General features: G+C 42.8%; 2 protein-coding genes across 3 annotated transcripts; both read left to right on the top strand.

Annotated features, from left to right (window-relative positions):
• The first annotated feature begins 5505 nt into the window (after window positions 1-5505).
• eva1a (eva-1 homolog A, regulator of programmed cell death) lies at window positions 5506-66277 on the top strand. The gene is made up of 3 exons (XM_062957243.1): window positions 5506-6013; window positions 45066-45234; window positions 64338-66277. The coding sequence occupies exons 2-3, from the start codon at window positions 45162-45164 to the stop codon at window positions 64700-64702; spliced, it is 438 nt and encodes a 145-aa protein (XP_062813313.1). The 5' UTR covers window positions 5506-6013; window positions 45066-45161; the 3' UTR covers window positions 64703-66277.
• Window positions 66278-68863: 2586 nt separating this feature from the next.
• On the top strand, window positions 68864-91722 carry spats1 (spermatogenesis associated serine rich 1). Of its 2 annotated transcripts, none has more exons than XM_062957238.1 (7): window positions 68864-69086; window positions 72987-73122; window positions 73217-73344; window positions 75862-75954; window positions 79131-79257; window positions 82851-82913; window positions 91419-91722. In XM_062957238.1, exons 1-7 carry the CDS (start codon window positions 69041-69043, stop codon window positions 91561-91563), a joined length of 738 nt encoding a protein of 245 aa, XP_062813308.1. In that variant the 5' UTR covers window positions 68864-69040; the 3' UTR covers window positions 91564-91722. The 2 variants fall into 2 exon arrangements, with proteins under 2 accessions (XP_062813308.1, XP_062813304.1); XM_062957234.1 differs by having other exon boundaries at window positions 68866-69086; window positions 75793-75954.
• Window positions 91723-125249: the final 33527 nt, after the last annotated feature.

Raw genomic sequence — 125249 nt, 5'->3', positions numbered from 1 at the left:
AAAGGGAAGCATTTCTGCAGGTTAAATATTTCATTTCATGAAACATTTCCTGTTCTATTTTGTGCTTTTTGTTCTCAATCCTAATTCTATAATCAGTGATTTCTAAAGGCATTTCCACACAGGCCAGAAATGGGCACCAAAGTGGGTTTTTAAAACCTGCTTTGGTGCGCACATCTTTCCCCACAACCCATCCAAAACCTGTGCTTTCCCTGGGAGGGTGGCTTCATGTCATCCGGATTACTATCAGGATGGCATGTAGCCGCCCCCAAAAAAACCCTTAAAAGTAAAGAAATCATACCTGGTTGCCATTAAGGTCCTCCTTGCTTCTCCCTAGAGCAAGGAAATGATGCACCAGGAGACCGGGGGGGGGGGGGGGGGGGGAGAGAAGGATAATTGCTTAATGGCAGCCAGGTAAGTTTTCTTCATTTTTTAAGGGTTGTTTTGGGGGTTGGGGGTAGGGGTCGGGTGCAGTCCTGAATCCTTGGGCTCCAGGAGCCCAAAAGGTTCAGGATGGCAAATGGGGAATCACCCCCAGGTAGTCTTGGGAGTAAGTCCCCACAGGTCCAATACCACATTAGACCTGGGGCTTTCAGGAAGACCCAGATCTAATGTAGTATTTAATTAATTCATAATACAGTAACTAAGGTTATTCCAAATTAATTTGTTTTTTACTGGGAGTGTCGTTTGGACCTCGGTAAAAACCCAGACAGGTACCGGGATATAGGCCTGTCTGAATGGACCCTCAGATGCAAAGGATGTGAAGGGCACTTGAGTCCCAAAACATGGCAGTTGCAGGAAGGGGGTAAGTGGAGGCGGATGCTGCTTGGAGTCATAGGACCTCATCAGATGCAAGTCTTCCCCTGTTTCCACATACTTCTAAAACATTTCAGTGACAAATTTTCACGAAGCCCTTCATACAATGTAAAATTACTTCCTGGTGTCATCTATTGCGTTTTGTCCCTGAAATGTAGTAAAAATGTAGGGAAATTGGGGGACCGTGGGATGGGACAACAGAGGCCAGGGAGAAATCATCTTCAGAGCCCCCAAGGTGCCTGGAAATGGGAGAAAGTGGGGGAAAACACATGAGATAAGATCTGTCAGATTCACCTGTCTTATTTTTATTGAGTGGAGCAGTCTTCTGGGCAGTCCTTTAGTGAGTAGCAAGGATCCAATTTTTGTCCCAAATCCTTCCGTATGAGTCTGGATCTTTTTTTTAAAAAATAATTTTCATGAGAGAAATTACACAACTGAAGGATATACCCACCTTGATATAGCTGTATTTTCTCTCTTAGTAGTAAGCTGTGCTTTCACAATAGCGCTATTTTAAACCCCCCCTTTTTCGGACCCACTTCTTACCTGAGTGGCCAAAATTTTTATTTTAATATAGATACTTACATTCTAGTTATGTATTTGGAATCTAATATATACAGTCTTGATATTGGAAATCATTACTATTAGATATTGGAATTACAATGAGATTCCCCCATGAATGTTAACTTTCCCAATGGCTAAATACAGAAGAAACTTTAAAGCACTGCGTGGTTTTGGAGTTCCATGATTTCGAAGATTTCCTTGATTTTTTAAAAAAGAATATGGAGTGGGCGGGGACTGCACTTACCCGTATGATGATTTCAAATGCCAGACACAATGGGGAAAAGGCTAGGGAACATATGCCTCGGATGGGAATTCTACAACAGAACAATTTGTTTTTAAATGGAACAGTAAGAAGGCAACTCTTGCTGCTTTCCAAAGCACGTCTGATGAGGTCCATAGTTCCAGGAGTGGGAACTTGGTTTGGACGGGACAAAATATGCATGTTGCTGTAGTTCCTTTTAAAGAAGTGTGATTGTTGTCAGAACTGAAAACTTTTCAGTTACACAGTATACTTAAAGCACAAAAACGCTCAAACATTTTTGCGGGTATTCACCAACAAAGCAAAACATTCTGTCTCCTTAGGCCTTATCCCTCCTTTTTTCTCTTTCACAAGACTTCTCACAGGAATGATCTTGGCAGTTCAGGGCTTAGTCTTCCTCTCCTACACATATGCTTATTATTCCAAGCCATGAATGACAAACAGCCTCTCCTCCCAACATCACCAGTTGTGTAGCTCATCCCATCAACCCACATTACAAAGCATTTGCAAAAGCATGACAAGGCAGCATGGCAGGATCTATGATCCTGGCAAGAAGACTGCTTTCCACATGCTTTACAAAGAGTTTAAGAAAAAAATGGCAAGAGGAAAGATATCCCAACTCCTTTCCCTAATGAAGATTTCCCCATTTCTTGTGTCTCATAGAGTTGGGCTCTTGTTTCCCACTGGCTAGATCCCGGAAAAGGGTGCTTGTAATCGGGTGGAGATATACTGGGGCATTGAGGGGCGAGTCCTTCTTTGTGCCTTTTATTACCAAGTCTGGCAGTTCTGAACATGTTCGTTTGGCACTTAAATGGGACCACCCACTGGGAAGCTTGAGGTGGTCTGCCTGCGTAGTTGAGGGGCTTCCTTGGAATGCAGAAATAGATTGGCTTATGAATCGTGAGGTTTCAGCTTTCTCAGAAGCCTGGAACATTGAAAGTGTCTGTCCAAGAAACACATACACACACATACACACATGAGAGGAATTGACTTGCTTGAACCCCCAACAGTTTATGGTAATCTCAAAGGGATAAACCTAGATGATGAGGGTACAACAGCAACCAACAACATCAATCTTCAACAATGCATGGGGCATATTTCAGAAATGTATAGTACTGTAGGAAGATTTCAGAAGGCTGGGAATGAAAGGGGAGAAAAGTGTTCCCTATTTTTTTATGTGCAAGTGCAAAATAGCATTGCAAAATCCCTTTTCCTGGTCTTCAACATGCCTTATTTTGCAAAATATAGTCCTCTGTTTGAAAAGCTATGAAAACCTATCTGAAAACATCATCTACCATATTTTCTTGAGTCTAACCCTCACATTTTTAGGGGGGGCTAAATCACATCGCTAAAATTGAGGTGTGCATTCGATTCGATGGCACATTAGAATTGTGCGTCTAAACCCACCTGCACTGTAGGGCAAGAGATCCCAGCTGGGGACAGAGAGGGGAGAGACAGTTGTGACCGTGAAAAGACTGGTGGAAAGCTGATGGTGGCCACGAAAAGGTTGGTGGGAAGGCCAGACAGAGGGATGTGGCTTTTCACCAGCCTTTTCGTGGCCACCACTGACTTCCTACCAGGCCTGGTGGAGGAGTACAGTTTCCCACCAGACTTTTCGCAACCACCACTACCTCTCATTACATTCTAACAGCAAATCCTTTTTTTTTTTTTGCAATGCACACCTTCAAACTTGAGGTGTGCATTCCATTTGATGGTGCATTATATTTGAGTAAATACTGTATCTGAAGAACTGACAGCCCAAAACTGGTCTAAAGAACCATAAAAGGGGAATTCAGTTTTTGAAACTGCCTGTCAGCACTCCCCGAGTCATAAGACTGAGTAGGCGTATGGGGCACATGGCTAGTGTCTCTCCCACCATGGCGAGATGTACCGCATATCTATCAAAAATATTTCTAAGTTTGTACAGTTGGAGTATCCTTTCATCAAGATGCTTAGAACCAGAAGTGTTCTGCTTTTTTTGGATTTTTTAAATGTTGGGATACCATACACAAGATACCTTAGAGATGGGACCGCAGTTTACACATGAAATTCATTTGTTTCATATACACCTCATGCACTCAGCCTGAAGGGAACTTTAAACATAATATTTTAAATACCTTTTTGCATAAGACAAAGTCTGTGCAAATGCAACTGTTAGAATGCAAAGGTTTCACTATCTCAGCCAGCCATGTGGACAACCTTGGATTTTGCAATTCTGGATTAAGGATGTATTGTTGTGAACAGATGACTTGCTGCTCTTATGCAGGTCCGTCTCCCACCCCCACCTCCCATGCAGTGATGCCTTTTCTCTTTTCTGGCAAGGTCTGTCTATGGCCCCGGCACCCTGAACTCATCCTCATCATCAGCGATTTCTTGTGTCTGAGTATGATTCAGTGTAGGATCTTGCTGGTGGGTCCATAGGCGGCTGTAGAGACCTATTCTTGACCTGCCTGTTCTTTCGCAGTGAGAACATTGATTTCCAGGTGGAAGGTGGTCTTGGTCAGGGTTGGCTTAACACACCTTCCTCTTGACACGTTTCTCCCTTTCGCCCTCCATTCATGCCTCTTCAAATTTCACAGCCCTGTTGGTAACAGCTGACTTCCAGTTACAATGCTCGAGGGCAAGGGCTTCCCAGTTCTCAGTGTCAATGCCCCAGTTTTTGAGGTTAGCTTTAGGCCCATTTTTAAATATCTTTTCCTGTCCACCAATATTCCATTTTCCGTACTTGAGTTGAGAATATAGTAACTGCTTTGGGAGATGGTGATCGGGCTTTCGGACAATGCGGCCAGCCCAGTGAAGTTGATGGCAGAAGACCATCTCTTCAGTGCTGGAGGTCTTGGCTTCTTCCAGAATGATGACATTTGTCCACCTTTTCCCCCAAAAGATTTGTAGGAATCATTGCAGAAGTTGGGTGTGACATCTGTTGATGGTCCACGTTTCACAGGTGTATAACAGGGTTGGCAGAACAATAGCTTAATAAACAAGCACTTTGGCATCTCTATGAATGTCCTGATCCTCAAATACTCTCTGCTTCATTCGGAAAAGTGTGGAACTCACAGAGCTCAGTTGGTGTTGTATTTTAGTGTCGATGTTGACTTTTGTGGAGAGGTGGCTGCCAAGATAGCGGGAATGGTCAACATTTCCTAATGTTACACAATTAAGCTGTATTTCTGGCACTGCAGAAGGATTGGCTGCTGCCTGCTGAAAGAGTACTTTGGTTTTCTCAATGTTCAACGAGAGGCCACATTTTTGTATGATTCTGCAAAGGCATTTAGAATGGCTTGTAGGTCTTCTTCTGAATGAGTACAGACCATATTATCATCAGCATATTGAAGTTCTATAACAGACATTGTTGTGACCATGGTTTTGGCTTTCAGTCTGCTGAGGTTAAATAACTTGCCAATGGTCTGAAAGATGATTTTCATGCTGGTTGACTGGGGCCCTGAAAAGAAGACCCGTGTTAGAGGAGGGGATGGTGGGGATCAAGGTCGGACTATAACTCTCAGCAACTCCAGCTAGCATAGCCAATAAGGAATAATATGGGGAAATGTTGTCCAACTACATCTGAAGGACTGTATGTTTCTTACACTTGTGTTACAGGCTGGGGGAATGCTACCACATCTTGTAGATTCCTTCTTGTGCCTTCAGGAAAGGCAAAACCTTTATTAAAATAATCATTGCCTTGTTTCCAAGACCTATAAGGTTCACAAAAAGGGGAGTGCTCTATTCTTTCTCTCTTTTTTTTTTGAAAGTCTGTCTGTGAGTAATAACAGACCAGAGTCCTTCCTGTCTTGGCACCACCCCTATGAATGTTTTGGGGAGGAGAAGACCAGTGAAAAGCAAGCGGGAGATGAAGGAAACGAAAGGTTTGTCCTTTCTTCAACTCGGGCTCCCACCATTTTAAAAAAATGTTTTCCCAGACTGCCTGGGATTCTTTCTCTGTGTGCAGAGTTCAGTGAATCAGTTTAACAGGCTAGTCTCAACAGTAGTGCAGCCTGTGTCGTTTAGCTGTAGGCAGTTTGTTCCAGCGTGTCTGTGTGTGCTTTTCTAAAGTAAGCCACTCATCTGTGGGGAGGCTGCTGTTCAGAGAACATTGAAAGCCATTGTTTCCTGGCAATCTTTACCTGAGAAGACAGGTGTAGTATTCTTGGAGAATTGGTTCCCAGCTCCCACCTTTTGTGTTGTCCTGTCTGCTTGCTCCACCACACTTCAGGAAAGACACGAGCTGAGCCGCTGGAAGGCAATTGCTCTGGCGAGCGCAAAAGAGAGACAGCATGCACTGCTTCTGCCTGGAACATGCAAGGACCTCTCGCCTAAACTATGCTAACCGAGAAATCTATCAGAGAGAAGCCGGGGGAATTTTCTCTTGAGAACTGGAAGGTAAGAGCTAAATCTTAAATAATGGGGATTTGGGGGCTTTTTCTTTCTAATCTTGCATCAAATTAAATTAGATCTTTGCATTCTGCTCCCTTTAAAAATCTTCTTGAAGGTAAAGTGGGTCGTGGAATGTGATTGCAGGGATGAGGAATTGCCTGAGTTCAGAAGGAATGCATTACCTCCAAGGAGAGGGGGCCCTTCCAGGTGCACCAAACTTCCTGCCCTGCACGGCATCCATTCTCTTGGGCAGGCAGACAGAGGGAGCGAGCGCCCCATGGCATTCCTTTACTGTGGCGGCTACTTTTGATCTGTGCTGACTGTAATCTTTGCTTCAGTCAAAGCACATGTTTTCTGCTTCTCAGTAAATTGTCCATTTTGCTCTCCGCCTTTGTTTGCCTCGAAAGGTTGTTTTCTTTCACCTGGAAAAGTTACTTCTCTTTTGTTTAACATTTTCTCTCTTTGGATAGCAAAACATATTTCTGGTAATCAGGTGTTTAATTGGTGAGGCTGCTTTCATGCCAGCCGGTGGAATAAATTGATAAATCATTCTATAGAACAAAGTGGGCTTCCTGAAGTTGGGTTGCTGTGAGTTTGGCCATATTCCAGAAGCATTCTTTCCTGACGTTTCGCCCACATCTATGGCAGGCATTCTCAGAGATTGTGAGGTCTGTTGGAAACTAGGCAAGTGAGGTTTATATATCTGTGGAATGTCCAAGGTGGGAGAAAGAACTCTTGTCTGTTGGAGGCAAGTGTGAATGTTGCAATTTGCCAGCCTGATCACCATTGAATAGCCTTGCAGCTTCAAAGCCTGGCTGCTTCCTGCTTGGGGAATCCTTTGTTTGGAGATATTAGCTGGCCATGATTGTTTCCTGTCTGGAATCCCCTGTTTTCTGAGTGTTTTTCTTTATTTACTATCCTGATTCTAGAGTTTTTAAAAAAAAAAAATACTGGTAGCCAGATTTTGTTCATTTTTATGATTTCCTCCTTTCTGTTGAAATTGTCCACATGCTTGTGGATTTCAATGGCTTCTCTGTGTAGTCTGACATGGTGGTTGTTAAAGTGGCCCAGGATTCCTGAAGTTGTTTGCTTGTCTCCTATAGTTCACCAATACCTGCTTTTGCAATTAGATTATCAACTTCTTCATGTGGAGAAATTTTTTTCATTTAAGCAACTTTCCCCCCTTAAACTGATTTGAAAGAAACAGGATCTTTTCTGTTATGTCCTATTTCTTCCTGTTGCATAATACAATGACAGACATTCCTAGAACTTGTTCATATGTGATGACCAAACTGGGAAACTACGAGCATGAGTGGTTCACATTCTTCAGGGAAGCGTGTGCCCCTGCACAGCACACACTGCAGAAACACGCGAGAAAACCATGGGGCCATGTGAACCAACTGCTACTCATTACCCCCATGCCCCCAGCTGGCATCTTCTAGAGAAGAAACACTAGCTTGCCTCCCCCCCCCCCCCCCACACACACACATTTTCAGCAAATGTGGGAACAGTCTCCCTGTGCGGACTGATGTATAGCTATAGTGCTCTGCCATGCCAAGAAACCTTGTAGGAACCACTATGTCCAAAGTGGTAGATTTTGGATGCTCTCACAATTTGCTGCCGATGCCTGCTCCTTTTTAATTCTAGTAGATATATGCGTATAAACTGGATTTTGGTACTGTGGGGGTGTTACTGTTTCTTCTAAGGATAGTAGATAAGGAAAAAGGTTGTTTTCAAAATGCTTCACTGACATGCCTTTTGAGTGACTTAACTTCAAATTCTATAGGATTACAAAATAACAATGAGCTCTGTGAGCAACTAATTTTTCTCAGGCAGTATTTTAGAAGCAGCATTTTAAGTATGATTTTTAATGTAAAAATATTTCTGTGTATTATAATTGCTGGAGGTAGGGGATAACATTCTGCCCATACTGCCATTCTTTCAAAAATTCTATGAAGAACTGAAATGTTGTATCATATTTATTTATATTTTAGGCAACACGTGTTTGTTTTGCATCAGATTAGCATTTCAAAATGGCAGCTATGATGATGATAATAAAAAGGGAATGTTGGAACAGTAACTTTAATAACTGGTTAGAACTGTCTAAGGCCCCTTTCACATAGCTGAATAAAATCCCACATTTTCTGCTTTGAACTGGAATATATGGCAGTGTGGACTCAGATATCACAATTCAAAGCAGATACTGTGGGATTTTCTGCCTTGACATTCTGGGTTATATGGCTGTGTGGAAGGGCCCTAAGCTTTGTGATTTATCCCTAAATAGCATAGGACTAAATACAATTGAAAACAATGAAGCCCATTTTGGACTTCATTGCACCGATTTTTTTTTCCGTGTCAGGAGCAACCAGAGTTGCTTCTGGAGTGAGAGAATTGGCCGTGTGCAAGAATGTTGCCCAGGGGATGCCCGGATGTTTTGATGTTTACCATCCTTGTGGGAGGCTTCTCTCATGTCCCCGCATGGAGCTGGAGCTGATAGAGGGAGCTCATCCACACTCTCCCTGGGTGGGATTCGAACCTGGCAGCTTTCAGGTCAGCAACCCAACCTTCAAGTCACGAGGCTTTTATTCCCTAGGCCACCGGAGGCCTAGGGGATAAAACAGGTATTTGGTTTGGCCATATATGCTTTTTCTTTCTCAGTAATACATAAATTGGCTCTGTTTGCCCAAGCTATAAAACCAAAATACCTGAGAGGGATCTAAAAATCATCTGGTTTTTTATATCAAAGAATAGAATTTAACCCAAATTAGCAGTTCAACATTAACATTTTAAAAAAATGTAACAAATGTAACTGTTATTAGAGACATGTGATTGAATACCCTTAGTGTATTTATCTTTGATAAGGTAGTAAATATAATGAAACATTTAACTGATTTCTCTTGTAGTGCACTGCATAGGATGTTTTAGCCACAGTACTTTAAGTTTAGGACATTCCATCAATGTAAGGATGAGGTTCAGACCCAGTTGCAGCTCTCCCTGGTAACTGGGTAGCATATGCTTAGTTCATTTATTTGCTGAATTTCTATGGTGAGGACTCTATCAAGTGCCTAACTCAGAGCAGGCTTCAAAAATTATGCAGGGGCAATCCAATCATTGTGAAAATATCTCTGCCTGATACATGCCTGTTTTCACATTAAAAATCACCATTTGTATGATTTGTGCAATAATACTAATACTAATAATAATAATGATAATAATAATACTTCTTTATTTGTATTCTGCCCTATCTCCCCAAGGGGACTCAGGGTGGATTCCAGCATACACAAAAATAAAGGCAAACATTCAATGCCTAGAAACAACTATAACACAGATAAAGGTAAAGGCTTCCACTTCCGGCACTGAGGGGTGTTTATCTTCAGCTCTGGGGGGTAGTGCTCATCTCCATTTCCAAGCCGAAGAGGCTGCCTTTTCATAGACAACTCCTAGGTCATGTGGCTGGCATGACTGCATGGAGCGCCGTTACCGAGGCAGTACCTATTGACCTACTCACATTTGCATGTTTTCAAACTGCTAGGTTGGCAGAAGATGAAATCATTGGTGACCATTCCCATGTTTTTGCATTGCCATAAGCTGCTTTTACTTGGCACTTGAAAACAACATTTTAAATTTGTTCTAATTGCAGCTGCTTTCTTAGGGATTGTGTTTCACACTCCCATGATCCATGGTTCCTTCTGCTATTCTCCCATGTTGGTTGACATTATATCCACATTAGGAAGGCCCTGGTACATACCCTCATTTCCCCAGTCTTATTTTCTGATGAGATTCTGATTGAGCATGGAGGGTAGGCGCCCATGCAATCCTCTTTCTGGCACAAAGCAGGAAGTGCAAAGTCCACCTCCTGGTTCTTCCCACCATAACCTCCTCTCTTGCTCTCTCCATCAGTCTTGCCATACCCTTTCCCGTTTCTGTTGGAGAAAATGGCAGTTTGCACTCTCCGCCTCACCTCCTGATGTTGGGATGGTGGGCAGTGCAGAATATACAAAGGGACCATATTGCTGAACATAGTCTCTGGAGAGCTCAAGAAAGAAGCACCCCAGGGTACTCTCTCATCTGTAGCTCCCCATCTGTTGTATTCCTGGAGGCTACTGGTTTGGCTTGGACAAATGGAGCAGGGTGGACCGAAGACTGGCTGCGCTCCATGCAGCGGGCTTTGCTCTTGGACATTCACAGGGCAAGGATGCTTCCATGAAGGTTTATGGCATCTGCTCATCTCTATTAAATCACCTTTTGGTGCTACTAGAAGTTACATCCCTCTCTGTTTTATGTTACACAATTCTTCCTAGCACTCTGTTTCCTCCACGGCCTATCATCTTGTCTTAAAACATTATGAGCATTCATTAGGTTATCTCTCAGGTATTATTTCCAGAGATTCCCCACAGTAAATCATAATAAATATATTGTGATTGGAAAGCTTGGATAGACCTCATTTCACATTGGTCTTATTCCCTGATTCCAGATAAGTGTGAGAATTTGTGTGTTAGAGAGAAGGGCATTTACTTCCTTGAGGGTCTCCCATCTCTCCAGAGCAAGGGCTCCTTTCCTCTTGGGGAGATGGCTAAAATCTCAGAATGGTTTCTTGAAGGTGGAATAAGTATGCTGTGCAACTTCCTTTTCACCCTGAAAGAAAGGTGCAGAAAGGGAAATCTGAGGAAAGGAATCCTGTATCACAACTTGAAAGGAAGTCTGGTGAGAACAACAGATCCCCTCCCTGAGCAATCCTGAAAAGCCAACCCATCCTTTCTGCTCCAATGAACATTAAACAGAATGCCAAAATGCCAAAGGGGAGAATTCGATTGCGTAAATGTGTGCAATGCATACTCCACTATAGCAAAAGAGATATTTCCTTCCCTCACAGATACAAAGTGGGTGAACATCTAGACGAAGATGGGGGAGGCAATGTGTAGGGCAGGGAAGGAATGTACAATATGAAGGGACATCCACAGGGTCATCAAAATTTGAATCTAAGTCAAACGATAGTCCAAACAGGCACTGACAGACCTGAATTCTAGGTGAAATCCAAATATCTGCACACTATGGCAACCCTAGCCTTTTAAAAACTGAATCAGCCTTTCATGGGGAAAGAGAAACTGTCAATGTGTACACATCAAACAAATTCAGCCTTACTCTGTGAATCCACATAACTCCAACGTGCCAAATAGGTGACCAGGTAAATGTAGTAGCGTACAAACAGCATTCACAGTAATTTAGAGAAAGAAAATCACTATCCTTTACTCATCAAGAGGGAAGTAGGTCCCAGTAGAATAAAATGGGGCTTATGTCTCCCACCAAGGGTAAGACTGAAATTGTTGTTTAGATCATAGAATTCTTGAGTTAGAAGTGACCACAGGAGCCATCTCATCCAATCCTCTGCTGTGCAGAAATACACAATGGAAGTGCTCTTGAAATATCCCCATCCAACCTCTGTTTAAAGGAGAGACCACCACCCTTAGCGAGCCTGAGCTAATTGCTCCCCCCACCTTTTGTATGATAAAATTCTCTGGAAAGCAAGTCAGAAATTTGTTACACTCTTTTCAAAATATGACTTCCAACAAATATCAAATTATTTGAGGTCACCCGTTAGGACTATATCTCTCATTCTTGAGTATGTGGTCTTTTATTTCAGTAAGTGTGATGGAGGAGAAGGTTATAGTCGATCCCTTTTTTCATGTCAGGAGCGATTTGGGAAACTGCAAGTCGTTTCTGGTGTGAGAGAATTGGCTGTCTGCAAGGATATTGCCCAGGGGATGCTTGGATGTTTTGATGTTTTACTATCCTTGTGGGAGGCTTCTCTCATGTCCCCACATGACAGAAGGAGCTCACCTGCTCTCTCCAGATTCCTAAGATCCCTAAGAAACGTTGTTTCTCATTCCTTTAAGCTTTACTTAAGCTTACTCATCGTGTTTTCCATGCTTTTAAGTAATGGATCTCCTCATGGATGTACACATCTTTGCCATACATTACTACCCATCTTCCTTTCTGGTTTGGGTAGGGAGGGGCAGGCACATTCTCAGAGTGATCACAAAGGATTATTCACTCATACACACCCAACCATTCCTACTTTGAGATAATGGAAACAGACTGAAAAGAGTGCATGGAAAGTTAGAAGCCAGAAACAGGAACATTTCTAGAAGTAATGAAAATAGTTGCATTGATTTTGCACAGGACAGGGTTGCTTAAGCTTTTGTGAGTACGGAAAGTGTATATTTCTATGTGGATTCATACAGTGTTTTAGGAACAGGCAAGAGAAGTGCTGTAGTAGTGGGACATTGTCACCTCTGTCTCCTTTATAGCCCTGCCTCTACTGTACCCCTCCATACGATGTCTGAGGGCCCTTCCAGATAGGCCCTTTATCCCAGGAGCTGATCCCAGGTTTTCAGCTTTAAACTGGATTATATGCATCTGTACTGACAGATAATCTGGGATAAGCAGAGAACCTGGAATCAGATCATGGGATAAAGGGCCTGTCTGAATGGACCCTTAGTCAAACCACACTCAAGCATCTTACTCCGCAGGAAACATGCCTTTCCCCATTTCACCCAGAATATATGAAAAGGGAGAGCCCACATGGTGTACACTCCTCAGTTCAGTCACTGTACATTTCTAAGTCTTTCAATATATTTAAAAAAGAAAAAAGTGCACAAAATCATGAGACTAAAAACCTGGGTATTTGAAAAAACCTACATAGGCAAAGAGTGAGTGTAAACATATAGAGAAATGTATATATTGAAGAAAGTACACACACACATAATACAGAATAATTTTCCTGTTTTTTGAGAAAATCTTAAAATGGAATATGGAAATGAAATAACATGAGAATGTCAGTGGTAAGAAAAGTAATGTGATGGACAAATTATAAAATCCCTACCTGCAACTGAAAACAAGTTATATATTGTCACGAAAAGTATTCCATTAGTAATACAGTACTAAGGTAATTGTTGGACTCTCCATTCTAAATATTTTAGAATAGTCGATCACGTTTTAGGTTGTTCAGCTTTAACAGTGTTGTGGGGAAGTACCGTTGAATGTACTTTTAGCACTCAATTGTGAAGGTAATATTTGTGACAATAACAGAAACAAAGATCAATCTCCCTCGTGTTGATACTGTGGCCCTTTGAACATCTTGGCAATTTTTCACTTGTTCTTGCATTTCTGGCAAACAGTGAATGTTGAAATATTATTATATTGTTGCACTTAGAAGTCTCTGAAATGTTTCTTTTTCTGTTGAAATGGCACTTTTAGAGCTACAACACTTGTTATTGGTTTTGACAGTTGGCTATGGGGGAAAGATGGGCAAACACTGGTCTCTGTATTCCTATCCCTTAGAGAGATCTTGGAGTCCTCATGGACAACAAGTTAAACATGAGCCAACAATGTGATGTGGAGGCAAAAAAGCCAATAGGATTTTGGCCTGCATGAATAGCAGCATACTATCTAGATCCAGGGAAGTCATGCTATCCCTCTATTCTGTCTTGGTCAGACCACACCTGGAATCGCACTGTGTCCAATTCTGGGCACCGCAATTGAAGGGAGATGTTGACAAGTTGGAATGTGTCCAGAGAAGGCCGACTCAAATCATCTAGGGTCTGCAGAACAAGCCCTATGAGGAGCAGCTAAAAGAACTGGGCCTGCAGAAGAGAAGGCTGAGAGGAGACATTATAGCCATGTATCAATATGTGAGGGGAAGTCATAGGGAGGAGGGAGCAAGCTTGTTTTCTGCTGCCCTGGAGACTAGGACGTGGAACAATGGCTTCAAACTACAGGAAAGGAGATTCCACCTGAACATTAGGAAAAACTTCCTGACTGTGAGAGAGAGCTGTTCAGCAGTGGAACTATTAGAAAATATGATCATAACCTGTTAGAATTATGATACCAATATGGTTAGATATTGGTGCAGAGTAGCAAAAATACAGAAGGCTAGGGGTTTATGTGAGCAGAGGTAAGAAAAAACAAAATAGCCAGCCTCCATTTCCTTTTAAAAGAGTCATGTGCATAAAATAAACATCAGAGACACCAAAAGTAAAATAGTAAAAGTATGTTAACCCACAATCTTGTATGATGGGCATACAGGTAAAAACATCTTAGTTCTAAAGAATATAGTTCAGGATACAAAATATAGCAGGCCAGGATCATGCAGGGCCTATCTCCATCAGGATACTACATATCTCTTAGTAAAAGGTAACAGCAGGCTGCATGGCAAGATCAAGAGAGAGAACAAAAGAAAGTCTCCCCTTATATAACCCAAATTCTAAAGGTGTATGCAACTTCCTGTATGCCTCCAGGAAGTATACTCCCATTTCCCACTTCACATGCAAAAACCCCTAAAATGGTGCCATCAACTTTGGAAGGCAGCTTTGGCTCAGGTTACTAAGCAACAAACAAAAACTAACTACATAGACCATACCATATTGAAAATGCATGCATGATTGCTAGATAACCCAACAGGAACTCTCTGCCCTGAATTGTGGTGGAGGCTCCTTTTTTGGAGTCTTTTAAGCAGAGGCTGGATGGCCATCTGTCGGGGGTAATTTGAATGCAATTTTCCTGCTTCTTGGCAAGGGGTTGGACTGGATGACCCAAGAGGTCTCTTCCAAATCTAGGATTCTATGATTCTATGAGAGTTGGGTTTTTTTCTTGATAATTCTTATATACAATGTGTGAAGCTACTCACAAATACTTTCTGTACTTCTCCAGCTTATTCCTCTGACCAGTAGTAAGGGAATTTGACATATCTCATTTTGGATTATATTTTCAGGCATCACTGGGTCAGTGGAATCTCCACCTTTCCCCTCTGAATCATACTGTAATTGTTTTATACCATTTTAAGGAGAAATGGGTTCTGCCAACCTCATCACAGTTTTTCTTGCAAGGCCTCAAACTTTGTAATGTCTTCTTGTACACCATATCTGATTCTGCAGTCACAAATGCCATAAAAATGTAATTCCCACCATATACCCAGATGAGTGGAGATGACATGATTTAATATGTGATGTATCTTCCCAATCAATAACAGCAGAATAATATTGCTCAAGTTTCACATTCTTTGCCTTCCCTGACCCTATTAAATTTTGTGTCATTCAGGTTAAGATCTATTCAGTTTCCATTTTTTATAGCAAAGCAAAAAATGCTAACAAACATTAAAGAAACTACGTTGGTGTAGTTAAGAGACAAAGCAAAGCCAGTCAGAGGAGGTAGATCCCTCTGAAAAATGTTGTTTTTTAAGCTCCATATTACAGTAAATTAGAGCCTACGAAACCCATTTTGCAAATTCAGTCATGCCCATCAGAGCACACTGCACTGGTTTGACTGCTTTGTTTAGACAGAACTGATTAACATAAAGGCTTCCCTGCGGCATGCTGGCTCTTCAGCAAATGTTCTCTTTAGTCTATACCTAAATCAGTGTGTCATCCTTCAAATAACAAGAGTTACATGACAGTAAGACCTCGGTGAGAGAGAACCTCACCTGGAAGAATTTCACCCTTTTCTGTTCTTGTTTATATTTATACTAGCTGTGCCCGGCCACGCGTTGCTGTGGCAAAGTGGTGATGGTATTGGTTAAAAATTGTTGTGTAATTTTTATTTGATGTTATTTGCATTTTTTATTAATTTTATTGTAAGTTATATTTTTATTTATTATATTTTATTATTTTCTTGTATTATTTTTAGTTATTTTCTGTTATTATAGTATTTTATTGTATCAATTTTTAGTGTTTTTTATTGATTTTTTTTTTGGTTGCTAGGAGACCAAGTTGGAGGAGCTTAGCCTTCTAACTGGCAGCAATTGGATAAAAGCAATTATTCCTCTCTCTCTAATTAGGACTTTATTTTTCTTTTCTTTTTGTTGTATCAACCTAGAGGCATGGATGATGGGTTGTGTTGTCAAATTTCGAGGTTGGGGGGCCTGTAGTTTTGTTGTTTTGTGGGTCGCCGTGATGCCATCACTCTTTTATATATATAGATATTTATATTTATCCTCATCCTCACATTTACTAAAGCAGAACTTTTGGCTTGTAAATCCTTTTCCCTTTCTCATCCACTTTTTATCATCTTGTTATTTTCATTTTTTTTAAGGGAAAGAGCAGCTGATTTTGTAGGGCAATTTTTTAGGCAAATAAGATGTGGTATTGTGTATCATCATAGGTGATCCCTTGCGTCTGAGTATGATAGCCTTCCAAGTGTAAGTCTTGGCGATGGGTCTGTGGGTGACTGAAGAGACCTATTTTTGACCTGTGTGTTTTTCCACTTTGAAGACATTGATTTCCAGATGGAAGGTGGTTCCAACAAGGGTTGGCCTGATGCGCCTTCCTTTTGATATGTTTCTCTCTTTCACTCTCCATTCATGCCTCTTGGTCACAGCTGACTTCCAGCTAGAGCGCTCAAGGGCCAGGGCTTCCCAGTTCTCGGTATCTATGTCACAGTTTATAAGGTTAACTTTAAGCCCATCTTTAAATCTCTTTTCCTGTCCATCAACATTCCGTTTTCTGTTCATGAGTTGAGTGTATAATAACTGCTTTGGGAGACAGTGATTGGGCATTCGGACCATGTGGACAGTCCAGCAAAGTTGATGGCGAAGGATCATCACTTCAAAGCTGGTGGTCTTTGCTTCTTTCGGAATGCTGACATTGTCCGCCTGTCTCCCCAAGAGATTTGCAGGATTTTTCAGAGGCAACACTGATGGAATCATTCTAGAAGTTGGGTATGATGTCTATAGGAGGTCCACATTTCGCAGGGTTGGGGGGACAATAGCTTTATAAACGAGCATTTTGATATCCCTACAAATGTCCCAATCCTCAAATACTCTCTGCTTCATTCGGAAAAATGCTGGACTCACAAACCTCAGATGGTGTATTTCAGTGTTGATGTTGACTTTTGTGGAGAGGTGCTGCCAAGGTTGTGGAAATGGTCAACATTTTCTAATGTTACACAATTAAGCTGTATTTCTGGCATTGCAGGGGGATTGGCTGCTGCCTGCTGAAAGAGAGCTTTGGTTTTCTCCATGTTCAGCGAGAAGCCAAGCTTTTTGTGTGCTTCTGCAAAGGTGTTTAGAGTGGTTTGTAGGTCTTCTTCTGAAAGAGCACAGACTGCATTATCATCATCATATTGGACTTGTATAACAGACATTGTTGTGACCTTGGTTTTGGCTTTCGGTCTGCTGAGGTTAAATAACTTGCCATCTTTTAATAGATGATTTCCATGCCAATGGGTAGCTTCCCATCAACAATGTGCAGTATCATAGCGATGAAAATGGAGAATAAGGTTGGAGCAATAACACATCCCTTCTTGACACCTGATTTCACCTTAAATGGGTCACTTTGGGAGCCGTTACTGTCCAAGACTGTTGCCATCATGTCATCATGGAGGAGCTGCAGGATGTTCACAAATTTGTCAGAGCATCGGATTTTTTGGAGGATGGTCCAGAGAGCACTGTGATTCACAGTGTCAAATGCCTTTGCAAAGTCAATGAATGCCATGTACAGAGGTTGATTTTGTTCCCTGCATTTTTCTTGGAGCTGTCATGCAATGAAGATCATATTCACTGTTCCTGTGGACAGGCGGAAGCCATTCTGGGATTCTGGGAGGATGTCTTCTGAGACAGGGAGAAGGCGGTTTGCAAGGATTCTTGTGAGGATTTTCCCAGCAGAGGTTAGAAGGGAGATACTACGATAGTTTTCACAGCCTGTTCTTTCCCCCTTTTTGAAAAGGGTGATAATGGTGGCATCCTTGAAGTCTGCTGGGATTGTCTCAGTCGGTTCTGTATCAATGCCAACTCTTATTATGCATGGAAACCCTTCTTCGGTGCCTCTCATGCTGTTTTGTTAGAATTAAACACCTTTTAACCTCAGAACTCATAACAATTGTTTCATATTGTAGCTCCTATCTTGACCCAAGCAATATACCATCCTCACAGAAAACACACTGTCATGAGAAACAGAGCGAAGGGCCAAAGAGTCAAAGGAAGGCTAGAGAATGAGCCAAGCTAGCTTACCACCTCAGTATATAGTTTGCCATTCTTTCTTTCCTGCTGCTTTTTCCCACAGGCAAGAGCCAGAAGCAGCACTCATGTTTGCTGGACTTTGGTAGCAAGTGTTGCTGCTGGTTCACAGCTTTGCTCACACAATGCTTCTGCCAGAAGTGCAAGATTTATGCATCTTGACAGAACAAGAAATGATCACTGTCCAATCTGCAGATGTCCAGGGAAAGGGAAAAAAAATGAAAATCTACAAATAAAGAGAGAGTAGTTTATTTATATGGGTGTGTTAAAGCACTGAGCTGATGAACTTGCAGACCGAAAGGTCCCAGGTTCAAATCCCGGGAGCGGAGTGAGCGCCCGCTGTTGCTCCAGCTTCTGCCAACCTAGCAGTTCGAAAACATGCAAATGTGAGTATATCAATAGGTACCGCTCTGGCGGGAAGGTAACGGCGTTCCATGCAGTCATGCCGGCCACATGACCTTGGAGGTGTCTATGGACAACACTGGCTTTTCGGCTTAGAAATGGAGATGAGCACCAACTCCCAGAGTCGGACACGACTGGACTTAACGTCAGGGGAAACCTTTACCTTTACTACCATAACATTTCCTGTTTTTCCCCTTCATTTTCTATCCAGGTGGGATCATGAAGGTGGGGAATTACTTTGGTTTCTTAACCAGGAATTAGGGCAGCAAAGGCAAGTGTTATGGGCTGCTTTTGGCATAGTGTTTTTTCCCCCACTACATTTACACAAAATAAGATAAGCTAATGGTGATGTGGCAGAGTGTAAAAGCTGTGATTCTGACTCCGTAACCAGCCCCGTGCTGCTGCCGCTGTGTGCTTTGGGGGTTTGTTTGGTGGTTTTGGAGGAGAGTCGGGGGCACTCTCCCACATACCCCCTTGGTGATCCATGCCTATGATTATTTTGCTTCCGCCTGGTTGACTTGCTCTCCACTGCTCTCCCTGAAGGAGGGAAATGAAGCATAAACAAATTTTACCAGACATCTCAGGTTTTGTGGGAAAGTATGACTTTTATTGTGAGAATAGATTTTTACAGCTAGTCAGCTCTGCTTTGCTTTCTGGGGCATGATGAGAGTATGAAGGGCCGGGGAATTGAGGCACTGAGATGTGATAGACTATGGTGGCATGAAAAGTGGTAAAAAGGGAATCCTAGAATTGAAAACAACCACAGTGATTTGGTTAAGAAAAATATCACAAACAGTCCTAACCACACCTCATGTACCAAAAAAGTAGATCATACAGCTGTCTCGAATGAATAAGTCTCGCTTGAATAAGTCTCTCACTGTATTTCTTTGCACATTAGCCTCCATACACCTACAATCTCCCTTGGTTTGTCCATTTCAGTCTAAGATGATGATTCTTCCCAAATTTGTATTCCTCCTCCAGGTGTTAACATTCAATATATCAAATAAAATAATTAAAAATGGGACACCTCAATAAAAACCTGGGTGGTAGGAACCAATAAACGCAGAGTATTTGCCATTTTACTCCCCGCAAGGAAATGGAGGATGGGGAGCCCACAACCTGCAAAGTTATTTTGAAGCATGCCAACTAGTGAAACTTAGAATTAGAGTTTTATGGTGCAAAAAGTTGAGAAAGACTTGAAAAGTCAATAAGTGGGTGGAACTACTTTTTGTTTCTAAAGGAAAGGATGAACAGTCAAGAAATAAAGAAAATAAAAGGAAGCCCACTACTATCTCCAACGTTAGAATGCTGGAAAAAAATGGCAAAACAAACTCACACTGAACAAAATAGACAGACACCCAATAGGAATATTAGATAATAAAAAAATCCAATATATGGAGAAGTGGTAATAATATTAAATAAAAATGGCATAACAAAAATAAGGGCTCTTTTTAAATTGGGATGGAACAACAAAAGACAAATGTAGGTCAAGCAATTGGTTGTCATGGCACAGAATGTCACAAACGATCACAGAGTGGAAGAAGAAAGGTCCCGAGACAGATCTAGATAAAATATTGCAATGGAAAACTGAGAAAGGAAAAGGAATTATGGAATTCATATATAACCAATACAATTTGAAACCCACCCTATTAGAAGTATGGAAAGAGGAAATACTGTAATCAGAAGGAGTTAGAACTGTGGATAAATTCAATAAAAAATGTAAGCATTTAAAGATCAAAGAAATACAACAGAAAATACTGACAAAATGGTATAGGACCATCTCCCCCCAGCAAATAACCCATATTACAAGAAGAACATCTAAAAGCTGTTGGCATGAATGTGGGGAAACTGGAACATTTATCCATATGTGGTGGGACTGTGCCAAAGTACAAGAATTCTAGAGGAAAATAAAGGGGGGAATGGAGGAATTATTAGGGGGAAAATAGGTTTGAACAAGAAACAGTTTTTTACCCCAAAACTGGAAGGGAAAAACAGCAATAGAGATTGGGCCAACACAACTAAATATATGTTAACTGCAGCCCAAGCTACGGTCACCCTGGGATGGAAAGCACAAAAAATGGGATATACAAAAATAGTACAAATATTTAGCAGACTAAATGCTTCAGGATTACATCATGGACAGGAAAAATAAATATACCAATGGTTCCTCCAGTGGGAAATGGAAATCAAAATGGGGAAAACTGACAGCCAAGGCAAAGACAACAGAACATATAAGAAATTGAACCAGACTATCTTTACCATCCAACAAACAGAATGAACAATAAAGGAAATATACAACTGTTCCCAGAGGGAGGGGGTGAACGGGAGAGGGAGGGGACAGGGGAAAAACAGTGGAAAAGGGATGGATACAAGTAGGGGACGAGGATGACTACAAATGAAATTTTTATCTCTTTTTTGTTAAATTGTATATACTGTATTGTATAAGTTGCCTATGCTATTTTCTGACCCAAATAAATAAACTTTTTTAAAAAAGTTTGTCCATTTCAGTCATTTTGACAGGGGATGGCAGGCAGTGCAAAACTGAAGTGTGGTTCATTGGTTAGAAAAAGACAAGTGGGACTTGCAACAAAAAATGGTCATGTATGTCTAACTTGTAAGATGAATGGCCCTGTTTGGGGCTTTAGCCAGAATGGTATGACAACTTTGAAATCAGTGGTGTCACTGGGATAGGTGTTGCCCAGTGCTGGAACTCAAGATGTCGCCTCTATGAATCTCTTCCCATACCAAACCATACCACAATATTGCTGCTGTTTCAACAGCAGCAATGAAAAAAAAAACCCAGATTATGCAGAAGAACCATGTTGTTCGAAGCATCATTGTAATTGAATAAGAAAGACCAGAATATATCCACATTAGAAGGTTCAAAAAGTCAATTAGCAGAGAGTTTTAGCATTGTGAGTACAGTAGAGTCTCACTTATCCAACATAAACGGGCCAGCAGAATGTTGGATAAGCGAATATGTTGGATAATAAGGAGGCATTAAGGAAAAGCCTATTAAACATCAAATTAGGTTATGATTTTACAAATGAAGCACCAAAACATCATGTTAGACAAAAAATTTGGCAGAAAAAGTAGTTCAATATGCAGTAATGCTATGTAGTAATTACTGTATTTATGAATTTAGCACCAAAATATCATGATATATTGAAAACATTGACTACAAAAATGCGTTGGATAATCCAGAACATTGGATAAGCGAGTGTTGGATAAGTGAGACTCTACTTTATATAGATTCAGGCTATATAAGCTGAAAGACGACCCGGTCTAATTTATGGCTACAGCACGAGGATTTTGGATGAACGGATTTTCAACCATATGTTTTATATTTTTATATTGTTTTAATTGTTTTAATTGGATTTTCATTGCTATGTTTTAATTATGTGTAGGCATTGAATTGTTGCCAATTGTGTACGCTGCCCTGAGTCCCTTCGGGTGAGAAGGGTGGGATATAAATGTTGGAAATAAATAAAATAAATAAACTTACAAAAGTGTTTTTTTGGGTGATATCTAACTGCAGGGATATTTTTCTAAAACATAAGATTCTGCTGAAACACACCTCTGATGGTGCTACCTGATGCAGTCCACACACCCTGCACTCCCAGTGAGCCATTGCTTATGGTGGCTTTTCAAGAAATTTGAGAAGTGGGAGGTGGAGGAACAGGAAGAAAGCCTTTCCCTTTTTTTGTCCTATACATATTTTTGTCTATATCCACTAGAGCAGTGGTTCTCAATCTGTGGGTCCCCAGGTATTTTGGCTTACAACTCCCAGAAATCTTAGCCAGTTTACCAGCTGTTAGTATTTCTGGGAGTTGAAGGCCAAAACATCTGGGGATCCACTGGTTCAGAATCATTGCACTAGAGGACTCCATTATGAGGCTGACAACCACTCTTCCCTTGAACATTTCATCGTGCATAGAGTGCGTCTTGGAGAGTGAACGAAAGGAAGTATGTCTTTTTTCCTGTTTTCTTTCTGCAGAATTCGCACTTCGTTCAGGGATATTTTTTGCTTAATTACTCAGAAAGAGTGTTGATCCCCATTTTCCATCTTTCCTCCTGACTAGAAATGGGAAGGCCTGGAAAAAAGCCCCCCCCCCATTTTTCCAATTTCCCCCATTTTTCTGGTTTTTTTCCCCATCCCCCACCCCCCATTTTTCTCTGTTTTTTTTCCAGGCCTTCCTATATCTCAACTATTCTCAATCATGGTCTTCATTGGTATATTTACCTATCATGGTTTCTTGGTTGAGCTGCTAGTGGGCCTGCACAGTAAAGGGAAACATGGTAACTGGGATGATGGCATTGAAACTTTTGGGAACTAGATCCCCTAGAAAACCCATAATTGCCTTTTCTTGCAGGTTCTTATGGATTACTTATTACTACTACCGCCTTCAGCTACTGTAGTCACCAAAACTCTGTGACATAATGGCTTGGTGTCCTAGACACTTTAGATCTAACTAACAGTTGCCCAGCTGAGGCCCCACCTACACTGCCGTATAATACAGTTTGAACTGCATTATAATGGTCAGGGCAGACTCATATAATGCAGACTGAACTGCACTGAACTGGATTATATGAGTCCACACTGCCATATTGTTATGTGATTTCAGCTTTGCTAAATCATGGGTTCAGAGGCCCAGAGTATCTAGCTTCTCAGAGGCCAAATGAGACACAGACTGGTTGAAGGCAAAATCAGAGGCTTTATTCTCAATGGCCAGAGAGGTTGTCTGCAGAGATAGCCCTCCAAAGAACGGACACACTTCAATTGCAAATACAGAGCATTTTAATTTCATTTGACAGGTATTAAAGAAATCTGTTTTTAAGATTAAGTCAGGAGTTGCTGTGGTTTTTAGTTTGAATATGTATTTATTGATTTTAACTGAATTTTAAAATACCCATAATATTTAACTCTGTTTTAATGTTTATATATTTGTAGATTTTAATTGTACTGAAATGCTTTTAATTACTTCTTGTGGAAAGAAAAGTGGGGTATTAATAATAACAACAACAACAACCCCGTTTGTTCCAGAAACTGTTCAGCTTGGATCCGCATTCTGAATGACTCAGGACTCAATTGGGCATCATTGCTGGTTGGCTCTTTTTGTGACGGGAAATTAAATGAATTGTAATTGGAGCATTTGAAGTGTGAGTCCGTTTCTTAATCTGCCTCTGAGAGGGGCACAATCCGAAAGGAATGTGGTGTGGCATTGGGAAAACATGTCCTTTCCTCCTCATCCTGGCTATGCATGAGTTTAATCTTTGATGTTTGCTTTCCTCCATCTCAGATGAAGTTGAAGTAGGATGTGTTTGTTGTTTACAAATGATTAAACTTAACAAATTCATGGATTTGTGAGCTTAATGTTGAATCCACTATGACAGAGATGGGCAACTCCACCCGTTTTGGACTAACTTGCATAATCACCATTTACTATATTGCATAGGACTGCTGAGAGTTATACAGTAGAGTCTCGCTTATCCAACCTTCCCTCATCCAATGTTCGGTATTATCCAACACAGTCTGCCTCCTACCCGGATCCACAACTATTTCTCTAGGAAGCAATGCACAGCGGGCCAACATGCCCAACAACAACACAAGTGCAGCCATGTTTCCAAACAAATGGCAGACATGTTGTAAAACGTGATGTTTTGATGCTTAATTTGTAAAATCATAATGTAATTAATGTTTAATAGACTTTTTCTTAATATCTCCCAATTATCCAACATTTTCGCTTATTCAACATTCTGCCAACCCGTTTATGTTGGATAAGACTCTACTGTAAGTGAAAAACGGCTGGAGAGCCACATGCCTGCACCATGGAAGTGGAAAAGATGGCCATCGCTTGCATATTAAAGGGATCAACAACTGCAGACAGTAGAAATTGGAAGTTAACATGAGTCTTTCAGTCTCAAGTTCTTAAGTGGGTTGTCAGTGATAGTACATTTTTTCTGATTCTTTAGTCTACCCAGTTTCTGAACCTCTAGACTCTTTTTGCTATTTTTTATGTTGCAGTTACTTATGAGATCAGTAAATGGGGATGGAAGGTATTTTTGAGTGAACTAATGAAGTTAATTAAATTTCAGACACGTTGGTTCAAGTGTGTGTGTAATGATATCACAATTATTGACTTTTAAGTACAGTACTTCATATGTTTTCCGAATGGCTTTATACTTATAACATTCATAGTGTTTTACATTGAGAGCTTGTGTGATTGTGTTTTAACTTTTCCATCTTCAGAATTTAGCTCTACCTTTTTGTAAGCCACCTTTGGTCCCATGTCAGGGGAATTTTCTGTTTAACATTAGCTTTTCAATTTAACATGTAACATTAGAGTCTAATGTTAGAATTACTATTTAATGTGAATATGAATGCTGTCTTTCACACTAATGTTTCCAGGCTTGATGTGCAGCTAAGCTTCTTAGTGGGGTTAATTAGCCACATATCTGCAACAGAGTTCCCACAATCAGACTGGAGTAATCTTTCTGCACTCTATTCAGCCAGGCCTTTTGTACCCCAGCTTCCGCTCCCCTTTTCCCTTCCATCTCCGCTTCCTTCAGCTTCACTCAGATTCACAGTGCCCAGTTTGTGTGTGTGTGTATGAGGAGTGCTCTGCCAGAGTGGGTTAGAGTGGCGGTTACGTCTGCTATATTGCAGTTACCCTGTAAAGACCCAGATGCTCACATGGCAGGTTTTGCATTTACTCATGACCAAAGTATTGACTATGGGGTAAGGGATGGAGGGCTTACAGCAGGTTCTCCTTTCCTTTTGATCTTCCAACTCTGGAGAATAGAATGATTTTGACTATGATGACCAGAACGTCACAGATAATCTTGTTAGTGGGATCCCTGGGCCAAAATGCATGTTGTAAAAGGGAAACAGTGCTTTTGAATGGTAAGTATGCCTTGTATGTACTTCTAGCCCATAGCAGCATAGAAAACATTATGGAAGGCTACTCCACCTGTCATTCCCTCCCATGACTGTGGTAGGTGGGGTTGGCAGACAAAGCATACTATGGCATCTGCCTGGTACCAGCTTGGGACAATAGGGAACGATCGTTGGTTTTTCCTTCACTGCAGAAACCAAGATGAGAACTATTCTCCATTCCATCCTGTTTGCTGTCTTGGTTTTGGCTTTTCTTGCATATCATTTTCGGTGTTGTCTGTTCTTTAGCCCTTGCTCGAGGGCTACTGGAATTGCTTCAGTCTTGTCTGGTGCTGAAGGCTCTAAGGCAGTGGTTCTCAACCTGTGGGTCCCCAGATGTTTTTGCCTTCAACTACCAGAAATCCTAACAGCTGGTAAACTAGCTGGGATTTCTGGGAGTTGTAGGCCAAAACACCTGAGGACCCACAGGTTGGGAATTACTGCTCTAAGACATGATGGGTGAGGAGGAAGAGGGGAAGATGTATGACACAGCAGAATGATATGCTCTGATTGTTCTCCGGGATGAATCAAGCTCATGTGTATATGTATTTGCACTGCAGAGCAGTACATGATTTGGTGTCTTATGCAAGCTCCTCCTGCTGATTCACCTTTATGCATTTGTGAAATCAAAGAAGCATCACTTTGTCTTCAGAGTGTGTCCAGAGGACTTGTAGCCTTATGGTGGGAATAAGGCATACCTTGTTGCCATGTTCATTAATGGCAGGGCTGTCTTTATGCTGTAACTGGTATCCATTTGATGCCTGGATCTGGCTTTTTGGCCTGGCTTTTCAGGTAGGCCTACCTATGCTTGGTGGCATCTGGTGTTGGGCCTGGCAATTGTCACTTTGGTTTCCAGTATGCACCTTTTCATATTTAGGATACCTCCCGGCCTACTTTGGTGGTTTGTGGGAGCAGTATTTTCTAGGAAGAAGCCAGATGATAAGTTCATGGAACAAAAAGTATCACACAGACACCCCACCAATTTTGAAGTCAATAGCATCATTTGGCATTGCCTTCTTTAAAGACATCTGGCATCTACACAGCCAAGACCCCACATTGCAAGACCATGTCTTTCATAAAGCATTGGCACTCAGATCCCTGCTGTTGTGAGTGCTGTGTGATAATTAAGGCATACATTCCATTAGCATGCTGTGTGGCCTCCAAGGTTGATGCTAGACATGGCCTTGTAGTGTGGGGCCTTGGCTGTATAGATCCCAGATGTCTTTAAAGAAAGCAATGCTGGATGATGCTATTGATATCAAAATTGGCGGGGTGTCTGTGTGATCTTTTTGTTCCATGAACACATCATCTGGCCTCTTCCTCGAAAACCTGTTGGCTGGGTTTTCTCCTGACACCCCGTCCTGGTCTCTCCGTGTTACTCCTGTACAGATTCCTCCTCCCAGGCATTGTATCTTTGAAAGGCATTGCCACCTTGGCTGCTTCCAACTGGGATCTCTACCCTTGTGGTGGCCCCTGAGGTTTCAGTGGTTTTCCCTGTTGCTTGGTGTGTGTGCACATGCATGTGTATGCAATGCAGGGTGCCTGCCAGTTATTGCTCAATTTCATCACCCTCTTTCACCTTCACAAACTAGCTTAGCCCAGGACCTTCTATACTAGGGTCAAGACCATTCCCTTCTAAGATAAAACAAAACAAATATTCTCCAGTATACAAAGGGGCCACCTCATGAGAACCAGCCAAGGCTTACCAAGCATATTCAGGCAGGCTCATAATATGTGCAGGTGGGGGTTAAGTAATACAGTAGAGTCTCACTTATCCAACATAAACGGGCTGGCAGAATGTTGGATAAGCTAATATGTTGGATAATAAGGAGAGATTAAGGAGAAGCCTATTAAACGTCAAATTAGGTTATGATTTTACAAATTAAGCACAAAAACATCATGTTATACAACAAATCTGGCAGAAAAAGTAGTTCAATACGAAATAATGCTACGTAGTAATGACTGTATTTATGAATTTTGCACTAAAATATCATGATATATTGAAAACATTAACTACAGAAATGCGTTGGATAATCCAGAACGTTGGATAAGCGAGTGTTGGATAAGTGAGACTCTACTGTATCTTCAAAATGGGTAGATGGGGGTTAAGCAACTATCTCACTAGGCAATACAAGCAAAGCCCACTGGCTCATGGGGGAAGCAGGATGTAAGCACCATCTTTTATGTTTCCTTGCCCTCTCTTTATGCTTGCTGGCTGGGAGAGAAAAGCTCCCCTGTCTAGCCAGCATAAACAGCATTTTGGCCTCTTTTAGAGGCTAATCAAAGCGACCCCCCTCGCCCCGGGTTTGATGTTTGAGGCAGCAGCTCCAGGATTGTGGATTGTTTTTCAGGTCAAGCAGCTTCCTGCACAGCCATTCTCAATTATTGTCAAATGAATGATCCCATCCTACCAAATAAAACCCCTAAAACAACAAAAAAGCGAGAGGACTAAATATAGGAAATCTCAGCGCAAGCACTACAGACCTTACCCCACTCCACCTGAATGCATACATTTTAACTCCTCAAGAAACCCCAGTGTCCCAGTTGGATCTGTCACAAACCATTTCTATCCTTGTCGCCATGCTCTGGGATGGTTTGCCAGTGCCAGCCGTGGTTATGCATGCATGGCTGCATCACTAGATGTGCTGGAAGAATCGTTCCAAGCACACGGAAAGAATCGTCTTGTCGCTAACTGCACAGAATGGCTTCTCTGCCCCCAAGGATTTATATGCAGAAGTATTTCAAGAGAGGATGAAACATTGTTTTCCTCAGATCCTTTGCCATTGTTGTTTTATTGCAGTGACCTGTATTTCTCATAGGATGAAACCAATAGCTAATTGTTGGGAATTGTGCTTCCAACAGCTGGGGAGTGTAGTCCCATCTATTGATTAAGGCATACGGCAGACCCCCTTCTTTCAACCGGTAGTTTTAACACTTGCTTGAATTGAGGCCATCAGTCAGGCCACTTGGCTCACTACCAAAATAAATCAGAGTATTCAATGGAACTGTAGCCATTCCTGTCCTGGGAAGCCAGGACCAGCAACATCCTTAGGGAGGGAGAGGTGGGTGGGAGGCAGTGGCAACTGCAACAACCTTTCTCCCATATGCCAAGCTCATGGTTAACTCATTCATGGACTCCCTGGAGCAGATCTCTGCTGATTCTTGGCAAGAGTCAAAAGCCAGTGTGACTTTTCCCCATCCTTAAAGTAATGTGCCATTTTCATGTGTAAGAAAAGCATTCAGTGCAATGTGGTGCAGTTCTGTCTTGGAAGGAGGCCCCTGAATGCACCTCATCTGCTCTTTGCCCCTGGAGGTGGGAAGGACACTGTTGGGGGAAATTGGAGCCCAGGGATCCGGGAAGGAAAACTGGGCCTCCGTGCAGGTCAGGAGCACTGAACCAGACGGACATTCCACAACGTTTATTTTCCGTAAAAATAGCAGTGAAGTAAAAGTACTGAGCATACCTATATGTTGTTTGTTCTACACATTATTTTACTCTATGTAATTCAGTGCAAGGCATAAAGAAAGCTCAGCAAAGCACAAACCTTGGGGACGATACAGGGGGAAAAACAAGGGTAAAATAAACCGAGCCTTGGGCTGTTGTTGGGATGCAAGAGTGCTCAATATTTCTGTGACATTTGAGTCTGCTCAGTGAAAAAGGCTTCTTGAGCTGTGTTTTTGTTTTTAAACTGTTGGATGTTTGGGTAAAGGGGGATCTTCCAAATTAGCGTCAGCCACATATTCTGATTTGCTCACATCAACTTTTCATTTGTGAGGAAAGGTCTTATCATTTGGCATAAGGTGTCCTGAAATCCTGGCGGAAAAAAGTTGAGTTTTGTTGGTACATACGTTTGCTTCTAGGAGGAAGAAGAGATCCGTTTGTGCATTTTATGACTTCAGGTATGCCTTGGGAGTTATGTACCTTTGCTTAGAGTGGTCAGTGTAGGATGCTCTGTCTCAGGGAGCAAAATGTCTCAAGTCAATCCTGAGGTCTCCCTGCATACTATTTAGAAGATGTGGCTTTCAAGGCCTTGCCGAGTCCTGCCAGATCATGCATTTACAACAGTTTAGGCCTCATCTACACTGTCATATAAAATCCAGATTATTTGCTTTGAACTGGAACATATGGCAGTGTAGACACATAATCCAGTCCAAGGCAGATAACGTGGATTCTATATATCGCAGTGTAGATGTGGCCTCAATGTGTGATTTCATTGCTAACACACTTTTGAATAATGCTCTCTCATTCAATTACTGGCGGTTGTGATAGTTCCATAATGAAATCCTGAAACATAAATAGAAATTTAGAAACTACATAGTCATACGGGCAAGTTTATCCCATCAAAAGTGTTCAATTTTCCCCATTTAATGAAAGACCTTTATGTTATTTTAAAAGGACAAGTTCATTATTTCAGGCCACAGATGAAACAAACATGCATGAAAAAACAACAACAAATTGAAATACTTCAAAATTTATCTGTTATATACAAAACAACATACAAAAACAATATAAAACGATCTAAAATTACCAATTATTGGCTGGATAATATTTGTATTTTATAAAATATTAGTATTTTTATTATTAGATACCTGTCTATGCTCTAAATTACTGTAATAATCTACCTAGTGCCTAATAAATAATAAAACCGCCAAAGAAAGCAATTAGAAAATCAAAATGCAAGAGACAATGTTGATTTTATTAGCATTATGAGGGTATACTCCAGTGGTTCTCAAGATGTTTTTGGCCTTCAACTCCCAGAAATCCTAACAGCTGGTAAACTGGCTGGGATTTCTGGGAGTTGTAGGCCATAAACATCAGGGGATCCCAGGTTGAGAACCACTGGTATACACGGTTATGACTATTTATTTATTTATCATGTCAGAAGCAAATTGAGGGTACACTTATAATGTAATTTTTAAAAAACAAACACACAAACAAAGTTAAAAACTTGACATTATATACTAGATTTACTTTGAACAGAAGCTGGTCACCTGGGAGTGCCTGTGGTGTTGCTATAAGAAGGTCCTCCATTGTGCATGTGGCAGGGCTGAGGCTACATTGTAGTAAGTGGTCTGTGGTTTGCTCTTCTCCACACTCACATGGTTATGACTAAGAAAAGGAAATTTCTTCTAACAATCTTAACTGCAAAAGGTAGTACATTTTCTTTCTTCTTAGTGGGATAGGTTTTGTTAATTTCTGAACTTTTAGATAGTTTAGGGGGAATTGAATGATTGGGAGAACAGCCATTTTACTAAGATGTTAGACCAGCTTGTGTGACCATCAGAAAGTCTGTACGGAATTGTAATCATTTAACAGTTCTTTGAGCGTTTTCCAAATTATCTGAAGAAAGGCTGAGGGCTGATAAACTAGTAGTGAAAAACCTTTTCATTTTTCTCCATTCAGTGTTGTAATTCAGCTACAAAAATTGGATATTTTAACTTATCCAGGATGAGATCATTCATTTGCAAGGGTGTACAATTGAATATAACCCCAAATTGTCATGCTGATATTTCAGCCAGGTCTCAACCAAGTTACAGCCTTCTTCCAGATAGAACAAGAATGATTTATACAGATCTCATACTGACACAACTGATAAAGACAAGGATGAATATGGACTGAAAGTCAGACTAGTCAGACGTTGGCTCAGTGGCTCAATGGGTTAAACCCTTGTGCTGCTGAGCTGCTGACCTGAAAGTTGGTGGTTCAAATTCGTGGGATAGGGTGAGCTCCCACTGTAAGCCCTAGCTCCAGCCAACCTAGGAGTTCAAAAGCATGCAAATGTGAGTAGATAAATAGGTACCGCTTTGGCGGGAAAGTCATAAAGACTCTCCAAGCTCATGCCTGTCACATGACCATGAGGTGACAACGCAGGCTCTTCAGCTTAGAAATGGAGAAGAATTCCTTCCCCAAAGCCAGACATGAGAACCTCCTCCAGAACTGGAAATGAAAGGAGAAGCATATATATATTATAACACATATATGTATGATATAGCCCTTATCATATCTTTGTTGTCTTTCTAGTAGCTTCTGAAGAGATTTAAACAAAACAAGCAAACCAATGAACAGTGTTAGAGGCAAACACTGATTGAAAAACTATCTGCTTCAGAGAAAAGCTTTCAGTGTTTTATTTTGGGGCAGGAGGGTTGTAATGGGAAGCAAATTCAGTGTATGGAGTACTTTGTGTTATGGTAGAGCAAGGTCAAATTATTTATTAATGGCACCTTTATGAGTAAATGGTTGCTTAAAGAGAGAAATGCTTCACGGTTGTCCTCTCTCATCATTGCTGTTTGCCATCTTTATATGCCAGCTGCCGTGCAAGGTTGCAAAAGTAAATTTCTTTCCCAGCTTCTGATTAACTTTCCTATCTGGATAACTGATTACCTTCAAATGTTGAGGGGAAAAAAGTATAAAGAAGTTTCTTGAGAGCAATAAGACCTTTTGGGAATTTCACTCCAGCAAGATTTGGAGGGGTGCCTTGTTTTAAATGGTGGAGACATTGAAGATTTATTAATAACCAGCTAGCTTAGGCACCCAACAATGCCGGGGTTAGATATGGTGTACTGCTATTTATTAGGAACAGCGATTGCTTGGTTTTGGGTTTTATGAATGGTCCCATGTGAAAATTCATTAGTATGTGGGTAAACTACAACTCCCATCACACCAGGTCAATCCCTCCCAAACTTCACCAGTAGTTAAAGTTGGTGATGGTGAGAATGAATGCCAAGTTTGGTCCAGGTTGATTGTAAGTGAAATTCACAATGCACTTTCCAACATCGTGGGTGAATTCCCACCAAAAATTGCCAGTATTCAAAGTTGTTCATGGTGGATATGTGTGCCAAATGTGGTCGAGATCCATCATAAATTGAGCTCAGAGTGCTCTCTGAATGCAGGTGAACTACAACTCCCAACATCTTGGGTCAATTCTCACCCATCCTTGCTAGTATTCAAAGTTGATCTAGTTGCGTATGCATGCCAAGTTTGGTCCAGATCCATCATCAATGGGGTTCACAGTGCTCTCTGGATGTGGATGAACTACAACTCTCATTGTTCAGGGTCAATCCCCTCCAAACACCTCTAGTACTTTCTGTTGGACATAGGGTGTCTCTATGCCAGGTTTGGTTGAGATCCATCATTGATGGGAATCACAGGGCTCCCTGGATGTAACCACATACATGCATATATGCATACATATTTTCACTTTCATTATACACTAGCTTAGGAACCTGGTGATGTATAGGTTAGGTCTTTTATAATGGTAAAAATTAGAAAGAATCATTGTTTTGGATTTTATGAATAGTCCCATTGGAAAATGCATAAAGATGTGGGTGAGCTACAACTTCCGTCATCCTGGATCAATCCCCCTCTCTCAAACCCTGCCAGTAGTTAAAGTTGGTCATGATGGGTAAGGTAAAGGTAAAGGTTTTCCCCTGATATTAAGTCTAGTCGTGTTCGACTCTGGGGGTTGGTGTTCATCTCCATTTCTAGGCTGAAAGACTCCTCCAAGGTCATGTGGCTGGCCTGACTGCATGGAGTGCCATTACCTTCCCGCCGGAGAGGTACCTATTGATTTTCAAACTGCAAGGTTGGCAGAAGCTGGGGCTAACAATGGGAGCTCACTCTGCTCTCCGGATTCAAACCACCAACTTTTCGGTCAGCAAGTTCAGCAGCTCAGCGGTTTAAACTGCTGCACCACCATGGGCTCCATGGCACACATGATAGGTATGTGTGCCAAATTTGGTCCAGAATCATCATCAGTGAAGTTCACACTACTCTCTGTATGTGGGTGAACCACAACTCCCATCATTTTGGTTCAGTCCACCCAGACCCCATCAGTGTTTAAAGTTGGTAATGATGGGTATGTATGCCGGGTTCATCTATAACCATCGCTTGTGGGGTTCACTGTTGTCACGACCCAGGCTGCAGAGCACCAATAACAATACACTGAGGCCAGAATCTATCTAATATCTTTATTAAGGAAATATATAAAGTTAGTAAAAGCAAGTGTATGAAATAGTTCAGAAGTAGACCTTTCAGGAAAGGTCAAAATTAGTCCCAAGAAACAATGTCCAATATGAAATATTAAGGTCCAAAGTTGTAATCCAATAACCGAAACACTCACTTTGCCAGGCAAAGTGAGGGGAGATGACAAGGTCCTTTAGTCCATGAACTTGAGCAAGGCTAGGAAATAACTTGAAACAAGGCTTGATACAAGGCAACAAGGCACGGGGAGCGAGAACAAGATCAGTGGAATTACTTGGCAAAATCCGGAAGACAAGGCAAGGCTGAGTCCTGGAAAACAAGGCAAGGTCCGTGGAGGTAAACAAGGCTGGAAACGGGAACGAAGGCTTGGAAACGGAGCGAAGGCTTGGAATCAGGAACAAGGCTTGAAACAGGAACGAGGCTTGGAAACGGAGCGCGCTGTCCACACACAACTTACTCCAGTAGCTGACGAATTGACTCCGCAAGATGCCTTTGTGGGTAAAACACCTAAATAGGGTCTAGTTTTCCCACCAAAGAGCAGTTCTCTGGGGAACTAGAAACGAAAGCTAATCTCTGAGTCCAGATGCATGACTCCTTAAGGTTTCCCATGGAAAGCAGGCTTAATCAGCTGAATTCTTAGCAGCTATCCTAGCACTCCTACGAGAGGCCGCTTGAACTGCTCTCTGATGTTTACAAAACTCGTGGCGAGAAAACACAGGAGATTTAGACTCAGGGCTTGTTTGACAGATTTCTGGAAGACAAATCTCTTGCAGGTGCAAGGTTCCCAAATCTGGCTGGGAAGGTTCCAATTCTGACTGAGACGGTGAAAAACCCAAGTTCTCCTCTTCATCTGGGACTACAGTGCCATGAACGGGACTACATGGCCCATGACTCATCACAACTGTACTCTTTGCACATGGATGAAGTATAACTACCATTGTCCTCTGTCATTGCCCCACCAAGTCCCGCCAGTACTTAAAATTAGTCATGGTGGGTATGTGTGCCATGTTTGTCCAGATCCATTGGTGGTGGGAGCTCTCTTGATGTGGGAGCTATCTTGGAAAATACATACAAACATAGATAGATACATAGAGACATACAAACATATTTTCACTTTTGTTATATTCGTAGATATAGATGTATTCTGCTATAGATACAGTAGAGTCTCACTTATCCAACACTCGCTTATCCAACGTTCTGGATTATCCAACGCATTTTTGTCATCAATGTTTTCAATACATAATGATATTTTGGTGCTAAATTCGTCATACAGTAATTACTACATAGCATTACTGCGTGTTGAACTACTTTTTCTGTCAAATTTGTTGTTAAACATTATGTTTTAGTGCTTAATTTGTAAAATCATAACTTAATTTGATGTGTAATAGGCTTTTCCTCAATCCCTCCTTATTATCCAACATATTCGCTTATCCAACGCTTATATTCTGCTGGCCCATTTATGTTGGATAAGTGAGACTCTATTGTACTTTTCAAAGACATAGCAATGTTAATGTCAGGACCCAGGCTGCAGAGCACCAATAACCTTACACAGAGGCCAGACTCTATCTAATATCTTTATTAAAGAAATATATAAAATCAATAAAAACAAGTGAAGAATATAGTTCAGAAGCAGACCTTTCAGATAAGGTCAAATATAGTCCAGAAATGTATTGTCCAATATAAGATATTAGAGTTCAAAGTTTTAATCCACTTGACCGAAACACACACTTTGCCAAGCAATAGTGTGGGGAAATAACAGAGTCTTTAAAGTCCAATGAAGCTTGACAACAAGGCTGGAATAAACTTGATTCTCGACTAGATCCTTGACTGGAGGCAAGACGAACATGAAGCATGAAACATAGTCCGTGGTAATAACGTGAGACAAGGCAAGACTTGAAACTTGATCCGAGAAGCAAGGAACTGGGATTACGAAGTCCACACACGATCTCTCTCCTCAAGCTGATCAATTGACTCCGCAAAGAATCCCTCGCGCTAAGCACCTATATTGGGTCTCGTTTTCCCGCCAACAGAACTCTTTCCCTAGAGAACGAGAAGCGAAACCCAACTCTGTCCAGATGCATGACTCCATAGAATTTCCCAAGGGAAGCAGACCTAATCAGCCATTTGTTTGGCAGCGATTCTCAGGTTTCTGCGATTAGCCTCCCTGGCTCCCCTATCTTTAGAATAATTTTCCCTCCTGGAAAACGGGGGGGGGGGGAGTTCTGCCCAAGGCCTGTTTGGCTGAATTCTTGTGGACAAACATCAACATCCTGCAGGTGAAGAGGCTCCGGCTCTTACTGAACCGGCGAAAATCCCATGTTTTCCTCTTCGTCTGCCACAATAGTACTAGGAACAGGACTACAAGGCCCATGAGTCATCACACTTAACCTGTTTCACATTAAGAGATATCATGTAGGATTATTGTGACCTGCTGAGAAAACAAACTTCCTAGTCCCCTTGCATATGGAGTCTTCATTTGACTATGTGGACTGAAATCCATGAACGTTTCTGCTAGAGAAGTCTTTTTCTCTGTTAATCTCAAAGGTGTTACAGAATTCCTTTATATCTCAGTGTTATTTCTGTGCCAGTTTCACCATGAAATCTAATTCATGTTTTTTTTTTAAAAAAAATATGAACATCAGTTCTAATTCTGTCCAAGCCTTTGGTCCATGCAGGTTGTATTCCATTGTGTTCTTCATATCACCTGTATGGTTATTGACTGCAAGTACTGAGAACTACCCTTGAGGGCATTATTACTCTTGCTTTTTAATGTTGAGTCCAGAATCCTCCAGGTGATTTCTAATATCACACTTTTTGTGCAGAATGTATGAAGACATACGCTATTTTGAAATAACATGGAAACACTGACTTCAGATTTTCATTTGTGTGTGGAATTAGAAGAATGTGACAAAGCCACAGACCTATATAAAAATATAAAAAATGCCTAAAAAATTTCCAATTGAAGTTATATTTTTAAAAACAAAAGAATGTACAAAATACTGTATTTTATGTATTTCTTACATTTTTAGACAATCATACATTACTACCAGGTTGTTTTAATTGTTTTCTAGATGTATTTTCTTGTTCTTGTGTTTTGATAGTGAATCAAAGTCTGAGTAGCATTTATACAATTTCTTCCAGGCTAGTTGAGCATGTATGTGGGATCCCTTTGGGTTGGTTGTAAGCTTGCTAAATATAATCTAAGCCAGCTGGCAAGGGTAACATCTGTCCAGATCCAGACTTCTCTTGTTTAGTGGACATCCTGCCTCCCCCTTGATCCAGGACTTCTCTGTTTGGCTCATTTCTAAACCCTCTGGAGAAGAGTTTGTTGCAGAGAGAACTCATTTTGCCAACATTCTCTGTGCACAGTAGGTGTCACCCATAACTCTGTAATTCCATTTTTAATTGTCATCCATGCAGTGATTCTATGCTTCTTATTTTCAGTCCTGAAACACAGGCAGGCCTTACTAAATACTAAGGAGTTCCTTGCACATTTCTCACAAGAGAGCATGATTCTAGATCTGTCTATCTTAGTGATTTCTAACCACTGGTCTGTGGATCACAAGTGGTCCACAAGAATCAGAAAAGCGGTCCATGGGGGTCTTTTACAGAAAACCTGAGTCAATGCAGCATGGCTGTAGAGGAAGGGACCCTGCAGGCATAACCACCACCACCAACACACACACAAACACACACACACACACACATTTTTTTCTCTTGCTGTGGACCTCTTCTCCTCCTATGAGCACATGGGCTCCTCCTCTCCCACTGGCCCAGCCGAAGGAAGACAAGAATGCCCACGTGCTTCCTTCCCCTCCCTTGGTCTCCTCATGAGGAGACAGTGTTGATACAGCTATCTCTGTCCCCCACCTTTACCGACTTGTGGGCTTCAGCTGCTACCTCTTTCTTGCAATCCAGTCTGCGAACAGGGCTTCCTTTCTTGCCTCAAAAGCCAGTAAGGAATGAAGGATCAACCTCCTCCCTTTCTCCAATATTGGATCCTTCCTTGCTTGCTTGCTTTTGAGGAGACAGCTGCTGCCAGGGCCTCATTTGCAATCTCCTCTTTGCAACCCAACTCCCCAGCACCTGAGCCTGCAAATGGGGCTCTGGCAACAGCAGTTTCAAACCCAGACAAGGAAGGAAGGGTCCAATGCCTCCCTTCACATCCCTTCCCTTTGCCCAGTGCTGTACTCTTCCTTCCTTACCTGCTGTTGAGGAAGCTGCTGCCAAAGTTCCCTTTCCAGTCTCCTCCTTGCAGCCCAGCCCCCTGCCCCTTGGGCCTGCAAGGAAGGAAGGCTCCAACATCGGACAAAGGGAGGGGGCATGAATGGCAGTGTTGGAGCCTTCCTTCCTTGTCTGGGCTTGAAGCTGATGTTGACAGAGCTTATGTAGTGGGGAGCTGGGTTGTAAAGAGGATTTTGCAAACACTATCCTCAAGTAGCAGTTTTGTCAAGATCAGGTAAGAAAGGAAGGGTCCAATACTGGTCAAAGGGATGCAGGACAGGAATGGTGGCATTGAATCCATTCCTTACCTGCTTTTGAGGCAAGCAAGGAAGCCCATTTACAGGCTGGATTGCAAGGAGGAGGCAGCAGTCGAAGCCAGCAGGTCAGAGAAGGTGGAGACTAAGGGAAGCTCCATCACTGGCTCATGAGGAGGGAAGGGAAAGAAAGGAAGGACAGTAGAGTCTCACTTATCCAACATAAACGGGCCAGCTGAACGTTGGATAAGCAAATATGTTGGATAAGAAGGAGGGATTAAGAAAAAGCCTATTTAAAATCAAATTAGATTATGATTTTACAAATTAAGCACCAAAACTTCATGTTATACAACAAATTTGACAGAAAAAGTAGTTCAACACGCAGTAATGCTATGTAGTAATTACTGTATGACGAATTTAGCACCAAAATATCATTATGTATTGAAAACATTGACTACAAAAATGCGTTGGATAATCCAGAACGTTGGATAAGCGAGTGTTGGATAAGTGAGACTCTACTGTACGTGGGCTCTGTCTTCCTCTGACTGAGCCAGTGGAACTGGAGCTCTTGGATCCCAATTTCCAAGACAGGCTCTTGAAGCCCAAATAGTAACTAACAGGAGCCTGGGCTTTGTTTGGGAGGAAGGAAGAAGGCAGAAGGCTGCTGAACCAGAGGGAGGGGTGGGTAGCCGCATGAGTCAGGAAAGGCCAGGGATTCAAGTGAGGTCTGGTTTTGCCTAGTTTTCCTGCCCTCCTTGAGTCTAATGTGCACCCTAATTTTGGTGAAGTAATTTAGCCAAAAAAGATACGCATTAAATTTGAGTAAATACGGTAAAAGAATAGAGAGTCTAGTTGAGATATGTGTCACAGGGAAAATTGTATACAAAAAATTGTATGATTGAAGGTCAGTAAAGATAATTGTATGGGTCACATATTTTTGTTGCATGTGAAAACATTCCAATAATTCCATAGTGTTTTTGTTTCTTGAATGTTGTCTTTTGAAAAATTGCACCAAAGAGAAAATACGATAGCAGTTATATCAAGTTCGGATTCATTGCAATTGAAATAAATCATGAGATGAGACCTCAATATGTGATATATGCCACTGTTCTCAGCAACAGTGCATGAAAACCTGCAAAGTTGGAATGTCATTTAAAGACTGTCCATCCTAATTTGTGTGAATGACCATAGGAAAATTAGAGGAGCTGAAGAAAATGAAGCTTGGAACAAGTAGTGCAATATATGCAACATCTGAGAAAGCCCTGTTTACATCCTTCAAAATATCTCAACTATGTAATTGCAAAATCAAGAAAACCACACACAATTGGTGAAACATTAGTGAAGCCTTGTTTACTAAAAGGCATGGAAGTAGTTTTAGATGGGGAAGCCAAACAGAACATTCAAGAAATTCCCCTGTCGAATAATATTGTGCAGTTGCAAATTGGGACAACGTCACAAGATATCGAAGACCAGCTTCTCATTCAGATTAAAAAATCATCTTATTTCGCTTTGCAGTGCAATGAGACTACCAATGTGGTGCAGTGTTGCCAGTTACTTACCTTTGTTCAGTTTTTTTTGCAAGAGCTGGAAATTACGTTGAAAGTAATAGATGTCATGAATAATCAGCAATTATTTTGAGAGGCATGAAATTTCCTGGGAAAAGCTTGCTAGTTTGTTTACAGATGGAGCTCCAGCTATACTAGGATCACTCTCTGGTCTAGTGATGTTGGTGAAAGAGAAGAATTGTTCGATGATGACAACCCACTGCATCATTCATCACCAAGCATTAGCTTCCAAAACATTGCCAGAAGACTTAGGAAATAGTGTGAAACTGTCCATAAAGATGGTGAATACTTGGAACATGAAACCCTCCTTTTTCACACCGATATTCGTTGGGTTACAAAAGGAAATATGGTGGGGAGAGGGGTTGATTGATCTTGATGATCTACGATGTACCCAATTTTGCCTCAGTTGTTCACACTCCCTTAAAGGTTGGGAACCACTGGTCTATCACATCTAATCTAGTGTAAAGCTGCTAAATCTGTTCAGAAAGAGAAAGTAATGTACTACTACAATTCCTTCTATCTCAGTGGATTGTGTCACAGTGATAAACACACAATTCAAAATTCTAACACTGAGAATGAACTAATCTCGAAGGATAATATTATTAAGATATCATAGACTCATGTATTCTTACTATTGCATGCTTAGAAAAAGAAAATATTTATACAAATGCACTAAATAGAGAGAATTAATGCCTCAGGCCATTAAACACTACTTTTTACAGGTCTGGGTTAATTTACAAAAATCCAACAAATATTAAGTAATTAATATTAATAAGAAATATTGAGGTCAACTCAATCAGATAATCAAGAAAAGAAAGATTAACTAATGTAGAAGAAATGTTGTCTGGACCATACCAAAGGTCTTTGTTAAGCTAGCATTTTATTTCCACAGTGGCTAACATCAAAGTTATGCTAAACTCATAAGTAAAGCTAAAACATAAAACCATTGGGTAAGGTCACTAGGCCTTGTTAGCTATCAATAATATCTTCTATGACTTAGTAAAGCCATCTACATGGTAGCAAATGTGTTTTATTTCTCTTGAACCAGCACTGCTTAGCTTCATGGACAAATCCCAAGTTCTACAAGAAAAATAAGATCTGCTCCTTTTATTGTCCATACAGTGCTTAATTTTCAACATTTGTATCACTCTATACTCCCTTTTCCCAGCAAATCAGATGCCTTGAAACATTATTACTTTTCCTCTTTGGGGGTTGTTCTTGATCATTGTGTTTTGCCTTTTTGGTACTTTCCCAGTTCTGCAATATTCTCTTTGAGGTGTAGTGATTAGAATAGTGACCAATAACACACTATTCTAGGTATGGTTGCACCACAGTCATATAACTGACTGAGAGTATTGGCAGTTCTATGTTTGTAATGATTCCCAATACTTTGTCTTTTTCATACAAGGGGCATTCTGGATTCACTTTCTCAAGGAGTTGGTACCATGTTTTGGTTTATCATTTGACCTGTCACACTTGGAGCTTGAGAAAGTAGCTATAACAACCAGAAACCCATGATTCTAAAGCCAAGAAATAACTTCTGGGATTTCTAGCATGGAAAAGAAATCTGCTTGGTGCATATTTTAATACAAACTGAGTAAGTTACAATCTCAAAATGAATTTGTGAACCAGAATCTAGTTATCCTTCACATTTGGTTTTTCCCCATTTTTTTATAGACACAAGGAAAAAGGACGATGGGCACAGTGGAAACAATGCATACAGAAATGCATACATTTGGAGAAATATGTAAAAAAAATGCACTACTTAGGAAAACTACATACTGTCCTATGCATTATTAGCTATGAATGTCTTATCAACTGGGAACAAATTTCTAAGTTGGGTTTTTTTGGATGAGATATCTTGTAGATGAGATCCAAATCTAAACATGAAATTCATTGATGTTTCATTTACATCTTATAGACATAATCTGGAGGAAACTTGATACACAATATATGTATTGTGCATGCAGCAAAATGCAGATACATTGAACCACCAGACATTATCTCAGACACTATGTGGACAATTTTAGACTTTTGGAGAAGGGATGCTCAACATGTACACATATATTATGGCATAAATCTTATTAATGATATATCTTCCACATTCTTATTTTCATCATTGACTGCCTCCTCTCTTTTCTGTTGGTCAGATTCCTTTTTGTTTCTCCTTGTCTGAAATTTGTTTTCTGAAAGGAGTCATCTTTCCCGCTTTCCCGACTATTGTTCCTACACATCTTGAATTTGCTGGTATCATTCCTCAACTACAGTATATAAGTAAGCTTCTGAGTCTGTGAATTAGTGTAACCCCCATATCATCTGGGGTGATTTGAAAATTGCTCTACCACCTTATTCATGTTAGGCTCCAGCAGTCTGATTCTGTTCTTGTTCACATGAAGTCTGTCCCTCTTGCTAGACCTGGTTTGACTCATGCTCTGAGGGTCTGGGTTCCCAAGCAGGCAATTTACCACACAGCAAGCACACTCAAAACAAAGACAGTTCTCTGTGTCTGTCATTCATAATGACAAAGAATGAATGATTTCTAAGGGATCATTACTGTCTTTCTTGGAGTGATGTCCCCTAAGGCATATCTTTCTCTATGGCAAGAAAGGAGTGGCTATCTTTGAAGGTCTTTTCCAATAATCCTCTCTCAGTTTCTCCACAGTCTTTCCCCAAGACTGAGGAAGGAATTTATTCTAGTGAGCACACAATCATGACTTTTCTTCAGCAGGTGAATACTTCTTTTTTAATGGGGTAATTTTTTTATTGAAAACATTTTAAAACATTATAATTGAAAACCTAAAGGGAAACGAAAGGGGTGAGGAATAAGGGGTTAAGAGAAGAGAAAGGTGAAAATTAGGAAGAGTGGGTGGATTAAAGGTAGAGAAGGGGGAGGGGGTAGGATTTGGGACTGAGGTCGGGAAAGAGGGTAGGGAAAGATACGGGGAAGCCCATTTCCGAGCGGAGGGAACGGGGGCCTACTAAATAGGGGGGGGGGTGTTGACTTCTGATCTTCCATCTTCCAAACGTCTCATTCTTCGGCATTCACATAAATAGATATTCATCAAAAATTGTCCAATCTATTTCTTTCATGGCTCTCCCGGTATTTTTCTTTAACAAAAAAGTTAATTTGTCCATATTTCTTATTTATATAATTTTATCAAACCACATTTCTTTGGTGGGAATGCTTTCCCTTTTCCAGTGTTTGGCTATTATTATCCTAGTAATTAATTGAGTGAAAAATTTGTCTTTATTATTTCTATCTCTGTCTTTATTGGGGTTGATGGTATCTTACATATTATAAAGTCCTAGTAAGTAATACTCCGGCTTACATTCCAAATCTATTTTTAAAATTTTCGCGACATTCTCCATGTATTATTTCCCAGTATTTTGCTATTTCTTTGCAGCTCCACCACATGTGGAAGAAGGAACCCACTTGATCTTTGTATCTCCAGCACTTATTGTCCATGTTATTATACATTAGGCCTAATTTTTGGGATGTTAGATACACCTATGAAGTATCTTTAACCAGTTTTCTTTAAGATCAGTGGCAAGTGTATATTAAATTTTCCTTGTCCAGATTTGTTCCCATTCGTTCATTTTTATCAGTCTACCTTTGTTTCTAGCCCATTTTTGGGGAATATTTCTTTTCAACTGAAACAACTAATAGAACTGACTGGGGATGCCATCACTGTGATAGGATTGAAATATACAGGCAATCCCTGGGTTACAAACAAGATCACAGATGATCCCTTGTGGTCAAGTATGATTGCCTTCCAAGTGTAGCATCTTGGCGATGGGTCCGTGGGTGACTGTAGAGACCCTTTCTTGTTCCACATGTTCTTCCATAGTGAGAACATTGATTTTCAGATGGAAGGCAGTCTCAACAAGGGTTGCTTGATGTGCCTTCTTCCTCTTGACATGTTTCTCCTTTTCATCCTCCATTCGTGCCACTTCAAATTCCACATCACTGTTGGTAACAACTGATCTCCAGTTAGGATGCTCAAGGGCCAGGGCCTCCCAGTTCTCGGTATCTATGCCACAGTTTTTAAGGTTGGCTTTAAGCCCATCTTTAAACCTCTTTTCCCATCCGTTTTTGGTTCTTGAGTTTAGAGTAGAGTAACTGCTTTGTGAGATGGTGAACGGGCATTTGGACAACATGGCCAGTTCAGTGGAGTTGATGGTGGAGGATTATCACTGCAATGCTGGTGATCTGCTTCTTCCAGGATGCTGATATTTGTCTGCCTGTCTTCCCAAGAGATTTGCAGGATTTTTCAGAGGTAACACTGATGGAATCGTTCTGTAAGTTTATTTTTAAAGTTTATTCTTAGATTCTGTAGGTTTGTTCTTAGGTGGAACTTGGATGTAAGTCAGAACATACAAATTCTGAGGGACAGTGAGTCGAATCTCTAGGCTTTGCAATGGGAAAGAATATTAAACAGGTCATTCATTTTAATATTGAGTGATTCCTACTAAGTTCCGTCTGCAACAGTGAATGTGGTTAGGACGTTCCCTGTTCTGGGAGGACTGTTAGAGACAGCCTTGAGGTATTCAGTGTGACACACTTTTACCTGTATCATCCTCCAAGACCAGACATGCTTCTTTCTGTCCCTCCCTTTCCCAGATGTCTGCCTTGTGGTTCAAATTCTAATGCACTACTCATATGGGGTACATATAAAATGTGTCACATGCACAGGCAAGTCTCTGCAGGTATGCTAGCAGAAACCAGTTATTGTTTTGTATAAAATTGTGTTTATTTTTAAATTATTTATTTGCTGAGGGGTGAAAAACATTTAAAAGAATTACAGCACGAGTCCAATGCCATCCACCATGATTTGACAGCTCTCTTCTTTTTTGGCCTTCAACTCCCAGAAATATTAACAGCTGGTAAACTGGCTGGGATTTCTGGGAGTTGTAGGACAAAACACCTGGGGACCCACAGGTTGAGAACCACTGTACTGAAAATTTCACGTTACCAAGACTGATTGTTTACTATGGTTTCAAACTGTTGATGCCTTCAGACAGGTCAAGGTGCAATACGTTATTGGTACTGAACCGATAAGGTTTGAAAGGGTCCCTTGTAGGCTCAAGAAATTAACTGTCTGCTCACTTACAAGACTTCAACAAATAAAATGCAATCATTAACTCATGTTCACTCTTCTTTGCTATTGGCAGAGCTTTAAGAATGCAGACTCTTCGAGGAGTCATAAAGGGAAACACAGACCTTACCTCTGTTTAATAAAGGCTGAAGGGAAAGAGAACTGTTTGCCAGGTGTTCATCAGAAACCATAGAATTACAGATGGGCTGCTGGCTGCCTGCTGATTTTTTTTAGCAGCACTGAGTTATTACAAGTTCACTGGGACTCAGCCCTTATACCTTTGATTTCAAAATGGGGAGGGAAGAAAAATGGTCTTTGATTATATAGTTGCTGTAAATCATCTGGGTGTGTCTAACCAGTGACTAGAAAGTGAAGGAAACTTAGGAAAGACACTCAGCTTGCAAGCAAGTACAGTAGTTGCCTGGAGTGTTTTTGAGCAGTCAGCTAAAGTCAAAAGCAAACTTCATGCCAAAACATTTCACTGAGATTTTGGTCCCCAGGCTGCAATTTCCAAGTGCAGAAGGAAGGTTGTGCTTGAATGCTGAACCTAGGATCCAAGGTGTTTCATCTGTTGCTCGCTTGTGTTTCAAAACAGGGACGAAGAAAAGGACATCTGTTCTGTTTGATCTGTTCAGCATCCACCTTGGCTTCTTCCCGTGGATGAGGCAGTTGGAGGGACTTCGGCAGGACAATGGAGCCTGGGAGTGCCAGCACAGAAATGGCGTTGCTCAGCAGTATCCTAGCAGCATATTCATTTATCACAGGTAGACTTCTCTATTGGATGATTTACCCAGGCTCTTATCTGTGTATCTGAAGTTGACATTCCTTTCTGACTTTCTTGTAATGATTTTTTAGTTTTTTTCCAGAAGAAAACTAAGGAGATCAGTAAAAGAGAGAAGACCATACTTATTTATAGTTGCATGTGATTTTGATGTTCCTTTTCTGTGTAAGGCATAAATCCACGACAAAGCCCAAATCAAAATCAAGAAAGGAAAGCGGTCTGATATTTTCCCCCATCCATATTTGATCAATATCCAGGTTAGGCCAAGAAACAATTGTGTCACTATATCTTATATTTATTAGGGGCATGCAAAACTTCATTTTTAATTAGAAAGTCATTCCTAATTCTTTAGTTTTGTATATATGAGCAGATATTAAGAAACACCCAGGGGAGTGGGGGGTACCCACGCAAAAACTTAAGAATTAAAACTCACCCAATACCTTCTCATTTGAATTCTGTAATGTTCGGAAGCCTATCAAAGTCAGTTTCATTTTCAGTTCAAGTGAGGCAATGCCAAAAAGGAGGCCATTCCACTTTGAATTAATGGCCTCTTGCCATGAGGGGAGGAAAGCAGCAGGGTGAGACAAGCTGAGTGAGCTGAGAAAGAGACTGAGAGGGCACAGAATTCTGGGGAATGTAGTTTGGGGAGGTGAGGAACCCCTGTGGCAGAGAATTCAAAAGGCCTTGCCCTAAACTATATTTCCCTGAATTCTGCTCAGCATCAGAAAGCTCCAATCAGGATGGAGAGAGAATTGTCCTTTCTGGCAGCAGCCAGAGTTCCAATAAATTGCTGAATCTGCAGAGAGGAGAACTGACTGATACTTCAATACAAGTAAGTAAATCAGTTCTGGGCTGGAAAGAAATCCCTAAATTGGAGTTCTAGTGGTTAATATGAGAGACATTCAATGAGATAGCTCTTGTGGCTTTTTTAAAATAAAAAAAACATTTTTGCCAAAACTTTGAAAAATTCCCAAAAATCAGTAGATGTATGAATATTTCTGAAACTTGAGGGAATGATCCCTTGTTACCTTGTGTCATTGTATAGAAAATTCAAGGAGATAGTTCTTGTTTTTTTTAATGTTGTTTGATGGGCTAACAATGGTAAATGTGTTTATAATTGTAGCAAGTTTCATGCCAATGGCTCTAACAATGAGGGAGAAAGGAGCCCCTGAAGTTTCTCCATTGCCACAATTACTTAACGAAAAGTAATGAAAAAGTAGTTAACTTGTTATAGTTACCATACAGACCCCGTCCAATTTCGGAAACATTTTAGAAACAATTTCCCTATTCCTCGCTCCCTCATTTTGTAATGAGTGTTGAAACATTTTTTTTCATTGGTTTCACAGGTCTAATAATTATATAGAAATTTCATTGTTCACTCCCAGCCTTACAAGACCATCTGTAGAGCAGGTCAGTGCTCTTGGGCCTGTATTTCAGATGGCAGACTGAAGCACAGTAGGGATGATTTACTTTAAGATCTGATTAAAGAGAGATTTTAATTGAGACTTCCCAATATACTCTATCCTTGGCTGTTTGAGAGTAATTTGCCTGCTGGGCTACTAGCGTTAGAAATGTCTCCACATGTTTCAAGACTTCATTGTGTTCATAAGTGGATTTGCTTTCATCATTTGGAATTCAGAGCCCCATAAATATAATACTCTTTTTTACTCTTAAGATCAAAGTCCTCCTCACTGACAAGGCCCTGTAATTTGGAGACTTAATGATATGTGTGTGTGTTTATGCTGTTAAATATTTTGTATTTCTGCATCTGAAGTGTGAAAATTAAGCAGCTTTAGAGGTTGTGGTCCTGTTTTGAATAAATCTATCATCAGGTCACAGTTTTTAATCTGTTCTTGTGTTGGGTGTGTTGAATACAAACTTCCTCACATGTTTACTTGGAAAGCATCCTTTTCATGACAAGAAACACGTATCGTCTTCGGCCATGAAAAGAGAAAACAAAACAAAAAGACAGCCTTGCAAAGGAAAGTTTATTCCACTGACTTCTTTTTTAAATTAGATTTTCTAGGGAATGTGCTTAGCAGGGCCTAGATACCCAAAAGGTACCAGTTCTCATTTGAGCTCGGAAGCTAAGCAGGGTCAGCCCTGGTTAGTACTTGAATGGGAAACTGCCTGTGAATACTAAGTGCCATAAGCTGTATGTCACAGAAAGGAACTGGCAAAACCACTTTTGAGTAATGCTTGTCAATGTATTGCTTTCCCCATGACTGCTTAAGAATATCTACAACAATGGTATTCAACCCACGGGTCCCCAGGTGTTTTGGCTTACAACTCCCAGAAATCCCAGCCAGTTTACCAGCTATTAGAATTTCTGGGAGTTGAAGACCAAAACATCTGGGCACCCACAGGCTGAGAACCACTGATCTACAAAGTCCTGTAATTCTCATTCTGGGCATCACTGTCACTAATATTAATATTAATAATAATAATAATAATAATACACTATATTAATATAATAAAAAACTTTATTTCTATTCTGCCCTATCTCCCTGAAGGGACTCAGGACGGATTCCAACAAACAACGGCATACATTCAATGCCTTCATAAAACAGATAGATATTGTCATAAAATCCCAACAAGACCCCACATATGAAAACCTAATATCTGTGAATTAATACCCCACCACCACCTCCCAGAGGGGCTCGGGGTGGCTCACAAAGCACTCATGATGCAAACACATAAAATACAAGATGCAGAAAGAATAACATAAAAACCATAACAACCAACATAAACATCACAACCCCCTCCCCCTGGTTAAAATCAGTAAAATACAGCAGTGACTTCAGGTACAAACAGCAGTAATCAATATCAGTCTCATAAAGTGCATGATGACACAATCTCTAAATCTTCAAATATGTTCATTAAGGGATTTTAAACACGGTCAAAGGCTTGTCAAAAAAAGCCTTGTCTTCAATTGTATACGGAAGGCTTGGAGAGTGGGAGCTAGCCTAATCTCCCTTAGAAAGGCATTCCAAAGTAGGGGGGCCACCACCGAGAAGACCCTCTCTCTCATCCCCACCAACCGCACTTGAGATGGAGGTGGGACCGGGAGAAGGGCCTCCCCAGCAGATCTTAGTACCCATGCCGGTTTGTTGAAAGAGATACGGTCTCGAAGAGAGGTTGGACCCGAAGCATATAGGGCTTTATAGATAATAACCTGCACTTTGAATTGGATTGAGAAACTCATTGGCAGCCAATGGAGCTGCTTTAATAGAGGCATGGTATGCTCCCTATAACCAGCTCCAGTTAGTAATTTGGCCGCCGACCTTTGGACTAACTGCAGTTTCCAAACCATCTTCAAAGGCAGCCCCACGTAGAGTGCATTACAGTAATCCATTTTAGATGTAACAAAGGCATGGACCACCGTGGCCAAGGCAGGCTTTTCGAGGTATGGTTGCTGCTGGTGCACAAGTTTTAATTGTGTGAAATTCCTCCCAGCTACTGCCTACACCTGAGCATCAATCGTCAGCCCTGAATCCAGGAGGACTCCCAGACTGTGGACAGGTTGCCACCCTATACCCGATCGGTCCTGTGACTGACCAGGAGGACTTGTCTGGATTGTCTGGATTAAGCTTCAGCTTGTTGGCCCTCATCCAGTTCATCACAGATGCCAAGCACTGATCCAGGACCCAGGGAGCGTCCTTGGCATGTGGTGGAAAAGAGTACTAGAGTTGTGTGTCACCTGCATAGAGATGGCACCCAACCCCAAAACTCCAGATGACCTCACCCAGCGGTTTCATGTAAATGTTAAAAGCTTGGGGGAAAGAATAGAACCTTTCAATGGCCAGGGGTCCGAGCAGGTATCCCCCAGCACCATCATCTGGGTACGATCCTCCAGGAAGGAGCAGAGCCATTGCAGAGCAGTGCCCCCAAGACCCATCCCGGAGAGCTGACCCAGAAGGAGACCATGGTTGATGGTATCAAAAGCCATTGAGATATCCAAGAGAACTAGCAGGGACACACTCCTCCCTGCCTAGCTCTCTACAGAGATCATCCACCAAGGCAACCTTAGCTGACTCAATTCTGTGACCAGGCCTAAAACCAGACTGTGTGGGATCAAGATAATCGGCTTCATCGGTTTCACTAACTCACATGGTTCAGTTCAAGACTACAACAAGATAATGTATGTGAATGGCTTTCAAAATCCTACGACATTGTATACATCCTAAGCATTGCTTTTCATGCAAAAAGGCTTAGCATCTATTTTTTTAAAACAGGTGCCATTTTGAAATTAAACCACTATCTGCCTGTGTCCTAGTTTAGACATGGCACTAACCCAAAGTCTGTTTGTTTAAATTGTAGTTTGTTTATAGACTCAAATCCTATTTTGCTTAGGGCTGACATGAAGGATATGAAGTTAATACTTGTCAACAAATGGATGTCAGATTAAATAGCTGGCTTGTGAATTTCAGCTTGCCCTCGCTGAGGCTTGTCCTTCCATTTGTTCCACTCCATTCCAATCTCTTTGCCTGCCTCCAGAGATGTGACAAAAGAGCATTTTGAAAGCATAACTATTCACAAGATAATGTTATTTTATGGTGTATTTTCTGTAACTTGAAATTGAAACAGCATTACTGAATCCTGATCATTTGTCTTTAATACTATCACTATGGTAGTATTTCAGCAAGATCTCAGACATCACTCATTCGTAATCAATTTTTAGTAGCCTTCACTGCAGCCATAGTTAATATTACTTCCTATCCAAACGATAGCATTTAGGAACATGTGTATATAATCTCCTTATAAACTCTCTCGGGACATGTGTGTATGAATGATATAATGATTTTAAAGAAAATGAACGTCTACCCAAAAGATGGATTCATATTTGCATTTCTATCAGCAACATCTTTCACTTATACATATATGGAGTTTTGAAAACATGCCTTAGTGCCACTGCTGCAAAAGCAATCATTTGAACTTCTGCCTTTCAAAGTCGATGTTGTAACATATTAGAAATGGGACATTTTATACTAGACATTTTTGTCATATTGGTCGTCTGAAATGCTGCCAGAATGTTGCAAAACTTAAACAGCAAATCCTGCAGTATATGTAACTTGAAAACCTTTTTATTCTCGCACTGCATTTAATTTTCATATCATACCTGAAAGATAGTTTTGACCAACTGAAGTTCTAACTTCATGCAGAAAGCTTCATGGCTGAATGGGATATGGATCTGAGCCTTTCCATTCCTTGTGTGTAGTGTTGATTCCACATGAATGATATGGCATAGAATGTAGACTAGAGGTACAGTCATTCAGAAAACACTAAAAACAGGGCAAGGCTGTATGTACTTCATCTACCTGAAAACTCTGAATCTGCTACCATCTATTTTTGTTCTCGTGCACATTGTGTATTTTCAAAAATATGCCATTCACCAAGTGGCATCAGTTGCGATTCTAAATTTGGGAAATCAGTTTTCCTTTTTAATTTGATTAGGACGAGATATTCTGGTAGCCTGGAGGAAACCATTAAATTGAACAAAATCTCATTACCAGTATTAAAAAACACCAGAATTAAATACAAAACACCACTCAGTAAATACAAAACACCACTCAGAAACATGAGAACTCCAGACAGCTAACGATCAAGTGCCGGTTAACCCCTCCCAAACAGAGGATGCCTCCAAGCAACAGAGGCCAGGCTACCTCTATGCAGATACCCTCCCTGATTGCCTTTGCAGCTTCAGGGCTACTCAGTGCTATACAAGCTTGCTACTTGCAAAATTCACCCTTGCTTTAAACAGAACTCCCACCCTTGGCACTCCACTTAGTCCACTGCCAAAAAAACCTCCAAAGATGCCAGTCACAGATGCAGGTAAAAAGGTCAGGAGATAATGCTAATGGAACATGGCCATGCAGCCCAATAAACTCACAACAACACAGTTATTCTGGCCATGAAAGCCTTCAACAACACAGATAACAATTGTTGTTCATGGCAGCCATATTAATAAATATATTGGACAACACTTCAGAGTTCCAGGACATACTGTCTTTAACCTCAAGGTAGCCATTTTACCAAAATAACTTCAAAGACATATATTCCTATAGGAAACTACTGAATTAGAACTCATTGTTACGGCCAACTGAACTCTTTTGGCTGAATAGGAACAAATGCATTTCATTTCATTACATGTGCTAATCTATGCAGGGATGTCTACAGTGCTCCCAACGTTTGTTGCGTTAAATCATCTTCCTCCTAGAGATAGAAGTATAGTGTCTAGATCCAGGGAAGTCATGCTACTCCTCTATTCTGCCTTGGTCAGACCATAACAGCTGCTTCGCCGTTTGGGGAGCGGCGGGGGTTTCCAGCAACGGCTGTAGACCTGGTCGCGGAGGTATTGAGGGGACAGCTTGCTGGGCCTCTCATCTGGCCTTGGTCTGGCTGCCGGCCAGCAAGCCTCTGTGGTGCAGATAGAAGAGGCGGAGGCTTGCCGCGACTCCTTGCCGGGCCATTGCTGAACTGGGAGGTGACTTGCTGGCCTTAGTGGGAGCTCCTTAGGCCTGTTGCGCTTCTCCCGCGTTGTTCCATTTGACCATCTCGCCGAGACGGGAGGCGGCCTGCGGGTCTTGCCTGGCCCCTGCGGAGTCCTGCTGGAGCCAGGCAGGGCCTGTGTCCATCCTCGTCTGGCTTCGTGGGGCTCTCTCTGCCCACACGGGCCTGTTGGGACCTGCCTGGCCCTTGCTGAGCTCCGTGGAGCCTGCCGTGGTCTTTCGCCGAGCAGGTCCACTGGAGCCACCTTGATCTTTGCTGAGCCACCTCGCCAGACCGGGAGGTGGCTGCAGAGCCGGGCTACTACGCAGAGGCCAGAGGAAGACGCTGCAGTGAGAATTCCCATCTGGCCACGGCTGAAGAACACCAACTAAACTACCAACAATTCTACAGAGACTTTGAAACCCCCCTTTCTATAGTATATAATAACAAATTTAAGTTTACACCGAGACAGTGAGTCCACCTTAAGGACGATTGATTAACAACTTTGACTATTGCTGCTACAATTAATTGATATGAGGATTGATTAATAACTTTGATTATTATCAGTACAATTAATTGTTAAATACTGCTAAATCCTGTCCCCTGGTTGGCACTTTGACACTTTAAGAACTATACTTGAATTACCCCACCCATTAATTTTAACATCTGTAGCCTACTCTGCACTTTAGTGAAATCAAATTCCCATATCCATGCTGCTCCTGCACCCTTGTCACTTTACAATTGCATTTGCACTTTGTATTATTGGGAGGGGTGGGGTAGGCTGGAGGATTATGAGGACTGCAGGGTGGGGGGTGGGAATGGGTGGGAAAGGAAAGTAAGTGTTAATGGGAAGGTGATACACCAAGAAACATCATCTCGACCATGGGAAGAGGGGGAGAGAGGGCAGTGTGAGAGGGGAGTTGGGTGTTCTGGTGGGTGGGGGGCCCCTATAGAGGTGGTAACAGGGAGGGGGAGATACAGGAAAGGGAGACCTAATTCAATTCGGCCTAGGGTTTGCGGAAGAACATTAGTAGCTCTAAAACGGTCTCCTGACATAGCTAATCTGGGTGACCAGGATGGCGGCCCCTCCAGATTAAAGGTGATGCTGCTTAATGCCAGGTCTGTGAATGGGAAGACATCTTTCATCCAAGATCTTATCTTGGATGAACATGCAGACCTGGCATGTATTACGGAGACCTGGTTGGATGAGTTGGGAGGGGTTAATCTTACCCAGCTCTGCCCACCAGGATACTCCGTACAGCAGCAACCGAGATCTGGAGGGAGGGGAGGTGGGGTTGCAGTGATCTATAAGGATTCCAATTGCAAAATATTGGAAAGGAGAAATGAAAATACAAATTAATGAATGGTATAAAGAAGTTTGGCGAATGGCACTGAATGACAAGCTAACATCAAATTTAAAAGTAAAGAAGGGATTATGGGAAAAAATGATTTTGAAAGTATTTGGAGAAAAATTCTAGAAAAATTATTGGAAAAAGAAGATGGGAATTTACCTCCAAATGAAGAATTGAACTTTTGGTGGGATTACAGAAGAAGAGATGGCTCTGGGGAAGGGGAGCACAGGGGTGAATGTAAATAAAAGAGGGGGAAATGTATAGAATATGTTTATATAATTGTAATTTTCTCAATAATAACAATAATATATATAGGATTCCATCCCCCTGACCAGAATCCCTGTCCTGTAGTCTACCATGTTTGAATGTGTTCACTTGAGGATAGGAGACCGGGACAGATTAGGGATTCTGTTAGTGTACCGTCCACCCCGCTGCACTACAATCTCTCTACCTGAGCTAGCCGGGGTGGTCTCAGGCCTGGCATTGGAGCCCCAACGGCTCATTGTGCTGGGGGACTTAAATGTCCATGCCGAGACCACTCTCTCTGGGGCGGCTCAGGACTTCATGGCTTCCATGGCAACCATGGGGCTGTCCCAACTAGTAACAGGCACTACCCACAGAGCTGGACACACACTGGACCTGGTTTTCTGCCAATGATGGGAAGAAGGTGGCGGTGTGGGGGAGATGACCATCACTCCGTTGCCATGGACCGATCACCACCTGATCAGGTTTAGTCTCACTGCACCCCCTAACCTCTGCAGGGGTGGAAGACCTATTAAAATGGTCCACCCTAGGAGGTTTATGGATCCTGAAGGATATTCTCTCTGGAATGTGGAGATGACTAGGGCAATAGACACGATCACTCCGGAAGGTCCCCTCTTGAGTAACTGAGCTAAACCATCTCCTTGGTTCACTGAGGAGCTGGCAGCGATGAAATGAAAGAAGAGGGGACTAAAGGGCGTGTGGCGTTCGGAGCCGAGCGAGCCAAACCGAACATGGCTGTGTTCCTATCTTAGGGCATATGCTGAGGCAATAGTTGCTGCAAAGAATGTTTTTGTCGTGACATAGAGGCCTTAAAGAGCCACACACGCTTTTAGTCCAACAAAAGGTTTATTATAAATCAACAAAAATGCGCTCAGAGACACTTAACTTCAGTGTCTCTAGCAAAAATCAAGGGTTTGCCCAAACTGGGCTTCAAAAAAGCAACTGAAAATAACCCAGATTAAACAGAAAGATAATCCGCATTAAAACTCAGTTCAAAATAAACAGCAAACAAACAGCGCTGTAACAAAGAGTTCCACTAGATAACGCTGTGCCCAAAGAGTCAGTTGGAAATAGGCGTTGCCAAAACCAGTCAAGTCCCAGAGTCACTGTAAAAGGAGGCCAAACAAAGCGCCGTTTCCCAGGTAGTCAAACAGAGCCGTAGTAGAAGTAATCCAAGAATCCAGGGAGGGAGAGAGCCACACTCACGATAAGCCAGTCCAAACGTCGTCACCAAGGTAGTCAAACAGAACCGTTGTTGAGCCAATCCAAGAGTCCAGCCACTTGAAAACCCTTCAGATGTGTCTTCATCGGAAGGTGCCATAAGTATATCCCGGATCTGTTCCCTTTGTTGTTCTTCAACTGACACCTGCCCGCGATTACCCCTTTGTCCCCTTCTGGTACTTCTACTACTACTTGCAACATTACTTGCTGTCACGACCCAGGCTACAGAGCACCAATAACCATACGCAGAGGCCAGATTCTATCTAATATCTTTATTAAGGAAATATATAAGATTAATAAAAACAAATGTAAAGGTTAGTTCAGAAGCGGACCTTTCAGGAAAGGTCAAAATTAGTCCAAAAAAGCAATGTCCAATATGAAATATTATGGTCCAAAGTTGTAATCCAATAACCGAACACTCACTTTGCCAGGCAAAGTGAGGGGAATAGACCAGGTCCTTTAGTCCATAACTTGAAATAACTTGATACTTGAAACAAGGCTTAAACGTGGAACAAGGTAGCTAGGAACAAGAACAAGGTCCGTGGAATAACTTGGTAAAATCCGTGGAACAAGGCAAGGATTGGTCCTGGGCAACAAGGCAAAGTCCGTAGGTAAACAAGGCTGGGAAGCAAGGCGAAGGCTGGAAAGCAGGGCAAGGCTTGAGCAGGAGCGAGGCTTGAATCGGAGCGCGCTGTCCAGACACAACTCGCTCCGTAGGCTGACGAATTGACTCCGCGAAGTTACTACGCGGGTAAAACACCTATATAGAGTCTAACTTTCCCACCGAAGCAGTTCTCTGGGAATCAGAAACGAAAGCTAAACTCTGAGACCAGATGTTAGACTCCTTAAAGATTCTCACGAGAAGCAGTCTTAATTGGCTACATTCTTAGCTGCAATTCTCGCACTCCTGCGCGAAGCTGATTCCAAACTTCTCTGTTGTTTACAAAACTCCCGGCGCAAGAACACGGGAGAAGTAGGCTCTGGGCTTGTTTGACATACTTCTGGGAGACAACTTTCTTGCAGGTGCAAGGTTCCCAGATCTGCCTGGGAAAGATCTGGCTGAGAGGAATCCAGTTCTGACTGGGAAGGTAAAAAACCCAAGTTTTCTTCTTCATCAGGAATTACAATGTCCTGAGCAGGACTACAAGGCCCATGGGTCATCACACTATCCCCCTCCTCAAGGCCCCTCCCAAACTGGGGCCCTCTCCCCGAGGCGCGAGGTCGCGGCTTGGCGGGATAGGTCTGATGAAAGCGGCGGGTTAGATCAGGAGCATGGACTGTGGAGGCGTCTTCCCAAGAGCGTTCCTCAGGGCCAAAACCCACCCAGTCAATGAGATATTGTAGGCGGCGGCGATGAAAGCGAGAATCCAAAATGTCCTCAACCTCGAACTCCTCCTCCCCATTCATCAAAACAGGAGGGGGGGCCGGTTGGTCTGTATCAGGACGCACACCATCCGCCGGAAGGAGCAGGGAACGGTGAAACACTGGGTGAATGCGCATTGAACGCGGAAGTTGGAGTTTGAAAGTCACGGGGTTTAATTGCGCCACCACTGGATAGGGGCCAATGAAACGGGCATCTAACTTCCGGCAAGGGCGGTGGGAGGGCAGAAAGCGAGTGGACAGAAAAACCCGATCTCCTACCTTGATTTCGGGGCCCGGCTGGCGGTGTTTGTCAGCGTGGCGTTTATAGTCCTCCTTGGCTTGGTCCAGTTGCTGGAGCAAAAGTTGTTGCACCGCTGTGAGTTCCTGCAGCCAATCCTCTGCTGCGGGAACTTCTGAAGTTTCAATGGCAGGGGGAAAGAAACGTGGATGGAAGCCGTAGTTTGCAAAGAACGGCGTTTCTTTTGTAGAAGCTTGAACTCCATTGTTGTAGGCAAACTCTGACAGTGGTAACAGAGAAGCCCAATTGTCCTGTTGGTAGTTTACATAACAGCGAAGATACTGCTCTAAAGTGGCATTGGTGCGCTCCGTTTGCCCATCTGTTTGGGGATGATGAGCTGAAGATAAGCGAGAGTCTATGCCCAATAGTTTTTGTAGTGCCTTCCAAAAACGAGAGGTGAATTGAGATCCACGGTCTGTGACTAAACTCTTGGGCAATCCATGTAGTCTGAAAACATGTTGAAGGAATAGATCCGCAGTCTCTTTGGCCGTGGGGAGGCCTTCGCAGGGAATGAAATGGGCTAACTTGGTGAAAAGGTCCACCACCACTAAGATCGTGGTGAATCCACAGGAAGGTGGTAGGTCAGTGATGAAATCCGCAGAAATTATTTCCCATGGGCGAGATGGGGTAGGAAGGGGGTGTAAAAGCCCTGTGGGCTTCTCCCTTCTTATCTTGGAGCGCTGACATACTGGGCAGGTGTTGACATATTTTTCCACATCCTTGCGGATCTTGGGCCACCAAAAATCCCTTAGGATCAGATGCATGGTTTTAAATAGTCCGAAGTGTCCTGCTGGTTTGCAGTCATGACACAGACGAAGCGCTTTTTCCCTGCCCGGTCCGGGTGGGATATAAACATGATTTCTATAGCAAAGCAGCCCATCTTTAAGCGAAAAGGGAAAATGCAGACCTTGGCGAAGTTGGTCCTGCGCCCAGGCATCTGCTTGCTGACTAGCCCTGATTTCTTGAGCACAGATGGGTCCTGGAGTAGAGGAAGTTGAACCAATGGAAATGGATTTGGTGTTCCCCACTGTGAGCGTGGCAAAGTTCTCGGGTTGTAATAGTTGGGATTCAAAGGTCTCCTTACGTCCTGCAGCGTATTCCGGTTTACGTGACAGGGCGTCTGCTTGCTTGGTCTGGGCTGGGGTCACGTAATGAATCTGGAAGTTGAAACGTTCGAAGAATAAAGCCCAACGTTGCTGCCTCTGATTCAGTTTGCGGGCAGTTCTTAGATGTTCTAGATTACGATGATCTGTGTGGACTTCAATGGGAAATTTGGCCCCTTCTAGCCAATGTCTCCAAGTTTCAAAGGCTGCCTTTATGGCCAGTAGTTCTTTTTCCCAAATGGTGTAATTCCTCTCTGGTGTGGTTAGTTGACGAGAGTAAAAGGCACAGGGATGGAGGTGATCTCCCACCGGTTGTAAGAGTACAGCCCCAATTGCCACATCAGAGGCGTCCGCTTGCACAACAAAAGGGGTTCCAGGATTTGGGTGCTGTAGAATTGGCTGGGACGTGAATAGTTTCTTTAGTTGCTGGAACCCTTTCTCTGCTTGATCAGTCCAGCGGAAAGGCTGTTTTCCACGGATGCAGCTAGTGATGGGGTCAGACCAGCGGGCAAAATCTGGAATGAACTTGCGGTAATAGTTCGCGAACCCCAAGAAACGCTGCACCTCTTTCTTGTTGGTTGGCGCCCGCCATTCCAATACTGCTGAAACCTTGGCTGGATCCATGGAAAGCCCTAGAGGCGAGATGCGGTAACCAAGGAAATCTACCTCTTGTAGATCAAAAGCGCATTTTTCCAGCTTGGCATAAAGTCCATGATCCCGCAATCGTTGTAACACCATTTTGACGTGGTTCTCATGTTCTGATTGTGATCTAGAAAACACCAAAAAATCGTCCAGGTAGATTATCAAGAACCTGTCTAGATAGTCCTGAAAAATGTCATTGACAAAATGCTGGAACGTTGCGGGAGCTCCGCATAATCCGAAATTCATAACTCGGGACTCGAATAATCCGAATTTGGTCTGGAAGGCGGTCTTCCACTCGTCCCCTTCTCTGATGCGAACTAAGTTGTAAGCCCCCCGAAGATCCAGTTTGGTGTAAACCTTGGCTCCTCGAAGCCGATCCAGTAGATCCGAGATTAAGGGCAGGGGATAGCTGTTCCGCTTGGTGATATTGTTCAATGCTCTGTAGTCCACCACCAAGCGTAGTTCCCCTGACTTCTTTTTCACAAACATCACTGGGGAGGCGGCTGGGGATTGAGAGGGTCTAATGAATCCCTTACGAAGGTTTGTCTCTATAAATTCCCTGAGAGCTTCTTGCTCTGGTTCAGTCAGAGAGTATAGATGCCCTCGCGGGATCGGGGCCCCCTCCACCAGGTCAATGGCACAGTCATAAGGTCTATGTGGGGGTAATTTCTCGGCTTCTTTTTCATTGAATACATCCCAATACTCGGAGTACTTCTTGGGCAGGGTGATGATGGGCTCGGTGTCTGTGGCATGGCAGACCTTGGCTACAAGGCAATGGTTTTGGCAGTACTGTGAAGCAAACTGCAGTTCTCTGTTGGACCAGGAGATGCTAGGGTCGTGGAGAGTCAGCCATGGAATTCCCAAAATCACAGGGAAATGGGGAACCTCGGTAACAAAGAAGGAAATCTCTTCCATATGTTCCCTTATCCACATCCTGGTGGGTTCCGACCACTGACTTACGGGGCCCGTCTTGAGGGGGCGGCCGTCTATGGCTTGCACCACACGGGCATTCTTGAAATCATGGTATTGTAATCCCAGAGAGTCGGCATACTCTCTATCAATGAAATTGTTGGTGGCTCCAGAGTCTATCATGGCGTGGATCATGACGGGTCCCCTTTTTGCTGACCATAAGGTGACCACGAGAAGGAACAGGACCCCAGTAGGCGGCTCTTGAGTGGATTTTTTGACCGGGTTGGCGAGCCTCTCTACGCCCGGTCGTTGGCTTCCCCCGCCGGCTGTGTGCCAGTCGGCTCAGACGCCTTCGTCTCCGTGGAGGACGCCGCCGCAAGACGGGCGGCAGGCTTCCCTTTGGCTGGGCACTCTCTGGCGAAGTGGCCCCCGTTCCCGCAGTACCAACAGAGGTTTAAGCGTTGACGACGGGCCTTCTCGGCGGCATCTAGTCTGGGACGCACGTTGCCCAACTGCATCGGCACCTCCTCGCTTCCTCTGGGGTATGGGGTTGGTGGTGGGGGTCTCCACACTGGACGTGGCTGAACGCTGGCGGGAGCGGGGGGTTTTGCCCCGGCTCTACCGCTCTGGCCTCGAACCCACTGTTTCCTGTTGGCAATCATGACTTCAGCCCGTAAACATTGATCACTGAGTGCCTCGAGGGTCTGGGGAGGATCCACCTTGGAGATTTCTTCCAGCATTTCAATGTTGAGACCCTCCCGGAATTGTCCTCTGAGGGCTACATCGTTCCAGCCGGTGTTGTGGGCCAGCACTCGGAACTCGGCTATATACTGAGACATAGGTCTGTCTCCTTGGAAAAGGCGACGGAGTTTGTGACCGGCTGCCTCCAAATTGTCCTCGATTCCCCAAGTCTCCTTGAGGTGGTCCAAGAAGTGTTGCGCTGATCTTAGGTGTGGAGAGGCTTGGTCGAACAGTGCCGTCGCCCAGTTGGCCGCTGGCCCGTCTAGAAGACTGTAAACCCACGCCACTTTGATGTCTTCTTGGGGAAACTCGGCAGCACGGGCCTCTAGATAAGCTTGACATTGGCGACGGAAAACATGAACCTTGGAAGCTTCTCCAGTAAACTTGGTTGGCAACGCCATGGCCGGGAGGCGGATTCCGCGCTCCCGCAAACCCTTTATTTCTCCATCCTGGGCGTTGAGTCTGTCGCGGATGCGATCCACTTCGTCCTTGCTGATGGTGTAGCTCAGTGGCTGCCCACCGGGCACGGTTCCGGTAGACATTCTGGCCGAGGTTAATTGGTGCTTAGGGTGGCGGAGTCAAACTGTCACGACCCAGGCTACAGAGCACCAATAACCATACGCAGAGGCCAGATTCTATCTAATATCTTTATTAAGGAAATATATAAGATTAATAAAAACAAATGTAAAGGTTAGTTCAGAAGCGGACCTTTCAGGAAAGGTCAAAATTAGTCCAAAAAAGCAATGTCCAATATGAAATATTATGGTCCAAAGTTGTAATCCAATAACCGAACACTCACTTTGCCAGGCAAAGTGAGGGGAATAGACCAGGTCCTTTAGTCCATAACTTGAAATAACTTGATACTTGAAACAAGGCTTAAACGTGGAACAAGGTAGCTAGGAACAAGAACAAGGTCCGTGGAATAACTTGGTAAAATCCGTGGAACAAGGCAAGGATTGGTCCTGGGCAACAAGGCAAAGTCCGTAGGTAAACAAGGCTGGGAAGCAAGGCGAAGGCTGGAAAGCAGGGCAAGGCTTGAGCAGGAGCGAGGCTTGAATCGGAGCGCGCTGTCCAGACACAACTCGCTCCGTAGGCTGACGAATTGACTCCGCGAAGTTACTACGCGGGTAAAACACCTATATAGAGTCTAACTTTCCCACCGAAGCAGTTCTCTGGGAATCAGAAACGAAAGCTAAACTCTGAGACCAGATGTTAGACTCCTTAAAGATTCTCACGAGAAGCAGTCTTAATTGGCTACATTCTTAGCTGCAATTCTCGCACTCCTGCGCGAAGCTGATTCCAAACTTCTCTGTTGTTTACAAAACTCCCGGCGCAAGAACACGGGAGAAGTAGGCTCTGGGCTTGTTTGACATACTTCTGGGAGACAACTTTCTTGCAGGTGCAAGGTTCCCAGATCTGCCTGGGAAAGATCTGGCTGAGAGGAATCCAGTTCTGACTGGGAAGGTAAAAAACCCAAGTTTTCTTCTTCATCAGGAATTACAATGTCCTGAGCAGGACTACAAGGCCCATGGGTCATCACACTTGCTGACTCAACTACAACAGTTTTCCTTGCAGCTAATATTGCATCTGCAAAGAACCGTTCAGCGGAGCTGTTTCGAGTTGCCTGAGGTTTGTTATATCCCGTCCCCCAAGACGGAATCCCTGACAACTCGGTAGCCCGATGTGAAGCATTTGCTCAGTTCTTTGCAGACAAAGTCGCTTTGATCCGCTCTGACCTAGACGCCATATTAACGGCAGTCTCTGAGGATGTAGCAAGAACACCTCCTTGTCCAGTTTTGATGGATTCATTTCAGTTGGTTGAGCTCGGGGATGTGGACAAGATCCTTGGAGAAGCAAGACCAACCACATGCATCCTAGATCCCTGCCCATCCTGGCTGGTGATAGAAGCCAGAGTGGGTTTGGCCGAGTGGGTGAAGGTGATGGTGAATGCCTCCCTTCGGGAGGGCAAAATTCCAGGAAGCCTAAAGACGGCTGTGATCAAACCGCTGTTGAAAAAGCCATCACTGGACCCCACTCAATTAGGAAACTTTCGGCCCATTTCCAATATCCCCTATTTGGGCAAGGTCATGGAACGTGTGGTTGCCTCTTGGATGATACTGATTTTCTAGATCTGGCACAGTCTGGCTTCAGGCCGGGGCATGATACCGAGGCAGTCTTGGTCGCCTTAGTCGATGATCTTTGCCGGCAACTGGACAGGGGGAGTGTGTCCCTGCTGGTTCTGCTGGACCCCACAGCCGCCTTTGATACCGTTGGCCACAGTATCCTTCTGGGACGCCTCTCGGGAATGGGTCTTGAAGGTACTGTTTTGCAGTGGCTCCACTCATTCCTGGAGGGTTGGTCCCAAATGGTGTCATTGGGGGACGCCTGCTCGGCCCCACAACCATTGATTTGTGGGGTCCCGCAGGGGTTGGTATTGTCCCCCTTGTTGTTTAACATCTACATGAAGCCGCTGGGAGAGATCATCAGGAGTTTCGGAGTGCGGTGTCATCTGTACGCAGATGATGTCCAGCTCTGTTACTCCTTTCCACCTGTCACTAAGGAGGCTGTCCAGGTCCTGAACCGGTGTCTGGCCGCTGTGTCGGACTGGATGAGGGCCAACAAATTGAAATTGAATCCAGACAAGACAGAGGTCCTCGTGGTCAGTTGGAAGGCCGAACAGGGTATTGGATTACAGCCTGTGCTGGATGGGATCACACTCCCCCTGAAGGCACAGGTGCGCAGTCTGGGGATGATCCTAGACTCATCGTTGAGCCTGGAGCCCCAGGTCTCAGCGGTGGCTAGGGGAGCCTTCACACAATTAAAACTTGTGCGCCAGCTGTGCCCGTACCTTGGGAAGCCTGACTTGGCCACGGTGGTCCACGCTCTTGTTACATCCTGTCTAGATTACTGCAACGCACTCTACGTGGGGCTGCCTTTGAAGCCAGTCCGGAAGCTTCAATTAGTCCAACGGGAGGCAGCCAGGTTGATAACTGGAGCAACGTACAGGGAGCGTACCACTCCTCTGCTACATCAGCTCCACTGGCTGCCGATCAGCTACCGAGCACAACTCAAAGTGCTGGCTTTAGCCTATAAAGCGCTAAACGGTTCCGGCCCAGCTTACCTGTCTGAACGTGTCTCCTGCTATGACCCATCACGGAATCTAAGATCCTCTGGGGAGGCCCTGCTCTTGGCCCCGCCAGCCTCACAGGTGCGGCTGGCGGGGACGAGGGACAGGGCCTTTTCAGTGGTGGTCCCCCGTCTATGGAATGCCCTCCCAAATGAAATTAGACAGGCTCCCTCCCACCAGTCTTTCCAAAAAAGAATGAAAACGTGGTTATGGGACCAGGCCTTTGAACAAGAGTAGCAGTAGAAATGAGATACGATAATTATACGACTCACTGATTGCCCCCACTTGGACTTGAAATGTGCCTGAATGTATATTTATATGTATAACTATGTAGGTTTTTTTAATGTAAGCTCTCAATTTTAATGTAATTTTTAATTTAAATGGATTTTTAAACGTGATATAAATTGTTTTGATGTATATATTCATGTTGAAAGCTGCCCTGAGTCCACTGAGGGGTGAGAAGGGCAGGGTAGAAATGGTGTAATAAATAAATAATAAATAACTGCAATCACACTGTGTTCAATTCTGGGCACCGCAACTGAAGGGAGATGTTGACAAGTTGGAAGGTATCCAAGGGAGGGCGACTAAAATGACTATGAGAACAAGCCCTATGAGGAGCGGCTTAAAGAGCTGGGCATGTTTAGTCTACAGAAGAGAAGGCTGAGAGGAGACATGATGAGGGCCGTGTATCAACATGTAAGGGGAAATCATAGGGAGGAGGGAGCAGGCTTGTTTTCTGCTGCCCTGGAGACTAGGACGCAGAACAATGGCTTCAAACTACAGGAAAGGAGATTCCACCTGAACATTAGGAAGAACTTCCTAACTGTGAGAGCTGTTCAGCAGTGGAACTCTCTGCCCAGGAGTGTGGTGAAGGCTCCTTCTTTGGAGGCTTTTAAGCAGAGGCTGGATCGCCATCTGTCGAGGTGCTTTGAATGCGATTTTCTGCTTCTTGCAGGGGGTTGGAATGGATGGCCCATGAGGTCTCTTCCAATTCTTGTGTGGGCTGCACTGCTGACCTGAAGATCTGAAGGTTGGCAGTTCAGCGAGACAGGGTGAGCTCCTGTTTGTTAGCCCCAGCTTCCATGTAGGGACATGAGAGAAGCCTCCCACAGGATGGTAACACATCTGAGCATCTCCTGGGCAACGTCTCTGGAGACAGCTGATTTTCTCACACCAGAAGCACTTGCAGTATATTCTCAATTCGCTTCTGATACGTTAAAAAAAAACTTAGGACATGTCCCAATTTTTTAATGCAGTGGGCTGAAGTCCATGAAGGCTTCTGCCAAATAAAACTTGGTACTCTTCAAGGTGTTACTAAACTTCTTGAAGAGGACAAATGCCTCTTCAATTTCTCATCTGTCCTCTCAGTATCGGTTACAAAGCCTTTTTCTTCCATCTTGAAGCTTAAAATTAAAATGTTGTTGATGTTTGTTGCTAGTTCAGCTTCAACTTATGTTGACCCCAAATTACAAGGCTGCTATTAAACCAGATGTTCTGAGCTTATTAGCTAGACCACGCAAACATCGTTTGTTATTCCCCTCCCCGCTCAAACCATTTCTCTTCCATTTTTTTTTCCAGAAAACCCCGAGCGAGCAGCTCTGTATTTTGTGTCTGGCATTTGTATTGGACTCCTTTTGACCTTGGCGGCTTTAGTGCTCCGAATCTCCTGTCGAACTGATTGCAAAAAATCATCTACAAAAAAGCCGTCATGGGACGCAGACAGTGACAGTAGTGGCAGCGACAATGACTCAGACACCACATCTGACCTGTCTGCACGAAGGCACCGCAGGTTTGAAAGGACTTTGAACATGAACATTTTTACCTCATCCGAGGAGCTCGAGAGAGCTCAGAGACTGGAAGAAAGGGAGCGCATCATCCGGGAGATATGGATGAATGGGCAGCCGGATATTCCAGGGACCAGAAGTTTAAACCGCTATTACTAATGGCTGGCTAATGATGCCATCTGGCAGTGCAGCCGTCGTGTCTTCTCCGCCTGCTGGGAATTGTGGGCAGGCAGGGGGGGCGGGAGAGCAGAAAAAGAATGGCTCTGCAATGTCTTCCTTCCTTATGCAAAGCACTTACCGAAGGCATACTGACACTGTCAAGCAGGGACACGGTGCATCTTTGCTAATCCCATTCCCCTATGCAAACGCAAAAATGTCTACGCTATCTTCCTAATCTTTCAAGAGTTTTATGCATTTTTCAATTCTTTTCCCATTTCAGGACTTCTTGGTAAAATATCTGTTATGCAATGAGCAGCTTATGATGCACAAAATACACTGTTTTCTAGCAAAACAAATTCTGTACAAATTTTAATGCAAAACTCACTGTCTAGTGAAAAAAAAAATATTTTTTGCAAAAAGTACTGAGACATGATAAATAATGAGGGGCTATTTTCTTGAGATAGTGTTGCATATGTCTAGGAAAAGGAAATTTGAAGTCTTCTTTAAATCAAAGTGTGAAACATTCCAACAGTCACATTCACCCCAGTGATTACTACCTTTCCAAAGTAAGTACCTGGGAGTATTTTATTCAGAAATTCCTCTTGACTTATCTTTGGCGTTTGTTGTGGAGTAGAAAAGACCTTAAAATAGAAAGGCTCCACTGAATACTTGGGAAGCTATGGCGTGGGTCCCCTCCCCATGTGAGAAGAATGGTTTTTTGCTCACCTAACATTTCTGTGAGGAATCTACTACAATATTAGTAAAAAAATAATATTGATGACGAAGGAGATGATGTAGAAAGGCATGATGAGGAACTATCTTATGACTCTGAAGAGGCATGGGTTGACCTAGTTATGAAAAAAGGAAAAACAACAAAGGAGGCAAACAAGAAAAAGAAAAGCTGTTTCATAACTGGGGCTTCACACATCTCATGCTTGGATGTTCGATATTATATTTTGTTGTTTCAGACCGTGTGCTTAAAAATGCTTCAGTGGCAGCATTCCTTTTCCCGACACCTCAGGGATAAAGATTTTCCCCCGGACACATATCCATGGATTCCCCATTGCCTGTGCTTGCTTTTAACCCCAGCCTTCCTCCAACAGGAACCTTGTGTTATTATGGGAGTTGTGTCAGTGATGAATAAACTATTAACAACCTCAAGGAGGTTTCAAGGGTGTGCATGTGCATGTGTGTGCCTACACACACAATGTTCAAAATTCTGCACTGTTTTTAAACAAGCTGTTTGTTTTAGAATATATTTATTCTAAAAAAGAGGGGGAGGACATATTCCAGATAGGGCTTTTATTCTACAATAAGCTTGCCTCAATCATGGAATGTTACAGAGGGTGGGTGGGTATCTAGACATCATTGTTATCCGTAGGTCATATTCATGTATTATTTCAGTGTTTGCCCCCTATATTTTCTCTTTCCAAAAAAAATCAGGTAAAGGAGAAGAGAGAATGGCTACATATCCCTATTTGCTGGTATTACTAGAAGCTGTCCTTCTGGAAGTAGCCCAGGAAAGGTCAAAACAGCATGCAAGGATAAAATAAATGTTAAATACACTCTACTGTCTTCATGTTTCTTTGAATTCCTTCAGTTTTGGGTAGATTCTTACTTGGAGTAAACACAAATGACTGCCCAGCTGATTAAACCTGAATAATGGCTGTCTCAATATGTCAAATTTCTTAGTGATCCAAGCAGCTCTCAGCAAGAATTCCCTAGACTTGAATTGGACTCCTTCAGCTTTAAACTCATAAAATATGTATGCAATTGGAAGAAGAAATTCCTTCTCAAAGCCAGTTTCTCGTGGTTCACTGCTTCAAGGTGATGCAGTGCTTACCGCCTCTCTTCTGTCCACCCTGGCATTAACAATCTGAACAAAAATCCAGTGAATTAATGAGGCATGTTTCCCCTTCCTGAAACTACAAGACTGAACATTAACCCTTAAATGGCTTGGATTCCAACAGTGAAGGAGATTCCACAAAGAAAATCCTGAAGGTCACTCCATGCGGGGCTGGCCCTCCTCCCATTTTTCACTTAGATGTTTACTAAAGCTTATTGTTATGATTTCTGTAAGTTAATATTACTTTAGTGTTTCTTTTTTATTCACAGTTATTTTGTAGTTTGCACATTATGCCTTTTATGGCCTTAGATTAATATCACTGAAATAATTTCGGGCTCAGCTTATGTTTTTAATTTGGGAGGGGTTGAAACGTCCATCCCCGCCCCCAAAGATGACTTTCAGGTCAGTGTCTTCTGATCTGGCAGGAGATCTCAACAAGGCCCTGGAATTATCATTATGCAAAGGTCCTTCCCAGGTAATAGATCCTGAATCATTGCTCCCTCTTGAAACCAGTTCTTTTTGGCCACAAAGAACAATAGTTTCCACAACTGGCAGAAGTTTCTTTCTGTTTTCTTCTGCTTTCTTCTTAATTTATCATGATAACGGGTTACATCAAGACATTTTCCACTGTTAATTAGCCAGAAGTTTTCAGCCAAGCACAAGTTGTTCTGATGATACCCTGTTTTTGGTGTCTATTGAAGACTTCTATTGCATTTTCCCATCTCACAAATGCTTTAGCAAGCAATGCACCAAGCTGCTGATGACTACCTTTACCCCCAACTTCTCCAAACAGAGTACTTGCAGAGTGCACCTTGCACATGACATGAGTAGGCCAACCAGGGAAATCTGCTGAACCATTTGGGTTGAAATCTTAGGGGCCTCTTCTTATCGATAGGAAATGCATATCCTAACAATGGAGTCTGTGGATTTTGCACTAATTGAGCTTTCATTTGGTCATCAGAAACATATAAAGTCTAAGGTCTAGCAATGACACAACTTCTCTTTGCTCTTGTTCCATTGTTTCCTTAGCAGGGCTTGAATTAGATGAACCATTGGGAGACACCTCAGTTTCCACATTTTCCTCGGGTTTCACCTGCAATTCTCTCTCTCTCTCTCTCTCTCTCTCTCTCTCTCTCTCCCCCCCCCCCCCCCCCGGGCACCTTAGGCTTTGCCTTCTGGCTACCACATTTTGGCAGCTTCCACTATGATCGCCTCCACTATGTCCGTTATTGCTGCTATTGCAATATAAATTGGTAGAAAGGTAGGTAATGATAGCGTAAATAATCAAAATTTGGTTTAAATACTGCTTGTAGTTCTCATTTACTTAGCATGAGGATTTGGTTAACCAGTTAAAATTAATGAGTAAATCAGATTTTTTTTTAACCTGAAAATTTTTGGGGGTGGTTTGAACCCGTAAACTGCCCCCTTGGCTATGAGCTTGGACCCATATACCTCAGTTTTGTCAGAGAAATTATGACACATGAAATCAAGTGAGCTTTTTAAAGTATGTTTCCTAACAGTATATCTAAACTGTCTCACTCTCTTCTTGCTTTTCAAAGTAGCCCTGACTTTTTTCAAGTCACACACAATTATCTAACAAAGGCTGGAACAACATACCTAGTTACTTGGAAATATGTCCAACTGAACTTAGGCCTCAACTACACCTGTAATAAAATCCACAGCCAGTCTGGAGTAGCCTGTGCATCCTGCAGCACTGCTGGGGTGGAGTCCAGATGGGCAAAACCTTCCCTTAGCTCAGTGGTTCTCAACCAGTGGATTCCCAGGTATTTTGGCCTACAACTCCCAGAAATCCCAGCCAGTTTACCAGCTGTTGCAATTTCTGGGAGCTGAAGGCCAAAATATCTGCGGACCCACAGGTTGAGAACCATTGCCTTAGCTGAATCTTCAGAGCATTCCCTAGCTTTTCTTAACATGGAGTTAAACAGCATTCGGGCTCACATACACCTGAAAATTAGTATTTTTGGGAAAGTGTGGCTTATGTGGGTGAGTGTCAGAGGAAAAAATATCCAGCTCTCCCCTTTCCTTACTGTCTATAGTTCAAATAAGCTACCATGTCTTATGACTTTATTTGGGTACTAGGAATGTAAGCAAATGTTCACATATTCTAGTTCCATTTGATCTGCACTTTTGTAATTTTATCTCATGCTTTTTTTTAAAAATGAACATTACATCTACTTTCCTAAATCCATATGTTTTCTGAAGAATATTCCTTAAGAAGATTCCCAAGGCAAGGACCAGACAAATTTATCAGAATTCAACAACTCCCCCTCCCCTTGTTTGCTGTTCCTTGTTTCCTTGGCACCCAAAGGACAACAGAACAGCTGATCCAATGGCAGAGTTATTGCGGAAACTCTACTTTGTAAAGATGTACTGTAACATAAGCTTACTATTCAGAGGCTGAGTGGTGCTGGTAATGCTGTCTCCTTGGAACTGAAGCCAGCCTTTTGTAATCTAGACTATCATCTAGTCTGATGAAAGAAGAAGGAAGGGCAGAGTCACCCGGGGACAATGAAAAAGGTAGGGGGGCTTGGCAGAGCATTGGCAAAGGATGCTCTTGTTGTCTTCTATTATCTGTATGTGGTGGGTTAACTTTAATTGGTTAAATGTTAACATAGATTGCCTTATCCTAGTTGCACCTGCACTCTAGGATTAATGTAGCTTGACTTCATTTTAACTACTATGGCTCAATGTTTTTGGAATCGTGGGGATGATAGTTTTACAAGGTTTTTAGTTTTCTCTTGCAAAGACTGCTGGTGACTCTCCAAATTACTAGGATTCCATAGTACAATGTTCCCAAGCTTTGGTCCTCCAGATGTTTTGGACTTCACCTCCCATAATTCCTAACAGCTGGTAAGATGTCTGCGATTTCTGGGAGCTGAAGTCCAAAATACCTGCAGGAGCAGAGTTTGAGAGTCCGTGCCATAGTATTAAGCCATGGGAGTTAAAGTGGTATCAAACTGTATTCTACAGTTTAGATGCACCCCTTGTGGTAATAATGGGATACTGAAGGTTATTCCTTGAACAAGGGACTGCAGGATGTTGAATTTATGCAAATGTTGTTGAAAAGCAGGCCTCCAAAACCCATGACTGGAGGACCCTGATGTATGATCACAAAGGGTCCCACCACCGAAACCAAAGAATAAACGTTATCTCTTTCCCAACCCCATTCATGACCTTTGAACAGTTGCACTAAGACACCGGGGGTGGGGTGGGGGTGGGGGGGGGAGGGAGGGAGACACCCAGGGTTAATCCAATCACTCCCCCAGGCTGGTTCTGTCCTGAGGAACAATCACCTGGCACCCAACCCTTCTATTGAATAATGAATTAATCTCTTACCACCCTGAGAGCCCACCAAGCCACCTATTGCAATGTATTTGGCTTTCCCTGGGAGCTCATCAAAAGATTCTGTCACTCATTGTTCCCATGCGGGGATCCATTCCACCTAGGAAGAGTTAGCTCATCAGCAGAGACATCAGCCTTGGACTTAAGTTTAGTTGCCGTGACTGCCAATGTATTTCACTCTTTATCTTGCCCATTTAGTATGGGGTGCTGCAGCGACTGGGGGGCTGTGGTGGCTCAGTGGGTTAAACTACTAAGCTGCAGAACTTGCTGACTGGAAGGTCAGCAGTTCAAATCTACGGGATGGAGTGAGCTTCCATTGCTAGCCCCAGCTTCTGCCAATTTAGCAGTTTGAAAGCATGCAAATGTGGGTAGATCAATAGGTACTGCTTCGGTGGGAAGGTAACGGCGCTCCATGCAGTCATGCCAGCCACATGACCTAGGAGGTGTCTACAGACAATGCCAGCTCTTTGGCTTGGAAATGGAAATGAGCACCACCCCCCAGAGTCGGAACTGACTGGACTTAATGTCAAGGGGAAACCTTTACCTTTACTATAGGTGTCTCAAATCTGTAAATGTATTTAAGTGATAAAGGTATGGACACAAAGAGGATTCTTTACTTTTTGTTTGATGAAAATCTAGATCCAATACCAGTCTTCCAGAGACCCTCTCTCCAGTTTTTGACATTTTTTTTCTCCCAAATATCCAGCAAGTTGAACAAATGAATTCCACTCAATAAGAGTTATGTATGTGTTGGCTTAATATTTCACATTTGATTGCAAATGGTCTACTCCAGTGGTTCTCAGCCTGGGGTCCCCAGATGTTTTTTGGCCTTTAACTCCCAGAAATCCTAACAGCTAGTAAACTGGCAGGGATTTCCGGGAGTTGTAGGCCAAAAACATCTGGGGAGCCCAGGTTGAGAACCACTGGTCTACTCTAACTGGGACTACAGTTGGAATCAAGTTTTAATTTCTACTTAATTGTTGACATGCCATTTAAATCTTAGATGAGTCCACTTAGAACCTTCAATGTAATCACTTAGGTGAGAAATGCCTTAATTTCTGCCTCCCGACAAATAATATCTTGAGGTCATTAGTGTCTTAATCAACAAATTGTTCACTGCACAACACATTAACCACATTTTAAAGAATATATGTGGCTAAACAATCAGTTTCGCTGAGAAAGTCTGGAATTCATAATAACCAAGCAGACATAATCAGTGCTAAATTAGCACTGATTATGTCTGCTTGGTTATTTCAATCTAACCTAATTTTATCATCAAACCTAATTTGATTTGGCTGTCTCAGAAAGTAATACCTGGTTTGAGTATCACAGAATCATAGAGTTGGAATGGACCATGAGGGACATCTAGTCTGACCCCCAGCTATGCAGGAAAACACAATCAAAGCACCAAAGTTATCGAGAAATCGTACCCCCCTTCCCAAATATGAATTGTACCAAATCATATAAATTCCCATGAACTGGCAAAGCCACAGCCTTGCAATGCCCAGTGGGCTGCTTCATTTACCTCACCTTTTTCTTCTTTCATCAAAACTCACCCTAGGAAGCAGACCAACCACACACCAGAAGGAATTTGCACAGTCTCTTTACTAAACATATCATCTTGGGGAAGTCAGCCTGTGAGTCCCCAGATGTTTTGGCCTTCTACTCCCAGAAATCCAATCAGTTGGTAAACTGGTTGGGATTTCTGGGAGTTGTAGGCCAAAACACTTGGTGACCCACAGGTTGAGAACCACTGGTCTAGAAAGATAGCTAAGCACCCCCAGTCTTCTTGAGACAATCAGAGATGAGCCAAACCCATTCATAAATTTCCTCCATTCATGAACCTCCAGAGTCCGCCTTACTCCCCGGCATGCATTCATAATTTCAAGGGGTTTATTCATAAATTTCTATTTAATATTTTTCTTGCAATGTCAGAAGATTTTCTTTTCTAGATCCCACAATCCTGAAACGACAAAATAGGTGATGTCTCTCCCCTTTCTTTCCAAAGTTGTAGCCTGGAATGTCTGTCTAGCTTCAGTTGGATGTGTGTACTCAATCTGCATAATCACGTCACAATAAGACAAGGGGTGAGAAGAAGAGGTGCTTAATGCATACACTTAAAAGCACTCCCCATTCCCTTATATGAGATCCGTACTAACTCCATTGACTTAATCTTTTCCCATTGATAAATTCAAATTTCACTGATATATTTTCTGAAAAGTTTTTCTGACATTCATTGACGTCTGCTGATGAGGCTCAATGCACAAGTTGTGGGAGAGGTTTCACCCACTGTACTGTTTATCACTCATAATTACTCATTGTCTGTACTGAATCCCCTCCTTTGTGTATAACCAAACTAAAGAGTTAAGATAATCAGGAACTCATTGACATGTGTCCACGACACATTCCTGTGGTTTACACCCCTATTGTGGGTGGAACAATGAATGGACTAAGACTTTGAATTCAACAAATGACAGCTGTTTATTTTTTCCACCACTGGAGAACACCAACTGGTGATGACATCAGAGGGAATCCCTAGCCAATGAGAGCCTGGATACTAGCAGGGCCGTTTCTCAAGCAATCAAGGGCCAGCATGGGTATTCCAAATGGCTGTCAAAATGAATAAATATGCTCTGTATTTCATCAGATCTTTGAGAGCACAGGCTCTGTTCTGGCATCCTTTTGGACCTGAAAGAATAAACCTCTGTTCTTTTTGCCTTCAACTCGGTTTGTGTCCTGATTCGACCCTGGTGAAGCGTGACATGCCAGGCTCCAGACCCGCGATTTTAGTGGTTGCGGAAATCAGTCAACTGCAAGATGGCCCGTTAGCCTCAATGTGTGGTAATAGAGCTCCCTCTATGGACAGTAGCATTCATATAATAGGAGTAAAGAAGCTATATAACCTGCAACTAAACAGTCAAGAAAAATAACATGCATGACTGTAACATGTTTTCACAAAAGCATGTTACAGTCAGGAAATCATACTAGAAAATAACCACACAGGGCATGTGTTAAAATTCATATTGTTATGTTTCTAGGCATCTTCAGCTCTTTTCAAACATCTTTGTCTTCCAGAACCAAGCAACGATAAAATAAAATCTACTGGACTTCAGGAACAAGACTCAACGTTAAATGTCGTCCCGGATAACAATGGCAGTCAAGAAAACCCAGACACACCGAGTAAGACATCCACAGAGTGCAGCCCTACAGAGTATGTGCCAGATGCATAAACAGTCAGCCCAGAATTAGTTAATTCAGTTGAGTAATAAATAGGTAATTTTCCCCTTCCTTTTTGTTTTTGTCAGGTGTAAATCTTCACTGATATCAAATTCTGGTCCTGCGGCTTCTCCTCAACAACCTAGTATTCCTTCCCATGAAACAAATGTGGTAGAAGAAAGTAGTCAGTTAGTTAAGCATCCAAGTTCCTCCCCACGTGAGTAAAGTCGCATAAGTATTCAGATGCAATGCAAAGAGCTTATTGGAAGCATAGTATTAACACTACTCTATTATACACATCTCATAGGGGGCACCTTCACTATAAGGTTAGTGCTGTTTGACACCACTTTAACAGCCATGGCTCAATGCTATGGAATTCTGGGAGTTATAGTTTGATAAGGCACTAGCATTCTTTGATAGAGTAGGCTTAAATGTAAAACTATACATTCCAGGATTCCACAGCATTAAGCCATGACCGTTAAAGTGGTGTCAAGCTGCAGTGTAGATGGCCCCTAGGTTTTCTTAATCCCCATCATGTACACTAATAATAAATTTAGGTCCAAGATTTTATGTGTTACTGTGGAAAGGAAATTTATTTTGTTACTTGATACAGATGCCATGAATGAAGCTGCTATTAATTGTGAGACAACTTTGGAGTAGGAGTTCTTCTTATTGTTTCTTGAATTCATGGGTGATTATTCTGCTAAAATCTTTATTTTAAAATGGAAACAGAAACCACAGTGGGTTCCTAATCCAGAATCATATTGATGACAATTCTAATCGCTGTTTTACCAAAGGTCCATCTAACAAATGCCTCTGATGGTTGTTGGGAGGCTAACACCATTCTGAGTTCATTAGAGCCAATGAGGCAACTGAGTACTGGTACAAATGTGATACATATGTGAAGCTGTCATATATACTCGGACCATTTAATGCAGTCTGAAGCTAGCTTTAAGCTGTAAGTGCTAGAAAAAATGCTATGAATGCACGTAAAATAAAGACCTTAATGCACAACCAGTTTCTTCGTCCATCTAACTAAGCAAGCACTTGGCTCATCAGAGTGGCTCTGATGCCTTCAAGTAATCTGTGTGCAAAATGGGTATTTTATCACTGCATAATGTTTCCTTCCTGGGTTGCTGTGAGTTTTCCAGGCTGTATGGCCATGATTTAGAAGCATTCTCTCCTGACACTTCACTCACATCTATGGCAGGCATCCTCAGAGGTTGTGAAGTCTGTTGGAAACTAGGCAAGTGAGGTTTATATATCTGTAGAATGTCCAGGGTGGGAGAAAGAACTCTTGTCTGTTGGAGGCAAGTGTGAATGTTGCAATTGACTATACAGAGAATACAGGCTACACAGACTACACAGAGAAGCCATTGAAATCCACAAGCATGTGGACATTTTCAACAGAAAGGAGGAAACCATGATAATGAACAAAATCTGGTTACCAGTATTGAAAAACTTTAGAATCAGGACAGTAAATAAAGAACAACACTCAAGACAGGGAATTCCAGGCATGAAACAATCAGGGCCAGCTAACACCTCCCAGCAAAGATTTCCTCCAGGTAGGAAGCAGCCAGGTTTTGAAGCTGCAATGCTAATCAAAGTGGCTAATTGCAACATTCACACTTGCCTCCAACAGACAAGAGTTCTTTCTCCCACCCTGGACTTTCCACAGAGATATATATATATATATATATATATATATATATATATATATATACCCCACTTGCCTAGATTCCAACAAACCTCACAATCTCTGAGGATGCCTGCCATAGATGTGGGTGAAACATCAAGAGAGAATGCTTTGGGAACATGGCCATACAGCCCAAAAAACTCACAGCAACCCAGTGATTCCAACCACGAAAGCCTTTGACAACACATGTTTCCTTCCTGTCTCACATTTCTATATGTCCATACACATCATTGTGCTGATAAGGGCCTGTGTGTGTGTGTTCATTCACTCCGTTATCTCTGACTCTTTGTGACCTCATGGACCAGTCCACGCCATAGCTCCCTCTCGGCCATCACTGCCCCCAGTTCCTTCAAGATCAAGCCAGTCACTTCAAGGATACCACCCATCCATCTTGCCCTTGGTCGGCCTCACTTCCCTTTTCCTTCCATTTCCCCAGCATCATGATCCTTTCCAAGCTTTCATGTCTTCTCATGATGTGGCCAAAATACTTCAACTTTGCCTCTAATATCCTTCCCTAAGAAGGATAAGGGCCTAAGAACCCTAAAGTATTTAGAACAGATCTCTTCTGATTTTGTAAGATAAGCAGGTCAAGCCTGGTTAGTATTTTGATGAATACTAGGTACTGTCAATTATATTTCAGATGAACTAGCAAAACCACCTCTGAGAGTCCCTTGCCTAAGAAAACTCTGACATTCATTATCTGTCTTCAAATCACCATGTCGATAGGTGATTTGAAGGCTTGTACACACACAGACACACATTGTGCTGTAGAGAAGTGCACATACAAATCTACTGTCAACAAATGTACATACATACCCTATATGGTATTAAATGCTGGAATCTGACCACTGGTTCAAAAGAGGGTTCCCGAACCATGAACCCTGTTATTTTGAAATGAATGATTAAATTTTGGGACGGTTTTCTAAATGCAGCGTTTTCACAGTTTATTTCCTCTTCCTCCCCCTTTAGAGGAAAATGTGAACTCAAGCTTAGAATGGACCTTTTATCCAACGTCTGGTAATATTACTTATTATACAGGAAAGAAGTGTATCTTTGATGGTATCTACATGCGAAACAAAACCACCTCAACAGAAAAGACATTGGAGATGTGTACAGGAAGGAAGAAATTTGGTAACGCCCCCCAATGGTGTTATACTTAAGCTTATTATCTTAAACTACAGTTTTCCAAACTGTGCATTGCAACATGTTAGGGTGTTGACTGCAGTGTGTATGCGTGTCGTACAAATGTAACATGAAACCCTTGGGTCTATATGATATAAGCAATAAATCTTTTTTTAAAAAAAACATAGATGAAAGGTTTACATAATAGATCTTGTGATATACATTTTGTTATTGCAACTTATGTATGTGCCTGTATCTCTTATAAGGGGTTGGTTTAACCCACAGTTTGTAGTAAAACTGAATTACTGTGTTGCAAAATGATGCATGACTAAAAAGTGTGTCGCCAACATGAAATGCTTGGAAAGCTCTGTCTTAAAGCATTGATGGCATTCCAAATCTTGGATTTAAGGTTTTGGATATTTATATTCAGATTTTCTACTGGGAATACATACATTCAAATTGTACCAGTTACAACATTTTCAAACATATAGATAATTCGTATTTTCTTCTAGCTATGTAGCCAGCTCTTAGAAGATTACATGAAGGACTACTTTAATCTTTCAGGTTTTGATTTATCGCATTAGGGTTTGTTTGTTTTTTGCTGTTGTTCATACCGTTTTTTGGAGTCATGGCAAGTCATCATAGTTAATTTTAAGCATTTTAATGAGAATGAGGTAAAGATTACATTTTAACTTTTTCCATAATGTGACTTCAAAATGTTACGTTGAAGGTTTGTTTTGGGAAATTTGTGGTCCTTTTAAAATTAGTAACATGCTACTAATGAGATCCTGTATTAAAGGATAGGCCATAAGTCAACTGGAATGGCAAGATAATGACTCCAATAGGCATTAATGCCACAAATAATGAGAAACCAACTTTTAATGAAAATTTATTAAGAAAGACATCAGAATTGGACTTACAAAATCTGATATGCATGGGTGATTGGAATGTAGTTGCTGATCCTAACAAAAATAAATTCTAGTAAAAGGATTTAGGAAGATCAAGGGACCACAATTGGAAACTGCCCAGAATATTTTTAAATATACAGAATATTTTTGGTTAATTGATGGTTGGGGATATTTAGCCAAATTCCAGAGACCATACTTTTTCCTCAAATCATCATGAATATTTCTCGAGGTTGGATGTCTAATAATGTGGCCTACCTAGGATGGGCTTTTTGCCCAATCTTTTTCAGATCATAATCCACACTGTGATGTTTCTGAAAACAGAGCTAATGTAGTTTGTTCTGTTTTGCTGGGCATAGCACAGTGGGCTAAACTGCTAGCTGCATAAAGTCCTGCCAATCAAAAGATCAGCAGTTTGAGTCCAGGTTGGAGTGAGCACCCGCCATTAGCCCCAGTTCCCTGCTCACCTAGCAAATCAAAAGCAGAAATGCAAGTAGATAAACGGGTACCGCTTTTAGCGGGGATGCAATAAAAGGTGCCCTTAAGGACACCAATCGGGAGGACGTCTAAGAATGACAAAGCTCCTTTTAGTTTAATGTTTTAGAATTATGTTTTAGGCCCCATCTACACTGCCATACAGAACTTAAATTATATGACAACAGATGGAGTCGTTTTTCGTTTTAGATTTAGTTATATATTTTTATATTATATATATGGCACAGTGGCTTAAACTGCTGAGCTGCTGAACTTGCTGACTGAAAGTTTGCCGGTTCGAATCTGGGGAGCAGGGTGAGCTCCTGCTGTTCGCTCCAGCTTTTGCCATTCTAGCTGTTCGAAAACATTCAAATGTGAATCGATCAATGGGTACCGCTCCAGCAGGAAGGTAATGGCGCTCCATGCAGTCATGCCGGCCACATTACCTTGGAGGTGTCTACAGACAATGCTGGCTCTTCGGCTTAGAAATGGAGATGAGTACCAACCCCCAGAGTTGGACATGACTAGACTTAATGTCAGAGGAAAACCTTTTTCCTTTACGTATATATCTTTCTGTTTTTTCTCCCATTCTTTTTGCTTCTTTTTTCTTTCTGATCTCTCTTCTTTAATGTGCATTACTTTGTGAATCAGATTGTTGTGTTAAAATTAAAAATAATTAAAAATTAGAATGTGGGGCTATGGCCATCCTCTAACGCATATTATCACCCCTATTCTCCACCAACTTGACCATTTACTGGCTGGTGGAAAAAAGGAGTGGAGTGGAGTTGGAAATGTATCTCGCTGTTTGCCTGTAGCTGGTTGCAAAGTGATGACATGATTCTTTCGAGTTCCAAAGAACCACCAGAAGGTCCTGGAGATGCTTTGTCGCTTTGTGTCCAAATGCAGGTACTTAATTAGATTGAATGGGCATAGATCCAATGAGAATAGATTATTGCTGAACATTAGGAGAAACCCTTTAATTGTGTGAGTAGTTGGAAGTGGAGCCAATTGGCTTGGTAGGACCTATCTGGACATCTTTAAACAGAAAGTGGATAGTTCTAGCTTTGGATTCTATTTGGATTTTGTTAATATTGCCCATTTGCTTTGTTTATTATCTCATGTTGTTAGCCGCCCTGAGTCCCCACAGGGAGAGAGGGTGGGATACAAATAAAGTTTTTACTACACTAGTGAAATCTCCCTCTAAGCTGTTATGTTCAATTAGCTATGCGATATTTCAACTTCCATGCAAATTTAAAGGAAAAGTTGTTTAAATTATACCCCAGAGATAAAATGACAAAGGTGGCATTCTTTTTGAAGTTATTTACCAGGGGCTGCCTGATTGTAGTGGACAGGGCCAAATCCAGTGGACACCTGCTTAGACACCAAGTGTGAAATGAGGCCCAAAAACTGCTATGGGAAGGAGGAAATGTATGAGAAACCTCATAAGTTTAGGATCCAAGACTTGCCAATGATAAAAACTACAAGAAATGATTCTACTGTTTAAACTTTAAATATATACTTTTTGGTTTAGATCAGTGGTTCTCACCCTGTGGGTCCCCAGGTGCTTTGGTCTACGATTTCCAGAAATCCCAGCCAGTTTACCAGTTGTTAGGATTTCTAGGGATTGAAAGCCAAAACATCTGAGGACCCACAGGTTGAGAACCATTGGATTTAGATCAACATACCTATATTTGAATTAATATTTTAGAATGTATGTCCATACATCTTCTTTTGGAGGGGGACAGATTTCTAAATACAAATGGGCCCAGATTCATGATTTAAATATACCTTTCTTTGCAACCATAGTGGATGAAATTGCTTCCAGAAATGGCATTCCATTGGTGACACCAGGTGACCACCCATACGCTACTCCAGAGCAAAGTCCAGACTTTCATAAAACAGGATCGACAAGATCACCTGTGTATTTTGGGAGGCAAGTTTTCCTTTCTTTCATCTATTTGTTAATTTTATATTTGCCTTTATGTTAAGGATGACTAGATAGATAGAGAGATAGAGAGAGAGAGAGAGAGAGAGGGAGAGGGAGGGAGGGAGAGAAACATCAAAAAAGCATACAATGAAAACAGTCAAAAAGTCATTCAGTACCCAAGCAGTTATTGCCATAGGGGCCAGTATCGTAGACAGAGCTTAAAGAGCAGGCGGAGAGTATGCATCCCACCTGCCTCCTGAAGAATCTTTGGGCTTGTCATTTGGGGAGGGACATTTAAAATGCTCAGCCAGAGATATCCTGGGTCTCACTAAACTACAACCCCCAGAATTCTGCAGGAGGCGGCCATAGGATTTCAGATGGGATACACTCTCTTTACCTATTCTTTACGCTCTAGTGCAGTGGTTCTCAACCTGTGTGTTCCAGATGTCTTCGTCTTCAACTCCCAGAAATCCTAACAGCTGGTAAACTGGCTGGGATTTCGGGAGTTATAGGCCAAAATACCTGGGGACCCACAGGTTGAGAACCACTCCTCTAATGTGATAGAGGTGCAAGACAGTGTACAAGCCAAAGGGAAGAAAAAGGGTTTGCCAATCACCAGAGGACTAGTAGAAAGAAAGTCAATTCAGATTGCTTTATCGGGGAACCCCATTGAGACCCCATGAGTGGCCACCAAGGAAGTGATGTCTTGGATCCCCACCAAATACACCTCTGGTCATGACATAACTGAAAGTAGAAGCTCTCTTGAACATCTCAGGGCCCTTCTATACAGACTCTAAAATGTAGAAGTTACTGGGTTAAAAGTGTGTGTGTGTGATGGGGTGGCGGCTAAAAGACACTAGTGGTAAATCCACACTGATTCACAGTAACAGATGAAAACATGTGTTTAAAAGGTCCAATGATATCCTGATTCCAGGAAAATGTGCATATTTGCATCACTGTATATCCCTGCAGTCATGCAAATCATGTACTTCCCTCCCCCCGTGTAGACTGCTCCAGCACATGTGAGTTTTTAAAAAGCCTGAAACAGCTGATTAGCTGATTGGTCGGTCAAACCGACACAGGGAGACTCAAGGGAACCACAAGAAGAAAGTAATTAGACCTCTCTGAAACTTTTTATTTTAAACTTATAATATTAAACTGAGCTTAAATAAGAGAGAAATCCGGCAGAAGTTTTTTAAAAATTTACTTTGTTACGCGTTTGACCTCATATGCACACATGTGAATCAGCTTATATTTATATAAAGATATTCACATGTGTGCATATACAGTCCAGCGCATAACAGAGTGATAAAAAAAAACCTTTCTCTGGATGTCCCCTGTCTGCCCTCCATTTAGTTCCAATACAGAGGAAGCCTGCGAGGATGCCAGTGAACCCAATCCTGGGACTAATAGGTCTGTGTGGGGACCTGCAGTCAGGTCCCGGAATTTTTTACCCCCCAATTTAAAACACAGGTTTTGGCACTGTCTGGAAGCGCCTTATAACTCGGGCAGGTAAGAATGCAGCCTTTCAAATAGCATGCTTCAGATAGCCTCACAGAGATGGCTTTATGCTTGAACTCTCTACAAAATGCTATTCCACATTTTTTGCTAATATTCATTCAGATTTCACTGCAAAACATCATAATGTTTCTTCAGTCTTTCATGGACTTCCTGTGATGATATCACACCGTCTCCCCAAGAGTCTTCAGACTCTAGGTTGAGAACCACTGGTTTAAACTGTGGGTCCTGACCCCAAATGGAATCCTCTTAGCTTTATGTTGTGGTACCAAACATTTTTGTAACAGTAAAGGTTTTCTGTCTGTCACCTAGTAGCTGTTTTAGACATTTACACAAATCTGTTGTGTAACTAGCAGTCACTAGTGGAAAAGCTTCAGAAGTCCTGGTCTAGACTACAGCTTCTTAAATTGTAGGTTGCAGCCCCATTTGGAGTTCCCTAATTGAATCTAGAAGTTGCAAAATTTCTGTCTAACTTGTCACCTTGCAGATTTTTTGAACATTTACATGAATTCAGGGGGAAACTTGAGATCCAACAGAGTATTCTTCTACTTGTGGCTGCAAACCAAGCATGCCAGCATGGCAAGAAAAATGTCAAAGATGCTCTACATCCTGCATTATCAAATATTCAGCCAGAATCTGTTTTTTTAATGTAAAATCATCTCTAAATTTGATTCAGAAGGGAAAACTGTACATTTAAATAGAAAATTTGTCAGACTTTGAGAAAAAAAGAGGTGAATTTTAATATGGAAAATAACTCATTTCCATGGAAAACAGTTCCAGGCATCCCATATTATGGATATGGGGTGAGCTCCCGCTCTCAGCCCTAGCTCCTGCCAACCTAGTAGTTTGAAAACATGCAAATGCGAGTAGATAAATAGGTACCGCTGTCGCAAGAGAAAGGCAAGAGAAGCTCCAAGTAATCATTCTGTCCACACAACCAGGAGGTAACAACACAGGCTCCTCAGCCTGAAAATGGAGAACAACACCTCCCCAAAGCCAAAAATGAGCATCGCCTCTAAAGCCAGAAATGAAAGGAGAAGTCTTTGCCTTGTCTTTGTTGTGTATGTCATTGTATGTGATTATAACTAAGGCATTGAATGCTTGCCTCTGTCTGCTTAATATATATACTGTAATCTGCTCTGAGTCTGCTCTGAGTCCCTTTGGGGAGAAGGACGAAGTATAAATAAAGTGTATTATTTTATTATGACACAGCAAACAAGATAGATATGCTGGATTTCATATCACAAAATCACAAGTCGAACACTTCCCAAGTGTCTAGGACTGTGTGATGTATTTTCGGATGATGCACGCAGATCCCAGCAGGGTGGCCTTTTGCAGTTGGCAGATCGTAATTTTGTCAATGTCTGTTGTTTCCAAATGCCGGCTGAGATCTTTTGGCACGGCACCCAGTGTGCCGATCACCACTGGGACCACCTGCACTGGTTTCTGCCAGAGTCTTTGAAGTTCAATCTTGAGGTCCTGATAGCGGCTGAGTTTTTCCTGTTGTTTTTCGTCAATGCAACTGTCACCTGGGATGGCGACATCAATGATCCAAACCTTTTTCTTTTCCACAACTGTGATGTCTGGTGTGTTGTGTTCCAGAACTTTGTCAGTCTGGATTCCGAAGTCCCACAGTATCTTTGCATGTTCATTTTCCAATACTTTGGCAGATTTGTGATCCCACCAGTTCTTTGCTGCTGGAAGGTGGTACTTGAGGCATAAGTTCCAATGAATCATTTGGGCCACGTAGTTGTGCCTCTGTTTGTTGTCTGTCTGTGCAATTTTCTTACAGCAGCTGAGGAGATGATCAATGGTTTCATCGGTTTCCTTGCACAGTCTGCATTTTGGGTCATCAGCTGATATTTCGATCTTGGCCTTAATTGCATTTGTTCTGATGATGATGATGATGATGATGATGATGATGATGATGATGATATATATATATATATATATATATATATATATATATATATATATAGTAATCTGCTTTGAGTCTCTTTGGGGAGAAGGGCGAAGTATAAATAAAGTGTATTATTATTATTATTATTATTATTATTTAGCTTTTGTTTTTCTCTTCATAGTGCTGTGTACAAAAAAAAGTCAGATACATTCATACCACTTCAACGCTTGCCAGAAACTCCTAGGTATGTATGTAGTATTTTATATATGCACACACATACTTATACTCAATTAGCAGTTTTATGCTATCGTAAGTTATTTCCAGAATTTGCACACTGCATTAGTACACCCAAGGGGCTTTAGATTAATCTAGTGCATTTAGGATCTCATCACATTGCTTTCGGGAAATGTCCTAGGATGCTTCCAGGATTCTTCCTTGACATATCATACAATGCAAGGCTAGCTCCAGTGGGGCTCCATACAGAAAGTGTCCTGGCAGCATCCTAGGATGCTGCCCAGAGAACACAGGAAGTCTTCCTGTGTTCTCATTAAATAGAACAGGAGAAAACCGAGCCGCAATGCTTTCCCTGTGATGGGGAAAGTGCAATGCGGGATGCGGGGCAATGGTTTTCCTTGCTGTCTCATGGATTCACCACATTGCCTGGCAAATCCCCTGGTGTTGCCCGGCTTCAGGATCTCAGTGTGATGAAGTCCTTAATCTTGCAATAGATTAAAACATAAACACCATCATAAGGCCACAGCTCAAACTTGGAAAAAGTATTAAAGAATTACTATTTATAGGATCATATTATAAACAAATATGATGACATGAAGAGAGAATAAACTATTTTCAGTATGGGAGTTTTGTTCAGGCTGGCAGAAACTGCACATAGACATCGATCAAATTTGTCATCTACTACCTAGCTATGTTATAAGTAGGATTTACCATGTTCTGACTGTTCTTCATTTTTAAGTTGATCTGAAAGCAAAGCTGCATTCAGTTCATTGTTTGTCCTCACATTAGTCTACCTCATATTCATGTTTTCAGATGACAATATGTGTGCAAATGGTCACAAAAGTACAAGTTGTTCTCTGTCACCATGAAGGAGGTTGTATTTACAACCAATTTAAAATGGCCAGGATTTTCAACTTACCAATGGACTGTTCTTATCAAGAGTACTTACGTAACATTGCTTTAAGTTGAAAGCAATCCATTGTGAGGCAAAACAGACTTCTGCCATGAAACTGTGCCAATATGTTGATGTAAAACCATTCTGTGATATCATCCCAATTAGATGAGGAATAGGAACCACAGGGTCTCTGACCAACAAAGTATTGGTATTCTGAGGAAACTCTTCGGCTATATTAATATTCAATTAATTATGTGGCAGTTGGCACAAGTTTAAAATAAGTTGCATTCAGAAACCTAAAAGCTTCTTCATACAAAATCCTCACTTCCATCTAGGGCATGATTAGCCATGTGTGAAAAATGTATGTTTGTTTGGTTGGTGGTACAAATCATAGGAAGGTACAGATGTTGAGAGATTTTCTGATAGAGGTACATACTGTATAGCACAGCGTGTTAGCTACAGATGAGTAACTAATGCTAGCGACACACAATTTCTTCCACAGAAATAACATCCATGCAGCCAATTTAGTTTCATATGAAAGGATAGTATGAGACTCTTTCCCAGAGCTAAAACAGCTCAACAAAAAAGAACTGGGGGCATTAAAAAAACAATCCAGAAAGGTGATCAACATATAAAAAGCACAAAATCTTAAAAAGCATATAACCTTTAATTAGTTATTCATTAGTAGCTCCCAGAATTTACATAGAATAAATGTAATGGTTAACCAGTGACACCAATTTTCTACAGTGGTGGGACTGCATGTTCCTGTGAGATATGATAGAGGCCATTGCTGATGGTAGTACTGCTAGTGGGACCGTCCAGGTTAGATAGGTTTTTCCTGGGAAGTCAGGCTAAATGTTAAGAGTTATGCTTTTGGGGTAAACCTTGACCTGTTTCATGTCCTGGCTTTTGGTGGGGGCCTCAATCCGTTTTTTAGGAGCCTCTTGAAATTGGGAGGGCAGATATCTGTTTTTGGTTTGGGGCCCTGAAAGATCCGTTTTCTATTCGGACCATTATGGGGAGGCTTCCCACCCAGGCTACCCTTTCCAGTGCTGCAGAACACACTTTAAGGAGGCTTTTTACCTGGCTGCTGTTTCTACTGTAGAGTAAGAGATACTTGGTTGTAGGCACTGGCAGGCGCGCAAGCTTTTTCAAGCTTTCCTGTCTTGGGCCTTCTTGTGGTCCAAGGCACTCTCAGGATTTTCCTCCAGCACCAAAGTTCAAAAGCATCTATCTTCCTTTGCTCGGCCTTCCTTATGGTCCAGCTCTCGCATCCATAGGTTACTATGGGGAATACTATTGCTTTGACTATGTGGACCTTCGTTGCCAGTGTGATGTCTATGATGGATAGCATAGGGAAGGGTTAACACCTGGTGGCATTTGTTTGCTGCATGTTCCCTTGTTCAGAAGAATTCACTTTACTTTCTGTGATAATTGGATTTTGAAAAAAATGGCATCTTGTGGAAATAAGGATGGATTGCCACCTTGCTGTGGTGAGGGGGCTTGCGCGTTCCAATGAACCTGAGGGCACAACCACTGGAGTCAGGAGGGGCCACAGGGGAGGATCCAGACCAAGAACAATCTGAAGACCTTAAGACCTCAACGGCGGAGCAGGCGGAGGATAACATGGTACATGTTACAATGGCTGTGGAGGCGGAAGAAGGCTGCAACAGACTGAGAAGCCACCATCGTCGTGTTAATCACGCCACTGCTGGGACCTCACTCTGTGAAGATTGTGTGTTGACCAGCCGTGCACCGACCTCCACACATTAAAAAAACTCACGAACAGGCATCTTCCAAAAAAAAAAAAAAACCAACAAAAGTCCCATGGCAATCAGAGAGTGGCGACGGGGGGAGGACTGTGAAATCTGGAAGTCTCTAGACACAGATGGCACATGGGTGGTGGATATGGACTCAGCCGTTCTACCTCAAGGTCCAAGGCAGTTGAGTACTCCAGCATCTGTATCCATGACTGAGCAGCTCTTTTTAGGATCTGCTCTGCTCACCCCACATGGGGAAGGGGCTAGAAAAAACATAGTCTGCTTCTCTTATCCCTGACTGCACTGCCGTGTCCAGAGGGGTCACCACTCTGCGGCCAAAAAAGAGAAATGAACTTTGGAACGTGGAACGTACGGACACTGTTTGATAACCCTGACAGTGAACACCCCAAACGCAGGACTGCTATCATTGCAAGGGAGCTGGGACGCTTTAACATCGACATAGCAGCCCTTCAGGAGACCTGGAGAGCAGGAGAGGGACAGCCGAAGGAAGAAAAGGGAGGCTACACCTTCTTCTGGAAGGGACTGCCTGAAGAAGAGCGAAGAATACACGGAGTTGGCTTTGCGATCAGAAGTGACCTGGTGAAGCACCTGACTGAAGCACCCACTGGCATCAACGAACGACTTTCAACCCTCTGAATTAACCTTGCCAAAAACCAACAGGCAACCATCATATGCGCCTATGCACCAACTCTAGATGCTGACGAAGACATCAAGGAAAATTTTTATTGTCAGCTGGACACTGTCCTATCAGAGATACCTAAGCAGGAGAAAATCATCCTCCTGGGGGATTTTAATGCAAGAGTCGGACAGGACTCCGATCTGTGGCCAGGGATCATAGGAAAAGACGGGGTTGGAAACAGTAACTTGAATGGCATCTTGCTTCTCACCAAATGCGGAGAACACAACCTTGTCATCACCAACATTCTATTCTGCCAGAAAAAACAAGCTCAAGACATCATGGAAGCACCCCTGGTCAAAGCACTGGCACCTCTTGGACCATGTAATTACACATGACAGAGACTGCCGCGATGTGCTTCTCACAACAGCCATAACAGGTGCTGAGGACTGCTGGACAGACCACAGGTTAATCCGATCCACGATGGCTATCAAGATCGTCCCCAAACGCAGACTCCTAGGAAGAAAAATAAGGCGCAAAATGAACACCTAAGCCCTTCAGGAGCCCTCCAAACGAGCCCTTCTCCAAACAACACTCAAGGATCATCTACTCATAGAACACCCTGAAAATGTTGAGGAACATTGGAACAAACTGAAGACCTCCATCATCACAGCCTGCAAAGAAACCATTGAATATCAAACTAAGAAACATCAAGACTGGTTTGACGATAATGACAAAGAGATCCAACAGCTAATTGATAACAAAAGGAAAGCCTTCCAAACATAGCAGAGAGACACCAACTGTGCTGCCAAGAAAAAGATCTATGCCAGTGCAAAAGCTGAGGTCCAAAGAAGGACCAGAGAACTCGAGAACATCTGGTGGACAAAGAAGGCTGAAGAAATCCAACACTTTGCAGACACCCATGATGCTCAGGGATTTTTCAAAGCCACAAAGATTATTTACGGATCAAGAAACCATGGCATACAGCCTCTATGCTCATCAGATGGAACCAAACTTCTGAAGGACAAAACATCAATTGCACTACGTTGGAAAGAGCACTACCAGAACCTTCTGAATCACAGCTTCAATGTGGCTGAAGAGGCCTTCTCACAAATCCCGCAACAACAAACCAGGGATGAGCTTGCAGCACTGCCTAGTTTGGAAGAAGTCAGTAATGCCATCAGCCAACAAAAAAACAACAAAGCCAGCGGACCTGGTGGGATCCTTGCTGAAATCGTCAAAGAGGGTGGACCTGAGCTGATACAACAACTCCACCAGCTCACTGAAAAAGTGTGGATGACCGAGAAAATCTCAGCCGACGTCAAGTATGCCACTTTCATTACTCTTTTCAAGAAAGGGGACAGAACAGACTGTAGAAACTATCGTGGTATCTCCCTTCTAACCTCAGCTGGGAAAATCATCACAAACCGCCTTCTACCTGTCTCAGAAGACACCCTCCCAGAATCCCAGAATGGCTTCCGCCCCACCAGCTACAAGAAAAATGCAGGGAACAAAACCAACCTCTGTACATGGCATTCATTGACCTTGCAAAGGCATTCGACACAGTGAATCACAGCGCTCTCTGGACCATCCTCCAAAAAATTGGGTGCCCTGACAAATTTGTGAACATCCTGCGGCGCCTCCATGATGACATGATGGCAACAGTCTTGGACAGCAATAGCTCCCAAAGTGACCCATTTAAGGTGGAATCAGGTGTCAAGCAGGGATGTGTCATTGCCCCTACCTTATTTTCCATCTTCATCTCTATGATACTTCACCTTGTTGATAGGAAGCTTACCACCAGAGTGGAAATCATCTATCGGACAGATGGCAAGAGATTTAACCTCAGCAGACTGAGAGTCAAAACCAAGGTCACCACAACATCTGTTATAGATCAAGATCTGTCACAACTCAAGAACGGGAAACGTAATGTTGGTGGACAGGAAAAGAGATTTAAAGATGGGCTTAAAGCCAACCTTAAAAACTGTGGCATAGACACTGAGAACTGGGAAGCTCTGGCCCTTGAGCGCTCTAATTGGAGGTCAGCTGTGACCAGCAGTGCTGCGGAGTCCGAAGAGACACGAATGGAGGGCTTAAGGGAGAAACGTGCCAAGAGGAAGGTACATCAAGCCAACCCTGATCAGGACCGTCTTCCTCCTGGAAACCAATGTCCTCATTGCAGGAGAACATGCGGATCAAGAATAGGTCTCTTCAGCCACCTACGGACCACCCCCCAAGACCCCACAAATGGAGCACCATCATCCTCGGCCTACGAGGGATCGCCTAAGTAAGTAAGTGAGTGGCGTGAAAGCTTCATGTGAGACATCTTCCCCCCATTAAAACTCTTCCAGGAATGAATTTCCCTTACAAGGGGAAGATTTCTCTCATTTCCTGTTGTCTCATTCCTGTTTTTAACCATGAGTCGTTTGTAAGTTCAGGGTCTTTGTAACTTGGGGACTGCTTGTACTGTGTATTATTTTATATATGGATGTGTATTGGGGAAGATTATCGTGGATAAAATTATAGCCTGAAGCCTTTTTTAAAAAGCAGGGTTGAGTCTGGTCTTTTTAAAAGCAGGGATTGTACATCCTTAAATTTAATTTCTCCCATTCTTTGAAGCTGGCTACAATACTGTGTAGCTTTAACTCCCCCCTGTGGTGACTAAGCCTTTCCCAGATCAAGGGAAAGAGACAGTACAATGAAATCATATCCACAAAAACCTGAGGTTTAGAAAAGGCAACAATATTCTAATCTTTTTAAAGCCTTTTGAATTAACTTTAGTATTAACACACTATTTTTAATGTAATATATGTTCAGTTCAAAATCTTGTTTTGAAAGCAGCTTCTCAAATGTGTGAGACATTAGCAGAGTCTTCTGCAACTTCTTTCATGTTCACTTATATATGTTTACAGGTCACATGAAGAAATGGTACAGGTAAAGGCATTTTAATCTGCAGCGCCCTTACAGTCCAGCTGTCTTCTACCCATCATTTGGGTAGAACAGGAAAGGGGAGTTTATCCCTGGCCTCTCCTGCTGTTCCAAGGAAGATCACTCTCCACATCTGCTGCTTTTTAAAAACAGCTGTGTGTGTGTGTGGGGGGGATTTCATCAGCATTTCAAGCAGAAGGGCTGATCTGCTTCCATCCTCTGACAGTCTGTGAACTGATAGAGAGGGAAGCAAGTAGAGCTGGGTAGCAAGTAGGGTTGTGCATCTGGGGGAAATCTTGACCTGTTTTGTATCCCTGCTTTCGGCTCTGATCCATTTTTTGGGAGCATCTCGAAATCAGGAAGGCAGATATCTGTTTTTGATCTGGGTTGCCGAAAGATCAGTTTTCTATCGGGGGCTCCCCAGGCTCCCCTTCCTTTGTGCTTGAATGAGGACATCCTATTTGGTAGCTACAAATCGAAAGCTAGGCTTATGATAGTGTAGCTGTTGAGGATTACCACCTACATTATTAACAACCAAACATGAGCCAACTCTTTCAGCCTGGCAGTGCCTCAACTAAAGAGACTCTGAAGCATTACAGACCAGAGGGCTGGGAAGTCACATCTGCGGTGTATTTCTGGCATATTGAGAGAAGGAGTTGTGGCAGGATCCTGAAAGGCCTCTCCAGCTGCCTGTTTCAATGCCCTCTGTCACCTGAAAAGTGTGGAAGATGAAATTTCTCACCATCCGGCGCCCCTTCTTCACATTTTGAGGATCTGATCCCAGATTATCAGATTTAAACTGGATTATATGAATCTCCACTGCCATATAATCTGGGATAAGAAGATAATCTGAGATCAAATCCTAAAATATAGAAGCAGTGTGGAAGGGACCCCAATCTGCAGTGATCTGACTTCAGTAGGGAGAGCTGCCTAACTAAAAAAGTAGATTTTTGGTGGTTGCCATCATAGGATGTAAGTATGGAGACAGAGATCTATTGTTAAGACTGATGCTCAACCTATGTGCAGTCAGCCTTCCTCGTTTGGAGGGGTTACAGGTAGCAAACCCCTGCAAATGTTTAAAAAGTGTATATTTCAAAAAAAGCTCTCTAGAAATCTGTCAAGCCCTTTCTACACTGCCATATAAAATCTAGATTTTCTGCTTTGAACTGGATTATATGTCAGTGTAGTCTTAGATAATTCAGGGCCTTTTCACACAGCCATATAACCCAGAATATTAAGGTAGAATATTGGAAAGGAGAAATGAAAATACAAATTAATGAATGGTATAAAGAAGTTTGGCGAATGGCACTGAATGACAAGCTAACATCAAATTTAAAAGTAAAGAAGGGATTATGGGAAAAATGATTTTGAAAGTATTTGGAGAAAATTTCTAGAAAAATTATTGGAAAAAGAAGACGGGAATTTACCTCCAAATGAAGAATTGAACTTTTGGTGGGACTACAGAAGAAGAGATGGCTCTGGGGAAGGGAAGCACAGGGGTGAATATAAATAAAAGAGGGGGAAATGTATAGAATATGTTTATATAATTGTAATTTTTTCTTAAATAATAATAATTAAAATAATTTTAAAAAGAATATTAAGGTAGAAAATTCCACAATATTTGCTTTGAACTGGGTTGTCTGAGTGCCATATATTCCTGTTCAAAGCAGAAAATGTGGGATTTTATTCAGCTGTGTAGAAGGGGCCCCAGTTCAAAGCAGATAATGAGCAGTATCTGATTTGATAATCTGGATTATACGGCAGTATAGAAGGGACCTCAGGTTGGATCTACATTGCTCTATATCCCAGGATCTGATCCCAGATTATCTGCTCTGAATAGGATTATATGAGTCCACACTGCCAGATAAACTGGGATCAGAAGCTGGGACATAGGGCAGTGTGGAATGGGCCTCATTCCCCCAGCACTACTCTAGGGCTAACTTGAGGCAAATGCTGACCAAAGACTTGCATTGAAGGACCAAAAGATTCCTAGGACAGAACAAAGTCATCAAATCTGCAGATAATCAGATCCTCAAAAGGATATGGAAGGCCAACTGTGTAATGATTGGGAAATGTGTGTACTTTCTAGAGAACACACAAATACAGTCAAAATAGGCACATTCTCTAAATCAGGCATATGTTGTGTGTATTTCCTTCTGCATGCTTTGCATGTGGTCTGTTGAATATGTAGATTGGCAAATTAGTTGATCAGCTCACATTCTGCCTACTTACATTTTCAAATATCACTTTGCAATACTCTTGTCTGATTTTTCTTCACTACTCTGTTCCCGTCAGTGTGCCTTTCCGTATCAAGGAGAAACAGCAAGAATTAGAAAGAGAGAAGGCGGAAGTGAGAAACCTGGACTACTGGAAGCCTGCTCCAACTTTGCTGCATTCTTTTTTTGCAAGCTCACTAAACAGAAGATTAACTTATCAATAATTTTAGATAGACCCTTCTTCATGCTGCATCTCACAGGGTCTAAAACATGTAACAAGTTATTTGTTATTAACTGCTCCCTCCATTCCCAAACCCAATCTGTCAACTCATTTGCCAACTGTCTTACATGTGATCTGCAATAAAGATTTTGTGTAGGAAGGATTTCATTCATTCATATCACTTTAAGGATTAAGTTAACAAAAGTTCCTGCTCGGTTGGTTATTTTTGCTGTTGTTCGAAAAATGATGAAACAGTTGTTGCACCTATTTTTTTTAACAGTTCAATTTCTATATAGAATTATATATATATAGACATCCAAAGTAAACTGAATTGTATTTTTCTGTTGCTATGCAGTGTTAAGGACAATATACAGGCAGTCTCCAAGTTACAAACAAGTTCTGTAGCTTTGTTCTTAAGGTGTATTTGTATATAAGTCAAAACAGGCAAATTTTAAAGATACACACACACACACACACACACACGGATAACATAAGGAAGGGTTAACACCCCTGTGTGGTGTTTGTTTAGCTTCAGTGGAGACAGCTTTTCTCCATGATACCTCTTGCAGGAGTGAATTTTCCTTCCGAGAGGGAGATTTCTCTAATTTCCTGTTGTCTCACCCCCATTCTTAACTATGAGTCATTTGTAAGTCAGATATGTGTAGCCTAGGGACTGCCTGTATTTGATACTTGTTTAAGGATATAAAGCCATGCCACTGAAAGGTGGTGCCGAGCCACCAGATAGCCACTAGGTCATTGGGGCTTCCTCCTGCCTCCACAGTGGCCAAGTCAGGAGTAACTGTGGGCCCTTCCACACAGCCATATAATCTAGTATATCAAGTCAGGAAATCCAAAATATTTGCTTTGAACTGGGAGCCCTTCCACACAGCCATATAAGACAGAATATTAAGACAGGAAATCCATCAATATCAACTTTGAACTGGAATATATGCCAGTGTGGACTCAGATAAGCCAGTTCAAAGCAAATATTGTGGGATTTTCTGCCTTGATATTCTGGGATATAGGGCTGTGTGGAAGGGCCCTGGGTTATCTGAGTCCACACTGCCATATAATTCAGTTCAAATGTGGATTTTATTCAGCTGTCTGGAAGGGACCTGTGAGAATTATCATGGGGCTGATCCGCATACACCAGATCTGCCCTTAGTCTTAAATTGGCCTGGGTATCAATCAGGACTGTTTTATGTGAAGAAAACCCTAGATAAGATAAGAATGTTGGGCGTGAGCGGGGTATCCTATTCAACAGGAACAGCCCAAGCCAGAGCAGTAGAAGATTTATATGCAAGTTAATAGATACGTATACTTTTTCAAGAAATTCACAAATTTGAAAATGCAACTCAATATACAGTTGAGCGTGTTTGCATAAAAATAAAAAGAGAGGAAAATAATAGTGATATCACTGTGGGGTGTGAGCTAGATGCTGCCAACCTCAGGTACAGGATCAGTGGTTCTCAACCTGGGGGTCCTCAGGTGTTTTGACATACAATTCCCAGAAATCCCAACCAGTTTACCGGCTGTTAGGATTTCTGGGAGTTGAAGGCCAAAACATCTGGGGACCCCAGGTTGAGTACTAGATTGAGATGTAGAAAGGGCATGGGAGAAGTCCAGAGGTAGCTGATTTTACATGGCAGTGTAGAAGGGTCCTTCGGTGACTTCCCTTTGATCCGTCTCAGACTGCTTTTTGAGTTCAGACCCAGAATTGAATGGTGTGCTTCTCTTCTTACAGGCCAGGTGTATGCTTTCTCTTATGTTCTCTTGAACCCCTTCTACACTGAAATATAATCCAGAATTCCAGATTATCAAGACAGATAATCCACATTATCTGCTTTGAACTGTGTTATATGAGTCTACACTGCCATAAAATCCAGTTCAAAGCAGATAATCCAGATTTTATATGGCAGTGTAGAAGCACCCTTGGACTACAGTTGTATTCTCCTGGACACTAAAATACCATTTTGTATTTTAGGAAGAAGATTCCAGAATTCATAAACTTCTTCATTAACAAAATGTAAAGAAATTGAGATAAAAATGAATGTAGAAGGAAATGAAACCAATACAGATAAAAGGCTTTGTGTGCTTAACTCTTCAATGCTTAGCTTTCAGTCCCTGTGCACTCCCATCATATTTATAGTATAATGGTTGCTATTAATACCCCTGACAGGCTTCTGAAGTATAAAACCAAAGAGACAAGTATAATATCTTCTTGCCGAGTATAACTCTTTAATTTGAACAGTGGTTGAAAAAACGGTGTGTTTAGTTTTTAGTAAGAACTTATCAGAATGTATTTTCTTCTTCACAAATGGAATGAAACACACATGAATTGTTAAAAAATGATAGTGGCAAAAGTGAATCAGACATGCCTATCTCTCATATTTCATGTGATAATCTCCAATGACAAAAATTGGTGATGACGTCTTTCCCATTGGGGTGTGGGAACATATTGCGGACTTTGGGAGATAATCTTGGTTGGCAGTAAATATAGTGGAAAATGTGAAAGTGGAAATAGTTGTGAAAGTTGATTTCTACAAGTTTAAGGAAATAGTAAGTATATTCCCATGCTGACAAAACTTGACAAGAAGAAAGTTCAGGATCAGTGCTTAAAAAGCAAAGTATTGAAAATACAGTCACAACCTTTTGGATAAGACACTCCACATACCCCCCCCCCCCCCATATATTAGCACGTAGATAATAGGAACAGTGAAAAGAAATCTGAAACAGAGCAAAGGCATAATTATATACCGGTAACAAAGATTCAGCCATAAAACTAATCTTAAAATGCACAGAATCTAAAAATAAGTGTGAAAATTGGAATGAAAGTCAACATCATATGCATGCCTATTCAGAAGCAATCACCACTGTGATCAATATAGTAAGTATTTTGTGTCTTTTGTCATTGCCCCAATAAGCTCTTTGTGTTTTGCGGTATAGTCAACATGACTATCCCTCCATTGGGTTGCTGTGAGTTTTCCAGGCTGTATGGCCATGTTCCAAAAGCATTTCCTCCTGATGCTTCGCCCACAGCTATGGCAGGCATCCTCAGAGGTTGTGAGTGCCTGCCATATATGTGGGTGAAACGTCAGAAGAGAATGCTTCTGGTACATGGATATACAGTCCAGAAAACTCACAGCAACCCAATGATTCCTGCCCTGAAAGCCTATCCCCCCATTTCTTTTCCAAGAAAATCCTTTAAAATAGGGGTTCTCAAACTTTTTCAGCCTCAGAGCCTTTTTTAAAGGAAAAGTTTATTGTGGAGCCCCAAGAAACCCGTCTCTCATCTCATCTCATCTCATCTCATCTCTCAGTCTATATACAGTATGAGTGTATATATATCTATATATATAAATGAGTGATGGTATCATGGCGACCAACAAAACTACAAAACGACAGGCCCCCCAACCTCAAAATTTGACACCACAACCCATCATCCACGCCTCTAGGTTGATACAACAAAAAGAAAAGAAAAATAAAGTCCTAATTAGAGGGAAAGGAATAATTGTTTTTATCCAATTGCTGCCAGTTAGAGGACTAATCTCTGCCCACTTGGTCTCCTAGCAACCAACTCAGCCCAGGGGATAGGCAGACTTAGGCCTCAGGCCTCTTCCACAGATTATCTAATTTGCACTGGAGTATATGGCAGTGTAGACTCAAGGCCCTTCCACACAGCTATATAACCCATTTATAATCTTATATTATCTGCTTTGCACTGGATTATCTTGACTCCACACTACCATATAATCCACTTCAGTGTGCATTTTATACAGCTGTGAAGAACAGGCCTCATATAATCTAGTTCTAAGCAGATAATATAAGATTATCAATATACAGTAGAGTCTCACTTATCCAACATAAACAGGCCGGCAGGATAAGTGAATATGTTGGATAATAAGAAGGGATTCAGGAAAAGCCGATTAAACATCAAGTTAGGTAATCGTTATACAAATTAAGCACCAAAACATCATATTATACAACAAATTTGACAGAAAAAGTAGTTCCATGTGCAGGAATGCTATGTAGTAATTACAGTAGAGTCTCACTTATCCAACACTTGCTTATCCAATGTTCTGGATTATCCAACGCATTTTTGAAGTCAATGTTTTCAATGTATCGTGATATTTTGGTGCTAAATTCATAAATACAGTAATTGCTACATAGCATTACTGCATATTGAACTACTTTTTCTGCCAAATTTGTTGTCTTACATGATGTTTTGGTGCTTCATTTGTAAAATCATAACCTAATTTGATGTTTAATAGGCTTTTCCTTAATGCCTCCTTATTATCCAACATATTCGCTTATCCAACATTCTGCCGGCTTGTTTATGTTGGATAAGTGAGACTCTACTGTACTGTATTTACAAATTTACCACTAAAATATCACAATGAATTTAAAACACTGACTACTAAAACATTGATTACGAAAAGGCAGACTGTGTTGGATAATCCAGAACATTGGATAAGCGAATGTTGGATAAGTGAGATTCTACTTTAATATGAAATAATTACTGGGATAGAATAATGCAGAACAATATAATCTCTAAAACCAGGACAGTAAATAAAGAGCAACACTCTGCAAGCAGGGAAATTGGAAATTCCACAAAGGAAACAATCAGGGCCAGCTAACACCTCCCAAGAAAGGATTTTCCAGAAAGGAAGCTGAGAAGGGAGTGAAGCACTGTGTATTACCAAAGTCATTATTATTACTATCATTACTATTATTATTATTTTTATTGTGTTGCGGGCAACCGTGAAAATGAATACAATCTGGCTCCAAGTATTCAAAAACACTAAAATCAGAATATATAAAAAATTAATGTGGTATAATAAAGCAGAACAATACAATCTCTAAAATCAGAACATTAAATAAAGAACAACACTCTGAAAACGGGAATTCCACACAGGAAACAATTAGGGCCAGCTAACAACTCCCAACAAAGTATTCCCATCATCAAAGTCTGGCAAATCCTCTGTTTTCTCAGGGCCACAAACAGTAGAAGCACATAAAATATCGCAAAAACACTGTGATGACTCATGGGCCATGTAGTCCCGTTCCTAGTACTATTGTGGCTGATGAAGAGGAAAACTTGGGTTTCCAACCGTTTCAGCCAGAATTGGAGCCCTTGCACCTGCGAGATGTTTGTCCACAGGAAGTCAGCCAAACAAGCCTTGAGCAGAAATCTCCCCCATTTTCTCGCCGGGATTATTATAATCAAGATAGAAGCGCTCGGGAGGCGACTCGCAGGAGCGCCAGGATAACTGCCAGACAATTAGCTGATTAAGTCTGTTTCCCTTGGGAAACTCTAAGGAGTCATACATCTGGACACAGTATAGGTTTCGTTTCTTGTTCCCCAGGGAAAGTGTTCCTTGGCGGGAAGACAAGATCCTATATAGGTGTTTGCCCGCAAAGAAATCCTTGCAGAGTCAATTCGTCACCTTGTGGAGTGAGATCGTGTGTGGACTACGCTACTCCAGACCCTTGCCTCCAGGACCAAGTTCCAAGCCTTGTTTCACGGACCTTGTTCTAGCATCAAGCTTTCCTTGTTTCCACGGACCTCGCCACGGACCCTGTTCTTGCTTCTTGTCTTTTGTAGCCACGTATCAAGCCTTGTTTGCCAAGAATCTAGTTTGCTTCCAGCCTTGTTGCCAAGCTCCACTGGACTTAAGGACCCTGTCATTTCCCCACACTTTGCTTGGCAAAGTGTGTGTTTCGGTTTTGGGATTACAACTTTGGACTCTAATATCACATATTGGACATTGTTTTCCTGGACTACTTTTGACCTTTCCTGAAAGGTCTACTTCTGAACTATATCCTTCACTTGTTTTTATTGACTTTATATATTCCTTTAATAAAGATATTAGATAGATTCTGGTCTCTGCGCATGGTTATTGGTGCTCTGCAGCCTGGGTCCTGACAAACACCACTCTGAAATCAAGGGAATTCCAGACAGGAAACAATCAGGGCCAGCTAACACCTCCCAACAAAAAATTCACTCAGGGAGGAAACAGCCAGGCTTTAAAGCTGCAAGGCCATTACATCCTAATAATTTCCCCTAATTGCAGCATTCATACTTGCCTTCCACAGACAAAAAAAAAAACAATCAAAAATATTGTATATTCACAACCTTTAGGAAATAATATCCCCTGATGGCGCAGCGTGTTAAAGCGCTGAGCTGCTGAACTTCTGGACCGAAAAGCCGCAGGTTTGAATTGGGGGAGCGGAGAGAGCCCCCACTGTTAGCCCTAGCTTCTGCCAACCCAGAAGTTCGAAAACATGCAAATGTGGGTGCATCAATAGGTACTGCTCCGGCGGGAAGGTAACGCCGCTCCATGCAGTCATCCCACATGACCTTGGAGGAGTCTACGGACAATGCTGGCTCTTCGGCTTAGAAATGGAGATGAGCACCAACCTCCAGAGTCAGACATGACTGGACTTAATGTCAGGGGAAAACGTTTACCCTTTACCTTAACTACCACCAATTCCTCAATACTTTATTTCCCATACCACAATACTTCGCCACAGCAATGCGTGGCCGGGCACAGCTAGTGTATATATATATATATATATATATATATATATATATATATATATATATATATCTGGCATGGGCAAAAGTTTGGACACGGGCTGGACTGCGTTTTAATATTTGGCAGACGGACTGGGCCCGTGGCAGATATGTAGAGAATGTTTATGTGAACTAATTGAAAAAATTCCTATGCACACTGCATATATCTCTTTTGTAGTGCAAAAAGGGGGTGGGGGGAGGAAGAACAATACATTTAAAATGAAGAACAATTTTAACCAACATAAACTTAACAGTATTTCAGTGAAAGACCCCAGGGGCCATTCAGTCCATCCCTTTCTGCCATGCAGAAAAAGCACAATGAAAACATCCCCACAGATGGCTATCCAGTCTTTGTAGAAATAGTAGTAGTATATATGTTTTAATTCTCTTATTTTCCATGCAGATATTTACTAATTGTATGTTTTTAAGACATGGAATTGTTGCCGATGTGTGAGACTGCTCTGAGTCCCCCTTGGGATTGAGAAGAGCAGTGTAAAAATATGGTAAATATTAGTAGCAGTAATAATAATAATAATAATAATAATAATAGGAGCAAACCCCAGGGGGCATCCAGTCCAACCCCTTCTACCATGCAATGAAAGCACAAATCAAAGCACGCCCAACACCTCCTTTAAAAAGTTACAGGAGCCCTCTTCAGTTTTTTCTTTAGCAACACCAATGTCAGTCCATCTCTCTGTGACATGCCCAAGGCTTGGGTGATGCGCCATGTGTTCTATTGTGATGCATGAATGGTTCCATGGCAGTTAAGGCTACAGTTGGGGACCAGGGTTCAGGAGTTGTCTTCATCCGTGGGGCAAAAAGGACCAAGAAAGGTGTCACAAGCAATTTCCAATCGAAAAGAGCAATGGAAGAATAATTTCCCACCATCTGGTAGGTTTTTAAATTTTAAAAAATAGATTATATATTTAGAGCATAACATTACATATTCACATTAGGGGGGGGGAATGAAAAGACAAAGGTTTTTCACATATTTAGTCGTACCATTCTAATCTGTTGTGTAATCTTAGCCTTTCCGTTACTATAATTGTCTATTATTTGTACCTATCTTTTCCCCCCTCCCTCTCACCCCTTCCCCTGAGAACAGTTGTACCTTTCTTTTAGAAAATATTATTTTATTTGTTTGATCTTGAAGATGGTCTGATTCAGTTCCTTAAATTTTCCTTTCCTTTTTACTCTGGTTATAAGCTGTTTGCATTTAGAATCCCAATTCCCCTTATTATATATCCGATTGCATATTTAATTCTCCTTTCCATAATATAATCCTGTACCATATAGTCTTCTAAGTACTCATACCAGTTTTGTATTTCCTGTTTTCTTTGGTCTTTCTACCTCCGGGCAACTGTTGCGTGTGCAGCTGCAATCATATATTTTGTAATTTTGGCCTATTCTTTATTCCCACCTTTTCTGGGTAATTTTTTTTTAAAAAATCTCTAATCTTGCTTTCTATTTTTTAATATATCAATCAAGACTTCATTATGGTCCAAGACCAGCATACAGAGGGGCACAAATGCCTTGGGATGGGGAAACACACTTCCCCAGAGAGGCAGTCATAAAAAAGATTAGAAAACAGTTTTTAAAGAAACCCTACTGTTTAAAGACATGGTTAACAAAGCAGTTTTGGGACCGAGGGGGGAGGAAGTCTAATAGGAGTGGTCAAAACACTAGAAGAGCACTAGAGGGAGAGGGAGGGACACATTACACGTCCAGCATCACTTCAACTGCAACAGGTTGCTCCAGCCGCGCTCCCGTCAGGGTGCTGCCCTGCGGATCGACCTTAATTCAATGAATTTTAAGTGCTGAAGCCTAGGAACACCGTAAGTTATTGTAGTGCTAGCGTCCAAGAGCAGCAGGGTGGTATAAAATTTTCCAGTGCGCTCTGGGTATTTAAGAAGCCATGGAGTAATGCAATTCGTTCTAATGTCTCTGTAGAACATGCACTGAAGAAGCACATGTTCAGTTGTTTCTGTGTGTCTGCACATTTAATATAAATGAATGTACCTTATCACAGTCCCACCAGATATGTGTACAGGTTCCTATTTCCCCACATTGATGCCAGCATAGCTTTAATGTACTTTTTGTAATATGGGCTAGTTATTGTGGGGTTCGATACCATTTTGTCAAAATTTTCCATTGTGTTTCTTTAATCCTAAAGTGTTTAATTTTTAAAATTGTGTTTATCCAATTTTTGATATTCTTCTCATTATTATTTAATTCCTCTTTCTATACCTCAATCAATATGTTTCAAATTATATTGTTTTCTACTAATTTCCAATATATATATCCCACAATCCCTTTCCCCTTTTCTATTTTCTATTTTTAAATTTGATGTAGATCTGCTTCTGGGCTTTCCTTTCTCTTCCATTTTGTGATTCTGTGTCATTCCATGTCAAAATAACCAGTTGCTTTGTCCACATTTGTCTTTTAACTCCTCGCAATCTTTTACTATTACCAGACAGTTTTTATCGAGGAGTTCCTCGATGACACCGATTTTCTGGACCGCTCGCAGTCTGGCTTCAGGCCTGGGCACAGCACCGAGACGGCTTTGGTCGCCCTGGTGGATGACCTCCGCAGGGAGCTGGACAGGGGGAGTGTGACCCTGCTGGTTCTCTTGGACATCTCAGCGGCTTTCGATACCATCGACCATGGTATCCTTCTGGGGAGGCTCGCCGGGATGGGACTCGGTGGCACAGTTCTGCTGTGGCTTCGGTCCTTCCTGGAGGGCCGTTCCCAGATGGTGAAGCTGGGGGATACCTGCTCGGACCCCTGGCCATTGACCTGTGGAGTCCCGCAAGGGTCTATTCTATCCCCCATGCTATTTAACATCTACATGAAACCACTGGGAGAGGTCATCCGGAGTTTTGGAGGGTGTTGCCATCTCTATGCAGATGACACACAAATCCACTACTCATTTCCATCTAACTCCAAGGAAGCCCCTCGGATGCTGAACCAGTGCCTGGCCGCTGTGGCGGACTGGATGAGGAGGAACAAGCTGAGGATCAATCCTGACAAGACAGAGGCCCTCCTGGTCAGTCGCTCGTCAGATCGGGGTATTGGGTGGCAACCTGTGCTGGACGGGGTTGCACTCCCCCTGAAATCACAGGTCCGCAGTTTGGGGGTCCTCCTGGATTCAGTGTTGACGCTTGAAGCGCAGGTGTCGGCGGTGGCCGGGAGGGCTTTCGCACAACTCAAACTTGTGCGCCAACTGCGACCATACCTCGTGAAGTCTGACTTGACCACGGTGGTCCATGCCCTAGTTACCTCTAGACTGGACTACTGTAATGCGCTCTACGTGGGGCTTCCCTTGAAGACGGCTCGGAAATTACAACTGGTCCAACGCTCGGCTGCCAGATTAATAACTGGGGCGAATTACAGGGAGAGATCTACTCCCCTGTTTAAGGAGCTCCACTGGCTTCCGTTCATTTTCCGATCTCAATTCAAGGTGCAGACCATCATATATAAAGCCCTAAACGGTTTGGGACCCACCTACCTTCGTGACCGTATCTCCTACCATAAACCTGCCCGATCTCTGCGATCGTCAGGGGAGGCCCTCCTGTCGCCACTGCCTTTATCCCAGACCCGCCTTGTAGGAACTAGGGAGAGGGCCTTTTCTGCTGTGGCCCCCCGTTTATGGAACTCATTGCCCATTGAAATCAGGCACGCCCCCACTCTTTCAGACTTTAGGAAAGATCTAAAAACATGGCTCTTCCGATGTGCTTTCGGAGAGTAACTGTTACATGCTTTTGTTACGCCCCCATTATTTATCCTCTAGACTGTCTGCTATCTTTTCCTTAGTTCCCTGTGGTTTTATTCTTATCCTTTTTCTTATCCTTTTCTCACCCCGAGTTTTAACTGAGTGTCAGTGCGGCCTGCCCTGTTATACTGCTCTTTGGATTTTGTGTTGTACTGTATATGATTCTTTATTGTATTGTTGTAATTGTATTATGATATGTTGTTTTTATATTGTGTTATATTGTATTTTTCCCGGGCATGGCCCCATGTAAGCCGCCCCGAGTCCCCATTGGGGAGATGGTGGCGGGGTATAAATAAAGTTTTATTATTATATTATTATTAACTATAAATCTTAAACCAATGTCCTTTGTTTGATGTCTGTCTGTGTATTTTAATATGTGTTTTATAGAAATGCAATTTTAATGTGGATCTTTTCAAGAAATGTGTATACTTGTTGCATTTTCACAATGTTCATGGTTTTTTAATTGTGTTGTAACCTGTCTCGAGCCACAGGAGAGGTGGGTAATAATAATAATAATAATAACAACAACAACAACAACAACAACAACAATAACAATAATAATAGTTCCATAGGATTTTAAGAGGTCACCAATCTTTTTTATTTCACTGTATTTCATATTTTTACTACTTTGCCATATATCTGGTTGGCTTTATAATCTAATAATCCTATTGAGAACATGTCTATTTTGTTTTATTGGAAATTTACTTTGCCATTTTCCCAACATTCAAGTGTTGAAATCAGTGGGCCACCTTTTATTTTCTTTATTACTTGTCCATCCTTTCCTTTAAACACAAGCAGTGATCTCACCCATTTACTGATTTCTCGATTCTGGCCCATCTTTTTGTCTCATCAAGATCTAACTCCAGTACTTTGCCTATTTGGCAAGCTTCAAAATAACTCTGGAGGCTAGATGCTCCCCACCCCCATTTTCCTATAGAGAGTAATATGCCGAATTGGAAATTCTACTTTTATTAGTCCCTACTACCAAATTTTAATTGAGTTATCCCATTTCTTAATTATTTTGCTTGGAAAAACATACAGTAAAGCCTGGAAAAGGAACAAAAACTTGGGTTAAAATCACCATCTTTACTATCTTAATTCCATTTGTTATATCTCAGTTCTGGGTTTTTTTTCCAATTTTTTGTTTGCTTGTTAACTTTTTTTCCATAATTGGTTATAATTTATTTGTATTATATTGTTAAGGTTCTTGGGAATATATACTCCCAAATATTTTAGCTTCATTTTGCCCAATTTTGTGTACAGAATGATTTGAAATTCTTTTAATTCTTTTCAGGGCGTACTTTTGTGTAGAATCTCAGATATTTCCATTTTTATTTTTTTTTGCTAAACCTAATATTTTTCAAACTTTTTAATTATTTGTGTTACTACTTTTACCAATTCCTCTTGAGAACTGTCACGACCCAGACTACAGAGCACCAATAACCATACGCAGAGGCCAGATTCTATCTAATATCTTTATTAAGGAAATATATAAAGTTAATAAAAGCAAATGTAAAAGTTAGTCCAGAAGCAGACCTTTCAGGAAAGGTCAAAATTAGTCCAAAGAAACAAGGTCCAATATGAAATATTAAGGTCCAAAGTTGTAATCCAATAACCGAAACACTCACTTTGCCAGGCAAGGTGAGGGGAGATGACAAGGTCCTTTAGTCCATGAACTTGAGCAAGGCTAGGAATTAACTTGATACTTGAAAACAAGGCTTGAATCGTGGCACAAGGTAACAAGGAACAAGAACAAGATCCGTGGAATTACTTGGTAAAATCCGTGAAAACAAGGCAAGGTTTAGTCCTGAAAGGCGAGGCAAGGTCCGTAGGTAAACAAGGCTGGGAAACAGGAGCGAAGGCTTGAAAACAAGAACAAGGCTTGATCAGGAACGAGGCTTGGATCGGAGCGCGCTGTCCAGACACAACTCGCTCCGGAGGCTGACGAATTGACTCCGCAAAGTTACTCCGCGGGTAAAACACCTATATAGAGTCTAACTTTCCCGCCGAGAGCAGTTCTCTGGGAACCAGAAACGAAAGCTAATCTCTGAGACCAGATGTTTGACTCCTTAAAGATTCTCATGGAAAGCAGGCTTAATTGGCTAAATTCTTAGCAATTATTCTAGCACTCCTGCGTGAGGCCGCTTCCAAACCTCTCTGTTGTTTACAAAACTCATGGCGAGAAAACACAGGAGATGTAGCCTCAGTGTTTGTTTGACATACTTCTGGAACATAACCCTCTTGCAGGTGCAAGGTTCCCAGATCTGGCTGGGAAGAATCTGTCTGGGAAGAATCCAGTTCTGACTGGGAAGGTAAAAAACCCAAGTTTTCTTCTTCATCAGGCATCACAATGTCATGAGCAGGACTACAAGGCCCATGGGTCATCACACTATCCCCCTCCTCAAGCCCCCTCCCAAACTGGGACTCTCTCCCCGAGGCGCGAGGTCGTGGCTTGGCGGGATAGGTCTGATGAAAGCGACGGGTTAGATCAGGAGCATGGACTGTGGAGGCGTCTTCCCAAGAGCGTTCCTCAGGGCCAAAACCCACCCAGTCAATGAGATATTGCAGGCGGCGGCGGTGAAAGCGAGAATCCAAAATGTCCTGAACCTCGAACTCGTCCTCCCCATCCACCAAAATAGGGACGGGGGCCGGCCGGTCTACATCTGGCCGCACACCATCCGCCGGAAGGAGCAGGGAGCGGTGAAACACTGGGTGAATGCGCATTGAACGCGGAAGTTGAAGTTTGAAAGTCACGGGGTTTAATTGCGCCACCACTGGATAGGGGCCAATGAAACGGGCATCTAACTTCCGGCAAGGGCGATGGGAGGGCAAAAAGCGAGTGGACAGAAAAACCCGATCTCCTACCTTGATTTCGGGGCCCGGCTGGCGATGTTTGTCCGCGTGACGTTTATAGTCCTCCTTGGCTTGTTCCAGTTGCTGGAGCAAAAGTTGTTGCACCGCTGTGAGTTCCTGCAGCCAATCTTCTGCTGCGGGAACTTCTGAAGTTTCAATGACAGGGGGAAAGAAACGTGGATGGAAGCCGTAGTTTGCAAAGAACGGCGTTTCTTTTGTAGAAGCCTGGACTCCATTGTTGTAGGCAAACTCCGACAGTGGTAACAGAGAAGCCCAATTGTCCTGTTGGTAGTTTACATAACAGCGAAGGTACTGTTCCAAAGTGGCATTGGTGCGCTCCGTTTGCCCATCCGTTTGGGGATGATGAGCTGAAGATAAACGAGAGTCTATGCCCAATAGTTTTTGTAGTGCCTTCCAGAAACGAGAGGTGAATTGGGATCCACGGTCTGTGACCAAACTCTTGGGCAATCCATGTAGTCTGAAAACATGTTGGAGGAATAAATCTGCAGTCTCTTGGGCCGTGGGAAGGCCTTCACAGGGAATGAAATGGGCTAACTTGGTGAAAAGGTCCACCACCACTAGGATCGTGGTGAATCCACAGGAAGGTGGTAAGTCAGTGATAAAATCCGCAGAAATTATTTCCCATGGGCGAGATGGGGTAGGAAGGGGGTGTAGAAGCCCTGAGGGCTTCTCCCTTCTTATCTTGGAGCGCTGGCATACTGGGCAGGTGTTGACATATTTTTCCACATCTTTGCGGATCTTGGGCCACCAGAAATCTCTTAGGATCAAATGCATGGTTTTAAATAGTCCGAAATGCCCTGCTGGTTTGCAGTCATGACACAGACGAAGTGCTTTTTCCCTGCCCGGTCCGGGTGGGATATAAACATGATTTCTATAGCAAAGCAGTCCATCTTTAAGCGAAAAGGGAAAATGCAGACCTTGACGAAGTTGGTCCTGCGCCCAGGCATCTGCTTGCTGACTAGCCCTGATTTCTTGAGCACAGATGGGCCCTGGAGTAGAGGGAGTTGAATCAATGGGAGTGGATTTGGTGTTCCCCACTGTGAGCGTGGCAAAGTTCTCGGGTTGTAGTAGTTGGGATTCAAAGGTCTCCTTGCGTCCTGCAGCGTATTCCGGTTTACGTGACAGGGCGTCTGCTTGCTTGGTTTGGGCTGGGGTCACATAATGAATCTGGAAGTTGAAACGTTCAAAGAATAAAGCCCAACGTTGCTGCCTCTGATTTAGCTTGCGGGCAGTTCTTAGATGTTCTAGATTCCGATGATCAGTGTGGACTTCAATGGGAAATTTGGCCCCTTCTAGCCAATGTCTCCAAGTTTCAAAAGCTGCCTTTATGGCTAATAGTTCTTTTTCCCAAATGGTATAGTTCCTCTCTGGTGCGGTTAGTTGACGAGAATAATAGGCACAAGGATGAAGGTGATCTCCCACCGGTTGTAGGAGCACAGCCCCAATTGCCACATCAGAGGCGTCCGCTTGCACCACAAAAAGGGTTTCAGGATCTGGATGCTGGAGGATTGGCTGGGATGTGAATAATTTCTTTAGTTGCTGGAACCCTTTCTCTGCTTGATCAGTCCAGCGGAAGGGCTGTTTCCCACGGATGCAGCTGGTGATTGGGTCAGACCAGCGGGCAAAATCTGGAATGAACTTGCGGTAATAGTTCACGAACCCCAAGAATCGCTGCACCTCTTTCTTGTTGGTTGGCGCCCGCCATTCCAATACTGCTGAAACTTTTGCCGGGTCCATGGAGAGCCCTAGAGGCGAGATGCGGTACCCCAGGAAATCTACCTCTTGTAGATCAAAAGCGCATTTTTCCAGCTTGGCATAAAGTCCATGATCCCGCAATCGTTGTAACACCATTTTAACGTGGTTCTCATGTTCTGATTGTGATCTAGAAAACACCAAAAAATCGTCCAGGTAGATGATCAAGAACCGATCTAGATAGTCCTGAAAAATGTCATTGACAAAATGCTGGAACGTTGCGGGAGCTCCGCATAAACCATAATTCATAACTCGGGACTCGAATAATCCGAATTTAGTCTGGAAGGCGGTCTTCCACTCGTCCCCTTCTCTGATGCGAACTAGATTATAAGCCCCCCGTAGGTCCAGCTTGGTGTAGACCTTGGCTCCTCGAAGTCGGTCTAGTAGATCCGAGATTAAGGGCAGGGGATAGCTGTTCTGCTTAGTGATATTGTTCAATGCTCTGTAGTCCACCACCAAGCGTAATTCCCCTGACTTCTTCTTCACAAACATCACTGGGGAGGCGGCTGGGGATTGAGAGGGTCTGATGAATCCCTTGCGAAGGTTTGTCTCTATGAATTCCCTGAGAGCTTCTTGCTCTGGTTCAGTCAGGGAGTAGAGATGCCCTCGCGGGATCGGGGCCCCCTCCACCAAGTCAATGGCACAGTCATAAGGTCTATGTGGGGGTAATTTTTCGGCTTCTTTTTCATTGAATACATCCCAATACTCGGAGTACTTCTTTGGCAAGGTGATAATGGGCTCGGTGTCTGTGGCATGGCAGACCTTGGCTACGAGGCAATGGTTTTGGCAGTACTTTGAAGCAAACTGCAGTTCTCTGTTGGACCAGGAGATGCTTGGGTCGTGAAGTGTCAGCCATGGAATCCCCAAAATCACAGGGAAATGGGGAACCTCAGTAACAAAGAAGGAAATCTCTTCCATATGTTCCCTTATCCACATCCTGGTGGGTTCCGACCACTGGCTTACGGGGCCCGTCTTGAGAGGGCGGCCATCGATGGCTTGCACCACACGGGCATTCTTGAAGTCATGATATTGTAATCCCAGAGAGTCGGCATACTCTCTATCAATGAAATTGTTGGTAGCTCCTGAGTCTATCATGGCGTGGATCATGACGGGTCCCTTTTTTGCTGACCATAAGGTGACCACTAGTAGGAACAGGACCCCGGTTGGCGGCTCTTGAATGGGTTTCTTGACCGGGTTGGCGAGCCTCTCTACGCCCGGTCGTTGGCTTCCCCCGCCGGCTGTGTGCCAGCCGCCTCAGACGCCTTCGTCTCCGTGGAGGACGCCGCCGCAAGACGGGCGGCGGGCTTCCCTTTGGCTGGGCACTCTCTGGCGAAGTGGCCCCCATTCCCGCAATACCAACAGAGATTTAGGCGTTGGCGGCGGGCCTTCTCGGCGGCATCTAATCTGGGACGCACATTGCCCAACTGCATCGGCACCTCCTCGCTCCCTCTGGGGTATGGGGATGGTGGTGGGGGTCTCCACACTGGACGCGGCTGAACGCTGGCGGGAGCGGGGGGTTTTGCCCCAGCTCTACCGCTCTGGCCTCGTACCCACTGTTTCCTGTTGGCAATCATGACTTCAGCCCGTAAACATTGATCGATGAGTGCTTCAAGCGTTTGGGGAGGATCCACCTTGGAGATTTCCTCCAGCATTTCAATGTTGAGACCCTCCCGAAATTGTCCTCTGAGGGCAACATCGTTCCAGCCGGTGTTGTGGGCCAGCACTCGGAACTCGGCTATGTACTGAGACATGGGTCTGTCTCCTTGGAAGAGGCGGCGGAGTTTGTGACCGGCTGCCTCCAAATTGTCCTCGATTCCCCAAGTCTCCTTAAGGTGGTCCAAGAAGCGTTGCGCTGATCTTAGGTGTGGAGAGGCTTGGTCGAACAGTGCCGTCGCCCAGTTGGCCGCTGGCCCGTCTAGAAGACTGTAAACCCACGCCACCTTGATGTCTTCTTGGGGAAACTCGGCAGCACGGGCCTCTAGATAAGCTTGGCATTGGCGATGGAAAACATGAACCTTAGAAGCTTCTCCAGTAAACTTGGTTGGCAACGCCATGGCCGGAAGACGGATTCCGCGTTCCTTCAAACCCTTTATTTCCCCATCCTGTGCATTGAGCTTATCACGGATTCGGTCCACCTCATCCTTGTCGATGGTGTAGGTAATCGGCTGGCCGCCCGGTCCAGGTCCGGCTCCGGTAGACATTCTGGCCGAGGTTAATTGGTGCTTAGGGTGGCGGAGTCAAACTGTCACGACCCAGACTACAGAGCACCAATAACCATACGCAGAGGCCAGATTCTATCTAATATCTTTATTAAGGAAATATATAAAGTTAATAAAAGCAAATGTAAAAGTTAGTCCAGAAGCAGACCTTTCAGGAAAGGTCAAAATTAGTCCAAAGAAACAAGGTCCAATATGAAATATTAAGGTCCAAAGTTGTAATCCAATAACCGAAACACTCACTTTGCCAGGCAAGGTGAGGGGAGATGACAAGGTCCTTTAGTCCATGAACTTGAGCAAGGCTAGGAATTAACTTGATACTTGAAAACAAGGCTTGAATCGTGGCACAAGGTAACAAGGAACAAGAACAAGATCCGTGGAATTACTTGGTAAAATCCGTGAAAACAAGGCAAGGTTTAGTCCTGAAAGGCGAGGCAAGGTCCGTAGGTAAACAAGGCTGGGAAACAGGAGCGAAGGCTTGAAAACAAGAACAAGGCTTGATCAGGAACAAGGCTTGGATCGGAGCGCGCTGTCCAGACACAACTCGCTCCGGAGGCTGACGAATTGACTCCGCAAAGTTACTCCGCGGGTAAAACACCTATATAGAGTCTAACTTTCCCGCCGAGAGCAGTTCTCTGGGAACCAGAAACGAAAGCTAATCTCTGAGACCAGATGTTTGACTCCTTAAAGATTCTCATGGAAAGCAGGCTTAATTGGCTAAATTCTTAGCAATTATTCTAGCACTCCTGCGCGAGGCCGCTTCCAAACCTCTCTGTTGTTTACAAAACTCATGGTGAGAAAACACAGGAGATGTAGCCTCAGTGTTTGTTTGACATACTTCTGGAACATAACCCTCTTGCAGGTGCAAGGTTCCCAGATCTGGCTGGGAAGAATCTGTCTGGGAAGAATCCAGTTCTGACTGGGAAGGTAAAAAATCCAAGTTTTCTTCTTCATCAGGCATCACAATGTCATGAGCAGGACTACAAGGCCCATGGGTCATCACAAGAACCCAGTAATACTATAACATCATCTGCAAATAAATTTATGTTGATTTGCTAGTTTGCAATCATGTACTCTTTAATTAAGTCGGCTAATGGTTCTATTGCCATAGCAAATAGGATTGGTGAAAGAGGGCCCTTCTTCAGGTAAGTGAAGCAAAAGAATAATATCCAATAATCAGGTAAGAGAAGAGGAGGAATGATATTTAATTATCAGGTAAGGGATAAAGAAAAAGGATATCCAATTATCAAGTAAGACTTGAAGCAGAATTGCACTCAATTATCAGGTAAGGGATGAAGAGGAAGAATACCCAATTATGAGGTAGGTGATAAAGAAGAGGATACCCAATTATCAGGTAAGGGATGAAGAGGAAACATATCCAATTATCAGGTAAGATATGAAGAGGAAAAATCCCAATTATGAGGTAAGGGAGGAAGGGGAAAGATACCCAATTATCATGTAAGGCATGAAGAGGAAAAATTCCCGATTACCAGGTAAGGGAAGAAGAGGGGAAAAAATCCAATTATCAGGTAAGGGATGAAGAGGAAAAATATCCATTTACCAGGTAAGGGATGAAGAGGAAAGATAGCCAAATTACCAGGTAAAGGATAAAGAGGAAAATGCCAATTGTCAGGTAAGGGAAGAAGAAGAAGAAAAATTCTCAATCACCAGGTTAGGAATGAAGAGGAAAAAAATCCAATTATCAGGTACGGGACGACGAGGGAAAATTCCCAATTGTCAGGTTAGGAATTAGGAGGAAATTGCCCAAATACCAGGTAAGGGATGAAGAAGGAAGTTACCAAATTATCAGGTAAAGGATAAAGAGGAATATGCCCAATTATCAGGTAAGGGATGAAGAGGAAAAATTCCCAATTACCAGGTAAGGAATGAAGCTGAAAATAATCCAATTATTAGGTAAAGGATGAAGAGGAAAATACCCAATTATGAGGTGAGGGATGAAGAGAAAAAATATCCAATTATCAGGTAAGGGATGAAGAGGAAAAAATATCTAATTATGAGGTAAGGGGAGAAAAGCAAAAATTCCTAATTTTGATGTAAGAGATGAAGACGAAAAATATCCAATTATCAGGTAAAGGATGAAGAGGAAAACTTCCCAATTATCATATAAGCGACGAAGAGGAAAAATTCCCAATTACCAGGTAGGGGATGAAAAGGAAAAATTCCCAATTACCAGGTAAGGGATAAAGAGGAAAAAATATCCAATTATGAGGTAAGGGAAGAAAAGCAAAAATTCCCAATTTTGAGGTAAGGGATGAAGCCGAAAATAATCCAATTATTAGGTAAGGGATGAAGAGGAAAATGCCCAATTATGAGGTGAGGGATGAAGAGGAAAAAATATCCAATTACCTGGTAAGGGATGAAGAGGAAAAATATCCAATTATCAGGTAAGGGATGACAAGGAAAGTTACCTATTTCTCAGGTAAGGGATGAAGAGGAAAGATTCACAATTACCAGGTAACGGATGAAGAGGAAAACTTCCCAATTATCATATAAGCGACGAAGAGGAAAAATTCCCAATTACCAGGTAGGGGATGAAAAGGAAAAATTCCCAATTACCAGGTAAGGGATAAAGAGGAAAAAATATCCAATTATGAGGTAAGGGAAGAAAAGCAAAAATTCCCAATTTTGAGGTAAGGGATGAAGATGAAAAATATCCAATTATCAGGTACGGGATGAAGAGGAAAATTTCCCAATTATCAGGTAAGGGATGAAGAGGAATAATATCAAATTATCAAATAAGGGATGATGAAAAAAAAAACCAATTGCCAGGTAAGGGATGAAGAGGAAAATGCCCAATTATCAGGTAAGGGATGAAGAGGAAAAATATCAATTTATCAGGTAAGGGATGAAGAGGAAAAAATCCCAATTACTAGGTAAGGGATGAAGAAGAAAAAATATCCAGTTATCAGGTAAGGGATGAAGAGGGAAGATACCGAATTATCAGGTAAAGGATAAAGAGGAAAATGCCCAATTATCAGGTAAGGGATGAAGAGGAAAAATTCACAATTACCAGGTAAGGCATGAAGAGGAAAATGCCAAATTACAAGGTGAGGGATGAAGAGGAAAAATATCAAATTACCAGGTAAAGGATGAAGAGGAAAGATACCGAATTATCAGGTATTGGCCTGAAGAGGAAAATTCCCAATTACTAGGTAAGGGATGAAGAGGAAAAAATATCCCATTATGAGGCAAGGGAAGAAAAGCAAAAATTCCCAATTTTGAGGTAAGGGATGAAGATGAAAAATATCCAATTATCAGGTAAGGGATGAAGAGGAAAATTTTCCAATTATCAGGTAAGGGATGAAGAGGAAGAATATCAAATTATCAAATAAGGGATGAAGAAGAAAAAATCCCAATTGCCAGGTAAGGGATGAAGAGGAAAAGTCTCCAATTATCAGGTAAGGGATGAAGAAGAAAGATACCGAATTATCAGGTAAGGCATGAAGAGGAAAACTTCCCAATTATCAGGTAAGGGATGAAGAGGAAAATTTCCCAATTACCAGGTAAGGGATGAAGAGGAAAATTTCCCAATTACCAGGTAAGGAATGAAGTGGAAAAATTTCAAATTATCAGGTAAGAGATGAAGAGGAAAGATACCGAATTATCAGTTAAGTAATGAAAAGGAAAACTTCCCAATTATCAGGTAAGGGATGAAGAGGAAAATTTCCCAATTTCCAGGTAAGTAATGAAGAGGAAAAATATCCAATTATCAGGTAAGGAATGAAGAGGAATAATTCCCAATTACCCGGTAAGGGATGAAGAGGAAAAATATCCAATTATCACGTAAGGGATGAAGAGGAAAGATACCATTTATCAGGTACGAGATGAAGACAAAAAAAATTCCAATTACCAGGTAAGTAATGAACAGGAAGGATACCCTATTATCAGGTAAGGGATGAAGGGGAAGAATACCCAATTATCAGGAAAGGGATGAGGATGAAGCATACCCAATATCAAATAAGAGCAGAGGAATTATTTCTCATCCTCAGGTAAGGATTCTCCAGAAGGACCTCCTTGAACACACAGCATCCAATAAAGTGAATTTTCAGGAATAGAAGTCAGAAAGAAAGAAAGAAAGAAAGAAAGAAAGAAAGAAAGAAAGAAAGAAAGAAAGAAAGAAAGAAAGAAAGAAAGAGAGAGAGAAAGAACAGAAAGGCAGGAATTTGGTTAATTTGATTGGGAGAAAGACATTGTAGCAAGCTGAAGAAAAGCATAAAACCAAACCAGGCAAGAGAAAAGAATAAAACGGAAAAGATTATGGAGGCTATTGGAGAAAAAAAACCCCAATGTGAAGGAAATGTATCTCAAGCTGAGGGTGTTTTCCATATTAAGAGGAACAGAGAGCCACTGAAAGTTTTTGTGGAGCTCATTCTGCTCCACCAACGAGAAAGAAGTGGAAAGCCTTACTTAGCAGGTCTCAGACCCACTCTTCTGGCCCTATAGCCACTAAAGAAAAAAAACAACAACACAATTTGGTATTATATGGAAGCTATAAGAGACTGTGAGTAGCAGATTGCTTGATATGGGCAGGAAAAAATATATTACAGAACTAAATACCTGTAGCAAGAAATGGCTGGAAAGAAAAATAACATGATGCAATTTGAAAACTGCCCCAAAGGAGGAAGTTACTGGGATAAAAGATGACATTTGCCGGTCTTAGTTGACACTGGAAATGCATTACTGCTGGAGGAAGTCGAAAGGATTGACTTTCCTTTTGCAAACAAAGAAGATCTATCTTTTCTCTTGGAAAACTAAGAATCATCGTTAGAAGAGACCATGAAGACCATCCTGTCTAATTCCTAATGCCAGGAATCCATAACTAAAGCAGTCTTGAAAAGTGGGCAACCAATTTCCATGTAAAGATCTCCAAAGGCAAAGAGTTCCTCTTCCAAGTCAGGCATTTGTAAAATCAAAGGGCTCTTACTCTGAGGAGCATCTTGCCAAGGCTTTTCCCAGCAGGAAAGTTATATCCATAGCAAGCCGATTTTGGGAAGGAAAGATTTAGACTGGGTAAGTACCAAAGACCTTTGTCGACATGCCCTGGATAGCACTGACCACCACTTTTGGGGTCAGGAAGGATTTTTTCTCCAGGGCAGATGGGCCAAGGATCTTGGGGGGGGGGGGTTGCCTTCCTCTGGGCATCTGGCAGTGGCCACCAATTAGGAAGATTAACTAGGTTAAAATGAACTATGTTAAACTCAGCAAAGAACAATATACTCCTAACAGAAAATTAATCAAAGGCCTTCATCTGGCTATTTAAGGTGGGGAATCCATGAACAAAGGAAGGAGTCTTCAGAGGTCCATAGAAGACTAAAATGTTTACCATTTGGAAACAGTATATGGCACATTCTTGAATACTGCTGACTGCAAACAATGAAAGAGCAAGAGAGTGTTTGCTGATTGGATCTCTCTCTCTCTCTCTCTCTCTCTCTCTCTCTCTCTCTCTCTCTCACCAGCCCTGTTTACTAAATTCAAATTGAAAGTTGAAATAGAAGCAAATGTTGGAAGAAAGCATCATGTTATGTAGCCAAGATCATCTTCCACAGATAATGAAGATGTGCCCTGGAGAAGGCTAGCAGTCTTCTACTTGGAAAGAGGAACCATCACCATTCACTTGCCAGAAAAGGAAAGGCCCTTGTCGACATGCCCAGGGTAGGACTGACCGTCACTTTTGGGGTCGGGAAGGAATTTTCCTCCAGGGCAGATTGGCCAAGGATCCTGGAGGTTTTTCGCCTTCCTCTGGGCATCCGGCAAAGGTCTCACCTGCTTAATTAGGCTAATAGATAAAACACATTATAATAGAACAACAGGCCAATATTGAACTGACCAAAATGCATGGCAAGTTCCAATTTGAGTAAAAACCATGAATTTAGAACTTGCAGTTGCTTCTTCTTTTGTTCCCTTTATCGTTGTTCTAATAAGAATTTCCAAGACACTCAGTGAACCGGAACTCTCGAGGAATTGGTAAAAATACTGCTTCAGTACTGAGTTCAGCAGCTCAAGATTAAACTTCTGAGCTGCTGAACTTGTTGACTAAAAGGTTGGTGGTTTGAATCCAGGGAGCGGAGTGAGCTCTCGCTGTTAGCCCCAGCTTCTGCCAGCCTAGCAGTTAGAAAACATGCAAATGTGAGTAGATCAATAGGTACCACTCTGGCAGGAAGGTAACGGCGCTCCATGCAGTCATGCCAACCACATGACCTTGGAGGCATCTATGGACAACGCCGGCTCTTTGGCTTAGAAATGGAGATGAATCAGATATGACCAGACAACCCCCAGAGTCAGACATGACTAGACTTAATGTCAAGGGAAAACCTTTACCTTTACCTTTAAAACTGTGTTATATTAAGTTAGATTTGTCCTTATTTGTCTTTAATTGCTTTTAATTACTGTATTTCAATATTATAGTAATTAATACAATGCAGAGTTAATGGAATGATTTAGTATGGTATAGTATTGGGGATAGTATTAGGTATACTCCAATCCCTATCAGTGCTTGTTTACTGAGAGTCTATTCTATTTGGTCCCGTTGATGGGGCATATCTTTCTGTTTTGATAGAACTGCATACAACTGCAGGCAATATGTGCAGTGGTTGGATATTACAAATATAGATCTGGACAGAAGAGCAGTAGGTAGGAATAGGTGTCCCTTTTGTGATGTCCCCTCAAAGGGCATTTTGGAGACCATGCTTGCCACTTTCCTGGAAGTACAGCAAAAGGAAGGCAGCTGGTCTTAAGACTTATTGCTTTCCTGGAAAACTTGTTGCCACAGCTATCCTAGAAAACTCACTTAAAGCTTTGTTTTCAAGTTGCTCTCTCTTTTTGTGGCCTTTGGTGCCATCTAGTGCAGGGGTTCTCAATTTTTTTCCCAGCCATGGAACCCTTTTTTAAGCAAAAATTTATTGTGAAGCCCCAATAAATCTTTATATTTTATTTCATTTTATGTATATATATCAGGCAGTAGTAGATGGATGAAGAGTGTTTGTGTGAACTAATTCAAACAGTGCAAAAAAGAAAAAAATACAACATTTAATATGAAGAAAATTTTAACATAAACGTAACAGTATTTAAGTGGAAGACCCATGGGGCCGTCCAGTCCAACCCTCTTCTGCCATGCAGAAAAACACAAAGCACGCCCAACAGATGGCCATCCAGTGATAATAATAATAATAATAATAATAATAATAATAATAATAATAATAATAATAATAATAATAGGAACCCATTCAGGAAAAACACAATAAAAGCATCCCAAACAGATGGCCATCCAATAATAATAATAATAATAATAATAATAATAATAATAATAATAATAATAACAACAACCCTGCAAAGGTAATGGAAAATGAACACGCAAAGATACTGTGGGACTTCCGAATCCAGACTGACAAAGTTCTGGAACACAACACACCAGACATCACAGTTGTGGAAAAGAAAAAGGTTTGGATCATTGATGTTGCCATCCCAGGTGACAGTCACATTGACGAAAAACAACAGGAAAAACTCAGCCGCTATCAGGATCTCAAGACTGAACTTAAAAGACTCTGGCAGAAACCAGTGCAGGTGGTCCACACTAGGTGCCGTGCCAAAAGATCTCAGCCGGCATTTGGAAACAATAGACATTGACAAAATTACGATCTGCCAACTGCAAAAGACCACCCTGCTGGGATCTGCGCGCATCATCCGAAAATACATCACACAATCCTAAACACTTGGGAAGTGTTCGACTTGTGATTTTGTGATACGAAATCCAGCATATCTGTCTTGTTTGCTGTGTCATACAATAAAAAATAATAACATAATAATAATAATAATAATAATAATAATAATAATAATAATAATAGCAACCCCAAGAAGCTATCCTGTACAACCCCCTTCTACCAAGCAGGGAAAACACAATCCAATCCCTCCCAACATATGGCCCCTCTCCTCTGTGCAAGGTCCTTCGTCAGTGATAGAGAAGGGGGGAATCAGAGAAGGGTCCCCAGGATAAGGGCCCCTCCCTCCAATCCAATCAACCCTAACAAATAGACCACTTTTGAGGACGGAGAGAAAGCAGGTGGCAGTGGGGCTGCGGAGGGTGACACAGGGTGGGAGGGCCAGCACCTGGAACCACTCCTTGCCCTCATTCTCTCCAGGGAAGGGGCCTCGGGGTTCTGTGAGGAGGAGGAGGCCGCAGGGCTCCTGAGGGAAGAAGGGGCACCCCTGTTGGTCTGAGAGCACAGCCTCACCCCCGGTGTGCAGGTGAAGTTGCAGCTCCATCTCGGCCAAGGGCTGCACGTTGAAGCGTCCCTTGCAGGACATGAGGCCTCCAGGTGCATGTAGTCCCCTCCTCAAAGCAGTGGGTCATGCCTTCTCCACTTCAGAGCAGGAAGACACACTTGGGCCTCACAGGCTATTCAGTGTTGGCCCAGTTCGTCCCAGCTTGAGATCTGTGCACATGTAACAGGCTCTCCGTGGGTGGAAGCCAGGGCTGGGGCAGTGAGGCGTGGAAGCTAGAGGTCCTGCTAAAGAGGAGGGGTAGGGGCAGCAGCACCTGCTGCAATACACAGAGAACTTCCTCGCTGTTAGAGTCTAGGAAGCACCCACCAGCCATGTGCATATTACGGTGGGATGCAAGGTGAAGGGCAGCGGGTGGCCAGGAGGGTAGAGCCAGGAGGGCGAAGGGAGCTGCTCCACTAGGAACTCCATGATGTTGGGGGAAGGCTTCCTGGAGGAGGCCTCAGGCGTCTTATCTTTAGGGTCTGGCTGTGGGGGGAAGTGCATTTTGGCATTACCGTTCATGCATCCTTTCAAGCTGGATTGAATAAACCACTGAGGCTTGTTTTCACCATGGTGAATGTTCTCTAATCTGAAACTTTGGGATGTTAGCCTAATGTTTGCCAGTGTCAGGACCCAGGCTGCAGAGCACCAATAACTATACGCAGAGGCCAGAATCTATCTAATATCTTTATTAAAGAATTATATAAAGTCAATAAAAACAAGTGTAGAATATAGTCCAGAAGTAGACCTTTCAGGAAAGGTCAAATATAGTCCAGGAAAACAATGTCCAATATATGATATTAAAGTCCAAAGTTATAATCCACTTCACCGAAACACACACTATTTAGCAAGCAATAGTGTGGGGAACTGTCCATAGTCTTTGAGGCTCAAGGTAAATCCGAAGGAAGGGAAAACAAGGCTGGAATCCGAGAAGCAGGGTCCGTGGTTTAAAACGCAAGGCAAGGCAAGACTTGAGACTTGGCAAGGTCCAACTTGAAACAAGGCAATCGTGGAACAAGAACTGAGTCCATAGAAATCCGTGGAACAAGGCAGGGCTGGGAACTTGATTCAGGAGCTGGGAACTGGGGTACGAAGTCTACACACGATCTCACTCCACGAGCTGACGAATTGACTCCGCAAGGATTCCTTTGTGGCCAAACACCTATATAGGATCTTGTTTTCCCGCCAAAGCACACTTTCTCTGGGGAACAAGAACCGAAACCTATACTGTCCAGATGCAGGACTCCTTAAACTTTCCCAAGGGAAACAGACTTAATCATCTAATTGTCTGGCAGCTATCCTGGCGCTTCGGCGAGTCGCCTCCCGAGCGCTTCTATCTTGATTATAATAAAGGCGGCGAGAAAATGGGGGAGATTTCTGCTCAAGGCTTGTTTGGCTGACTTCTTGTGGGCAAACATCCTGCAGCTGCAAGGGCTCCAAATCTGGCAGAAACGGTGGGAAACCCAAGTTTTCCTCTTCATCTGTCACAACAGTACTAGGAACGGGACTACATGGCCCATGAGTCATCACACTATCCCCCTCCTCAAGGCCCCCCTCAAACATGGCCTCTCTCCTCGCGTCGCGGGGTCGCGGCTTGGCAGGGTAGGCCTGATGGAAGCGGCGGGCTAAATTAGGGGCATGGACTGTGGAAACGTCTTCCCAAGAGCGTTCCTCGGGTCCAAAACCCACCCAGTCAATGAGATACTGAAGGCGGCGGCGGTGGAAACGAGAATCCAAAATGTCCTGAACCTCGAATTCCTCCTCCCCGTCCACCAAAACAGGAGTGGGGGCCGGCCGGTCTGCATCAGGGCGCACACCATCCGCCGGAAGGAGCAGGGAGCGATGAACCACTGGATGAATGCTCATAGAGCGCGGAAGTTGGAGTTTGAAAGTCACGGGGTTAAGTTGCGCCACCACTGGATAGGGACCAATGAAACGGGCATCTAGCTTCCGGCAGGGACGGTGGGAGGGCAAAAAGCGAGTGGACAGAAGAACCCGATCTCCTACCTTGATTTCGGGGCCCGGCTGGCGATGTTTGTCCGCGTGGCGTTTATAGTCCTCCTTGGCTTGGTCCAGTTGCTGGAGCAATAGTTGTTGTACCGCTGTGAGTTCTTGCAGCCAGTCCTCCGCTGCGGGGACTTCTGAGGTTTCAATGACAGGAGGAAAGAAACGTGGATGGAAGCCGTAGTTTGCAAAGAACGGGGTTTCTTTAGTTGAAGCCTGGACACCATTGTTGTAGGCAAACTCTGACAGAGGTAACAGGGAAGCCCAATTGTCCTGCTGATAGTTTACATAACAGCGAAGGTATTGTTCCAAAGTGGCATTGGTGCGCTCAGTTTGCCCATCCGTTTGGGGATGGTGAGCTGAAGATAAACGAGAGTCTATGCCCAATACTTTTTGCAGTGCCTTCCAGAAACGAGAGGTGAATTGAGATCCACGGTCTGTGACTAAACTCTTGGGCAATCCATGTAGTTTGAAAACATGCTGAAGGAATAAATCTGCAGTCTCTTTGGCCGTGGGGAGGCCATCGCAGGGAATGAAATGGGCCAATTTGGTAAAAAAGTCCACCACCACTAGGATCGTGGTGAAACCAAGAGAAGGTGGTAGGTCAGTGATAAAATCCGCAGAAATTATCTCCCATGGACGAGATGGAGTAGGAAGGGGATGCAGTAGCCCTGAGGGCTTCTCCCTTCTTGTCTTGGAACGCTGGCATACCGGGCAGGTATTGACATATTTTTCTACATCCTTGCGGATCTTGGGCCACCAAAAATCTCGTAGGATCAAATGCATGGTTTTAAATAGTCCAAAATGCCCTGCTGGCTTGCAGTCATGACACAGACGAAGTGCCTTTTCTCTGCCTGGTCCTGGAGGGATGTAGACGTGTTTTCTGTAACAAAGTAACCCATCCTTAAGTGAGAAAGGGAAACGTAGTCCTTGGCGAATTTGGTCCTGAGCCCAGGCATCCGCCTGTTGACTGGTTCTGATTTCTTGAGCACAAAGGGGTCCTGGAGTAGAGGGAGTTGGTTCAACTGCAGTGGATTTGGTGTTTCCCACTGTGAGCGTGGCAAAGTTCTCGGGCTGCAGCAATTGGGATTCGAAAGTCTCTTTGCGCCCTGCAGCATACTCTGGTTTTCGTGATAGAGCGTCTGCTTGCTTGGTCTGAGCTGGGGTTACATAATGGATCTGGAAGTCAAAGTGTTCAAAAAACAAAGCCCAGCGCTGCTGCCTCTGATTTAACTTGCGGGCAGTTCTTAGATGTTCCAAATTACGATGGTCAGTATGGACCTCAATGGGAAATTTGGCCCCTTCTAACCAATGCATCCAATTTTCAAAGGCTGCCTTTATGGCCAAAAGTTCCTTCTCCCAAATAGTGTAGTTTCTCTCTGGGGCTGTTAGTTGACGGGAGTAAAAGGCACAAGGATGAAGATGTTCTCCCACTGGTTGCATGAGTACAGCCCCAATTGCCACATCGGAGGCGTCAGCCTGCACAACAAAAGGGGTTTTAGGATCAGGGTGCTGTAGAATTGGCTGGGACGTGAACAACTTCTTTAGTTGCTGGAAACCTTTCTCTGCTTGCTCCGTCCAGTGGAAAGGCTGCTTTCCACGGATGCAGCCGGTGATTGGGTCAGACCAGCAGGCAAAGTCTGGAATGAACTTGCGGTAGTAGTTCGCGAACCCCAAGAAGCATTGCACCTCTTTCTTGTTGGTTGGCGCTCGCCATTCCAATACTGCTGAAACCTTTGCCGGGTCCATGGAGAGCCCTAGTGGCGAGACACGGTAACCCAGGAAATCTACCTCTTGTAGAGCAAAAGCGCATTTTTCCAACTTGGCATATAGTCCATGATCCCGCAATCGTTGTAACACCATTCTGACGTGTTTCTCATGTTCTGATTGTGATCTAGAGAACACCAAAAAATCGTCCAGGTATATGATCAAGAACCGATCTAGATAATCCTGAAAAATATCATTGACAAAGTGCTGGAACATTGCGGGAGCTCCGGATAAACCGAAATTCATGACTAGGGACTCGAATAATCCGAATTTAGTCTGGAAGGCGGTTTTCCACTCGTCCCCCTCTCTGATGCGAACTAGATTGTAAGCCCCCCGAATATCCAGCTTGGTGTAAACCTTGGCCCCCCGAAGCCGGTCTAATAGGTCCGAGATCAAAGGCAGGGGGTAGCGGTTCCGTTTAGTGATATTGTTCAGTGCTCTATAGTCCACAACCAAACGTAGATCCCCTGACTTCTTTTTCACAAACATCACTGGGGAAGCGGCTGGGGATTGAGAAGGTCTGATGAACCCCTTGCGGAGGTTTGACTCTATGAACTCCCTGAGAGCTTCTTGCTCTGGTTCAGTCAAGGAGTAGAGATGTCCTCGCGGGATCGGGGCCCCCTCCACCAAGTCAATGGCACAATCATAAGGCCTATGTGGGGGTAGTCTCTCGGCTTCTTTTTCATTGAAAACATCCCAAAAGTCTGAGTATTTCTTGGGCAAGGTGATGATGGATTCAGCGTCTGTGGCGTGACAGACCTTGGCTACAAGACAATGGTTTTGGCAATATTTAGAAGCAAACTGCAGTTCTCTGTTGGTCCATGAGATGCTAGGGTCGTGGAGTGTCAGCCATGGGATTCCCAAAATCACAGGGAAGTGAGGAACCTCGGTAACAAAAAAGGAAATCTCTTCCATGTGTTCCCTTATCCACATTCTGGTGGGTTCAGACCATTGGCTTACTGGACCTGTCTTTAGGGGGCGGCCATCTATGGCTTGCACCACCCGGGCGTTCTTGAAATCGTGGTATTGTAATCCCAGAGAGTCGGCATACTCTCTATCGATGAAATTGTTTGTTGCTCCTGAGTCTATCATGGCATGGATCATGACGGGTCCTTTTTTCGCTGACCACAAGGTGACCACTAGGAGAAATAGGACCCCGGTTGGCGGCTCTTGAGTGGGGTTTCTGACCGGGTTGGCGAGCCTCTCTACGCCCGGTCGCTGGCTTCCCCCGCCGGCTTTGCACCAGCCGCCTCGGCCGTCTCCGTCTCCACGGAGGACGCCGCCGCCAAACGAGCGGCGGGCTTTCTTTTGGCTGGACACTCTCTGGCAAAGTGGCCCCCGTCTCCGCAGTACCAACAGAGGTTTAAACGTTGGCGGCAGGCCTTCTCGGCAACATCTAATCTGGGACGCACATTGCCCAACTGCATCGGCACCTCCCCGCTTTCTCTGGGGTATGGGGCTGGTGGCGGGGGTCTCCACACTGGACGTGGCTGGATGCCGGCGGGAGCGGGAGGTTTTGCTCCAGCTCTCCCACTCTGGCCTCGGAGCCACTGTTTTCTGTTGGCAAGCATGACTTCGGCTCGTAAACATTGGTCAATAAGTCTTTCAAGAGAGTTTGGAGGATCCACCTTGGAGATTTCTTCCAACATCTCAATGTTGAGACCCTCCCGAAACTGTCCTCTGAGGGCTATGTCATTCCAACCGGTGTTTTGGGCCAGCACTCGGAACTCGGCTATGTACTGGGACAAGGGCCTGTCCCCTTGAGAAAGGCGCCGGAGTTTGTGGCCAGCCGCCTCTAAATTGTCCTCGATCCCCCAAGTCGCCTTAAGGTGATTCAGGAAGTTTTGCGCGGAACTTAGGTGTGGGGAGGCTTCATCGAACAGCGCCGTCGCCCAATTGGCCGCTGGCCCATCTAGGAGACTGTAAATCCACGCCACCTTGATGTCTTCTTGGGGAAACTCGGCATGACGGGCTTCTAGGTATGCCTGGCATTGACGACGGAAAACATGAACCTTGGAAGCTTCTCCAGAAAACTTGGTTGGCAATGCCAGGGCAGGGAGATGGGTTCCGCGTTCCTTCAAGCCCCGTATTTCTCCCTCCTGCGTATGGAGCATATCTCGGATTCTGTCCACTTCATCCTTGGAGATGGTGTAGCTGAGTGGTTGGGCTTCCGCCCCGGTTCCAGTAGACATTCTGGCCTAGGTTAATTGGTGATTAAGGCGGCGGAGTCAAACTGTCAGGACCCAGGCTGCAGAGCACCAATAACCATACGCAGAGGCCAGAATCTATCTAATATCTTTATTAAAGAATTATATAAAGTCAATAAAAACAAGTGTAGAATATAGTCCAGAAGTAGACCTTTCAGGAAAGGTCAAATATAGTCCAGGAAAACAATGTCCAATATATGATATTAAAGTCCAAAGTTATAATCCACTTCACCGAAACACACACTATTTAGCAAGCAATAGTGTGGGGAACTGTCCATAGTCTTTGAGGCTCAAGGTAAATCCGAAGGAAGGGAAAACAAGGCTGGAATCCGAGAAGCAGGGTCCGTGGTTTAAAACGCAAGGCAAGGCAAGACTTGAGACTTGGCAAGGTCCAACTTGAAACAAGGCAATCGTGGAACAAGAACTGAGTCCATAGAAATCCGTGGAACAAGGCAGGGCTGGGAACTTGATTCAGGAGCTGGGAACTGGGGTACGAAGTCTACACACGATCTCACTCCACGAGCTGACGAATTGACTCCGCAAGGATTCCTTTGTGGCCAAACACCTATATAGGATCTTGTTTTCCCGCCAAAGCACACTTTCTCTGGGGAACAAGAACCGAAACCTATACTGTCCAGATGCAGGACTCCTTAAACTTTCCCAAGGGAAACAGACTTAATCATCTAATTGTCTGGCAGCTATCCTGGCGCTTCGGCGAGTCGCCTCCCGAGCGCTTCTATCTTGATTATAATAAAGGCGGCGAGAAAATGGGGGAGATTTCTGCTCAAGGCTTGTTTGGCTGACTTCTTGTGGGCAAACATCCTGCAGCTGCAAGGGCTCCAAATCTGGCAGAAACGGTGGGAAACCCAAGTTTTCCTCTTCATCTGTCACAACAGTACTAGGAACGGGACTACATGGCCCATGAGTCATCACAGCCAGGCACGGGCCCTCCAGATTCACGGTCCTAGTCTAAATTTGGCCTGATACATAATTCTCTCCATACATTCTTTGTTGGAAAATTGTTCTGGAGGTGCACATAATCTGCATGCACAAAAACCATTCCTCCTGGGATTCTACAGTGATTAAATTTTGAAACTTGTATGAAAAATGATCTGTGATGGATTCCACTCCCCCATGTGCTTTATCAACTTATAGAAGTTGATAACACAGTTCTCTCACCAAATTTTATCACTACAGTATCTGTTTCAGCTATATTATCTGGAAGATGTACGTATCTTTAGCTTCTCAAAGCTTTGTTTCAGTTTTGTGAAAATAAAGCCTCCAAAAAGGATGGGGATATGAAGGGATTCTGTAATCAGATGTTTCCAGCTGCCTTAGACTTCTTCTCTCCCCCCTCCCCCCGCGTCCCATGGCATACATTAAAAATTCCCACTTTTCAAAACCAGGACTGGAGTAGAATGAGAGCCTGCAGAGCTGCCAGTTCCTGCAAATTGGGAGGGACAGTCCTGATTCATTTTTTTGGCTGCTTACATCTTCACTTCTCCCTGTGGCAGTCTCTGCTCATTTCAAAGTGCAAAAGTAGTTTACACTCAATTGCCTTGGCAGGAGGTTCAGAAAATAAGGGGGATAGAGTCTTGCCCTTCCCTGTAGGCTCACGCAAAAACAGACTAGTGGAGCCCCTTCTAGCCTGTGTATTCTTCCTCATAAATAACCTTTGCCACACACTGATGTTGCTTCACAGATGTTCCTCTGTCGTATGGCCTGCCACCCATCAGAGAAGGAGAGCACAACTGGATTCAATATTTGTTGTGTTATGTGCTCTAACAGCACATGAGACTCAGCCCTCACATGAAGGGGATGATTTTGGAAGCCTCCAAAATTTATGATGGACATTGTATCGGGATTTCATTAAAGTCATAGGATTTTCTTAGGCAATGATATAATATAACAACATCTGGTATTCATTGATGGTTTCCCACCCAAGTACTAACCAGGGCCACTCCTGCTTTGTTTCTAAGATCAGATGGGATCTGGTGCAGATATGAATAAAATGAAACATATTGATTTTTTAACTGATGATATATGGTAGGGAATCTCTATGGTAGAACTATTTCAGTTGGGAAGACATTTTATAGCAAATGTTACCAATGTGGCTGTGGCCTTGAGCATAGTTACATCACCTCATGAAAAAGTAGAGAGAAATATTATACAAGTAGGCCAGGAATATATACATTTACAAAACTGGATTGATTGCTTCAATTGATTAATGCAAAAACAAAT

This window comes from Anolis carolinensis, chromosome 1, assembly GCF_035594765.1.
Source record: "Anolis carolinensis isolate JA03-04 chromosome 1, rAnoCar3.1.pri, whole genome shotgun sequence".
Lineage (NCBI taxonomy): Eukaryota > Metazoa > Chordata > Lepidosauria > Squamata > Dactyloidae > Anolis > Anolis carolinensis.
The sequence above is the reverse complement of the archived record's forward strand: the minus strand, read 5'-3'. Positions and strand labels throughout refer to the sequence as shown.

What these genes read in the sequence shown, in the direction of transcription:
- eva1a (XM_062957243.1), top strand. Translation starts at nt 45,162, where the DNA reads ATGGAGCCTGGGAGTGCCAGCACAGAAATGGCGTTGCTCAGCAGTATC. An exon ending in AGCATATTCATTTATCACAG is followed by an intron (nt 45,235 to 64,337) that starts GTAGACTTCTCT and finishes TTTTTTTTCCAG; the next exon opens with AAAACCCCGAGCGAGCAGCT.
- spats1 (XM_062957234.1), top strand. Translation starts at nt 69,041, where the DNA reads ATGAAAGAAGAAGGAAGGGCAGAGTCACCCGGGGACAATGAAAAAG. An exon ending in TCACCTGTGTATTTTGGGAG is followed by an intron (nt 79,258 to 82,850) that starts GCAAGTTTTCCT and finishes TTCTCTTCATAG; the next exon opens with TGCTGTGTACAAAAAAAAGT. An exon ending in CGCTTGCCAGAAACTCCTAG is followed by an intron (nt 82,914 to 91,418) that starts GTATGTATGTAG and finishes TGTTCCCGTCAG; the next exon opens with TGTGCCTTTCCGTATCAAGG.